This window comes from Pristis pectinata, chromosome 6 (assembly GCF_009764475.1).
Source record: "Pristis pectinata isolate sPriPec2 chromosome 6, sPriPec2.1.pri, whole genome shotgun sequence".
Taxonomy (NCBI): Eukaryota; Metazoa; Chordata; class Chondrichthyes; order Rhinopristiformes; family Pristidae; genus Pristis; species Pristis pectinata.
In genome coordinates this window covers 81616329-81740614 of record NC_067410.1, presented here as the reverse complement: position 1 = coordinate 81740614, position 124286 = coordinate 81616329, and the positions used below count along the sequence as shown (strand labels likewise).

Sequence of the window (124286 nt, the reverse complement as noted above, 5' to 3'; positions counted from 1 at the left end):
AATGAGGAAATAATTTGTCCCCCACCACCCTCCAGGCCACCTTGCCCTGCCCTAAATGCTGTGATTAACATGCAGGTAAAACAGGAATGAATTGAGATTGAGGAAGAAGTAAAATTCAGGAGCATTTAATCAGGTTGGTGTTTTAAAGGGATCCAACTGGTTCATGTTAAAGGTTTGCATCCACATACCTGCAGCATGCACTTGTCCACCTACTACAACTAAATCTTCAATGGGTTCTTCTCTGAAGGGGGCGAGGTTTTTTTTATAGTCTGCAATCTCACTTTGTCAGCAGGTTTTCCACAAAAAACAGGAGCTATTCATTTCATTGTAACAAGATTAAATGTATTGTTGAAGATTGGTATATAAAGGATGCAGTCCATATTGTATTTCTATGGGGCTGATGAGTATACAAGTTCAAAGTTAGAAGGAAAATCTTTGAAACATGGTGCAGTATGAACTAAGAAGGGGATGAGCATTTTATGGTGTACATGGTGCCCAGGAGTCAAAAACATTTGCCTACCTTCAGATCATTAATACTTTACCCAAACTGTTCTGTGATCTGACAATGAAGAGTTGCTCTCAGTGCTTCTGCCATCTCCTGCTTCTCAAGGCATTTCTTGAGGAGCTTCCTATGATGCAAATCTATGGATGTGATCCGATGGTTATGAACTTCTCTGCTTTCTTCTTTGGAATACTTCTGTTTCAGAAGTCACAATTCTCTCAAATGTTCTGTGTCTACTTCTCACGCTTTTCTCAGCTAACATGGAATTTTAAAGTCTGCTGAAATAAATTGCAACCTCCCCCAGCGATGTAATGCAGTTTAAAATTCCCTTTAATTCAGCAAAATGCCCTTTATCAATGACAATATTTTTAATATAATTGGTATTAATTTACAGAAGTTTAAAGTACAGTTTTTCCAAATAATTCTGCATTTGTGTTCTATTACAAAATGAATACTAAAACACACATTAAATTCTGTCCCTCAAGTCCTGCAATCTACTCAGCACAATGTTATACACCTGAGATATACAGCTACATGGCACTAATATAAAAATATCTAATTTATTTAGATTTGGAAACCCAAGGACTGATTAGGGAAAGACAGCATAGCTTTGCTCATGGGAGATCATATCTTACAAATTTGATTAGGTTTTTGAGGAGGTGACCATGAGGATTGAAGAGGGCAGGGCAGTGGTTGTTGTCTGCACGGACTTTCATAAGGCCTTTGACAAGATTTACATAGTAGGCTAATCCAGAAGGTTAGAATACATGGGATCCAGGGTGAGGTAGCAAATCAGATACTGAATTGGATACAAAGTTGGCTTGGTCGTAGGAGGCAGAGGGTGGTTGAGAGTTGATTTTCAGATTTGAGACCTTTAACCAGTGGTGTGCCAAAGGGACAGTGCAGAGACCTTTATTATTCATCACATTTATGTTAATGATTTGGAAGAAAATGTAGATGGCATGATTAGTAGGTTTGCAGATGATACCAAAGTTGCTGGTAGAGTTGTCAGCAAAGAAGGTTACAACAGGATCTAGATCAACTGGGAATGTGGGCAAGGGAATGACCGAGTGATGCATTTTGGAAAGTTAAACCTGGCCAGGACATACACAGTGAATGGCAAGGTCCTGGGGAGTGTTAATGAACAGTGTGACCTTGGGATACAAATACATAGTTCCCTGAAAGTGGTGAAACAGGTAAGACAGAGTGGTGAAGAAGGCATATGGTATGCTTGCCTTCTTTGGCCTAGGCACTGAGTATAGAAGTTGGGATATCATGTTACAGTTGTACAAATCATTGGTTAGGCCGCACTTAGAGTATTGTTTGCAGTTTTGGTCACCACGCAATAGGAAGGATGTGATTAAGCCAGGGAGGGTGCTGAAAAGATTCATGGGAATGTTGCCTGGACTGGAGGACTTGAGCTAAAAAGAGAGATGGATTAGGCTAGGACCGTTTTCCCAGGAGTGAAGGAGGCTGAAGGATGACCTTATAGAAACTTATAAAATTAAGAGGGGCATAGATAGGGTAGATAGTCACAGTCTTTTTTCCAGGGTAGGGGAGTCTAAAACTAAGTTGAGATGGGAAACATTGAAAGGGGATCGGGGGGGGGGGGGGGGGGGGGAGGCAGGTTTTTCCACACAGAGGCTGGTGGGTATACATAATGAGCTGCCAAAGGAGGTAGTAGAGGCAGGTACAACTACAATGTTTAAAAGACATTTGGACAGGTATATGGATAGGAAATGTTTCAAGGGATATGAGCCAAACACAGCCAAATGTTATTAGCATAGATAGGCATCGTGATTGGCCTGGATGTGCTGGGCCAAAGGGCCTGTTTACGAATCTATGAATTTGACAACCAGGCTTCATTATTTACATAGAAATTATTCAACATATGCAACTACAATTTTACTAATCATCTCTACAAAAATATATAGCTTGATAAATTATCTGAATCAAAGACAAGTTCTACATATACTTGAATGACAGAATAATAAATTTACCTGTTAGGCTTTTGCTCACAATAGAATTAAACAATGCATAATTAATATTTTTCACTCTTCAATGCATCAGTTATGTTCATTTGAGGGATTTCAATATTCAGGATTAAGAAAGTACACCAGAGCCTGAGGACTAGTTTACCCATCTTCAATAAAGAGGCAATGCTTCATTGTGGACAGAAGGGTTTCTGACTACCTTGTCCACATATGAACAAGTTAGTGTTTGAGAGAGATCAGCTTTTCTGAGATTAAAGGCTTTTCTCATTCCTGGCTTTTCTTATCTTCTGGTCCAATTTGTAGTAAAAACATTGATTTAAGTCTGGTCTAAAAGAACTATATTCACATATATTACCAGCTGTTTTATTGACTTTTTCCAAAATACAGGGACAATTATGCACAATGATTATATTAAAAAATTATAGGAGATACAGACTGTATTTTACATTGGAGACTTCAAATTATTTGAGCCAATCCTTGGAAAACCTCATGGTTGAATAATCTTACCCATATGTCCATTGGCCTGATTAGAAACTGAAATGATGGGGGAATACAGTCTTTATTCCCATAGCATCTATGAACTAGGTAGATTTATTAAGTTTAGTGGAATGTTTTAATTTGTGCTTTTAAAACGAAACACCAAACACTATATACATCTCAGTGAAACTTTTAAACATCCCTAAAAATGGCTACTTATTAATCAACCCTAATGATTTGTAAATAATTGATGTAAATAATAGCACCTTGAAACCATGGAATCCACCAAATACAACCCAAGGACAGCCTTCAGTTCACCATCTGATTACACTTTAAAACAGAACATTCTGTGGGAGAGACCAGTTAGTGAGAACAAAATAGTTTTTATGTTACGGAGATTACTTTATCCTGCATACATAGCTGCAGAGAAACTCTATTGCTGGGAATGAATACTTACATGGCTTAATCATAATGATGAAGGAGTTTCTCTGCCATTTCAGATGCTGAGTAACTAAATCCTCAATACTCAAAAGCCAGGACGTAAAATACTGGAAAGATTCAGCAGATCAGGAAGCACTTGTTAAAAGAAACAGAGTTAAAGATTCAGATTGAATGTTTCAGTACCTTTGATCTGAAATGTTACCTCTGTTTCTCTTTCTGCATATTCTGCCAGACCTGCTTAGAGTTTCCAGCATTTTCTATTTTTATTTCAGATATCCAGCAGCTGCAGTAGTATAATGTACACAATAGTTGGGAACTATCAGTTGAGGCATCAGAAATCTGAAATAACAGGACAGGATGTGGAGGATGTAAATCATGAAGGCCCCTAAAATCCTGTGGGTGGGGAGTTGGAAATAACTAGCTGGGGGAGGGGGTCCTTCAATTTGAGAAGGAGTGGGTGGTGAAAGAAATTACTTTCCTTTTTTCTCTACCTTCAGTTTCTTTTCTATGTTCTTAGCTGCCCTTCTGATTCTAGCAATTTTTCTAACCTGCGACATTTATACAAGTCTCATATGTATCTTTTACGTTAGGATCCTATGACCCAGTAACAACTCCCCAGGCACACTCAAGCATTTGAAGCATTAGCAGTGGAATAAAAGGAAATAGGAAACTGCTGCAGTGATCTATAGGACATTAATCCCTCCAGCCTCAGCACCCTGAATAATTGGACTGATATTTACCATGCAATCCAGTACTACTGCTGCCATCTTGCCCTGTGCAGACTAGGGTACCATCCCTTGATGGGAGAGGGCCCCAGCTTGGCATTGAAGTAGAAAATTAAATGAACAAAAAAAAAATTAAAATTGCATCAAGTTGGCAGGCACCAGAAATTAAGCAGAATCTGAAAGGTGGGTGAAAACAGCAGGAACACTGCATAAGGTATTGGTGTTGTATCTCCTTTAAGTGTCCTAATTTATAGTTTTCACTGTACAGTTATAATAAATTTACTTCAAAGTACATTCTTCAAATGCTTTGCAAAATGTAGCAGTTACAGTGTACATTTTGATCTTTGGTCTGATTTCTTTCTTTTCATGTTTTTTTTTGCTTGGTTCACTTTATAGTTGTTTAAATGCTACAGTGCTCTTGGGCTGTGTTAACATACAGTACAGGAATCTTTCTCTCTGGAGAGAGGCAGACAGAGATGCAGCGACAGGCCTGGGTCAATGATCAGCCTTCATTTTCCAAGTCTGCAATTCCTCAAACTCACGCAAATCCAAGGAGAAGAACAGCTACCAGCGGTTACTAAAAGTGTACAAGTGTGTATGGATATAATATTGGGATATGGAAGAACCGTTCTTGCTATTCCTAAGACTTGAGAAAAATTCAGGAAACATTCAGTTGCAGAGATACCATGATTTCTCTAGCACTGTGGATTCTCCCTAAAAAAGCTCCCTTTCATAAAGGCCATTTATTTCAATTTCCAAATACTACAACTTTGCAGCACGTTACATGCTCTGTTTTTAATTGGCAGAAGAACTAGGTGCAAATGGCTCTCAGTAGTTTCAGTGTATCTCTTAGATGTTTTACCAAATAAAAAAACACTTAACAGTAGACCCAACTAATTTATGCAGGCTTCACAATATACTTCATTAGATGATGTATATCATGACTCTAGGTTAATAGTGGTTTCACTCCAGCACAGGAGTATCTTAGGTGGAAAATACTACTGTGAAACAGCACGGCTCATGGAGTACATTGTATAGGCTTTGTTTATTTGTAAAACATCAATGTACAAAGATTTCCATTTCTGAATAAACCAGTAAGACAAAATATAACATCTTGCATAGCAATAAATGGGTCTTTGTATCTTAAATCAAGATACTATGTGATATTGAATTGATACATTTAAATGCGTCATTAGTTTGAAACCAGTTAGATTTCTGGAATAGTCTACAGAATATATCTTCAACTGAATATTATTAACTTATTTGTTTCCAAATGACCTGACCCATAAAATTAGACTCCTCAAACTGTGTAAAATCTTAGAATTCTGAAAATTATTTGAGATTTTTTCCAATAAAGTTGGCTCTTTCCAGATGCCTTTACCTTTTTTTAGGGCTTTCATTTCTGCTTTAAGCAATTTTGTCTGTAGCCTCCAGTACAGTTTGGGATTAGAGTGTAAGCCTTCAATATTAACAGTCCGCCCAAGACCTTTCCTCAAAATCTCTTCATTTAGGCAGATTGAGAAAATCGTTCCCTTAAGGACAGAAAATACAATTAAATTATATTTTGTCTAGTGCTTACACATTTCAAAATTATACTATATGCCATTCATCAATAATTTCTTCTGACCTGAAAATATTTTCTGACAGAGGCCCACAGGTTTTGGAATTAGCACGCATCTCTATGTGGTCATTAAGAAATATTTGGCTGAACCATTTCAAGAGATTCTAATGTTTCAGTGGAAATATGCATTATTTTCTTTAATAATTGAATTAGTTTATAAGTTATTACTATAGCTATACAATCAGATGAATGGATTAGTTGATTACTGTTGGTCTTGCTCATCAATAGTACGTTTTCTTTCAAAAGTGATTGGTCCCTAATAAATAAGTGATAACGGTACGACATTGAAAGCCTAGGACCATCATAAAACAAGTTAGAACATGACAATCCTACCTAATGCCAAACAACAACAAAAACAAAGGATCAACTGATATGTACGTACACATCAAGGTTGTTCAATGCTTTCATTTGTCAGGCTGCAGGTTCAGACAATGATTCTGATATTCTCAAGTACAGCTATTCGAGACCAAATTTTTGACTGTTCTTAATATTCAACTGCCAACCCTTTTTTGTCTTCCCCATCATCCTTTGTCATTTAAATCACATTTGCCTTCCATTCTATTGCAGCCTCAGTAGCTCTCTTCCTCACTTACTTTCGCTGCACTTGCTTAAAATCTGTTCCATGTGATAAAGGTTTACATAAACCTGAAATATTGCCCATTTCCCTCTGCAGTTACCATCGGGCAGGAGGAACAGAAGCCTGAAGTCCCACACCACCAGGTTCAAGAACAGCTGCTTCCCTTCAACCACTCGGTTCTTGAACCAACCAGCACAACCTTAAGCACTAGAGTTTAGCAACATTATGACCACTTTGTTCACTTTGCACTAAAATGGACTTTGTTTTTTTTTGTTCTAATTGCGTTCTTTCTTGTAAAAATTGTGTTTATGTTTTTCTTGTGAACGCTGCTTATATGATGCTATGCACCTGGGATGCTACTGCAAATAAGTTACTCATTGCGCTTGTGCATATCACAAAAAACTCAACTTTGAGTTGGACTTTTTTTCTTAATTATTGAGTACTTACATCAGTTTCAGTTTATAATTATATTTCTAGTATTTGGCCTCTTATATTATCAAGACTGGTGGATATCTTTAGTCATTTAAATGCTATGAACTTTGTAAAAAATGTGGGCCAGTTAGACTTGGTTTTGCCGCAATTTGATACTATTTGCACAATGCCTCTGAGAATCCAAATAGTTACTGTCAATGACAAACCAGTTTGCATGACGCATATTACAAGCAAGCATTCCTCAGCTACATGTCATGCATACACGTACAGATTTTTTTTGATGCTGCCATTTCTTTAATATTTGTTCATGTGAGTTACTGGACAATTTAAATTTTAAGCAAAGGCACATCTGAATTAATGACACCAGACTGCAGGCAGAAAAACTTATGGTTGATGGAAAACAAATTTAAAATATTCAACTGAAACCTTTCAAAAAATGCATTAGCAATCCTCTGGGCAGCTTTAAGTTCCAATATTACAGAAGAACATAATATTTTAGTAGCCCTCCCAGCCTTAAAAACAGCCACCATATGGATGTCAGGCATCACTTTCAAAAATATGAAATCATTCTTCTAAAATATGGTTTTACCTTGTTTAATCTCACAATGCAATCAATAAAAGAATTCTCCCTTCTCAGAAGTTGAAACCAAATAACGTGGGGAGATTTTACTTGCTCACTTAACCAGGTTCTCCCTTCGTCAGTCATTTGCAAGCCAGCCAACCGAACTATCAGGTGACCATCTGGTTGCCCTGAGGAAAATGGAAGTGTTTCTTTACAAGACAAGGAAAAGTAAGTGAAAATATATTTAACACATACATGCAAGACAGCAATTAGCAATCTGGGTCCACTGTCCATTTAAGCTATTTTGTGACAATGTAAGCTTCACCACTGTGCACCCTATAAGAGGATCTCATAGTAACTACCCTTTTATGATCATCCTGATGCTTAGAATTGACAAAATATATTTCATTGAGTATCTGAACAATCTAATAGATCATGTTTCAAAGGCCCCCATCATCATTTCCCATATCATGGGGTAAGCATGTTTTTCTCTTGTTAGATGATCTGAGTGGAGAATTTACAAGATGACATCAAATTTGACCTGAAGAGATCCAGGAGATAATTTTTTTTTAAAAAGTGTCCAGTCCATCAGCTGGAATTTGGTTGAGTCTGAACAGTTACACTATCCATATTTCCTTTACCATTTATAATGAAGTGACAGCAAAACTGCACTCCATCACCATATCCCAATACAGATGCAGGGTGATAAAGCAAATTAAAGCAAAGAATATAATAAACCATTTACCAGACAGGAGTTGTGTATACACTTGAAAAACAGATTCAGTTGTACACTGAATGCCAGAATTCTGGTTGAAGATATCAGTACGATGCTCCGTATTTAAAAAGTTGCTGCTATCTTACAGAGGAAGTTGTGCCAAATTCAGCTTTAATGTTCATTTTGCCAATGTTTAAAAAGATTCTATAATGATGTTGGCACAACATTGTGGGCTGAAGGGCCTGTACTATGCTGTAATGTTCTATGTTCTATAACCAAGACCAGCAATGGTCAAAGAGAATGGTAAAAGTCAACTGTGGTTTAGTTTGTCACACGTTAACACGAGTCAGAACGTTGAATGTTTATGTCCCATTCTAGAACCAGGATGACACTCCAGAGGGGTGATGGTACGCTTCAATGTTGGAGATACTGTTCTGCAGCTGAGGTATTATACCTGTTAATTCTCTAAAGTGGGTGTAAAAGGCTCCACAGCACTGATTTGATGAAGAGCAGGGTGGTCGTCCATTATCCAGGCTAATACTTATCCCATAATCACTGATATCAGAACATTACTCCATCTTGTTTTGAGGGTGCTTGCTGTGAACTTTACAATCAACGAATTTGGCTTACTTGATATATTGTGCATCAAGTAACCCAAATTCAAATTCATTGGTTGTAAAGTGCTGTGGAACATCCTGAAAGGATGTTATACGAATGGAAGTTTCTCTTTCTTTCTTTCTACCCGAAAATGTGATTAGCTGAATTGAGACACCAAATTAAATTTTAATTTCCCAGATATCAATTTTGCTTTGGAGATCTAACAATGTCCCAGAATAAAAGAAAGTCTTCTGAGAAAACTAAATAATACATGGAACAAGCATGTGAAATTAGAGGCATGGGTATTATCAGGCATGATTTATTAGAATGCAGATTAAACGCAGGCTAACTGACCTACTTCTGTTAGTATATAGTATAAACTAAAATAGTCGAATTGATTGTTGGACTGATGCTCAGCAAAGTAAATTAGTAAAGATGCAGTTAAAAAATGAAAAATAAGCCAAGGTATCCAATAGTGGAAATAACATTACAAAATATTAGGTCCATGAGGTTCACCACAAAAGCCCTTTTGAAAAAGATATACTGGACGATATTTTTCAGATATACTAGATACTTTACCCACATCACATACATTAATGTTTTGAAAGTGTCAATAGCGAACCTTTGAGTGGCAAGCATACAATAGATATTGCAGCAGAATGCAATTCCCAAGAAAGCTGAAGGCTTCAATGGCCTCCAGAGCTCAGTTTAGAAATCTGCTTCCTAAAACAACAAATCCTTTCACCAGCAACTTTATTAATCAAGATCTCACAACTAAGCTTTTTTCCAGGTTGTGCTAAGTGAACAATGCCAATCAAACTGTCTGAGAAGTTTCAACAATAGCATCAAATATTTGTAACATCTACAACTTATAAATTGAGCTATCACATCACTACAATGCAAAACTTACAGGTTTAATTCTATTGTTTACAAATATTTTGCATGGAAAATTGTGACTTTCATTATCTAAACCAGTTCAAATGAGCCCCATGCAGCATTTGATGGATTTTATACTGTGTTCATAAAATATTAAGATTAGACATATTCAGTCACATGTAGAAGATAATATCACAAGTAATATTTCAATTTTAATCAATAAGTCTGCAGTTATACATGTTATTGTATATCAATAAGCATTTACTTACATTTTTTTTGTAGGGATGAAATGAAAGGAAGGTTAATAGGAATATGTTCTACTTCTAGTCCATTTTCTGTTACATGATGTATTCTCCCTCGAAGTTTAATACTTTTTTCAATAAAATTATTAGGTATCTCTATGGCACTTGTAAATTTAGTAATCTGTTAAGATGAAGGAAAATGAACTTTCATTATTCATCAAAGTGTATTATTTTATACTCAAATGGCCATACTATAAAATTATAAAGCAATCTTTTTTGCATACATTATGTAGTGAGTGCAAGTCAAAATATACTAAATGTACATTTAAATGTACTGGATCTCCCAAGACTTTATCAGATGATTTTAATAATGTCAGAAACAATGTGTCACATACCCAGTGTGCAACTTTGTTGCAAATGTGTGTTTGCCAGATTAACACGATAAAAGTCCGATTGCAATAAATACAGAAATTCTGTGAAAATTCAATTTGATGGGGGAAGCTACAGAAATTAAAATGTGTTTCTCATTTTTAGGTGCAGAACAAAGTAAAAAAAAATTAAAAATTCAAGACTGATTACAATGCATCCATGCTTCATTGTAACTTTTGAACAAATCATTCCCCTAAGGCCCTGCACTTATAATTTGGTATATGGTACTCTACAATATTAAGACTATTTTGCCACAGAAGGCTTGATGAAAAAGCTAGAGCTTTGTTCAAACTCTTGCACATCCAGAGTTTTCATAAACAAACATGTGAGAAAACATTTCTCACTGGGTACTATTTTGGTCACAGAGCTTGGAATGTGATCATCACTTTCACAAAGCAGCTGGCATATAGAAAGTACATTGCCTCTGCAGATAACACATGGACTATGATATTTTACAACAGAGATCAGATTTTAATAACAAATTCCCTACCATATTGCTCATCACAAGTGGATATCCTCTTGGAAGGACAAGTATACATATATTCATTAGTATGCTGCTAAAATTCACAGCACATAACTTTTAAGGTCATGAGGTGTAACTGTTTTTGGTTTTGTAATTTAAGATACTCCTAAAGAACTGATAATCAAATCATCTTCCAAAACCCAATGAAGGCAAAGATGCCAATGTCCCCAATATAATTGATTTTATTTTAAATGGTTTGAATGCCCTTCAATGTTTCAAAAAAATAATCTGTGACCAAATGTTGTCAATTGCATTATGTCAGAAATCGGAAAGTCTCACAACAGCAGATACAGGATTATTTTAAAAACTGCACTAGAGTCAGACTCTTCGTTAGAACCAGAATCTTAAAACCAGAATCTAATTCTACAACAGTTTTCAATGGGATTTTTTCAATTTTGGCATTGTTTTGCCCATTCCCAGTTAGTATTGAGGAGGTGGTAGGCCAGAATTTATACCATTTTCTCTTACAATATACCAGTACAGCTTGTGTGTATAAATGAACTGCATTGTGCTTGAGAAGCAAGTGACAAACTTGAATATCAAAAATCGATATCAAAATGATGGTCTAGCTTCGTTTCGTGACACGGGGTGAAGTGCAGGGAGAGAAAGTTCCTTCAACGGGCACATGAAACTTACTAGTCTGACGCTTCTGGCTAACATCACGATTCCGACCACTGCCAGGCCCGTGCTGATAGTCTAAGGACACAAGCGGAGGGACAAGGGGATGAGAAAACACCTCCAGTGCAAATCTCCCCACACCTCCCGCCAAAGCCCCCGAATTACAAAGTAACCCCCTTTGCCTCACTATCCGACAACCATCCGGCCATTTTATATGCCGCTAAACCTCTGCGGTGCCACACCGCCTTTCGCGTCGGGATGTGAACGCCCCCACATACCCGCACCGCTCGAACGTGCTCATCCACAAACTCCACCGCTTTGCTGAGGTAGGAACCGAGCGCGTTCGGCCCCTCGTCAGACATGTTCCCCCGCCCCGCCCCCTTCGCGCGCTGCGTCACGGGAAGGATGGCGCGTGAACTACCGACGCGGCGCGCGCTCGCCCTGACGGTCCGCACGTCAGCCGGGCGGGAAAAGCGCCTCGGTCACACTACACGCGTGTCTACAGGGCACCTGGACCTTAAAGCTTAGATATTGATCCAAATGAAGGATCCCGACCCGGAACGTCGACTGTTCATTTCCCTCCACGGATGCTGCCTGGCCCGCTGAGTTCCGGGCAGCACCTCGTTTTTGTTTGCTCCAGACTCCAACATCTGCAGTCTCTTGTGTCTTCATAAATATTAGTCATTTGCTCTACCGAGGCAAGGGTAAAATAAGATTAGGAAGATTATACTAATAGCATATTCATTTTGGGGAAAACCGGAATGTATTATCCACCACTGGTTGTTTTTGAGGTGTTGCTGAGCCAGCACCTTGAATCTTGGCAGGTCTTGTGGTGAAGGTAATCCACAACACAAGGTGGACCTTTGACAGCCACTCTGAGGGAAAAGCAATATATACACAAGTCTACATCAGCTTCTAAAGCATTTGTATGCACTTAGGGAATGAAGTTTGCCAGATTACTTGTGACTTCCTTAGTCACAGCACACAGATGTGGGGAATGGATGTTTAAACTACCTGGGTGAATAAAGCTAATTGCATTGGTTTGTATGGTGCCATGTTTCTTGAGTCTTACAGCTGGTCATTGCAAATGTTCATCTAACAAATCACTTAATATATTGGTGGTAGACGAGTTTAGGGAGTTACATCATGTAGCATTAGCATCAATTCTATCTGCTTTACGATAGCATTGGAGAGAGATAGGAATAGACAGACTAGAAAGGCGTTTACCTGGAGTAAAGGGAATTATGAGGCTCAGGCAGGAAATTGGAAGCTTAAATTGGGAACAAATGTTCTCAGGGAAAAGTACGGAAGAAATGTGGCAAATATTCAGGGGATATTTGTGTGGAGTTCTGCATAGGCATGTTCCAGGGAGACAGGGAAGTTATGATAGGATACAAGAACCGTGGTGTACAAAGGCTACAATAAATCTAGTCAAAAGAAAAAGAAAAGCTTACAAAAGGTTCAGAGAGCTAGGTAGTGTTAGAGATCTGGAAGAGTATAAGGCTAACAGGAAGGAGCTTAAGAAGGAAATTAGGAGAGCCAGGAGGGGGCCATGAGAAGGCCTTGGTGGGCAGGATTAAGGAACACCCCAAGGCATTCTACAAGTATGTGAAGAGTAAGAGGATAAGACGTGAACGAATAGGACCTATCAAGTGTAACAGTGGGAAAGTGTGCATGGATCCAGAGGAAATAGCAGAGGTACTTAATGAATACTTCAGTATTCACTATGGAAAAGGAACTTAGTGATTGTAGTGATGACTTGTAGCAGACTGAAAAGCTTGAGCATGTGGATATTAAGAAAGAAGAGGTGCTGGAGCTTTTGGAGAGCATCAAGTTGGATAAGTCGCCAGGACCAGATGAGATGTACCCCAGGCTGCTGTGGGAAGAGATTGTGGAGCCTCTGGCGATTATCCTTTCATCGTCAGTGGAGACGGGAGAGGTTCCAGAGGATTGGAGGGTTGCAGATGTTGTTCCCTGATTCAAAAAAAGGAGTAGAGATAGCCCGGGAAACTATAGACCAGTGAGTCTTACCTCAGTAGTTGGTAAGCTGATGGAGAAGATCCTGAGAGGCAGGATTTAAGAACATTTGGAGAGGTATAATATGATTAGGAATAGTCAGCATGGCTTTGTCAAGGGCAGGTCCTGCCTTACGAGCCTGATTGAATTTTTTGAGAATGTGACTAAACACATCGATGAAGGGAGAGTAGTAGATGTAGTGTATATGGATTTCAGCAAGGCATTTGATAAGGTACCACATGCAAGGCTTATTGAGAAAGTAAGGAGGCATGGGATCCAAGGGGACATTGCATTGTGGATCCAGAACTGGCTGGCTCACAGAAGGCAAAGAGTGGTTGTTGAAGGGTCGTATTCTGCATGGAGGTCAGTGACCAGTGGTGTACCTCAAGGATCTGTTCTGGGACCCTTACTCTTTGTGATTTTTTTAAATGACCTGGATGAGGAAGTGGAGGGATGGGTTAGTAAGTTTGCGGAAGACACAAAGGTTGGAGGTGTTGTGGATAGTGTGGAGGGCTGTCAGAGGTTACAGTGGGGCATAGGATGCAAAGCTGGGCTGAGAAGTGGCAGATGGAGTTCAACCCAGATAAGTGTGAAGTGGTTCATTTTGGTAGGTCAAATATGATGGCAGAGTATAGTATTAATGGTAGGACTCTAGGCAATGTGGAGGATCAGAGGGATCTTGGGGTCCGAGTCCATAGGACGCTCAAAGCAGCTGCACAGGTTGACTCCGTGGTTAAGAAGGCACATGGTGTATTGTCCTTCATCAACCGTGGAAAGGAGCCGAGAGGTAATGCTGCAGCTATATAGGACCCCGGGCAGACCCCACTTGGAGTACTGTGTTCAGTTCCGGTCACCTCACTACAGGAAGGATGTGGAAGCCATAGAAGGGTGCAGAGATTTCAAGGATGCTGCCTGGATTGCGGAGCATGCCTTATGAAAACAGGTTGAGGGAACTTGGCCTTTTCTCCTTGGAGTGACGAAGGATGAGGGGGGACCTGATAGAGGTATATAAGATGATGAGAGGCACTGATCGGGTAGATAGCCAGAGGCTTTTTCCTAGGGCTGAAATGGTTGCCACAAGAGGACATAAATTTAAGGTGCTGGGGAGTAGGTATAGGGGAAATGTCAGGGGTAAGTTTTTTACTCAGAGAGTGGTGAATGCATGGAATGGGCTACCGGCAACAGTGGTGGAGGCGGATACAATAGGGTCCTTTAAGAGACTTTTGGATAGGTACATGGAGCTGAGAAAAATAGAGGGCTATGGGTCTCTAAGGTAGGGACATGGTCGGCACAGCTTTGTGGGCCAAAGGGCCTGAATTGTGCTGTAGGTTTTCTATGTTTCTATCATGTAATATTTACAACCCACTGTTTCTGAAAAAAATTAACATGCCTTCCCTTGAAGACTTGAGTTGTGGTAATACAACTGAACAATGAGATATGATTAGGCTTTTTCCTGCTGGAGGCGATCATTGTTACTTTACTGTTATAATCCAAGCTTGGACATTGTCCAGTTTTGCACAGGAGCATGGGCTGCTCTATAATGGGGCAGCACAGTGATACAGCTGGTAGAACTGCTGCTTTATAGCACTATTACCCAGGCTCAATCCTGACCTCTGGTGCTGTCTGGAATTTGCACATCTTCCCCCGGATCTCATAGGTTTTCTGCCAGTACCCTAGTTTCATCCCACATGCTGAAGACATAGGTGGACAGGTTAATTGTCTACCATAAACTGCTCCTAGTGCTTGGATGAGTGGTAGGATCTAGGGGGATTTGATAGGAATGTGGGAAGAATAAAATGGTATCAGTGTAAATGGATACTTAATGGTCAGGGTGGATTCAACGGACAGAAGGGCCCATCTCTATGCTGGAGGACCTTATTAAACCAGATCTCACAACAGCAAAACTTTGTGTTAATTAGAATAACAAAATCTGACATCAACTTTTGGAGTATAAACAGGCTTGACTAAATAAATCTCTCCTCCAGAGGGTAGATGTGGGGATCATGGAGGGATGTACCTGAGCCACCCATGTAAATATCCATGCACCAGAGCCTGGTCTTTCATCATTTGGATCTGCTTACCACTGGACCAAGACCTTGCTCTGCCAAGCTCCTACCCAGCAGAAACCACAACCATTGTAAGTGCAGGTCTCTTCCATCCCTTGGGATCCCTATGATCAACCCTAATATCAACAGACTTGAATGTCACTCTGTCATCATCACCTAGAACTCAGCCACTCTGACATTAACATCACCATCTTGAGTAAGACTTGGCACTCAGGGTGGTGATGTTACTCTGGCCAGTTAAAGAACAAAGTGATTGGTATGCCCTGATACTGGAAGCTACAGATGAAGCAGAGGATTTCTACTCTGACACATGTCCCAAAGGGAGACAAACTAATTCTCACTTAGTGCCACTGTTGGCAAGGATGCAAACCTTTGGTGATTGGTAAAGCAGGAGAAAAATAGATCCAATGGAGAACTCCTGATGAAATGCTTGAAACATAACTGATACCCTGGTTCAGAGATAAAGTCTAGGCAGTGTCACCTGTTAGATTATCATTGTCTAAGTAAATGACAGCAATGATGTCAACATTTTCTCTTCTACTAACAGTGGGCTAACAGGTTGGTGATTCCCTATTTTCTCTCCCCTCTTTTCTTAAATAGTGGGGCCATATTTGGTACCCTCTCATCTATAGGAACAATTGCAGGATCTATAGAATTTTGGAAGATGATAACCAGAACATTAATTATCTCTAAAGCAATCTCTTTCAAAACTCTGGGGTGAATATCAGGGTCCGAGAGGAGACTATTTTTAGTCACACCAACATTTTCCCCCTAATTTCTTCATTACCTCATTCTCATTAGACAGTTTATTTTGTGTCACTTTCTGTGAAAACAAAGTAGTTTACTCCCCACTATAAATTCTCCCGTATCTCCAATTCTCCCTCCCCAAGTTATTTTGCTAGTGCCATCACTTTGCAGCTTGGATAACAAGCAAAGACTTCCAAATGCAGCTAAAAGTGCAGCCATTCTTCCTCACCCCACCCCCACCAACAGTCTACCCCACTACCTTTGATATTAATATGGAGGGAAAATCATTTGTCATGCAGCTAAAGATAGGTGTGCTACCATAGCAAAAGAGCTGAATGACCCATGTCATTATTAGTGCCAAATCAGCTGCAACAGGCAGATAACCCCTGAATTGTAAATTGCCATATACAGTGGCATGCAAAAGTTTGGGCACCCCTGGTCAAGATTTCTGTTACTGTGAATAGCTAAGCGAGTAAAAGATTACCTAATTTCCAAAAGGCATATAGTTAAAGATGACATTTCTTTAATATTTTAAGCAAGATTACTTTTTTATTTCCATCTTTTACAGTTTCAAAATAACAAAAAAGGAAAAGGGCCTGAAGCAAAAGTTTGGGCATCCTTCATGGCCAGTACTTAGTAACACCTGCTTTGGCAAGTATCACAGCTTGTAAATGCCTTCGGTAGCCAGCTAAGAGTCTTTCAATTCTTGTTTGGGAGATTTTTGCCCATTCTTCCTTGCAAAAGGCTTCTAGTTCTATGAGATTCTTAGGCCATCTTACATGCACTGCTCTTGAGGTCTATCCACAGATTTTCAATGATGTTTAGGTCAGGGGACCGTGAGGGCCATGGCAAAACCTTCAGCTTGTGCCTCTTGAGGTAGTCCATTGTGGATTTTGAGGTGCGTTTAGGATCGTTATCCTGTTGTAGAAGCCACCCTCTTTTCATCTTCAGCTTTTGTTTTTACAGACGGTGTGATGTTTGCTTCCAGAATTTGCTGGTATTTAATTGAATTCATTCTTCCCTCTACCAGTGAAATGTTCCCCGTGCCACTGGCTGCAACACAAGCCCAAAGCATGATCGATCCACCCCGTGTTTAACAGTTGGAGAGGTGTTCTTTTCATGAAATTCTGCACCCTTTTTTCTCCAAACATACCTTTGCTCATTGTGGCCAAAAAGTTCTATTTTAACTTCATCAGTCCACCAGGACTTGTCTCCAAAATGCATCAGGCTTGTTTAGATGTTCCTTTGCAAACTTCTGATGCTGAATTTTGCGGTGAGGACGCAGGAAAGGTTTTCTTCTGATGACTCTTCCATTAAGGTCATATTTGTGCAGGTGTCGCTGCATAGTAGAACAGTGCACCACCACTCCAGAGTCTGCTAAGTCTTCCTGAAGGTCTTTTGCAGTCAAACAGGGGTTTAGATTTGCCTCTCTAGCAATCCTACGAGCAGTTCTCTCAGAAAGTTTTCTTGGTCTTCCAGACCTCAACTTGACTTCCACCGTTCCTGTTAACTGCCATTTCTTAATTACATTATGAACTGAGGAAACAGCTACCTGAAAATGCATTGTTATCTTCTCAAAGCCTTCTCCTGCTTTGTCGGCATCATTTATTTTAATTTTCAGAGTGCTAAGCAGCTGCTTAGAGGAGCACATGGCTGATTGTTGGAACAAGGTTTGAGGAGTCAGGGTATTTATAAAGCTTTGAAATTTGCATCACCTGGCCACTCCTAATGATGACTGTGAACAAGCCATAGCCCTAACAAGCTAATGAAGGTCTGAGACCTTAGTAAAAGTTATCTGAGAGCTCAAATCTCTTGGGGTGTCCAAACTTTTGCATGGTGCTCCTTTCCTTTTTTCCCCCCACTCTAAAATTGTACGAAACAAAAATAATACGCTAATCTTGCTTAAAATGTTAAAAAGAATGTTTCATCTTTAACCTTATGACTTTTGAGGATCAGTTCATCTTCTACTCACTTAACTATTCACAGTAACAGAAATTTTGACCGGGGTGCCCAAACTTCTGCATGCCACTGTATTGCTGGTTATTTTTCCATCATTCTATAAGCTTAAAAACATAATTAACAAGAAATATCCTTTTGAAAATGTGATTATTGATCATCAATCATCTCCTCTTGCCCAGAAAGTAGAGTTATTATTTGGCACCTCATTCTTTCAGATTGTGAGTGGTTTTAGATTTTAGTTTCACATTTCTGCATTGTCTCTCCCTCTTGCTCAATCTGTTCTTTCCCCATTTTTAAGAATGAATTCACCCACCGATCTGCCATTCTTTATCCTTCCTGTGTTTATTTCTCACTTCTTCTTCCATTGTTCACAAGCTACCAGATCCGTTATTGGCTCATTCTGGCATCTCATGAGCAGTAAGATTTGAAAACCTAAACGAGTATGAACAAATCTAACCAAAAGTAGTATACAAGATGCCTTGTGCTGCAAAATCTGGTCAAATTTTATTGCTTTCTGATTTCAAGTTGGGGACACCAGAAGAGGGACTTCATACCTTGATATGATAATGGTGAAAGGTGCAAGAAAAGAAGCAACAATCCAAATATGATTAAACCATTATTTCAAGTAAATGACAGAACAAAAATTAAGAAGCGGAAGAGAATCTAAAAACTCAATTTAACACAAACCTTTAAATGGATATGAATGAGGACACAAGATATATACATATCAAGATAGCTTATAAATTTAAGTACAACAATGTTTAGTGAATAAGGCATTATGAAGTGGAGTAAGAAGAATTTTCTTCAAGAAATGGCAAGGAAAAGCGCAGGAAAAAATACAATCTCCACAAAAGCAGTTAGACCAGCAAAGGAGAAACAAATAACTGAGGGAAATGTTTTTAAAAAAATTCTCATCCAGGTCATTAAAAAAATCATTTCTTAATAATACCAGCTATAAAAGTGCAGCAAATTAAATACTTATAGACATTTTTTTAATTCATTCTTGAGATGGATGTGATGATAATGTCAAGGCCATCAATTATTGTTGTGTCTTAGCGGTCCTTTTAAGGCACCTTCGTGTTGTCCTGGTGAAGATGTTCCCTTGAAAGTAGTATGTTATTGCAGCAACGAGGAAGGAGAGAAACTTGGAGGTAGTTATGATACCATGTATCAACTGCCCTTCTCATTCTGGCTAATGGAAGTTGTGGGTAGTGGAGGTACTGCCACCACTGTTGGACAGTTGCTGTAGATACTTGCTGTAGTTGACAGTTGCTGTAGATACATTGGATACTATAGATATTCTATGGATACTTGCCACGATACAAGACATTTTTGACTCATAGATGATGTACTCATCAGGAAACTACTTCATTTTAATTAATTTAAAATTAACTGGAGAATTTAAGTTATAATACACTACTGGTTTTGTCAGGCATTTCACAATTGCACTAACTTCAGCACATTAAAACAAATACATGCATTAATCATTCAAAATAAAAAAGTTAGTGAAGACCACTGCAGAACTAGTTATTCATGATCATCACTGGTTCAAAAAATTAGTATAGAAGCAAGCACCAGCAATTAATGGAACAGGGACCAGCATATAAAATATTGAAATGTGTACTAATAAAGTAATAAGTTAATTTAACTAGTAAATAAAAAACTAGCAGAATACCCTGGTAAATTCATAAATTAGAATAGCAGGCACATTACCAAGCAACTTCTAATAAATGAATGAAATGATGAAGCAGTGTACAACACCAAATTGATAGATTCATATTGGCAGGCTTGAGTGGAAAAGATAAGGTTTTCATGCTAATTGGTATGAGCCTTGTGCTCAACACCTAAATGACAAAGGTTCTCTACCAACCTGCCCCCTCTGCACAATACTGCTCCCCAACAAACAGGTAAACGTGGACCACTTCCCATATTCTTGGCAGCTACCATTTGGTGAAGGTAGACATTGATAATGAAATTCACTAGTCTTCAATACAGTGAATGTTATCATAGTAACACAGCCTTTGGTCCCTGAGGAAAAGGGTGCTTGATGATAAAAACCTCAGACGTAGCACAAAACTTATGATCTGCTAGGCAGCTGTGATCCCTGCCCTCCTCTCTGCTTCTGATAATCTGGACTACATATAAGAGATCTCTCAAGGCATTTGAAAGGTATCACCACTACTGTCTCTACAAAATCCTGGAAGGTTTAGCAAACCAATGTTAGCATCCTCTTCCAGGCCAGCATTCACAGCATTGAATCCTTAATTACACTCAGTCTGCGCCTCTGAGCAGACCACCTCATTTGCATATCCAATAATAGATCCCCAAAACAGACACTATTCAGAGCTCTGTCATGGAAGAGACTATTAGGCACACAGAAAAAGATTCAAGGCTGTGCTCAAAGTCTCTTGAGAAAATGTAACATCTCTATCGACTCTTGGGAATTCTTGGCCCATGACTGCTCAAAGTGGAGAAGGAACATTTAAGACGGTATTGAGCGCCTCAAATTCATGCATTGAAAGCACACAGAAGCCCTGCGTAAATGACAGAGTGCAGCACCTCACAAACTGCCCACCTGTCAGGCACTTCCTGCCCCATCTGTGGAAGAGTCAGGATCCCACATTGACTCATCAGTCACCTCAGAACCCACAAAACCTGAGTGGAAGCAAGGCATCCTCAATCCCATGGGACCGCCTAAGGAGAAGAAGATGCCAGTGAATTAATAACTGAATACAGCATAAAATATTGTGTTACTGAACACACTAAATTTAATCTGGCGGCTGCATTTTCAAGGATTCCTCTATGTTCTAACATCTACAAGTATGAAACCTATACAAGCCTGACTGTGCCAATGGTAAAATCATGATAAAATCATTTTAAAACTTCCTGCCTTGCCTGCTATTCATTAATTAGTGAACCAGAAATTTGAAAACATGAATTTTTTTTGCCAGTAACTGCACAGAAAGAGATGGTCAGAAATAAGGATAAAATAAACACTTCATAATTAAATAAAAATTGCTTAAAAACTAAGATCAGTTTATAAAAATAAACATAAGTATCTTTTCTGCTAATGGACAAATCAAATACTTATTCTCCAATACTTCACAACATAAAAATGTTTTAAATGTGGTGAAAATGGAGCAGAGACAAGTATATATTTCTTGCATGGTTAGACAAATATATTTGTTTCTGATCACAAAAATTCCTAGGATTGATATTTTTCAAGAGCTAAAGACAAAACAAGTCACAACCCAAGTAGAATTGATAGTGATTTGAGGCTGGGGAATTGTTTGGAATTAGAAGATCTTGCTGAAAATTTCAGATTTGTTTTCCTTCACAACCAATTTAACCTTTTCCTTGAAACTCAAAAACACAAATGATTCTGTGCTAAACTTCCCTCAATCTGCCATCTACTTAATTTAATGGAAGGAAGATCTCACATCAGTGAGCAAAGTGAAAAACTGATATTCATTCTCAGGCAGTTGTTAAATTTTGAAATGACCCAGCCAGGTGGCTAACATTGCTGCCACTTGGGTCCAGAAACAGGCATCAATCCTGGCCTTGGGTGTTGTCTGTTTGCATGATTTTCCTGTGACAATATGGTCTTCCTCTAGGTGCTCTGGTTTCCTCCCACATACCAAAATTAGTAGATTAATTGGCAACTGTAAATTGCCCTAAGTGTAGGTAATTAGCAAGAGAATTGGGTGGGAGGGGGCATAGAAGTTGACACAAATAAAAATGGAATTAATGAGCTGGGTCAGCACAGCCCAAAAGCCAAAGGGCTTGTTTTCAGGGCTATATAATTCTATAGCTCAATGAGCAGCCAGCATAATCAAAGACCCCACGCACCCAGGTCATTCTCTCTTCTCTCCTCTTCCATTGGGTAGAAGATACAGGAGCCTGAGGGCATGTACCACCAGACTTAAGGACAACTTCTACCCCACGGTGATAAGACTATTGAACGGTTCCCTTATACAATGAGATGGACTATGACCTCACGATCTACCTTCTTGTGACCTTGCACCTTATTGCACTGCACTTTCTCTGTTGCTGTGACACTTTACTCTGTACTGTTATTGTTTTTAACCTGTACTACCATCAATGCACTCTGTACTAACTCAATGTAACTGCACCGTGTAATGAATTGACTTGTACGATTGGTATGCAAGACAAGTTTTCACTGTACCTCAGTACAAGTGACAATAATAAACCAAAACCAATGATAACTTAATGTGGTCAATCTATTTTCATAACACAACTTAAATTTGAAATCAGGATATGGAGACGTTTGGCTATTAGTCACTGCTTTCACACACAATAGTCTTTATATTTAAAGAACATCAAATGAATTTAACCTGGAAAAACTTTGTAAGTTTCTCACAGTTTGCCTATAATTGGTTGTGAAGGTTAGACTTTGTTAACTAACTTTCAAAATCAAGTACAAACTACTAGAATTCAAAAGAAAAGTACTTAAACTATTGAGACAACTAAATATGTCAATGCATCATAGATTATTTAGTACATGATAAATAAACTCAATATTCACAATTTGCAGTCAGCTCAGTTCTGGGTAAACAGGTTTTCCAAATATAGGATTTGGGAGAGACTGAAACCCAATTCAGTCCCATAAAATATGCACAAGATTACTGTATATCTGTTTTGGATGATTGAAATTTCACCAACAAAATGGAGATTGGTAACAAAAGGAGAGGGTTTCTCCTTCCATAAAGAACTTTGAGTGACTTTGGGAAAGTAATACACCATCTGGAGCCATGTAGATATTAATTTCAAATCCATGTTATTTAACACTGAAATTCTCCTTGGAGCAATAACTATTGCAGACTATAGGAGAGTTTAAGTTACAGTATAAAAATTACAAAAATTTAAAATTATAAACCAGATGTGATGATAGCTAGAACAAAATGCAAATCAGATTAATGAATAGAATAATTCAAGTTTTAAGATTTGTTTTTATAATTTAAGTAAAGCAAATCACAATGTGGAAATCATCATAAATCATTCAAAAGGTCTTTTAAATACAAGTAGGTTACTGTCACTAAGTTTCATATTAAACTGATGGCCAAATATTTCTGCTGTCATGCTTGCGTAAAGTTTTCAAAAATATAACTTGGATTTAAATAATGTTTCATCATATCAGAATGCCACAAAACAATTCATATTTAATAATTATTTTCATTTATGTTACCAAATAAAGGAGCTAATTTTAACATGGGAATATTCCATAAACAGCCAATATGTTGAATGAACACTTCATCTTTTCAATGGAGCTCTTGATGAAGAAAGAATGTTGCCTTGAACATCAGAACTTCAAACTCTACTTCAAATGATCCCAATCACCTATAACCACCTAAAAAGTGGATGGTATCTTGGTTTAACATCTCATGTAAAAGATGGTATCTCCACTGTTGCAAGCAAGTATTAGTCTAGATAATGGTGTTCAAATCCTGGACAGGTAGTTGAATTACAATCTTTGGATTGAATTGATTACCACTAATGATATCACAGTTGCTTTAGTTAAAAGAATAAGGGTGATTCACTGTTGCAATCTTGTCTTCATTTGAATTGTATTAAAAATGGCTTTACGGAAATTAAAATAACCAGAAGGACTATAGACAGATGTAGCCTTTTTCAATGGAATCCATTCAGTATACAATTTATAAGCTTTTATTTTGCTTCTTAGATATTTGTCAGACAAAGGACTTTCTCTTTTCACAGATGCTGTGTGACCTGCTGAACGTCTATTGCATTTTCTTTTCCTATTCTATGATGCTCCGATGTCATCCAAATTTGCCCCAGTTTATTTCGTATTATAAAATTCAAATTAGTTGAAATAGCTGTGGCACTTTATTATCTTGCTGAATTGACATCTTCCCCCAAAGGGGGAGAAACAAAATTAAAGAGGGTATGTATGATACAAGCATCAAAACATGGTGATTTTAATCTAGAATCACTCTTAGAGGAAGGAGTCTCTCCACTTTACTCCACTATCAGGTTAAACCCAGATTGTGTGCTAGAGTTTCACTGATATACTACTGCAATATTGTGTGAGGGTAAACATTTAACACAATAGTATCTTTAATGTAAATAGACCGTAAGTGTTTGTATTAATTTGCAATTCAAAATTTAGCCATTGTTGCAATTAAATAGTATAATTACTGGATTTACTTGACCAAATGTGCTCTTAAATAATTACTCTGTGAAACAGAAATGATTCTCACTTTCAGTGGAGGGGCAGTAAGCTTGCAAAGTGTATCACCCAATTTCTCTTAACAGGCATGCAATTTGGTTTAGAGCCACTTTTTAAATTTATCTTACATGACACCTGAAATAATGCAACTTGATCACTATCTATGTGGTGAATGTTGTTGCACAACATGTTCGAGATAATTTTTTAACTCTAAGCAAAAAAAGCCTAATTAAAATTAGCGCTATACATACTATCACCAACTGTAGCATAGGGCAACCATTTGTTATACTCAAAATAAACATTATAAAACTGATAAAATACTTTTTTTTACACTATTCCCTTGAGAATTGGTCAAGGGATCCAAATTTCGTAAAACTCCGCAAAGTTCCATTCATTATAACCTCAATTATTCCTCTTGCACTGCCACGTGGATGGATGCTCATCCTGCAGATTTTTGAATTTGTTTCCATACCGGAGCCACCATGCAAATCCAAAAAGAATGCAGAATATAGCTTCTACATAGTAACCATCAGTTATAGTTGAACAAGAACCACCAGATTTAACACAAAGCTGTGTGGGGACAGAAAAAAAAGGGAAAAGTAATGTTTCAATTTTAATCCAACAGAGATCTGATAAGGTTGTGTTCAAGCATGAAAAGCACTCACACATACAATACTACAGATCATTTTTACCTTTAGTAAATGAAAACTCACCTCAGAATCTACTGCTGATCTACAACTTCGTTCAGGTACACCTAAACACTTCTTGACAGTGAGTGGATCCACCAACCAAAGAGCTAAAGTAGCTGGCCAGTTTCCAGCAAGATTAGAGATGGTATTCAATAAAGTCATGTATGTTCCTCCAATCGAAGGATCACTAATCTTAGCATTAAATGCCATAATAGCAACATACATGCTATAGACAGCCACCTGAAAGTGGAGAATATTTAAAAGTTAATACAGTTGACAAATAGTCAAGGTACTGCAATTCAGAGAAAATGGCCTTTTAAAGATAAACAACAATCTATAATGAACTCAATATGCAGGACTATGTATTGTAAATGAGCATTTTGGGAAAGATTCAACTGTGCTCAAATATCTTTATTTGGATTTACATGTCAAAATTACTCCTTTTCTAATTTAATCAAATTCAAGTTTCGCAAACTGGTGACATTCACAAACAATGCCAGAATTTGGACATAAAATAGGATCAAAGTGCCTGAATAAAATGTGAAGAGGTCAAATAAGGGTAGCCAAAATCTAATGCAAATGTGAAACGTTACAAAGGATTTAAAAGGCAAATTTAGGTCCAATATCAGGAAATTCTGCTTTTCAGGAAAAATGATCAACACTTGGAAAGGGTTTTTATGCAGAATAGTGGATATGAAAATCCTGGAATAATTTAGAAGGTGAAGCAATAAGTACATGGTTGTTTTCAATTAATGGAGATCTTCTAAATCACAATTTGAGAAACAACTTATCAAGCTACCCAGTGTAGTCTGTCTGATACTTTATTCTAGCTTAGAATGTCTCAACTATCTAATCTACACAACAACATACAACAAATATCTGGGACATCACTTCTCACTTTAATGACATGTAACAATCATTTAAAAATCTCTATGTCACAATAATTACCAAAGACCCAATGCATTTCTAATGATAGGGTGATTTTGCTCCCCAACCTTCTTTTACATCTATTTGTGAAGTTCTTTTTCTCCATGCTCTCATCTTTTCACCCAAAAGCAAGCATGAAGCAACTGACTTCAAGTTACTACTTAATGCCACTATTTAGCTGACAGATTAGCAGCTATACCATTTTAAATCTTCTTTGGTGTGTGTTCAAGGTGATTTCTCCTATGAGATTCAAAATCAATCAAACCAAACCTTGACTTTCATCAGTCCTAAACTAGCTTTAATTAATGTATAATTACTGTGCTGTCACAAATGTCTGGCTATGTGGCACCTTTACCTGAACTAAATGATATGAAAGACTATACTCATTAAGATGATCAGTTCTTTATTGAATCAATTCATTTTAAACATATTTTGAATCAGACCTCAATACAGAGGATAGTAAGGCACTAATTATAGTGCAGTGATACAAATACACTATTTGCTATTACCAGTCATAGAAAAAAATTCCCAAAAGAAAAACTGGCCACCACAGAATCCCCAAAATTGGAGTGGAAGCAAGTTATCTTTGGCCCAGAGGAATGATCTAAGAGAAAGAGAACCTGAAACAAAGGAAATCAAGCCTTGTGTGCACATACTGTACAATTCTGGCTATCAGCAGCAAATAAATCTTAATATCATGAGACTAACAGGAAACAAACTGCAGTCTTTTTTTCCTGTTTAGAACTTAGGTTAATGTCTTTTTAACAAAAAATATCCTCATGTCAGTAACCATCTCAAAATTAATGAGAAAGGAAAGTGTTGACCTAAGGTTTGGAACTCAGAAGTCAGTTTATTGCACATTATAAATGCCTGTTCAAAAGCATGTTTTAGTTCTGTTCCTTGAGAATTCAGGAAGCATAATTAGCCCTTTTCAAAAATGCATCTCAAAATATTACAAAAGATGATTTTCATGCAATCTACCAAACTTATCCAATGCACTCACTCACCTGATGCAAGGCATAACTGAACAGCAGGACTCCATAATAATACACAGGAAACTCTGTACCCTCTTTAACCATAGGAGTCCAAAAAACTAAGAGAGCAAATATTATACCCATTCCTAACCTGTAATGGAGAGAGACAGGTACATATTATAATTAAGTTTCAAAGCTACCAAACGTAACTGTGATTGTTAAAGTTATATTATTATTGCTATGTTTCACTTAATAGTCACTGACTGACACACACTTGTCATTGGACCTCATTTCACAATACAAAAATAAATTATAATTCAGACGAATAGAGTCATGAAGCGCATAGGCCCACTATGTCCACAATAACCTCAAGTACTCTTCTATACAAATCCCAATTTCCAGCACTTGGTCCATAGACAGCTATGCCTTGGTAATTCAAGTACTCCTCTAGATATTTCTTAAATGCAAGAGTCTCTACCTCCATCATTTCCTCAGGTAATCCATTCCAGATTTTAAACACCCTCCTGTGATACAGTTCATCAAATTCCCTCCAAGCCTCTTACCATTTAACCTAAACCTATTTCCTCTAGTTTTAGACACTTCTGCTGTTGGGATAAATTTCCTACTACTTATCTATGCCCCTGATGATTTTGTATTATCTGGTCCCCAGTCAACATTTCCCTCATCAGTCGGGGCATTGAGTACAGGAGTTGGGACGTCATGTTATAACTGTACAAGTCGTTGGTGAGATCACACTTGAAGCATTATGTTAAATTCTGATCGCCCAGCTATAGGCAGGATGTCATTAAGCTGGGAAGGGTGCAGAAAAGATTCACATGAGTGTTACCTGGACTGGAGGGCCTGAGTTATAAAGAGAGGCTCAATTGGCTGGGACTTTTATCCCCTGAAGTGTAGGAAGCTGAGAGGTGACATTATACGAGGTATATAAAGAGGAGTAGATGAAGTGTATGGTCACAGTTGTTTTCCCCAGCGTACAGGAGTCTAAAACTAGAGGGCATAGATTTAAGGCAAGAAGGGAAGAATCTAAAAGGGACCCAAGGGGAAACTTTTCCCACACAGAGGGTGGTGGGTGTATGGAACAAGCTGCTGGAGGAAGCTGTAGAGTTGGGTATAATTACAATGTTTTTAAAAGACACTTGGACAGGTATATGGATAGAAAAGGCCAAAAGGGATATGGTCCAAACATGGGCAAATGTAACTAGCTCAGATAGACACCTTGGTCAGTGTGATGAGTTGGGCTAAAGGGCCTGTTTCTGTTTTGTGTAACTCTATAACCTCCTCTTCTCCAAGGCAAACAAATCCAGCCAATCCACACTTTCCTCATAACTGAAACCCAGGGATAAACTTGGATCAAACTCTGGCAAATCCTGGTGAATCTCCTCTGCACTCTCTCCAATGTTCGAGAGGACTAGAATATCAAAGCAAGGATGAAATGCTGAGGCATTGGTCAGACCACATTTGGAGTACTGAGAGCAGTTTTGGGCCCCATATCTAAGGAAGGATGTGCTGGCATTGGGAAGCAATTAGCCTCCACAGGAGGTTAACAAGAATGATCCTTGGGGTGAAAGGGTTAACACATGAGGAGCATTTGATGGCTCTGGGCCTGTACTCACTGAAGTTTAGATGAAGGAAGATCTCATTGAAACCTAATGAAAATTGAAAGGCCTGGATAGAGTGGACATGGAGAGGATGATTCCAGTAGTGGGAGAGTCTAGGACCAGAGGGCACAGCCTCAGAATAAAAGGACATTCCTTTATAAATGAGGAGGAATTTCTTTAGCTAGAGGGTGGTGAATCTGTGGAATTCATTGCCACAGAGAGCTGTGGTGGCCAAGTCATTGGGTATATTTAAAGCGGAGGTTGATAAGTTCTTGATTAGTAAGGGCATCAAAGGGTTAAGGGGAGAAGGCAGGAAAATGTTGTTGAGAAGGAAAAATAAATCAGCCATGATCGAATGGTGGAGCAGACTTGATAAGAGCAGAATTAGGCCATTCAACCTATGTCTTATGGTAATTATGTTAGGATAAACATTATAAACCAAGTTTTCATTTTGCAATACATAACATATTGTTACGTAAAAACACTGGAGTGCATCTTCATTATCACTGCAGAAGAAAAGCCCAGGATATTTAATAAGTAAACCCAAAACAGAAATAGATTAATAGCATTCTATTATATCTCCTACAGTAAGTTCCAAGTTTAGCAAATTTCCTTCAAAAAAAATAACGAGCTGAAAATTTGAAATAAAGATAGAAAACACAATAGGTCAGCCAGAACCTGTGGAAAGAAAAAGAATTAACATTCAGTTCAGAGATCCTTCATCAGAACCCTTCTGCAAGATTTTCTATTTTTATTTTATATTAGCAAATGTCTTACTAATACTGCTGAATTTTGATACATTTTCTGCCAATGACCAGCATGAGGTCCAGTTGAATATGTCCACCATATGGGAAGAGAAAATTAGATAAATTCATAAAGCTATAACCCTTATTTTGTTCATTGTGTTAAATTCTATCACAAACAAACAATGGGATGCCTAAACAACCATTTAGTGGATATTGTTCTGAGATGGGGAAAACACATTCTAGTTCATTTGAAATGAATTTGTTCACAAGAAAGGAGGCACAATTGAAGTAAAAATGAAAGATTGATAAGCACCTCCCTTTGATTCTACTAAATTTAACAGATCGATTCAATTGATTGTTAAAGTATACATTGGTATGACTTCCTTCAGTACAGTACAGTTGATTTACGAAATTCCACTATAATGCCATTGACCCTTTGGGGTAGGTGATTTTTTTCCTCCCCACTGTAACAAGTAGCTCACCACTTTTCACACACAAGAATACATTGTACTTTGCCCAATGTTTATGACTAACGAAATTTCATTTAACAAAACATTCTCTTTTGCAAGCTCCTGGTATATCCTGGGAAACTGGATAGAAGGCACCCGGCAAGACTGGACAATCTGGATTTAGATCACAGAAATGCAACTTCTCTTGATGTGCACTATCAGCAGCTGATCATTATACTCTAACTACAATGGAACCCAATTTCAGAAGCAATGGAAATTAATTTCAGAAGTACATTACGATGTTGAGTGTTACCCATGGAGGATTATTTCCTAATTAACTACGTCCTCGCTTTCTTTTTAAGAGAATGACTCAAGCCCTCAAATAAAATATTTTATACCAAACAATTTTTGAAGAAGAAAATCCAAATTCAATTAGAGAGAGGAAAAGTTGAAGGAATGATTTGGGGTAATACACTTCATTATTACCCTGCAGATAAAACACTTCATAGGATGCCAAATCAATGCCTGCATTTGTACTATACTTATTGAAAAGTGGTCATAGAAATTTATAACAGAAAAGTTGTCATAGAATTGCAACAGAGGCATCAGGAACTCAAAGTCTGTAGGTTCCTTGCATGACATCCAAGTTAAAATAAAATACTTTTGTTTCCAGCATTCAGTTGTCTCCTGCTGCCATCTACCCTCCACCCTCCTGCTACTTTGTCAGGAGAAAGAAAATCATACATTACCTGAATGGCATTGCCCAATAAAAAACATTCAGTGGCTTATGGCCTGCTGTATATTTACTTATTGCAAGTGGTAGCAAAATCTGCAGAGGAACCATGGGTACTGCGAGTATAGCCAACTGCTCCTTAGGCACACCCATTTCAATCAACTTCAGTCCAGTCACTTCATCAGCAGCTGAGAAACCAATCTGTAAATATACATGTTTAATGGAAATATTAATAGATTTTATAAAAATATGCCAAAAATTTAAAAGCTTTAACACATTATTTTAAATAAAATCATTTCCTACATGATTTAGAAAATATGACGTTATTAAAATATATGTTTTCAAATAAGGCACAATTCAAATATTTGCTACTGGAGTATCATCCATGCCAACTTTCTGTCATTGCAATGTGTTTCAATAGCACTCAATTGCTCTTGCAATTGAACTTTTTTTAAAAACACATGATTGTGTAGCCATTGTGTAGCTGTGTTTGAATACTTTTCATGGCAAATTCCTAGTTAATCATAATGTACTATTGAATTTAGTGGACCAAAGAATAAATATTTAGGACTTCCAGCATAAGATTGATATAGATTAAAGATTATGTCATTTCTAGTACATAGTGCATGATAGTATAATTTTTGGTTGGTTAAATATTAAATGATGTAAAGTATGTTAAAGCCCAAAAATGATTCTCTTGCACAAACTATTTATCCCCCAACTCCCCATCCCATGTACTGAATCAAATTTCTGAAATTAGGATGTTTCTGGGGTTGGATCAAGGATGGGAGGAAGCTCACATGGTGTATGAGCACTCGCATGGATCCATTGGTATCATAATTGAAGGGAAGCATTTTACAATTTTATGATGTCAGAAACTGATTTATTATCTGCACAGCAAGTACAAACTCAACTTGAAAGTTTCTAACCTGCACATTCATCTTCATGCAGTGCAATGTTCTGCACCAGCTCCATCACAAATTGTGAGGGCATATCTTCAGAGTATTCTAAAACTATTCCAGACTCACAACTTCTGGAATTTGTTATATTCTGGGATCCTGAATGAAGCTTCCCGTAACTGGCATCACCAGAACATTCCTCTAGGCTAGAATATTTAATTTGATGGTGGCAATAAAAATTGCTTTAATATCAACATTCAAAGAGGAGCAATTTCACAAAGAATTTCTTCTCATGTTTAATAACTTTCCCATAAAAACACATGTGCTATTTACCCCACTGTTCATTGTTATAGCAAATTCTGTACTCAAATCACTCTCTGGATAACACAGAGCTGACGGGAATGCAATGTTTTGATTAGAAAAACTACCACCAAATTAGAATGAGCTGATACAACAGCTATCTAATACCATGGTTTGTATAATTGTAATGATACCCCTTCTCTGCAATGATAAAATGGAAAGAACAAATATATTGCTTTATCATTTTGTTCTCTATTAATATTGTGTTTTACTATTATCTCAAACTGCAGTCAGTTTAACTGAGTGAACATTAAGAATGCAACAAAAGCAGATCATCTTTTTGGAAGATACAAGGTAACTGAAGTTCAAAGAATCTTAATGGAAGTATGGAAATATTCTATTTGGAAAACCATTTTAATTTGTCTGAAGTAAAGCAATTAAGATTTTGAAAAATATTTAAAAAAATTGAAGTAACTTGAGTATTTGAGCCTTAATGACATTTCCCAATTATATAAAGATTATAATTCAAAATGAAAATGCCAACAAGCTTGGAGTACATTCAGTAAAGGTCATGGCTTCAAGAACTGGTTGAGTGACAAGCTGGATCAAATGATTTCTGATACATGAATTTTTAAAAAAATCATGTAAACCAGAGAATCACCATAAAGTTGGTCATTGCATACTCAGTGGAATTCAATATGCTCTCTCATGTAGTAAAGCAAGTAATAATATGTAATTTTGAGGAAGTATAGTTGAAGAGAGAATAATTACAAATGCAATTTATACAGACACAAGGAAGATTAAGATTCCAAATTAAAATTTATGAAGTTTAAGGTAAATTACTGACCTGGTTTGAGGAATGCTTGGGTGGTCAGAAGTCAAAGTGGAGGGATTGTGTAGATATGCATTTGAAATGCCAAGAGTGATTACATAAACTATGTACAGAAGTTAAGCCATCCAGTGATATGAATAAGGATTTTAGGATTTTGAAAGGAATTGATAACAGTCCCGTGGATGTGCCAAAATTGAAACATCCCGACTCAGTCACACCCTTAGAAATTTCTGAGTCTCTTCCATCTTATCCCTAGCTGTATTCCCTCTCACCAGCAGGACAGGATGTTAGAGGTGATATTAATAAAATACAGAGACAAATGGCCAAGGGAGTCCTCAAAGCAACACCAGATTTTTCACAGCATCAGATTGCAGGCAAGGAAATTTCCAGCTGATTAATAAACATCAGCCTCCCATTGATGATTAGTCCTCCATGTTGAACACCACTTAGAAGGAATACCATGAATAACAAAAGGTACAAAAGTAACTCTGGGAAGGCCTCTCAGATCCATCAAAGTGGCTCAGTAGGACCAACACCGACTTTGTTAGCCTAGTTATAAAGGATATTGCTGCCAGATTGGGCCTGTAATAACTGGTTAGAAAATCAATGCAAAGAAAAAATCTCTCTGATATTACCTTCAATAGTCTGTCCACAACACTATTTCTAGGAGCCTTTGTGAGCCTTTACAGTAAATAACTCTTTCTATTTTGTGTCATTAACACTGTACTAAAAGGGAAAGATTTAGAAAAAAAACACAGCTCAAAACCAAGCATCAATGAATTGCTGGGATCTGCAGTAACAGAATCTTATTCCACTGCAATCTGTAAACCTCATGCCCCAGCATAACCCTCACTCTGTAACTACCATCAAACTAGGAAACCAAACCTGTTCTACAAGAGTGCAGAAGAATATGCTAGAATCAGTCATCAAGAGCTCTTAAAAATGATGGACCAACCTGGTGAAACTACAACACACTATCATAGGCAAACTAAACAGGGCAAGCAATACACAACATCTGAAGCTCAGAGGTCCCACAAGAAACCATCAACTCTAAGTTCTCTAGTCCTGCCACTTCTCGTTCTGAATGGTAATAGACACTTAAGTGATTAACATGAGGAGAAGACTCCAGAAATACCAGCTTCTTTAAACACGACAGAAATCAAAATGGAGGTCCAAAAGACAATCATCTTTTGGCAAAAGCCTTCTTCTGAGCTACCACCATCACAGAGGCGAATCTTCAGCCAAATTGATCACCTTTATCAGATATCAAGAAATGAAAGAGCATACTTATCACGGCTGCTGCTTGACTTGAGTATTTCTAACATTTTCTGTTTTTTTTTACTTGCTCTAATGCTCTGTTCATAGTCTGACAGGACTACTCAACTCCAGATTTTGTTACAATTTTGGTCCGAACATGGACTAAAGAAATCAATTCCAGAGGTGACGCAACAGTGATGGCCCCTGATATCGAGGCAGCATTTGGCCATATGTGGTATCAAGCTGCATCAAAGTCATCAGGATTAAGCAGCAGTCAAACACGAAAAAAACAATTTGCACCAAAGAAGCACTTAACCTTGGCGTGGGATGCGGGGGGTTTGGGAGAAAGTCATCAGTTTAACTGGATCAGCCACAAAGCTCTACAAGAGTATTTCTGGCAAGTTACACATTTGGACTTCCCAAAGCCTTTCCACCGTCCACAAGGCAAATCACCAACTGCCAAAATGATAGCACCTCTAAAAGCATTCAAAATAAAAACTCTACAAATCTAGGATACAACAACTTGCTTCATTAGCACTTCGTTCTTGCCATTAAATATCAACTTCACCACCATAGAATTGTGGCCACAATGTGTGCCATCATCAAGATACATTGGACAACAAGGTTTTTTTTCAACAGAACCTCCAAACACACAGCCTTTACCACCTATAAAGACACTGAAAGCAGCTGCATGACAGCACCACCACCCTTCAAATTACCTATTACCCTGATGTTAAAAAATGTCACCTTTTCTTCATTGTCACTGAAATTCCTTGCTGAATAGCACTGTTAAGGCACCTTCACTACATGCCAGAGAATTTGTACAATTGTACAATGTAGTTTCAGCACAACCCAAGTATATCAAGAAAACATGGTGCTTGCTGAAACTGTCCTGCTAGTCCAAAGATAGATTTCCAACAGTAATATTTTAAGCTTCTTTTCAATTAGGGATTGGTTTTACATCCACATGAAAAAAAAATTAATGGCTCAATCTAGAAGCTCATCCCCTCTTAACAAAAAAAAGTCACAACACTTAATGGTATAAGACTTTGTAACTATATCTATTGACATGAAGTTTCCGTTCAACTTGACTTTTGCCTCACCATAATTTACCTAATATTACTGAAACTGGCAGAAAGGATTGCAGAATTTTAAGTGCAAATTATGTTCAGTACAATAACTATTGTAACTCAAGCTAAAAGACGGCTGCAACCTAAATGGCATTAATTACCATTACAGGCTTCCAAAAATTGGTACATTTGCAAGCCTTAATGGAGGCTCTAAAAATTAAGCCATTTCTTTAGGTTCTAAGGGAAAACATTGAATTTAAAAAAAAACTAAAAAAACTGATTACCAGAGACTAATGTTAAACGTAACTGGCCCTGTATATTTGTTCAAAAGTAATCTTCAGTTATTAAAAGTTGATATACTCACAGGTAGAGGAGTTATTAAATTCTATTTTGTGATAAACCGGCTTTATCTTTTTTTGGCATGTGGAAAGGAAAACATTTATTGGCCATCCCTAATTGCCCTATAAAAATCAAACTACTTTAAAATATATCAAGGAATATTTCTTGAAACATCTTTATCAGTTACAATGGAAATACTGTTGCACATAGCAAGTTTAAGTTCTATATTAGAAGCAACAAGCCAAATGCAAATTAGAAACAACAGATAAAAGGCATCATATACTGTTTTTTTAATTGATCTTAAGGTGCGGTATTGTTTCCAAGTGACTTTTAAAATATTTAAGTTAAATTATCTTACTTTTGATGTTAGCAGAAGGATGCAGAAATTTAAGATAGCAGGCATCCTTATTATACAGATGAGCGACTTGTAAGTTTCCTTGATTCCTTGCTGAGCAATATGATGCAACGGCGTTTGTCCATTGTTTTCCTTTTTAAGGACCATAACCAAAGTTGTTGTCACCAGGAAAACTATCCCCCAGAAAAACAGAAAATCTAAAAGTAGAAATTTTAAAAATATGGAAGTGAAAAGTCTGGAACCTTTTCATAGTAGATACTTGTAATGCCATAAGAAAAGTATGATTATTTTGTTTATATGTTAAAACTAAGCAATCAGGTCCTGTAACATTTCTTGTATGTGAGGAATGAGTTTGTACACTATGTGAAAGACATCTAAAAATGCAATTGCACCAAAGAACGCATGCAACATTTTCAGAAGAGCTTGATTTCAGTTCAGGCCTTGTGGAAAAGCAGTCTCTGTATTTAAAAATGGCTTCTGGATTGGGATGATACAACAAAGTAACAATTGGTATTAACCTTGTATACAAAGAACAGTAGTGCAGAGAATGAGGCAATTCGTCCCATAAAGTCTGTTCTGGTTCTTTCAAAGAATCTTGCTTTTTTCCCATAGCACCATGTATTTTGTTTTCTCCAAGTACTTAGCCAATTCCCTTATGAAGGCTACTACAGAACCTGTATCTGCCACCTTAGCAACAGCAGGAAAGCAACCAAATCCCAACTGCTCTTTTGCCAATCATCTTAAATCCATGACCTGGCTGAGCAACACTGGTTGCTATTCTCCATTGTCTGAATCTATCATGATCTTAAACACAATATTAAATCTTTACCTAGTTCTCTCTGCTCTGAAGACAATTTCAGCTTTTTCCAGTCCATATACATATCTGTACCGTCACTGCTAGGACATTCTAATCTCTTCTGTAAACTTTCCAAAATCTTCAACTCCTTCCTCAGATATGGTACTCAAGAAGTGAATGTAATGTTCCAGCCAAGGCCAATTTACATTTATGCATTTAACCTAACTTCCTTGCCTTTGAATTCTGTTTATGTCACCCCTATCCCTAACATTTTCTTGTTTGTCAAACCATTTCCAAACACCCTTACCCTTAAACACCCTTACTATCTCCATTTAAGTATAGAAAAAAAGTAATAGTTAATATAAAATTGAGCCATTCAGGTGTTCTGACACCCTGCCCCCATTAATTCTCGGATCCATTGTTTAGAATTACAATAAGAAAACATCAGTATAGATGGCCACAAACTAGTGAAGTAAATGTGGATTACAAACGACAGAGTAAAGTGCAAAATAACAAAAAAACATTTTTTTTACACCTAGGAAATGCCTTTCTGATTCTGTTCTGGTATATTTCTAGATTAACAAGAAATAAAGCATTGCTACAGTTTGTTCTTATTAAGAGGTCAAATAACTGATGACAGAATGAGACAACTATGAATGAACAACCACATCGTTCAGTACAATTAAATAACATAAAAGGATAATAAAGAATCAAAAATAAGGTGCTATTTAGAGACTAGAAAAAATTGAGCAAGATTTGTATTTTACCCAAATTATTAGGCATTGGAATTAGCAAGTTCACAGATGGATCATCAGTGGAAAATTTTTCAAATTGGAGGTTGATAGATTGATAGAATACAAATATATTATTCTCTATGTTAAACTAAAACTAAAACTAAAGTGTCAGCATATGATAAAGTTATAGACAACAATGCTGGAAAAAAAATCAGAAGGGGACTGTCAGTTCAGTTAGGGCGTTAACAGTTAGAAGGATAAAAGGGATATGAAAATAGCTAGATAACAATAAATACCCTTACTATTTCCACTTGTACAGAAAAAATAATGGTTAATATAAAATTGAGCTGTTCAGATGTAAAGGATTGGATTCCCTGGAGAAATTAAATGTTTTTCACATTATATTTTACAAATAATGGTGGAGATGAGAATGAAAGGTGTATGGGGATGATGACTGTTGCAGAAAAAAATTATTCCAAAAATAATTCAGACAACACATTGATAAGTCTGGTTTTATTCACATTTTGACACATTTGTTCACGGAAGAAAATGGAAAGAAGGTGAAAGAAATAGCAGATCAGGAACAAACCATGCAGAGAATGATCTGAGGAGTGCCAAAAGAACACAACAGAATAGTCGCAGGAGCAGACCACCTGACCACTCAAACCTGCTGCACCATTCAATATGACCATAGCTAATCTGCACCAGGCCTCAACCCCTCTTCTGTATCAGTTCCACATAGCCCTCAATTCACCAATCTTTTAAAAATGTACCATCTCCTCCAGTGATCCAGCCACTACAAACTTCTGGGATAGAGAATGGTGAGCACCACAGCTTTAAATAAATCGCCCTCTTATTTAGTAACTATGACTCCTCGATCATGACTTTTCCACTAGTGGAAACACCTCACCGTATAATGTCATCATACCCACTTAGGACCTCATGTATCAATGAGGTCACTCCTTGTTCTTCTAAGCTCCAGAGAATACAGATCTAACTTTTTAGCTGATCATGATAGGATAATCCACTCCATCCCAGGAATGTGAATCTCCACTGGACAGCTTCCAATGCCGATATATCCTTTCTTAAATAAGGGGACCAAACCAGTACATAATATTGCAGAAGTGACCCTACCAACATGCTGTACAATTGTAACAGTCTCTCTATTTTTAAGTCAGCAACCCCCTATTAATAAAGGCCAATACGCCCTTTGCCTTCTCAATTACTTGCTGCACTTGCATGCTTACTTTGTGATTCATGCAGAACACCTAGATCCCTCTGTTTCCCCCTCATTTGCAGACTGAACATTTAGATAACAATTCTGCCTCTTGATTCCTCCTATGGAAGTGCATGACCACACACTTTCCTACATTAAACTGCAGTTAAGTTTTCACCTACTCAATCTATATATCCTGTCGCAGAGTCCAGATATCCTCATCATAGTATGTCCTCCCAACTATTTTCAGGTCATCAGCAAGCTCTATATTCTGCTCTCCTCCATTTCATGAAGATGGATAGTAAACAATTGGGGGCCAAGAGCTGATCTCTATGGCATTCCATCAGTTACATCTTTCCAGTCTGAGAAAAAATCCATTTATTCCGACTGTCTTTTATGTGATAGCAGACTTCAATCCACATTCACACACTAACACATTCTTCCCCCACCCATTCTGTGAGCTCTTGTGCAGGAATACAACTTGATTATATACTTAGAAAAATATATTCTTTTTAAGTGTGAAAAGTGAAACAATGAGTGTGTTTGCAAACAAGGGAAAAGGTAACACATGGAGCAGCTATATCATAAGAAAAAAGCTAACATCAAGATTGCATAATAATAAGCTGCATTTGATAATTTAATATTTTATGATTGGCCTTGTTAGAATGAATAGCAAAGGGCTGAAGAATAATGAGAGAGCTGTATAAAAATTGCCAAATAATAAGCAATTAAAAGTCATTTCTGTAAGACAATTCACAAAGAATGAAATCCTTTGATACTGCGAGTGGCATAGGCAGAGACCATTATCTGTTTTACACGGAAAGTGGAGAAAGGTTTGAAGCAGAGAAAGTTGGAAAATCAGAGGGTCAGTGCAGTCGGTTGTGGACAACTTCAGCATAGGGCTAGCGTATGTATGATGCGTCAACAGATCACTTTTTGTTCTGTAACAAGCTCAAAGTCCAGACAAAAGTTCAAGCAGGGAGTGCATTATGACAAAAATAAATTATGCCATTTTAGAAGTAGAGCATATAACATATTCTGTTGAACTACACTAAATATCTGCAGACCCTTTGCACAAAAAGAGGAATAGGAGGAGGTTATTTGGTCTTTCAAGGGTGTTCTGTTCTTCAAAAAGAAAATTGATGATCTGTAGCTTATATCTATAAAATAATATTTTTCCCATGTTCCTAAATTGGTTACTAAAATTCTAGTGCAACAAACATCAGAACCATGCAGGGTTTTGACCCGAAATGATGATAATTCCTCCCCCACCATGCTGTTTGACCCACTGAGTTCCTCCAGCAGATTGTTTGCTGCTTCAGATTCCACATCTGCAGTCTCTGGTGTCACCAAAAATCTATTACCTTGTTTAAAATTAACAAATGACAAGTAATCAATTACTGTTTTAAAAAAAAGAATATTCCGAGTTTCTATCACCTATTATATACACATACTATATTTCTCAATGTCAACCTGAAAGCCCCTGTTCGTAAATATACCCCCATTCCTAGGTTCTCCACCAGCTGAAATAGTTTATCTCAACATAAATTATCAATTCTGTTCAATGCCCTGAAAAGTTCAATTCAGTTATCCCTTAATTTTCTAAATTACTGGGAATGTAGCCATAGTTTGCCTAATCTCTCCTCATAGTTTAAACATTCGGAGTCCATTCTGATAAATCTGTTCTGCACTCCATCTAAAAACAATAATGTTCCTCAAATTGCTTAAAATATTGCAAGCGTCGTTCAACCAGGGCTTCGTATAGCTGCAACATAACATCTATCCCTTGTACCAGACATCATCTTTCTTGTAACTGTCCAAGACATTCTAATGATCTACATTTCTGGATCCAAGATACTTTAACCTCTGCTACTTTTAGCTCTAGGATATTTATAAAGAATATTTTTATCTTCGGGTTAAAGCGATTAGCCTCACATTCCCGATACCAAAATCCATTTCCCACAGTTTTGCTTAATTGTATTATTTGTTAAATTCAGAATCAGAAAATGTTGGAAACATTCAGGTTAGGCAGCAATGACACAGAGAGAAATCCACAGATGCTACCCGATTTGCTGAGTAGATCCAATGCTCTGTTTTTATTTCAAAATCTCCAGCTTGTTCGATTCTTTTATCTTTAAACTTATTTGTTCATGGAACCCTGGTGTTACAAGCGACATTATTAAGTCTGATGTCACCAAATCAGCCAATTTGGGCAAGTTTGTCACATATTCTTTCCCAAGGACATCAGTGAAGTAGACAGACTTTTACTGTAATTCAGTGGTTTCAGACACCATTCTTGATATTGGCTTTTAATTCTAGATTTAGTTCATTACTAGAATTTAGGTTCTCAGCTAAATTCCAGTAATGAACTACAGTATCAGGCCTCTGGTTACTACATAGCTTCCTTCCACATCATTTAAGTCAATGTACAGTTGAAGCTGCACATATACAGTAAGAGGAAAAGGAGGAAGTTATTTGGTCCCTCAAGCCATCAAGATACCAGGTGCTGCCAATTTGAATGCTTGCTTGTTTTCCCTATTATTTACCTTTTGTGGTTCAGCCAATTTCCTCATCAGGTAAATAATGTGATTTCACTTCTAAGATCTTTAACTACAGTTATTAGTCTTTCATGATAAACTTTATTAAATGCCTTCCAGAAATTCATATGTATTTTCTTGTCCACTATAATTTTCTTTTCAAAAGATTCAATCAAATTTGTCAGGCATGACTTGCCTTTAGAGATCCAAATTAAGATCATGACAACATTACTTGCTGCTTATAATAATATTTTGTTTACAAAATTTTTAAAGCTTGTGTAACACTGGAACAATTTGTGTTAACCAACTGAATATGTAGTAATAAATTAGGTTATTGATATACTGGATCATAAACAGACAAACTCAATTGTTATAGATATGATTTTAATCAGAATCAGGGAAGTGAAGCCAAGCCAAACATGGGTGGGGTGGACTTGTGAAATACTTAACTAAATTCTCAGAAACTTTCACTGAAACGTTACAAGGTTGCTGCATGAAAAGTGAAAATCCACTAAAGATTTCGCTCACACTAAGGAGGGTCGAGCGATACGGTTGGAGCTGTTCCCAAGATTGAAATTAGAACCAAGAGAAGAACTCTATGGGGTAGGCTACTTAAGGAGGACAGCTAGAAATTTAGTGCAGTTAACTTTGCAAGTGGTAGAAATGATTTTACATTCAGCCAATGAGAAACTAACATCAGTATTGCAGTAAATTATCCTACTTTCAAAGTGCAATATTTTTGCAAGCAACAAGCCTTTCACTCCTACTTTGATTCAGCAACAACTGCTGCCACCTAATGTTTCTGCATTCAAACTGCATGCAGATTTTGCCATTGAATTATACGATTGTGGCAATTCTTTCAATGTCATAAAAAGAAAGGCCAATAACAGTGTCACTGAGAAGAATGAAAGATAATGCAGTAAGTGCTTTTGTAAAACAAATTTTGTTGAAGGCAATGGTGACATAAGAGTTCTTGTTACATTTTGAATCATAACATTGCAAGACTACTTTTAGTCTAAATGCCTCCCAAAGATAAACAAGAAAATTGAACTGCAAATATTCAGCACTTTACCTGCTAGCGTAACAATTCCAGTTGGTTGAGATTGCATGCGGATATATTTGTTGCAGAACTCTGCTGATTCCAGTGCCAAAAAGAGTACATTACCCAGAAAGTACCCTGCTGTCTGTCCAACAGAATTGCAAGTAGAAGCAAGTCCCACATTTTCTTTGGACAACATAGTTAATGCCCAACCATCCACTGCTATATCCTGCGTAGCAGCCAGGAATCCAAACATAAAAAAAACAGCTGTAAGTTTAACAATATTGGGGCTAGTATGTTCATCGCTTTTCAGTAATTCATCCACTTCAAATGACAGAAAAAGCATAAAAAGCCCCAGAAAATACTGAGTTGGCACCAGCCAAGACTTTCTCCGCCCAAAGTTTGGAAAATATGCAGCATCCACTAAGGGTGCCCATAGCAGTTTCAGACTGAAGGGCCAAAATACAAAGCTGTAAATAGCTTGGTCTGAGTAACTAACATTTTTGCTCTGCAGTATTAGTGGGATGCTCCCAGCCACACCAAGTGGAATTCCCTGCAAGACATAGAGGAACAATAGCAGTAAAATGTTACTGAGATCATTTTTAAGAACCGTATTATGATTAGATTTGGATAATCCATTGTCATAGTCTTTCAGAAGGTCTTTTTTTTCATTCATTTCCAAACTAGTGTCATAGCTATACACATCATTTTGCATGTGCCAAGCTTCAAGTGGTTTTTGAACACGTTGTCTACTGCGTTCTTTGGGTATATCTGATGACGACATGTCAGATCTAAATACCAGAGCTCAGTTCTTCAATCAACACACCACATCAGGAGCCTAAAAACAACAGGACAAAAAAGGAAAAAAAAGGATTTATAATGTTTAAGACAATAATTGCCAGTAATGATTTCAAAATGTTCTATAAGTATTTTCCTAAATCAGAAGTATTTTGCATTATATGCAAAAACATCTTCTAATTTTTTTTGAAAAAGCTTCCAAAATTACTAATTTGGAACTTGTACGACCTTCTAATATGCACCTGCCTCAGGAAAATGCTTCAGTGGTGTCTGTAGACAATTTAATTTTTTCTTTCTTTCTCTTTCGATCTTTTTATTAGTTTTCAAATTAATACAGATTAATATACCAATGTTTATACATGTAATACAAAGAGATCAGGAGAACAATCATGACATGGATAATCATAAAGAACAATAGAGTATAAAAAAAATCTGTAGATCCAATGATCTGTTAGTGAGACAATTTAATTTTTTGACAACCTATCTGAATAATGGCCTCATTCAAATAAAGCTAAAATTTTAGACTTGATTCTAATATTTTCTAAAGAATTGCACATGAAGCAATTATCAAAAGAAAACTCATTTAAAACCTTGAAGAAAGAATTATCAACCATATTAAACCCATCTCCATACGAGTGATTTTTGAGCCCATGTTAAGAAGGAAAAAATAAAAGATATTTATTCAAACACTGAGATCTTTCAAAGAAAGAGGTGAATAGCTGTTATGCAAGTATCTGGGTTGTAACAAATACCAGTTCTTTTCTCAAGTTTCTGAGTATATCAAAAAAGTCATTAGTAGTTTTATTTGGTTGGATCACAACTCCTATTCAAAAAAAGATTGCATTTTGCTATCAACTTGCATTTTGATAGGGAATTTGTCCGATGCTAAATTGTAGCACCTAATCAAGTCACAATGAGCAAAATACTTCTTCCTCCTACTTTCCCAGCATAGGTCTGTAGGTCATGAATGAAAAACACTATGATGCTGGAGGAACTTAGCAAGCCAGGCAGCATCCATGGAGAAGAGCAGGCGGTCAACATTTCGGGTCAGGACCCTTCTCAGGACTGAAGGTAGAAAAAGGGAAAGCCCAATATATAAGAGGGAAAAGCAGAACAATGACAGGTGGACGAAAGAGGGGAGGTGGGGTGGGCACAAGGTGGTGATAGGTAGACGCAGGTAAGGGATAGTGATAGGCAGGTGTGGGGGAGGAGGGGAGAGCAGATCCACCAGGGGATGGGTCAAAGGTAAGGAGAGAAAGGAAAAAAAGGTACAAAAAAAAGAGGCTAGGAAGGGTCCTGACCTGAAACATTGACCACCTGCTTTTCTCCACGGATGCTGCCTGGCCTGCTGAGTTCCTCCAGCATCATCGTGTTTTTCATCTGGATTCCAGCATCTACAGTCCTTTATTTCTCTGCAGGTCATGGAGCCTTACTCAAGAACTTCATACATGCCTATTCCTCAAGCATACTTCAACTTTGTGCTTTCTTTATCTTATTCCAATGCTGGAATGCTTCTCCAGTATGGGAAGAGCCTGCCCATCCAAGTAAGAGAGAATGATCTGATGCAGAATCATTGCTGGCAACCTTGCACGTGAACATCAATACTTTGTACGGTCTCGCTGGAGAAGAACCACCGGACATCTGGAGAATTGCAGCTAACCAAAGAAAAAGCTAATAGTAGAACATGCCAGACACCCTCTACAGCTGCAGAAAAATGTCTGAGATCACACTGGAGCATCTTGTGACAACATAAGTAGTTAACTGCAATCACCTGCAAAAATTTGCACATCCTGACAGTGGAATCAGCATGGCTAAGAGCGAATGAGCAGCTTCCTCCAGGGGCAGAACAAAAATGGACCACCTAAAAGGCCCTAGGTTGTTTCTACATACTTTGGCTCACATACAATAATATTAAGGGCAAAAGGGAAGAAGTAAGGCCCATTACTGACCAAAGGGACAATCTGTGTGTGAAGGTAGAGGACATAGGCGAGGTCTTAAATGAAGACTTCTGATGTGTATTTACCAAGCAGAAGAGCAATAGTTGCTGAAGAATGCAGGGAGACAACAAAATACAAGAACGTTACCATGAAAAATGGGTTATTTCTGCTCTTATGTCTAACATTTTTTCCAGTTTATATCTATGCAATAACTACTCAAGATATTAGCATCATAGGTACTACCAGCATTATAATTTATGCTATTCAGTAACTCAATTACTCTATTGAAAGTCATATAATACTATCATTACATATGTTTTTACATCAGTTAACATATGCCTATTAACTATTGCTATGGTTTCAGTAAGGCAAATATAATCAGAGCTAAAACTATAATTTAGTTTTAAGTTTCAGGCATTATGTGATTATTCTGATGAGCTTAACACATTTTATGCACGTTTTGAACAGAAGGGGAGTGGATTGTCACCACCCACCCTGACAGCCTCCAATGCAACTGAACCCATGGCCCCCTTCGAGGACGTAAGATCAGTCTTCCAGAGAGTGAACCCGAGGAAAGCATCTGGCCCAGATGGTGTCCCTGGCTGTGTGCTCAGATCTTGTGCTAATCAGCTGGTGGGCCATTTGCAGACATACTAAATCTCTCCCTGCTTCAATCTGAGGTTCCCACCTGCTTTAAGATCACTATCATCCTGGTACCAAAGAAAAACAAGGTAACATGCCTTAATGACTACCAACAAGTGGCTCTGACATCCACCATCATGAAGTGCTTCAAGAAGCTGGTCACGGCATGCATTAACTCCAGCCTTTCAGACAACCTTGACCCACTGCAATTTGCCTACCACCGAAACAGATCTACATCGGACGCCATCTCCCTGGCCTTACACTCATCTCTGGAGCATCTGGACAGTAAGGACACCTACATTACACTATTGTTTGTTGACTACAGCTTCGCCTTCAGTACTATAATTCCAAGCAAACTCATCACCAAACTCCAAGACCTAGGACTCAATAGCTCCCTCTGCAACTGGATCCTTGACTTTCTGACCAACAGACCACAATCAGTGAGGGTAGGCAGCAACACCTTCAGCACGATTATTCTCAACACTGGTGCCCCACAAGGCTGAGTCCTCAGCCTTCTACTCTACTTCCTATATACTCATGACTGCATGGCCAGATTCTGCTCTAACTCCAACTACAAGTTCGCAGATGATACCACCGCAGTAAGCTGTATCTCAAATAATGATGAGTCAGAGTACAGGACGGAGATAGAGAGCTTAGTGACATGGTGTCATGACAACTACCTTTCCCTCAATGTCAACAAAACAAAAGAGCTGGTCACTGACTTCAGGAAAGGGGGTAGTGTACATGCAACTGTCTACATCAATGGTCCTGAGGTTGAGAGCTTCAAGTTCCTTGGAGTGAACATCACCAATAGCCTGTTCCGGTCCAACCACGTAGACACCACAGCCAAGAAAGCTCACCAGCACCTCTACTTCCTCATGAGACTAAAGAAATTTGGCATGTCCCCTTTGACACTCAACGATTTTTAATCGATGCACCATAAAACACATCCTATCTGGATGCATCATAGCTTGGTATGTCAAGGACCTGCTCTGCCCAGGCCCCCAAGAAACTGCAGAGGGTTGTGGACACAGCCCAGCACATCACAGAAACCAGCCTCCCCTCCATGGACTCTGTCTGTACCTCTTGCTGCCTTGGTGAAGTAGCCAGCATAATCAAAGACCCCACCCACCCAGGTCATTCTCTCTTCTCCCCTCTCCCATCAGGCAGAAGATACAGGAGCCTGAGAGCACATACCACCAAGTTCAAGGGCAGCTTCTATCCCTCAGTGATAAGACTATTAAACTGTTCCCTTATATGATGAGATGGATTCTTGACCTCACAATCTACCTTGTTTGACCTTGTATCTTGTCTATCTGCAATGCACTTCCCTGCAGCCGTGCCACTTTACTCTGTATTCTGTTAATGTTTTTACCCTGTACTACCTCAATGCACTGTGTTATGAATCGGTATGCAAGACAAGTTTTTCCACTGTACCTCGGTAGGAGTAACAATAATAAACCAATACAACAACCAGAATGCTATGATTAAATCACGGACTTGGTATTGCACAATTCAATAAAATGCACAAGAAACACTTTAAAGTGAGTACTGCACTTTGCAGCAAACCAGCTAACTAGTAAAAAATACAGTGACTAAGGAAAATATCATAAATGAGGCCTTTGCCGACTTGCTTGTAACAGCCTTTAAATACAAAAGTGTATTTATGGTTAAAACGTTCAATATCCTGCTCTTTAATGGCATTCTGATTTTGTGCGTGGCAGCTTCATTCATCGAACAGATTAATAGTAATACGGAAGAAATCCACAGCTGAAGCCCCACGTGATCCGGCCCGTCCCGCAGCCGGGCTGCTCCCGCCACTGGTCCGGGCAGCGGGCCTCCTCCCAGTGGACGTCCTGGCCGTTTCCACCACACCAAAGGATGCGCCGACTTTAGTCACAACAACATAAAAACGACCACCTCTCGGTAAAGGCCCAGCCGCCGGCTCCCCGGTCCTCTGCCGCCCGCCCGGCACCTCGAACGCGAGGCCGGCAAAGCCCGCCCTGCGCTCCAGCTGCTTGAACCTGCTGAAGGCGCGGCCCCCGCTACGCTGCCGGGCGCCTGGGCCTCGCCATCGGCAGCCACTGAGTGAGCAGCCCGAAGATAGAAACACGCCATCCTTACCTGATGCCTCAGTCCCTCCAACCCGCTCGGCCCAGCCTGCCTGCACTCCTCCCACTCGATGACGTGTGACGTGGCTGATTCTGATGGGTTGTGTGCCGGACACTCACGAAGTACACACGCGGGCCTCTCCCCACCACTCACCCACACCATTTTGTTAAGTGTCATGGCATTGCACGGTAGCTGCACCCTCGCAGCATCCAGCTGTGCCCTCAACATTTCCAGCAACCTCGCCTCCACCACACTTGCCATGTCGTCGAGGTTACTTTTGTGTGAAGGACTGACCGAGTTTGCTTTTTTTCTAGTTTAAAACTGAACAACTGTCATGGCGATGTGAATTAACTCTCCGGATTTACCTTGCCCTTCTATTTGTCTTGGAAGGAATCGAGTGCTCATGGTGAGTCATCAGTTTTAGAAATTGTATCTTGTCATGTAACCAAGGACAGTGGCACATATTGGGGTCACTCCGATGTCCTTGGAGCACTGGGATGCCACCTGGGACCACTGATTTGGGGACACTTGCAATATGGGAAACAACATGCAGTGAGGTCCCATAACTGGCATTACGAATAATAACAAACGACACAAATGATATTCCTTTATTATTCATAATAAATATGATATAATGGAAGAGATAATGCTCCTTTAAAAAAGCACCATGGAATCTTTTATCTCCACCCGAGAAAGTGACAGTGTGCCTCCTGCTCGCACTTACAATGTAATGGTTCAAAGGTAGAATCAAGTGCAACACACAAAAGGCTGGAGGAACTCAGCAGATCAGGCAGCATCTATGGAGAAAAATGGACAGTCGACGTTTCAGGGTCTTCTGAAACCTGAGACGTTCCAGGTTTCAGAGTTCCTCCAGCATTTTGTGTGTTGCTTCAGATTCCAGTCTCTTGAGTCTCCAAATGGTAGAATTAAGCCCGCTCCAAAGTCTGACTACAGGAACGAAGCTGCCACTGCACTGTTATTCTGAGAGAGTGTTAAGTTGTTATGTATGCAATCTTTTCAATGAAACAGGAGAACCTCTGGCATGTTCAAGAGGATGTAAAATGCCCCACTCACTGCATTGTTTGAAGCTGAGTGAATAAGTTCTCCAAATGTCCTAGCCAATAATTATCTGCCAGTCAATTCTTCCACAAAACAGATTACCAAGTCCATTCATTTCATTATTTTATTGAGCTCTGTTTGCAAATTGGCTGGTATATTTACCTATAAAATACTGCAGCAATGTAATTAATTAGCTGTTATACTTCAAACAGTACAAGGATGTGATAATTAAGTTTTTGCTTGTGTGCCTATTTTTGGTGTTCCATATAACACATCAATTGTCCACGGCTAATCCTATACATCCTTCAATCTTATTCATTAGAATAACTTCACCACAAGCCTCTTAAATTTAATGAAAAGTCCCAGTTTAGTGAGTTTATCTTTGTTTTGTTCCCTAGCCCAAATCATTCCAGCAGTTCTTTGCACCATTCACAGCTCAACTGCATCTTTCACCTTTCTGCAGTAACAGTACCACGTAATCCAGCTGTCCTGCTCCCTCCAAACAAGAATGTCATCCGATTCGATGATCATGGCCACATTTAAAAATCCATCTGGGAAACCAATGGTTCCATGTTGATTTTTGTTTGCTTTTGGAAATGATATAATTTCTGAAGCTTACAACAATAACAATGGGTGAGTAGAAATTAAAGCTTTAAACCCTTCTGTTTCACAAAGGGTTGTGTTGCAATCTGCTTTTGATACATCTGGCATTCATTGTATGCCTGATGTATGTGGAAAATGGCCTTTGACATGGAAAGGGACCATTAAAATTTCCCATACCAACCATTCTTAAAGATTCCCAAATAATGATTCAAAGGTTTGCTTAGATGACTGCTGCAAAAATAATAAACAGCAGCTCTGGAGACCTGTGCATTAGTATAAGCTCCATCATACCTGCCAGAAGGAGCAAACAGCCAATAAGTAAAGGAAATGTAAAAACCCATATCTCATGCCACTGTTCAAGTTTTCCTCCCTTAGCCTTTATACCAAATTACTCCTTGTTGGCAGTCATTTCAGTCCAATCTTCAGTCCCAGCCTTTCATTGTCTGACATCTTCACATGTGTATTATTTCATGATACATTTACAATTAATCTTTGACCATATTATGTTTTAAGCTCTCTCCATATTTGATGTTTTGTTTACTACCCACAACCTGCTTCCCACCCACTGTCCTCCACACCCATTTAAAACCATATTATTTCAAACTCATGCTGGAGCTTAAGAATATTTCTAGTCTTCCATTCTTAAAATTTCCTCAAATCCCCAATTACTACTTGAAGCATGAAGTCTTATTGTCCAGAAGGAAGCCCTCTGCCCATCAAACCTGTACCCATTCTATGAAAGAAATATCTAGTCTCACTCTCTCATTCTTTTTAAATAACCCAGCAATTTTTTTCTTTGTCCAATATATATCCACTTTCCCTTTGCCACCACAAGCACTTATTAATAGTGTGTTGAAAAGACAATACTGTAAAAGGGATAACTTACCTTAACATTTTTTTTGGTATTCCATAACAAATCAATTATCACTGATTAATCTTATGCCTCTTTCACTCCTATTCATTTACTTTCAACTTCAAAAGTGAGGAGGCTGTAGTAATTTTAGTTTCCAGAATTAAGTCGACTCTGATTATTCTTTTTTCTTATCTTCACGCTTGATCTTTCAGTCTCCTTACTGTATAAGCCTTTATGTCTTTGCAATGTAAACCTTGATTTACTCTGCGTCCTTTTTATAATCAGCTTCTGCTTCTCCTCCCACACCTAATTTCTGATCATCCAACAACCTTCTTTGAAAATGTAGCATTATTTCCCTCTTACCTTAAAAACCATTGAGTACACCCTATTGCTTAAAATCCCATTCTTAGCAGATTCAGACAGATTTATGTACTCTTCCCTCTCCACAATCTCTAGGTTTGTCACTACGTTCCATCTCCATATCCATTTTTCCAAAAACTTCTTTGTTTAAATCTCTGCAATTGATTTTTGTTCATGCTTCATTGTTGAGATTGTTCTGGCAAAAGTCACGAGTCTCATCATCGATGATACTGACTGTGCTGTGCCTCCACACATCAATCTTCTGTCAGCACTTGATATGGCTAGTTAGTCTGTTCTCTGCCAACGCTCCTCCTTTAGTGACCAAGTCCATGGGTCTGCTTATATACAATCCCTTCCTAACTATCAGGATATACTGTCAGCACATCACTAGCAGTGGCTTGGTTTCCCTCCCTCACACAATCATCTTTTTCCCCTTGTACTCTCATCTGGAAATGTAGAATCACAATATCCAGATTCCACTTTTTCCCCTCATTTTACAACTAATTCTTTGCTCTTTACCTTTCCAACATGAATCAAATAGCAAAAGAAATTGCAGATAATGGAAATCTTAAATAAAGACAGAAAATGCTTGAAATACTAACAAGCCAGGCAGCATCTGCAGAAGGAGAAAATGAATTAATGTTTCAGATTTCACTTTCCATCAGAATTGGGAAAACTTAAAAATCAAGCTTGTTTTAAATTGCAGAGGAGGAGGAAAGATGGAATGAACAATAGGAATGACTCGATAAGGTGGAAACAAAATCTTTCTGTTTCTTCCTGTTTCATTCATCTTTTATTTATATTTTGCCAGTCGTCAACGATGATTAACAAATGTTCACCACTGTCTCACAACTGGCATCACTATCACTTCAGTCTTTCATGGTCATTCACAGATATTTCCTTTGTTGTTGCCACCCATTCCCCTTCAATGCAACTTAAAATCTGTTTGATTTCTCAGTTCTGATGAAATATCATTGTCCTGAAACAATAACTCGGTTTCTCCATAGGTGTTGCCTACCCTGAGTATTTACAATGTTAAATCTTGGCATGAGCTGAATATTTCTCTGGTTAATTATCATTAAGCTAAATTCTCAGTCCTAAAACGTCTCAGATCATTTCATGGCCTCAGTTGTTCCCAATTTGTTTTTTAGACTGCTGCCGACTTAAGCGTTTCCAGCTTTGTCTGATTTTGTTCCACTGGGTTGATGTTTTTCTCTTATTACAGTAAAACTCAGATAATCCACTGTCCAACTATTTGGAAATCTTGATGGTTTAGCCCCTGGCTCACAAAGTAATACTTACCGCCCTCCCCTCCAGCTCAGCTGGGCCCTGGTTCCTGTGCTCCCCTTCCACACACCTGGGCCCCAGTTCCTGCAGTCTCTTCCCACTTCGGAAAATTTATTATCATACTGTGTAACATGTAAAAAAGTGATTTAAGAGGGTTGAGGTATTAATAGAAATAGCACCCAGTAATCTAGAAAATTTTGCTGATCTTGTACCACTGAAGTTCAAACCAAGCTGGATTATTGGAGTTTTTCTGTACTATGCCGTAACAGGGACATTCTACATCTTTTCTGTCTTTTCTTTTTCAATATTTTTATTAATTCCAAATAGAAAATACAAAGTACATGAAACAAAAGAAAAGACAAAACGTTACAAAATACATTGTGTTGAATCACACTTGAAATCACAATACCTCATATTGATAAACAGAAATGATAAATAATTAATACTAATAAATTGGAATAATTTTATTGTAAAAAAAACTAACCCCACTACCAAAACCGAAGCTGTTTGGTAAGAAAGAAGACAAAACAAAAGCCCTAAAGACATAATGGTATCAGCCAATATCTGTACTTTAAGCACCAGATCAATGGTTTTGAAAGTAGTTCAAAATAGGTCCCCATACTATTTGAAAGTTCAGAATAGATCCAGAAATAGAACAACGGATCTTCTCTAAATTTAGATATGACATAACATCCCGTAGCCATTGAATATGAGTGGGGGGAGTAACTTCCTTCCATTTAAGCAACACAGCCCTCCTGGCCATAAGAGAAATAAAGGCCAATAAGTAAGGAAATAAGTCGGAAGTCTCCAGAATTATATCTTTTTCTCCAGCAATCCCAAATAATGCATTTAAAGGATTTGGCTTAAAATTTATTTTAAAAAGCACAGAAAAGGTTTGAAATACCTCTATCCAGTATTTTTCCAGAGACAGACATGACCAAAACATGTGAATTAAAGAAGCCTCTCCATGATTGCATTTATCACAATAAGGAGATATATCTGAATAGAAACACAATAACTTATCTTTGGACAGGTGAGCTCTATGGACCACTTTAAATTGAAGGAGGGAGTAACGCGCACATAATGATGAAGTATTAACCAGTTTAAAAATTTGATTCCAAGTTTCCTCAGAAATTGAAATCTGCAGATCATGTTCCCAAGCATTTTTAATTTTGTCTAAAGGAACCTTATTCGTTCCTGATAACCTACCATAAATCTTGGATATTGAACCATCATTAAAAGGCTTCAAATTAAAAATTACATCTAGTAAGTTCTTATCGGGACTTATAGGGAATGTATGTACTTGAGATCGGAGAAAGTCTCTGATTTGCAAATATCGGAAAAAGTGAGTTTTTGGCAAATTATATTTAATTGACAATTGTTCAAACGTTGTGAAATTTCCTCCAACAAATAGATCCTGAAAACAAGTAATACCCAATCTATCCCATTCTTTAAAAACTATGTCAGTCATGGAAGGTTTATAAAACAATTAGCAAAAATGGGACTAGACAAAGAAAATCTCAATAAACCATAATATTTTCTAAATTGTAACCAAATCCTCAAAGCATGTTTAACTACCAAATTATCAGTTAATTTATTTAATGATAAAGGAAGTGAAGAGCAAAACAAAGATAATAGAAAATTTTTTAAGAGAATTAGCTTCCAAAGAAACTCATACTGGACAGGCCTCATGATTAATATAATGTAACCAAAACGTAAGATTTCATATATTGACTGCCCAGTAATAAAACCTAAAGTTGGGTAAGGCAAAGCCTCCATTATTTTTAGCTTTCTGGAAGTGAACTTTATTTAAGCATCTTAATAAAAAACATAGGATTGTTACCCAATTTATAGCTTATATGTATATAGAAGCTACAACACTGAATTTGTTTCAATCAATTGGTGTTGGTTTACCTTCCATGTCAACAAGGTTTTTTCATATATATGCTCCCTCATCCCTTCAACTTCTTTTCCTTCATCTACATATCTAGTCTAATCATGAATATTTACTTAGATTTTGCTTCAACCAATGACCGAGAGGTGAAATCCGTAATCTGCTACCTTTCTGCTTTAAATATTTGATATTTAATCTTGTGTAGTGTTCATCCTCGGATCATCAACTAGTGGAATCAGGCTGGTCACAGAGTCAAACAACAGGAAAATCGACCCTTCACCCACTGCAGTTGTGCCAGCCAATGAGCACCCGTAAACACGAATCCCATCTTCCATCCACTAGAGGCAATTTACAGTGGCCAGTTAACCTACCAATTAGCGCATCTTTAGGATGTGGGAGGAAATATTTCTGGCCACAGGGATATGTGTACACTGCACACACTGAAGGTCGGGAATAAGTTTGGATTGCTGGAGCTGGAAGGTTGCAATGTGAGCCACTGTGCCGCCCAATAAAGACTGAGAAAGAAACAGTAAATAAATAGCCCTGAAAAATGAGTGTAAATTTTCTAGAAAGATAAAGAGAAAAGATTGAATTAGGAGTGGTTAAAAAAAACTAAAAGGAAAATGTAGTAAAGTTTAATACATTTGGAAGAATTATTGCCTACAAAACATATACTGGTTATAATTCTTCTATGGCTGAGAGTCATTGCATTAACTTTTTTTTGTATTTATACGGCAAATTCAGCGATTTGTATAAACTCGTGAAGAGAATGATAATGAGATCTTTTGGCAAAGCTGATGGTGGAACAGTACTAATCATTCAACAATCTCAGGGGATCTAGTCTTGAATTGCAAATTACTGCATTTTCAGTTAAGATGAACTTCGTATTGCGGATTGCACAGCTCAAATGCCATCTATAAATTTGCCAATGACACTACAGTTGTTGGCAGAATCTTAGATGGCAACAAGGGGGCGTACAGGAGTGAGATAGATCGGCTGGTTGAGTGGTGTTGCAACAACAACCTCGTACTCAATGTCAGCAAAACAAAGCAATTGATTCTGGAGAACACACACCAATCCTCATTGAGGGGTCAGCAGTGGAAAGGGTGAGCAGCTTTAGGGTCCTGGGCATCAACATCTCGGAAGAACTATCCTGGGCCCAACACATTGATGCAATCACGAAGAAGGCATGCCAGTGGCTTTACTTCATTAGGAGTTTGAGAAGATTTGGTATGTTACCCAAAGACTGTTGCAAATTTCTATAAATGTATGGTGGGGAGCATTTTGACTGGTTGCATCATAGCCTGGTATGGAAGATCCAATGCACAGGATCGCAAGAGGCTGCAGAGGGTTGTAGACTCAGCCAGCTCCATCAGGGGCACAATTCTCCCCATCATCAAGGACATCTTCAAGAGGCGGTGTGTCAAGAAAGCAGCATCCATCACGAAGGACCCTCACTGTCCAGGACACGGCCTCTTCTCATTATGGGGAGGAGGTACAGGAGCCTGAAGACCCAAATTCCACGATTTAGGAACAGCTTCTTCCCCTCTGCCATCAGATTTCTGAACGGTCCATGAACCCATGAACAGTGCTTAGTTATTCCTTTTGTTTGTACTATTTATTTTGTAATTTATAATAATTTTAAGTCTTTGCATTGTATAGCTGCCACAAGACAACAAATTTCACAACATACAAGTCGGTGATAATAAACCTGATTCTGATTAGATTGCATGAAATGACCAATGTGAAAATAACTCGTTTTTTTTCACAAGCCCCTCAGTTAAAATCATTGAGCATAGTCAATGATTTTAATTGAGGGGCTAAGCTCTGATAACTAGCTATACAAATTTTCCAGCAAGGGATTTACTGGGCAGTTGCAAAATACCCCAGTAGTTCATGGCTTGTAAAATATAATGGCAGGCATGGTAGTGTAGTGGTTAGCATAACACTATTATAGTGCCAGTGACCCAGGTTCAGTTCCCACCGCTGGGTTTCCTCCCATATTCCAGACACGTATGGGTTAGGAAGTTGTGGGCATGCTGTGTTGGCGCTGGAAGTGTGGCGACACTTGTGGGCTGCCCCCAGAACACTATATACAAAAGATGTATTTCACTGTGTTTCGATGTACATATGACTAATAAAGACATCTTATCTAATAGTGTAAATCACTTGCATCATAATTTCATGGAATTAAGAGTGTACGATGTAACGTTGCATGTGAATTGTGACCCATTCTTTGTTCGAGTCGAATCTGCCGTTGTGTTGAACTTAAGCAAGGTAAACCGGATATCTGATGCAGAAAATACGAGTTGTTAGCAACCACTGACGGTGTGGGAATTGCGAGCAACCACTCGGTGTGGGAATTGCAGGGTTGTTGATTCGCGGGAGTAAATGCCACGCAGCGTGTCGGCGCTGCTCAGCAGCCCCCTCCAGTGGCGGGGCTGAGGGCGGGGCGGGGCGGGGCGGGGCCGGGGACGCGCGGTGGAGTGTGGGCCAGTCTCGCATTGTCGGCGCGAAAGCTGCAACTCGTGTGGAGGGAGCTGCTGCCTCATTTGGAGCGACATCGATGGCGCTGTGCAACGGCGACTCCAAGGTCAGTCTGGCCCGGTTCCCCCCCTCGCTTGCGGACCGAGAGGTGGGCCGACGAGGTGCCGTCCAGCCCTCAAGTGCTGCTCGCTCCAGGAGAAGCCGAGGCTGCGGCCTGGAGGTCCGGGCGCCACACTCAGAAGGTTGTGTTCACTTCGTTGGCCTGGGCTGAGCAGCGTCGTGCTGGAGGCCGCAGGGACGAGTGTCCTTCATTGCTTGGTGTAGTTTTACCCTGGTGGTGTAACTTGTTGTGCTGTACAGTCGGGTTCCATGAGCCTGGGGTCAGGGAGGGAATGCACCGATCTGCCGGGACCTGTGAAGTTTACGTTCTCAACATTGCGCTTGAACTCCTTGTAAAGTGGAGCCGTACTTTTCTTTGGTTGGGGGGCGCAGAGGGTGTCGAGCTACCGGAGACTTCTGTCGGAGTGAGTTCGTGCCTGATCTTTGTTAATCAGAGGCTACACGATGACCGTTGCTCTGGCGATTGACCGTTATCGCAATGATAAAGTGCAAGCTTTGGGAGAGTGGAATAAATAGTACATAATTTTGTAATCGGGCACGTTTCGAAAGGGACAGAAGGCTGTCCTGTAGATTTTAAAGTTTTTTTTGGTTGTGTATATTGTTCTTTAAAAAAAACACCCATTCGGCCTGGATATCAATAGATACCATTTTTTAAAATGAAAATTGAAGGTTTTGTCATTGTATGTGGACTCCTCGACGAATAAGTTTGCTGTAAATTTTCACCGTTCAGGTTAATTTTATTTCTTGCAACTCCACGGTATTTGCATCTTAGGCCATTTGGCCAATTGAACCCACGCCAGTTCTCAGAATTCTCATCAATACCATTCGTCCACATCTGTGTGTCTGTCTCTCTCTCGCTGTGCCTGCCTATTTCTCACGTGGTCACTAGGAGAATGTACAAACTCCACATGGACAGCACGTTTGATCAGTGCCAAACTCAGACTGCTAGAGCTGTGCGGCAATTGTAGTTGCTACTGTGCCATCCTGCCGCCCATCAGGATTCAAGAGAAGTGGTGTAGAGAAGAGTCCAAAGGTTAAACCTAAACCGAGAAATTTCAGAGGAAAACGGGTGAAAATGAGATTTTCAGCTATTGAAGGAAGAGAGTAGGTAGGGCTATTGTTGCAGTCAAGTATGTACAACATTAGCAGATTCTCAGTTGACAAACATGTAGAATCAGTATCAGTGGATTCACCATAGTTATTTTGAATAGATTTGGCCGGTACATGTGGCAGAAATCATGCATTCACAAACGATACAAGGAGAATCTGCAAGTTATTTCTGTACATTTGAACTATTGTGCTGATTGGCCATGTTCATCTATCTTTAATGTTCAAAACTAAATGTTCCTGTCACCAATATTAAGTATTTTGGTTTTTAAATAAACTTTTGCAGAGTTCATGAAAACAAAATTCAGTACATTATAATAGCATCGACCCGTTATTTGTATTGATGAAGGGGTGAAATCCAGAAGTTATTATCTGTATTACCCTGTTCTTTTACGGACTGCAATTATAGGCTGGGGATTGAAATTGTAGTACTTTAGTGTGAAATTGCAGTATTTGCCACAAAGCATACCAGGAAAAGTGAAGGCTCCTGTATTTAAGTATGGATACTTTCGTGATGTAATAAATCATAACTACTGCCAAGTAGCCTCCAACGACTGAGCATTTAATTTTATAGATTTAGAATCTTTCTTTTAAAAGTTCTTTTTGATAAAGATCTTGACTTAAACAATTTTACCCTCATTTCCTACATGTCTCAGCAAGGATTCTTTAGTCTATTTCAAGAGCTTTGCTGTCACTTGTCCTGTTCTCATGCCATAGAATCTCTGCAGCAGATCAGGCATTCCTGCTTCACGTGAGCTTCTTCCCTCCTTTTCAAATAACCCAATGTATCTCCTATTTCTTTCTCATTGTGCTTGTCTACCTTAAAAATATGATTTTCTCACTACTACTTCCAGGAGTGCACTCCACATTCTTACTACTTTGGATATTTTTTTTAATTAACTTTGACTTAAAAAGTGTGATTGCTCAGTTCTGGCATTAGTGTATTTTTAAGTCTTTGCCTTCTTCAGTGCATTTTCTTTCTCCATATTCTTTGTATTTTATGGAGACCAGAATTGTGCATAGTAATACTGGTCTGGTCAGAATTTTATATAGCTTTAACATAAAATGTGGTTATAATTTTCATTCCTATAGAAATGAATCCCGTTGGTTAACTTTTTTTTTAGTCTTTTGCATTGTTACTTTGAGTGAATTGAAAATCTGTCCCTCTGAGTTTCATCTTTATTGATTTTTCCAAATTGATTGATTGTTACATAGGTTTCTTCCAGCTGTTTTTTTCATAAGTAGTTCATAAAATAACACCCTTAATATTCTTCGTTATATTTTTATGTTAATGTGGGCTCTTCTAAATGTATTGTATATTTCATTCTTTAACTGCTGCAACTGTACCAATTTATTGTCTCCTGTTTCTCCAGTTTGTTTTGGATGCTGTGCATGTTACTGTGAAAGCATTTTAATTTGTTTTTACAATTGCTCTCAGTTGATGGTGATTTTATCAAAATCAAGAAAGCTTAAGTATCTTGACAGATGAAGCCAAGTTCTGGTCATGGTCACATGAGGTCCTGTAAGCTATTTTTCTGGGGAAAAAATATAATTTGTATTTGTACTATAAAAACTTGATTCCGTACCTATAAAGAGGACCTGGTTATTAAAGTAAAGGACATTTTGTTGCCTTCAGGTACTTAATTACTTAAAATTGTTTTTGAAAATTTCTATTTGTGTCACTGAATCTTGCATTCATAATTTTCTGTCACTGGCCAGAATCTATATTGTTGCTTCTGGATCCTTGCACAGTAGAGGAAGAGAAGTATTATGTGCTGGGTATATTTGGTTCCAGAACATTTGGAGAAACTATATTCGTGAGACTTGAGGTGAGCTTTGAGCAGGCATTAACTTTATCCCTAAAAAAAAAGATACAAAGATTGTTGCTTCTGAAACAAAAAAAATCTATGACATGGGTCAGGCTGGTTGGCAAAACCTAATCCCACCTTTCAGCACTATGAATACAGCATCATGTGCTTCAAGCACACATACAAGTATGGTTTCAATGTTCCTGATCTCCCACTAGTTCTTTACCAGTTACTTTAAATCTATACAATCTAATTTTTGGAAGGAAAATGGGTCCTTGTTTACTGTCTAGGGTCCTCATAATTCAATGTGCTTCCATTAAGTCTACTCATTGGCATGTCTTTTCCAAAAAAAAAGAAAACAACCCAATCTTTCCTCATATATACAGTTTTTAGGACCTGGCAAAGTACTGGTAAATCTACTGTAGAGCCCCTCCATTGGAATCGCATCTTTTCTGTACTGGAACCAGGACTTTGTACAATCTTTTAAGCTGCTTGCTCTTATTCTGTGCTTGTTAATAAAAAGAAAACATCCTATATGCTTTATTGATGTATTCTGCTACCATAGGTAGCTAGGAATGTGGACTTCAAGTTGCAGCTAGACAGCCGTGATCTTATTAAATGGTGGGGCAGACTTGGAGGGGCTGAGTTATCTACTCCTAATTCATATGTTGACATGTTCACATATACCTGTTAAGTACACGGTCCTTTTGTTCTTCCACACCAATTGACAATTCTGCCATGTTGCTACTCCCCATGTTTCTACTTACACCCCGTTGGATCAAATTCCATTTGCTGCTTTACTGTCCAATGACCAGACTGTCTTTGACCTCCTGCAGTTTAAAGCTTTCCTCACTGACAACCACATGGCTAATGTTTTTGAACTAAATATTTAATTTATAACAAACTGTTGAAAGATCAACCAATTCTAGGCTTTTAAACAACCTCGTCTAGACTCCAGTCTGTTGGTATGAGTTGGATCAGTAGTTAAATCATTACTCTACACCTGTACAAAAAGAACTTTGATTTTGGAGTCCCTTGGTATTTTTTTTTGCCAAATTTATTACTTATGAGAGTAAGATGGCAGGTATTGCAATCTTTTCCAGGAGCTTTTTTATATTGTGAAATAGCTTCTGATAAGTTGTTTCCCTTCTGAACAGGAGAGTTCTGGAGGTGACATCAAGGATGCTAGACATCAATATGAAGGTGCTTTAGTGATTCTTGATGCAGGAGCGCAATATGGAAAAGTAATCGACCGGCGTGTGAGAGAACTTTTTGTGCAGTCAGAAATCTTGCCGTTAGAGACGCCTGCTTTTGCAATCAAAGAAAATGGTTTTCGGTAAGAATTGGCTTTTGGTGCAGTTTAAATGGAGCCATGTGTACTTTTGTCTTAACTTTTTTTCTGGTTAATCAACATATTCAATAGTATAAATTTATCCTTACTAAGAAAGATGTGAAAGTTTGCTGCATCAATGCTTTCTTATGCTATCTCTAATCTCAAATTTCCTTGGTGTTCAAAAATCTCATTCTCGAACTTAAGTAGCAACTGAATATTGTCAACTCTGTTGCAGGTATTTACAAACCCATGAGTGAAATAGTTGACACTTAACCCTCACATTGGCACAATTGGCTGTAGGCTCTTCAGTTAGGGGAAACTGCATCTCACTATGTATTCCCCTAATATTCTAAGAATTTTGTACAGTTCAATGTGTTTGCCTTTTGTTGATCCAAATTTGAAGAAGAATTTCGATGAGAAAATATTTAAGTTTTAGAGGAGGAAGTCAGCAGTGTCCAGGAGGTATGGCAGAGTAGAGAACAGGAATTTGTGTACTTGGTTTTCTTTCCCCGGCTTCTCAAAACTGGTGTTAATGTTTCAGCTGTTGCCTCGTGCATTTCATCTCTTATGACTGTTATGTTCAACTTCTTTAAAACAATGTTTTTTGAAGGAGTCAGAGGAAACTCTGCAGTATTTCTAAAGTTGTCCTTGTAGAGAAATCTGGGTTTGGCAATTATCCATTATTGTTAAATGGGATAGAATGACATTGAGTTGAAATTGATTTTTTTAAAAAAAACTGAAGCTGTTCAAATACTACAAAGCTTCAATGGTTCAAATACACAATGGAGTCGAAATAAAAATTAATTCAGTATTAAACTCAGTTATATGAGATGTCTATTAGTATGACGTGTTCTTTTAGACCAGTTATGTACACCTGATCAGTTAAATGGTTGAATTTTGCATTTGGCATTACACCGAAAATAACAGCAAATTTGAGGTTTGCCTTTCCTTGTAATGTAATGCAAAGCCCAAAAGCTGTCATCAGTGATTCTACTTTCCTTTGGCTGTGCTGTATTGCAGCCTTCCCAGAAACAGAAAGGAAGTCGGTGCACTAATAAATTTGTTGTATTTATGAACTGGTTGCACTGTTGGATGCCCTAAAAAATGTTGTGCTTTATTGGATGAGGTTTGAGTTATCAGTGGTGTTCTTGGACCTAATCACTGCTTAGCAATCTCTCCACGCAAAAAGAAATACATTTGATAAATTCTATTAAATTTTTCAAAATATTGTTTTTTAAATTTTCATTTTATTAAAGTTCTTAACAGCTCAATTACTAGCATTATCCTTCATCTACATCCCGTTCTTTACACACTGCAGCAGGCTTAATGCCTTTTTCTTAGATTCTGTCTGACAATTGTTCAATGATTGGCTGCTTAGCCATCTTCATGATATCATTATTGCTGGGTTCAAAAGATCTCTTTTAAACTGGCACTGGGCAAAATCTCAAAGTACAATTCTGTAGATCTTTGTGGACAGATTTGAGATCAGCAACATGCAGTTGCCTTGCAGCTGACCACAACATCCAGGCTAGTAAAATTTTTGGTGTAACTCTGAAGGTTGCTGAAATAATTCCTGTGCATTTTCATGTACATCCAGATAACTTCACAACTTCAGGGATATTGAAAACTTCTCTGTATGGTGATTTATAATGCCATCTGGTTTGTGGGATTAAGGGACTGAATAGAAAAATAAAAGTCATTAGCCCAATTTCTTGAGCAGTTTTAAATTATTCTTGAATAGCAAATTCTCCCAATTTTTTTTTAAAGCTTTAACTTTGTTTTGTTTCAAAGTTAACTCTGCTTGTTCTCTTTGCACAGACTGTTTCATTCCTTCATTCTAACAGAACTGGAAGTAAACAAACTCCAAATTTTTAATTTTATTTGAAATAAGCTGATTAATTTCATTGCCAACCTTCATTTATTAAAATGTCTTGATGTACACTGCATTCCTGTTTTAAAAATTTTTACAGAGCCATCATTATATCTGGGGGGCCAAGTTCAGTCTATGCAGAAGATGCACCCTGGTTTGATCCAGCAATATTTACAATTGGGAAACCTGTTCTTGGAATCTGCTATGGCATGCAGGTATTATGCACATTCACTTTGTTAATGTTTGTTTGAATCAAAATGGTCATGAACATTAATTTCCCTCTATTGACTTTTATTCATTGTGGATACTGTGGTGGTGTCATTTAAAACTGATGTGTGTAATGAAGAAGGGCCTTTACTGATGTGATCTATTTATTCTTGCTGCTTGACTTCTTTTTGATGGTACATTGGAATTCCTAGTATTATATAGGAGACAGTTGAAGCATAACAATGTTTTTATTTTGCAGATGATGAATAAAGTTTTTGGAGGTACAGTGCACAGAAAGAATATGAGGGAAGATGGTGTGTTTACAATCAATGTGGACAATAGTTGTTCACTATTCAGGTACAGATGGCTTATTCAAATTAGGATATGCGTGCAGTTGTATTAAGATTATCAGTCTAAAGTAGTTCATGTTTTGACATAATACAACTTAAATTATTCTGTGTTCTCAATTAGTAATGTTGTTTAGTTTTTTTTACACTTATTAGATCTTTGCTTTCATTAGAGGTCTACAGAAAGACGAGCTTGTGTTACTCACCCATGGTGACAGTGTGGATAAGGTGGCAGAAGGCTTCAAAGTTGTTGCACAGTCTGGAAACATTGCAGCAGGTATACTTGAATCAAAATAGAAATGAACAGTCTGTGAATCCAGGTTTCTCCATGTTTGTACCTTTTTATCACAGTGCGATAGACATTGTTTTAGAATGGCCTCTCGGTAATTTGTATGCTGTTAAGACCATACTGCTTTCACATAGTGATTATTTTGTGTGTGTGGTGATTTTTTATTTAGCTGTACCTAATTGTTACTGAATTTTCTCTGCTGAGCTGCAGGATCAGTTTCTAGAGTCATAAAGAAATATGATGAGTACAGTGCATTCTGGAGCTCCAGTAGATGACTTGGTGGAAAACTCCCTTCTGATAGTAGATTCCTGGTAGAAAAAATATGGTAAAAATGAGTCATTCCTGTGAGGTAGGAGACTTCTTAGACTTTTTCCAAAACAGTATCCTAGAAAGGAAGACTGTTTTATACTCCAGACTCAATCCTCTAGCGCTTGAGGTAATTTCTTGATGTATTGACCTATTAGGGAGGAACCAGAAATCTCATTGTTTTGGAGGAACTTTATGCTACTTCGATATTGTAGTTTGCTGTGCTTTCTATTTGAACGTTATTTTAATTGGCACATTTTATGCATAATCAGACAGTTTCCATCATGAAATTGCTTTAAAAATATTACTTCCACTTTGATTTAATATTATTGATTTAACCTGGTTCTATTTGTATTTCATATTTCCTTGCAACAGGAGGTGGCCATTTCGGCCCACTGAGTCAAAGCCAGTTCACAGAGCAGTCCCATTCTGCCACTGATTTCCCTAAAACCTATGCTTCCTACACTTCATTAACTTTCTCCAGATTCTGCCTTTCACTGACACACCAGGGCCAATTAACCTACTGTACTGCACGTCTTTGGGATATGGTAGAAAACTAGAGCATCCAGAGAAATGCACATGGTCACAGGGAAAACATGCAAACTCCACACAGCATCTGAGGTCAGGATTGAACTTGGTGGATGGAGCTGTAAGAGCAGCTCTACTAACTGTGCTACCAAGAAGCCAAATGTGTTTTTGTGTATTGTGAGCAGAAGAAAATACAGGGGTGGACAGCAAATTATAACTGCCTGTAATAAAGTATAAAATATCAGGGGGTTGAGAAGGTGAATTGAATAATGAGAGGTGAACAGCAATGTTTTTCTCAGCAGGGAAAATGAGAGGGAGTTTGGTGCTATGCCACAAAATGGCCATTCACAGACCTGGATTGTCAAAGGCATGTTCTGTTGTGTGAACAACATGACTTTTTATTTTCAAAATGTATTTATTTGCAAACTCACTAGTCAAGGTCATGTTTATTGTTCTATGCACAAGTACATGTATGCACAGATGTAATGAAAAGCTTACTTGCAGCAGCATCACAGGCACATAGCGCATTCTCAAGAAAATCATAAATTATACATAAATTGTACACAGTTTTTACAAGGAAGAATACAATTAGAACAAAAAAGATAAAGTCCATTTTAGAAGACTAGTAGTTTGCTTTCCAGTTTTCAGATGCTTAATTCTAGAACTGGCATTCAGGAGGGGTGTGTGTGTGAGACTGACTGATTTAGCTAAAGTAGCTTTAGTGTAAAGACACTGGCAGGTGCAAGTTTGGTTACCATGTCTTAAAAGTGCTGTTATCCTCGTTTTTGAAGGGATGTATTTTAGAATGGTTATTTGAAATTAATAAAAGAAAGATATGGATTGTTGATTTGACATTTCACAGTAATTTTTATAATCTGAATGTTAATTTTGTTTGTATTTTATATAGCAATAGCAAATGAGTCCAAGAAGCTCTATGGTGTCCAGTTTCATCCAGAAGTAGACCTGACACAGCATGGCAAAGATATTTTGAAGAATTTCTTGTTTGACATAGCTGGTTGCAGCGGAACATTCACAGTCCAGAATAGAGAAGCAGAATGTATACGGGAAATTCAAAGGAAAGTTGGACATTCCAAAGTTCTGGTAGGCTTCATGAATAGCATGAAATATCTATGAATAATGATGAATATAATTTACTTGCAAGTATTTGCTTTAACAAATAGACTGGAGTTCACACACGAGATATTTAACTCTTGATCCATAGGTTTTGCTGAGTGGAGGTGTAGATTCTACTGTGTGCACTGCCTTGTTGAATAAGGCTCTGAACCAAGATCAAGTTATCGTTCTTCACATAGACAATGGTTTCATGCGGAAGAGAGAGAGCCAGTGCGTGGAAGAAGCCTTGAGGAAACTTGGTATTAAAGTCAAAGGTAAAAGTGAAAACTGATTTTAAAAGATAACATTTATAGATCTGTTTAGGTTTATGAAAATATCCTTGTCTGAATTATTACAGACCTCTGATTATATATGGTAGTTTATGTAGTACAAGTTTAAATTAGGATGATGCCAAGGAAAGTAAATTGTAATTCTGAGGAGTGATTTGAGATAGCAGCACCATTTCCACTGAAGCAGAGAAGCTTAAGGGGAGTGTAATAATTTAAAGTTCCAAAGGGTTTTGGTGAAGTAGGGACAGACTACTTTCTCTGTCAGTGTCACTGACAAGTTATCAATATAACATTATATGAGTGGAGGTGTAAGGAGATTCCATGCATCATTTTACACATAGGTGAAAATTTTGTAATCCTGCAGTGGAATACCAATGCTGTCTTGGCTCGAAGTTTAAAATTCTGGCGCAGTTGAGGGGAATTGAAATAAAATTGGTAGCTCTGTTCATTGAAAATTGGAGGAACTTCGTGAGGAGGGGGCAGGGAAATACAATCACCGAGGAAATGGTACCAAAAAAATTGATGGATTTGCATGCTGACAAGTCTCCAGGCCATGATGGACTTCATCCTTGTTTTGAATAGTAGATGCAATGGTTTTATCTTTCCAAAATTCTCGGATTTGGGAAAGGTTCCATGAGATTGGAAAATTTCAAATGTAAATTCTTTCATTCAAAAAAAAATGTTGGTGGGGGGTGGATACACATCAGGAAACTACAGGCCTTTTAGATTCTGTAATATGGTAAATAATACAGTAATAAGCTATTATTAAAAACTAATGTAAACAAGCAGGATGGTATTGTTCTGTAAAAGGGAAATCAAGTCTGACTAATTTGGAGTTCTTTGAAGAAGTAATATGCTGTGGGTAAAAGGAACTGGTGTATATACATTTCCAGAAGACATTTGATAAGATGTCTCATCTCTGGTTATGTGGAAAACAAAAGCTTTTGTAGGTGGTAACGTTGGTGTGGATAGAAGATTGGTTGGCTAATGAGAAACGGGTCTTTCTATTTGGTAAGATGTAACGACTGAAGTAGCCCAGGAATTGGTGCCATGGCCTCAATATCTTGCAATTTATATAATTGGATGAAGGCATCAAACATATGATTGCTATATTTGCTGATGAGATAAGATGGGCAGAATAGTAAGTAGTGTAGCAAATATAAAAAGGCCACAAAGGGGCATGTACACCATGTGAGAACATAAAGAGCAACATGAATAGGCCATCGATCCCGAAGAGCCTGCTCTGTCTTTGATCAGGATCTTCTGAAACTGCACATTATTTTGCATCTGCCATATTCTTTCCCACTTACTCAGCTTGTCTATATCTCATGAAGTCTCTTTACATCCTTCTTTCCTAGTCACAATCTTGCCCTGATTTAGTTTTATCAACAAACTTGGAAATGTGGCATTTGGCCACCTTAGCCAAATTATTGTCGTAGGTTGTGAATAGGTCAGGCCCAGTTCCAATCCTTGTGATTTCAGCAAAGAAAATTCATTAACAATTGGGTACAGCTAAATAAAAAAACTTCCACAAAGAACTCCAGTAGGTTAATAAACATTTCCATTGCATAAGTCTGCTCAAAATTATTCTGAAATGTTCTGTCTTCATTGTAGATTCCAATATTTTCCCTACTACTGACGTTGGGCTAAGCAGTCGATAGGATCCTATTGTCTTTTTGTCTCCTTTTTTAAATAGTAAGGTCATGTTTGCTTCACAGGAATAATTCAGAATCTAAACAATTTCAGGAGCATTCACCATATGTACAGCCACTTCCTTCAAAACTCTAGGATGTAGGTCGATAGATTCTTGGGATTTATCAGCTTTCAAGTTTGCCAACTTCCCTATTGCTATTTTTTGACTGATACTTCCTTCAGTTCCTAATTCTCACTGTACCCTTGATGTTCTAATATTATTGGCAGGTCCTCCTACAAGACGAACACCAGCTAGTTTAAATCATCTGCTCCTGCTTTATTCTCCATTTTGTCATCTTGCCTCTGTCTTTAGAGAATCCACATCTGCCTCATAGTCTTATCCTTTTCACATACCTACAGAAGCTTACATAGTCAGTTAGGATTTCCCTCTAGTTTATATTCATAATCTATTTTGCCCTCATCAGTTTCTTGGTCCTCCTTTACTAGATTCTAAAATTCAAGGCATTGATCTGACAAGTGGAGTAAAATATGGGAAAATCTGATTGTCCATTTTGGCATTAAAAACAAAAGGTGTGTTTTGTAAATTGTGTGTGGATGCAAAGAGATCTGGGTGTCCCAGTGCATGATTTGCACTAGGCTATTACAGGAGGGCTGATAGTACTGTCATTTATTGCTGCTAAAATTGAATTTAAAAAAATATTGAGGTTTCACTTGTGCAGAATGAGGTAAAGCCACATTTGGAGTACAGTGTGCGTTAGTTAAGGAAGCATGTTAATGCTATGGGAAGTGGGTTTGCTAAAGTAATATCAAAAATGTTTTGTTTGTATGCATAGCAAACGTAATTAAATACAGCTTTAACATTCTGTATTCAGTTTCAAATTATGTATGGAGACCAGAGTTCTGCTGTTTATTCTGCACATTAATACCATAATACTTTAAACTTTCAGTGGTTAATGCAGCGCATGCATTCTACAATGGGACAACAACTCTTCCAATTTCAGAAGAAGACAGAACTCCCAGGAAGAGAATAAGTAAAACCCTAAATATGACGACAAATCCAGAAGAGAAAAGAAAAATAATAGGAGATACTTTTGTGAAGGTACTTTTTGAATTAGCTCTATAACTTTTAATTTTAGTGCACTCAAAGTTACAGCTGAGGATTCAAAATTCTGTGAAGGATGATAAGCACAAATGTTTTTTGATTATCATTTTCATAGGTTGCAAATGAAGTAATTGGGGAAATGAATCTAAAACCTGAAGAAGTCTATCTTGCCCAAGGTACTTTGAGGCCAGATTTAATTGAAAGTGCATCCATAGAGGCAAGTGGGAAAGCAGATGTCATCAAAACTCATCATAATGATACTGAATTAATCAGAAAATTGAGAGAAGAGGTCAGTGAATTTCATCAATTTTGTTTCTTGGACTTAAGCATGCAGAGAGTTTAATATTTGTTTTGCTTCCTGTGGTTCAAAAGAAATGTAGAACTTTCATCCAAAGTTTAAATTAATTGAATTCTTTAGTTTCTCTAGCAGGTTGGCTACCACTTGGGTGATTTTGTAGCTTCATTGGCTATATTGCAGTAGTCGGCCATGTTCTAGAATTACAACGTTGAACAATTGGATGCTTGTATTTATGCTTTTTAATCTAAATTGTATTTCTTGGTTTGAATACATATTCATTGTTTATTTGTTGTTGTAGGGTAAAGTGATAGAGCCACTGAAAGATTTTCACAAAGATGAAGTCAGGGCATTAGGTAGGGAACTGGGCCTTCCTGAAGATCTTGTTTCAAGGCACCCATTTCCAGGTAAATTAAGTACAGTCCTGACTTTATGTAATCTTTTACATTATTCTAAGTAATTTTTGACCTGTGTTGAATTTTCTTTTAAAGGCCCTGGTCTTGCTATTAGAATAATATGTGCTGATGAGCCTTATATTTGCAAGGACTTTGCAGAAACTAACAACATTCTGAAAATAGTAGCTGATTTCTCTGCTAGTGTGAAAAAGGTAAGTATTGATGTTTCCTGCCTTCTTGCAACAATTTGGAAAGTATTTGCCATTTCAGTTTTGTGTAATGCAATACATTCCTTGTTAAATGTCCTATCTGAATAAGCTAGCAGTTTTCTAATTTTGTGAACTGTAGGCAGTAATGGCTTGAACTTAACTTCCTGATGATCATGGCCTGAAATCTCCTGAAATGGTGATATTGATAATAGGCACAATTGTTGGGTGCATGTGCTACCTAATCCGCCAAAGGTGGCTTCGCACTGCATTTTTAAAAGAACAAAATGCCCTGCTGTGAGCAAAGCTATCATTTAGGAACAGCTAATGCCAGGTGCTGAGCAATGCATCAATGTTTTCACAAACTAAAAGCTGATCCATTTGCTCAGTTTTGAAGACTGATAACTATCGCAAGATTTTCCTGAAATGGGGTGTAAGGGTATTGCTCTATATGAGCTGGATAGTTTCACTTCTGGCTTGTTGGATTTCTTTAAACATGGGTGTTACATTAAAGAAAGCTCACAAGAGAAACTGAAGCTGATAATTCCTTGTATTTTTTAACTAATGAAACCCAGGATGTGTAATGTAATAGGCTTTCTTCAGGATAGCTGTATTTGCTTAAAACTAGTCTTCAGATTCATTAAACTTTATTTAGTGGGAATTTTATGATGTAATAAAATTTGCTGAGTGAACAGTTATTCTTGGGTGACGTTCTATTGTATTGGGTGGTAGTATGAATTTGGCAAACTTGATGTAACTGATACCAGTGTGCAGGGGGGATGTTTGACAAGCTGTTTTGCTGTGCATTTTTACCAGTGAGGATATCTAATACATTGGAAAAATTGCAGATTATTGTGTGTATTTATAATGCCATTAGTCACCCACAGCTTACCTTAACTTCCTGAAATTTTGACACTATAATTACAAGGAAAGCTATGCCAATTTTAAAGTATGGATGAGTGTACCTGTGAGCACTCTATGATGGAGGATGAAAGCTGACTAGTAAAGTAGTTAAAGGCATATGGATTACTTAGTGTAGAGACATAATGTAAAAGAAAAGGGCTCAAGCGAAATTTTTTACACTCCTGAATGGGTTATTGTGGATACTTCTGGGAAGACACTTTAGAAAAGTAACGTTCTTTTGTTACCAAAATATTACCAGTTTTAATAGAACATTACAGCACAGTACAGGCCCTTTGGCCCACGATGTTGTGCCAACATTTTATCCTATTCTAAGATCTATCCCACATAGCCACGTGAATGATAGAAAAATGGAGGGCTATCTAAGAGTCTCTTAAATGTCCCTAATGTATCTGCCCCAACAAGCTCTGCCGGCAGTGTGTTCCACGCACTCATCACTCTGTTTAAAAAAAACTTAGCTCCTGACATCCCCCTCATACCATTCTCCAATCACCTTAAAATTATGCCCCCTCATGTTAGGTACTTTCATCCTGGGGAAAAGTCTCTGACTGTCCACTCGATCTATGCCTCTTATCATCTTGTACACCTCTATCAAGTCACTCATCTTCCTCCTCTCCAAAGAGAAAAGTTCAAGCTCACTCAACCTATTTTGCAAGGAGGTTGGAAATGTTTGACTTCTCTTGTATAAAGCACATTTACAAGTGACTTCACAGTCAAAGAGCAATCCAGCACAGATACAGGCCCTTCGGCCCAACCAGTCCGTACCAACCCAACTAGTCCAAATTTCCTGCATTCAGCACATACCCCTCCAAGCCCCACCCGTCCATATACCTATCCAAGTGCTGCTCAAATTATACTATTGTACCTGCCTCAACCACTTCCTCTGGCATCTCATTCGATATACTCACCACCCTCTGCATTAAAAATAAGTGCCCCTCAGATTCGTTTTAAATCTTTCCCCTCTCATCCTAAACCTATGGCCCCTTAGTTTTGGACTCCTACCCGGTTACCCTCCACTTTGTCTATGCCTCTCATAATTTTAAACACTTCTATAAGGTCACTCCTCATTCTCCTACATTCCAAGGAATAAAGACCTAGTCTGGCCAACCTCTTCCTACGACTCAGGCTTTCTAGTCCTGGCAACATCCTTGTAAATCTTCTCTGCACTCTTTCCAGTTTAACCACGTCTTCTATAATTGGCACAGTACTCCAAGTGCAGCCTCACCAACGACTTAGGATGATGATTTCAGGCTGAGGTGTTTTAATAAAGTTGAGAAACTGTTTCTTCCAGTGTGTGGATTAAAAAGTTAATGACTTGAAACATATACAAATAAAAATGAGAGGGGTGATGAGAATCTCTTTTCACTCCTTTGCTGTCAATGTGTGGGATTGTGGCAAGATCACTTTTTTGAAGAGAGAATAAGCATGGCAGACCCTCTGATTCTAGAATCAAATTCTTTAATGTTAACTGCTGGAGGATTGTTGAGTTTGGCTGCATATTTTATGTAGAAACTGGGTATACAATAGTGTAGTGGTTTGTTATTGGTCTAATATTCAGATACATGGGGAAGATGTGAGGGGTAACGTTTTCACGCAGAGGGTGGTAAGTATATGGAACGAGTTGCCAGAAAAAGTGGTTGAGGCAAGTACAATAGTGTCATTTAAGAAGCACTTGGAAAGGTACATGGAGGGGCAGGGCTTAGAGGCATATGGGCCAAATGCCAGAAATTAGGACTAGCTGGGTGGGCACTGTGATCGGTATGGAGTTGTTGCACTGAAGGGCCGGTTTCCGTACTGTATTTTTCTCATAGAGTAATACAGCACGGAAATGGGCCCTTCAGCTCAACTTGTCCATGCCGACCAAGATGCCCATCTAAGCTTGTCGCATTTGCCTGCGTTTGGCCTATTTCCCTCTGAACGTATTGCTCTATGACTCTGCAGCAGATGGGGAATTTAAATTCAAGTAATTCAATTGTATGGTTTAGTTGTACATAACAGTAAATATACAAATAATCCTGCAGCAATTAGCATTAAGTTCTGGAACTTGGTCATTGTTTTTATGATCTGGTCTGTCGATTTGTCCAATGTGGTTGACTCAAAAGTCCCCTGAGTTGGCCATGCAAGTCATTCAGTTCAGTGGGGATATTTTGGACTGCCAGTTGTATCCATGTCCTGTGAACTTATTTCATACAAACTTTATGCTGGTTTTCAGGAAAGAATGTGCTTACAGAAACTAATGCAAAAGTCTTGAGCAGTTGTGATATGTTCTTGTATAGCCACACACTTTACTTCAGAGGGTCAAATCCTGTACAAGTGACGAAGAACAAGAAAAGTTGATGCAAATTACAAGTCTGCATTCGCTCAGTGCTTTTTTGATGCCAATTAAAACTGTTGGAGTACAGGTTAGTAATTTTAAAATGGCTAAATTGACAAAAACTTTTTGTTTCAAGGTCTTAACTTTTTTTTACATGTGTAATTGTTCCAGTAGATTACATTATGAAAGTAGAAATAGTTGATGTTAATTCAATTTAATGTCCCATCAGTTTAAAAGAAAAGTAAATAATTTAAATGCTGAGACATTTTTTGTTGGTCAGATGGATGGAGATAGCAGAATGGATGAGGTGATGTTTGAACATGCATTGATGCATGTCGTGGTGTGAGTGATGCAGTCATCTTTGCAGTCTCTTGGGTGATGATGTAAACTAGCAGTTGCCAGTGCTGGTACTGGGAATGTTGCCATAAGGTCTCATGCTTTTGTCTCTGCTGAAAGTTGTGGTTATAGCAGAATCATCCTCCAAACATTTTGATTCAATGAGGACCCTGTTGAAGTTGGCTCCTCCATCCCCCTCAATGATCACCCCTTGCCAGGGGTTTGTGCCTTTTCTTACCACAAAAGGATCCGTTTGTTTCCTGAGTGTAGGCTTGACCCTCTGCAGGTCAGAATGGAAGTCCTTCTCGGCCACATCCAAAGCTTTCATGATTAGGGTTATGTGTGCTGATAACTGGAGTGTGCTGGTTACCTGTTAGCTGGAAGGTTATGATCCCACAGGGAGGTTGCTGAGATGTCAGACTACCTCATTCTTAATTGCAAATCCCACCCTGTGAAGATGGTGTTGTTCTAGGTTGACATATCCATTGCCTTATTCCTTGAGCTGTCCATTGCCTGTCCGCCATGTTAGGACAGCGGTGTTAGTGTCAAAACATTTGAGTTTCTGAACCATGATGATAAAGCCACATTCAAGTCTGTTGTTGGAATTGTCTGAGGTTCATATTCCTGGTCACGAATGTTATACGGGGGTGGTGGTGGTTGATTTCTCACTATACTGGTTAGCTGTTTCATACTAGATACCACAGTGAAATTGGCAAGTGAGACCTTGATCCATTAGCAAGGGGCCCAAGTAACTGGATTCCTGAGGATATTAATGTTCAGAGACAGGTGCTCACTTGGGGCCTCTCGGCAGGTGCGTGTGCATGCATACTCACTGCACATATATATTCTACTGAATTTAAGGGACTACTACTTGGAGCTAGTTATGCACTATTTCAGTTTTACCTCTAATGCTTTCAAGAAAAAAAATAATTGTATTACTTAGAGGTAACTGCTTTCCTCAGAAATACCTGCACTGGGAATAAAGTTAGCAGTATTTCTCCAAAAATTGTCTTGCAGGGTGACTGCCGATCATATAGCTATGTTTGTGGATTATCCAGTAAGGATGCACCACACTGGGATTCCCTCATGTTCTTGGCCAGACTTATTCCACGAATGTGTCATAATATTAACAGGTATGTTTTTAATAGTCATAAACTAATCGTGAAATGAAAGTTGTACCTTGTCAGCATTACAAAAAATTGATAAGTGTTTTGCTGTTACCAACTTGTTTATGTTGTGTTTCAGAGTTGTGTACATTTTTGGGTCACAGATCCGAGAACCCATTACAGATGTAACACCAACTTTCCTAACAACGGGAGTGCTTAGCACGCTTCGGCAGGCTGACTTTGAGGCTCACAACATTCTGAGAGAGTCTGGTAAGAGTGAACTCTGGGTATTCTTAAATTTTATTTGTAAGTGAAAATTCCTAGTATAGATGAGATTAATTTTTTATTTTCATGAATTAATCTAAGTTCTGATTTTTCAGCAGTTTCGTATGTGGGAAATAGTTGGGCAAGTGAAATGTGTTGTGGAAAGAGGGAGTAATGTAGTAAGGGATATGGATACTATTTCCTGCAACCCTGAACCTAAGCTATGCTGCCAGGGTTAAGGACACCTCTGGCTGGAGGGAGAGAAGCAAATCAGAAACGAAAATTCCAGTTGCTGTGGTCCATCTAGGAACTCAAGGTATAGGATAACGAAGTTCTGCTGAAGGAAGATGAGCAGCTAGGAAAGCAAAACCTCAACGTATTACAGGCTGAACCACCTGCATATTGGTGTATGGCTCAGAGGTTGGTGAGAAAATATAGTTGTCAATTCCTGGAGGAATTCCTGTCAGTTCCAAGCCAGGCAGCATCCTGGTGCATCTTCTCTGCACCCCTATCATGTCTTTCCTATCATGTTGTGACCAGAACTGCACACAATAGTCCATCTAAGGTCTGACCTATATTTTGTAAAGTTGGAGTATAACCTCCCCGTTTTTGTATTCATTGCCCTGATCAATGAAAGCCAGTATCCCATATGCCGCCTGGACCACATTATCTACCATATTTGATGAAAGCATGATGGCAGTGTGGTCTGTGAGGAGGATTCAAAGGGGTTTTGGGAAAGTAGATTAAGTGAATGAACAAGAACTTATCGTAGTGGAGCAACCACAAGGTGCTGAGTGACATACTCTTTTTATTATTTGTGTTTCTGCTTTGAACAGCAGGTAAAAGTTAACTCAGCATTAATTACGTTGACTTCAGCACACTTAATATCTGCAATTGACCTAACTCTGCATCAGCATTAAAAAATATTGCCTTGTGTGTTTATAGGTTTCTCTGGGAAAGTTAGTCAGATGCCAGTTATTTTAACTCCATTGCATTTTGATCGTGACCCACTCCAAAAGCAACCATCTTGTCAGAGATCTGTAGTGATTCGGACCTTCATTACAAGTGATTTCATGACTGGCATCCCAGCAACTCCTGGTAACCACATTCCTGAAGAGGTGAGATCTGAATTTTTATAGAGCGATTGAATACTACGGCACAGAAACAGGCCTTTCGGCCTGTCTAGTCCATACCGACCTCGTCTTCTGCCTAGTCCCATCTACCTGCACCCAGACCATATCCCTCCAAACCCCTCCCATCCATGTACCTATCCAAACGTCTCTTAAGTGTTATAATTGAACCCGCATCTACCACTTCCACTGACAGCTTGTTCTGCACTCACATCACCCTCTGAGTGAAGAAGTTTCCTCTCAGATTTCCCTTAAATATTTTACTTTTCACCCTAAACCTATGACCTCTAGTTTTAGTCTGCTCCAACTGGAGGAGAAAAAGCTTGCATGCATTTACCCTATCTGTACCTCTCATAATTTTGTTTACCTCCACAAGATCTCCCCTCATTCTCCTGTGCTCCAGGGAATAAAGTCCTAACCTACTCAACCTTTCCCGATAACTTGGGTCCTCGAGTCCCGGCAACGTCCTTGTAAATTTTCTCCGCACTTCTTCATAGAACATAGACCACTACAGCACAGTACAGGCCCTTTAGCCCACAATGTTGCATGGACATCTTATCCTGCTTTAAGATCTATCTAACCCTTCCCTCCTACGTAGCCTCCTATTTTTCTATCATTCATGTGTCTGTCTAAGAACCTCTTAAATGTCCCTAATGTATCTGCCCCCACAACCTCTGCAGGCAGTGTGTTTCACGCACCCACCACTCTCTGTGTAAAAAAAAAACTTACCCCTGACATCCCCTTTATACCTTCCTCCAATCACCTTAAAATTACATCCCCTTGTGTTAGCCATTGTCGCACTGGGAAAAAGTCTCTGACTGTCCACTCGATCTATGCCTCATCATCTTGTACACTTCTATCAAGTCACCTCTCATCCTCCTCCTCTCCAAAGAGAAAAGCCCTAGCTCACTCAACCTATCCTCATAAGACATGCTCTCCAATCCAGGCAATGTCCTGGTAAATCTCCTCTGCACCCTCTCTAAAGCTTCCACATCCTTCCTATATGAGGCGACCAGAACTGAACACAATACTCCAACTGTGGTCTGACCAGAGTTCTATAGAGCTGCAACGTCACCTCGCGGCACTTGAACTCAGTACCCTGACTAATGAAGGCCAACACTCCATACGCCTTCTTAACAACCCTATCGACCTGCGTGGCAACCTTGAGGGATCTATGGACGTGGACCGCAAGATCCCTCTGTTCCTCCACACTGCTAAGAGTCCTGCCATTAACCTTGTATTCTGCCTTCAAATTCAATCTCCCGAAATGTATCACTTCATACTTATCTGGGTTGAACTCCATCTACCACTTCTCAGCCCAGCTCTGCATTCTATCAATATCCTGTTGTAATCTACAGCAACCTTCTACACTATCCACAACACCACCAACCTTTGTATTATCAACAAACTTACTAACCCACCCTTCCACATCTTCATTCAAGTCATTTATAAAAATCACAAGGAGCAGGAGTCCCAGAAGAGATCCCTGCGGAACACTACTGGTCACCGACCTCCAGGCAGAATATGCTCCATCTACCACCACTGTCTTCTATGGGCAAGCCAATTCTGAATGCACACAGCCAAGTTCCCCTGGATCCCATGCCTCTTGACACTTTCTGAATAAGCCTTCCATGAGGAACCTTATCAAATGCCTTACTAAGGTCCATGTACATCAATATCCACTGTTCTACCTTCATCAGTGTGCTTTGTCACATCCTCAAAGAATTCAATCAGGCTCGTGAGGCATGACCTGCCCCTCACATAGCCTATGCTTCTTTAAATGCCCATAAATCCTAAGAATCTTCTCCAGTAATTTGCCTACCACTGAAGTAAGACTCACTGGTCTGTAATTCCCAGGGTTATCCCTACTCCCTTTCTTAAACAAAGGAACAACATTTGCCACCCTCCAATCATCTGGCACTACCCCAGTGGCCAGTGAGGACGCAAAGAGGACTAGAAGACACAAGCTTATTGATATGTTTCCTGTAGGTAGGTGACCAGAACTGCACACAATACTCTAATAAATTCGGCTTCAGAAAAGTCTTGTACAACTTCAGCATAACATCCCAACTCCTGTACTCATTGCCCTGATTTATGAAGGCCAATGTGCCAAAAGCTCTCTTTACAACCCTATTTACCTGTGATGCCACTCTCAAGGAGTTATGTATCTGTATTCCCAGGTCCCTTTGTTCTACCGCACACCTCAGAGCCCTAAAATTCACTGCAAGTTTTACCCTGGTTTGTCCTTCCAAAGTGTAACACTTCACACTTATCTGCATTAAATTCCATCTGCCATTTTTCAGCCCATTTTCCTAGCTGGTCAAGATCACACTGCAAGCTTTGATAGCCTTCTTGCTGTCCACTACGCCCCAATCTTGCTGTCATCTGCAAATTTGCTGATCTGGTTTACCACATTATCATCTAAATCATTAATATAGATGGTAACAACTGACCCAGCACCGATCCCTGTGGCACACCACTAATCACAGGCCTCCAGTCAGAGAGACAGCCATCTACGACCACTCTCTCGCTTCTCCCTCTAAGCCAACATTGAATCCAATTGACTACTTCATCCTGAATGCCAAGCAAATTAACCTTCTGGACCAACCTCCCATGTGGGACTTTGTCAAAGGCCTTGCTAAAGTCCACGTAGACAACATCCACCGCCTTTCCTTCATCAACCTTCTTGGTAACATAAAAAAAAAACTCAAGATTGGTTAGACATGACCTACCACACACAAAGCCATGTTGACTATCGTTAATCAGGCCCTGTCTATCCAAATACTTGTATATTTTGTCCCTTAGAATACCTTCCAATAATTTACTCACGACTGACATTAGGCTCACAGTCCTATAATTTCCTGGCTTATTTTTAGAGCCTTTCTTGAACAACAGAACAACATTAGCTTTCCTCCAGTCCTCTGGCAGCTCACCAGTGGTTAGGGACATTTTAAATATCTCTGTCAGGGCCCCTGCAATTTCTGCACTAGCCTCCCACAAGGTCCACGGGGACACCTTGTCAGGCCCTGGGGTTTGGTCCGTGACCTTGCTACTCTTTTGCCTCAGTTCTATAATCTCCGTGTCCGTCTCCAGAGTAAATATGGATGTAAAAAAATTAATTTAAGATCTTCCCCCATCTCTTTCAGCTTCATGCATAGATGACTGCGCTGATCTTCAAGAGGACCAATTTTGTCCCTTGCTACTCTTTTGGTCTTGATGTAGCTATAGAAACCCTTGGGATTCTCTTTCACCTTGTCTGCCAGAGCAACCTCTCATCCTCTTTTTGCCATCCTGATTTCTCTCAAGTGTTCTCTTGCATTTCTTATACACAAGTTCCTCATTTGATCCTAACTGCCTATACCTGATGTGCGCTACCTTCATTTTCTTTATCAGGGCCTCAATATCCCTCAATAACCAGGGTTCCCTAAACCTGTTAGCCTTGCCTTTTATTCTAACAGGAACATACAGATTCTGTACTCTCAATATTTCACTTTTGAAAGCCTCCCACTTACCAAGTATCTCCATGCCCCAAAACAGCCTTTCCCAATCCACACCTGCCAGATCCCTTCTGATGCCATCAAAATTGGCCAATTTAGAATTTCAACCTGAGGATTATTCCTGTTCTTCATGATTATCTTGAAACTAATGGAATTATGATCACTAGATCCAAAGTGTTCCCCTACACATACTTCTCTCTCCTGCCCTGTCTCGTTCCCTAAGAGGAAATCCAGTATCGCACTCTCTCTAGTTGGGATGTCAACGTATTGATTGGGGAAACTTTCCCGAACATTTGACAAACTCTATCCCATCCAATCCCTTTACAGTATGGAAGTCCTAGTCAATATGTGGAAAGTTAAAATCACTTGCTATCACAACCTTATTTCTTGCAACTGTCTGCTATCTCTACAAATCTGTTCCACTAAATTCTGCTGACTATTGGGTGGTCTATAATATAGTCCCAATAATGTGGTCATCCCTTTTTTATTCCTCAGTTCCACCTATATTGCCTCAGTAGACGAGCCCTCCAGTATGTCCTCTCTGAGCACTGCAGTGATATTTTCCCTGATGAGTAATGCCATCCATCCCCCTTTAATACCTCCCTCTCTATCATGTCTAAAGCATCGGAACCCTGTTTTGTTTAGATACACCCTCTATAGGATGTTTCCTAATTTTGATTCAGAAATATTGAGTATAAATATGTTCTTTACTGAAATTAACATGGTATTTAAGTATATTTGGTCAGTAAATTTTCTCTAGTTTTATCCCCTGAAATTTCTTCATCTTTTCTAGTAGATTCAAACAGCAATTTGTTTTTGAAATGACCATTCTTCAAATGCAGAGTTAGAAAGTATCAGTGGACTTTTCAATCATGCAAGTCATTCATAGCTAAAGCTAATCTAGTTTCTACCATAATTATCTAGTTGGTAACTATTAGTACTAGGAGCAAAGACTTTAAGCATTTGATCTGCTACCTTGGTAAGTGATCAGCTCAGACCTACTAGGGTATTACACGCTATTGTATTAGTCAAGAAAGCCATTTCAGAGATTTTACCAAGTGTTTTCAAATGCTTCTCAATGCTGTGTATTAAATCTTTTTCTTCTAACTGCCAGGTTATTTTAAAAATGGTGAGGGAAATCAAGAAGATACCTGGAATCTCCCGTGTCATGTATGATTTAACCTCAAAACCACCTGGAACCACAGAATGGGAGTGAATAAAATAATTTTTTTCTGGAAACATTCCCAATATTAACAGTACAGTGAAAGTGTAAATGGAGCTGCTACTTTGCACCTTTTTTTACCCTCACCCAACCTTGGAGCCTGGTGTGTAATTCAGTGTTTCGCAAGGACACATTTCAGTGGACTAAGGATATGTACGGGTAAATGAATTCAGCATCAGATTGTCCTTGTAAAATGGTTCAGCTTTTCTTGATGTATTTTGATTTTCTCTAAATAATTTTTTGTATATTCTGAAATGAAGTTCATTTACAGTACATTTACTTAAGCCATTGTGTCATTGCAAAGCTCAGTTATTAGTGTGACCAATTTTCTTTTTGATCAGATCTGTTAAAAGTATTTTGCCAAATAATAGATTGTATTGATAAACTTAGGTGTGTTCCAGTCTATATAAAACTTTTGATGGCTTATAATTGCATTGTTCTAGATGAACAAGTTACCAGCTGTTTGGCTTTATCATTATAATCTTGGGAACGGCTGAAAGGAATGCACTTGTGATTTTACACTTGTGATTTTAATGGGCTATTGAACTTTTGAAGTGTTTTATTTTTGCCGAAAATCCTGAACATACACATGTTTTTGGATGGGTATCAATAGCTAACTTTATTGTACTGTACATATTTCCTAATTTGGTGAACAAATTTTATTTGATGTATAAGAGGATTAGCATTTTCCAAAAGCAGCCTTTTTAATGTATCATTTGACAATTTTATATCTATTTTATGAACTGAACTACTGTTTCATTCTATGAAATAGTTTCACTTTGATACCTATCTTGATGAGTTTATCAACATAATACATATGCTAGTTGTTGTCTGTTGCCTTAATTTGATCACTTGCATATCCCACAGTCAGAAATTGTAATTTATAACTGTAAACTTTGTCAAATTAATGAATTGGTGAGACGAAGTTCTGAAATTTCCATACAACAGTAACTTTGTTAATAGCACAATGTAAAGGATTTCTTGTTTTGAGTTTACTACTGAAGTATTCATGAAAATCTAGTCTGTTTGGCAGAATTCCAATTGTTTACCCTCCACAAAAGCTCCATCAAGTTTGTTATAACCGGAATTTTACAAGTTTAAAAAAAACTTAATCTGTCTACCTTGATATTTCTATGCATTATTTAATCTAAATTGCATTTATGCATGTATAAAAGTTAATATTTTAACGCATCTAAAATTTAAAGAACTTGTATAATTAAATTTTGTGACTTTAAACCTTTAGCAGCTAAGATACAGACTAGTAGATTGAATGAACTGTTTAATCAAGTTGCTTTATCGTTCACCTGTTTGAGAAAGCAGAACTAGCACCAAAGACTTTATTTGTGAGGTATTTTTCAGTTTACTTCACTTAGTAGCTCCTGGAAGTGGTTGTTTGTCACAGTAAAAATTAGTGATTTCATGCCAATACATGAAACCTGATTTATTTTGATGTCTGAACAATCTGATTACAATGTTGCTGAGACTGCCATTTTATAACAGCTAGGTTATTCATCATGCTTCTGATGTAGCAACAATTTTTATTTTGGTGGTGGGGGGGGGTGGGGGTGGTGTGGAATCATGAGTTATAATATGGCTGGGAGAGGTTATTCAGCCAAAAAGGCCTCATCAAATTTCTGATATGGTTCCTTAAAAACAAAATGCCTAAATCACAGCATTTGTCAGTACTCCAGTCAATTGTCTTTCTGGTTACAGCTAATTGTTCAAATTTTATAGTAGGCACAAAGTAAGAATTTTATATTCAAGTTTTATGTCACCAATGTTGAGAAAAATGTAAGTTCAAATGAGTGAACCTTGCCATTAAAAATGACTGACCAATGATTTTGTTCTGGGATCTCCATGTTAAATAATGAAATGAAACAAACTGCCTTCTTTTCATGAACCAGATGGGCATAAAGCAAGAAAATGGTTATTTTTGACATACGCTTCAAAGGCATACATCTGTTTTGCATCTTTGCTGGAAATGAGATCTATTGGTCAACATGCAAATAACTTAAGTGACTTAAGTCAGTGTATAAATATATATAGGTGCTGCTGTAAACTATTTTTAGTAATTCATTTTACTGCATGCATATTTCCTATCTACAGATTCTGTTTATTGTTGCGTCTCAATAAAGTATAGTATTAAAACGTTCTGATGTCTCTTCCTTGCAAACTTCAAACTCCTTGTTGGACCTTACTTGATGAATAAAGTTCTGAACACTTCAGATATTATTTTCCCATCCAGCCCTTTTATTATTGCTATTAGAACAGTAAAGCACAGGAACAGGTCCTTCAGCCCACAACATCTGCACTGAACATTGATGTGGAATGAAACTAATTCTCTTCTACAGCTATATGATCCATATCCCTCCATTCCCTGCATATTCGTGTGTCTATCTAGCAGCCTCTTAAGCATCACTTTCATATCTGCTTCCACCACTCCTACCAGCAGCCCATTCCAGACACCTACCATTGTGTGTTTATTTTTATTTCCCCCTCTCCACCTTTAAATGTATGTCCCCTAGTCCTTGACATTTCTACCCTGGGGTAAAAAAATTCTGACTATCCTATCTATGCCTCATAATTTTATAAGCTTCCATCAGATCTCCCTTCAAGGTTGTCCAACCTCTCCTTGTAGCTCATGCCCTCTAATCCAGGCAGCACCCTGGTAAACCTCTTCTGCACTCTTTCCAATGCCTCTACAACCTTCCGGTTATGAGGCAACCAGAACTACACATAATTCTCCCAAGTGAGGCCTAACCAATGTTTTATATAGCTTATTAATGTTTGGATAGTCAAGGTCCCCTATTATCACTTCTATGGCTTTTGCACATTTCTGCAAATTTGCTCCTCTATCGTTTCTATTAGTTGACAGTCCATAAGTATATTTGCAGTAGTGTAATAGCACCATATTTTATAGGTCTAAACAGATTCTATCCTTGATCATTCTAGGATATCTGTTCTCCATAATGTCATTTTGCCTCCTTCCTTTCCTGAGCACCTTGCATCCAGGAATATTTAAACCCATGCCCTTGGCTAGGTCTCCTGTTACTGCCATGCAATATACTGGTTATTGCTCAGTAGTGGTAGTGTTCATTAATAGCCATAGTGTATTCTGAAAACTGTCTGGTAATAGTGTTCTTGATGATTGGTCAGCCCATGTCTTTTTCAGGTGACCAACTTTTTAAAAAAAAAGGATATTCACCTCCATCTGCTGGTAGTTCTCATTAGGGGAAGCAGTATTAATGTTATGTGCAAGATTCCCAAGTAGCAAGGGGAGTTAGAACATTGCAAATGACATGCTTTATTATTTTGTTGGTTTTGACTACAGGTAGAATAATCCTACCAGTCATTGACGTCCAACGGGATTTGATCCAGCTTGTATTTGGAATAATTTTTCTAGGCTCCCTCTTCCATATTTGACTCAGGATCAAAGAAGTGGTCTACTTAGTCATGACTGCATCTACTGAATTGTCTTTGAACATAGAACAGATGGGCATGTGGAAGTTGGGCACTAAAAGAATGATGAATATTGATATTTTTAATGGTTTGTTGTCATGATTGGATGTATAAATACAGTTTGGAGTCTTGATCTGGTGTGATCTTGCATTCATCAATGGTGGTTAAATGGACACAATCAACTGCACAAGGCAGGTAGGATGGGAATTGCAAAGGGAAATAGGGATTTCTTTTTTTACTTCTGGATTGTAGGCATTGCTGGCAAGGTCAACATTTAATGCTCATATTTACTGTGAAAAGGTGATAGTGAGCTGCCATTTTGAACAGGTGCAGTGCTGGTGGTAAAAGTACTCCAGTGATATCTAGTGAATTCTGGGTTTAGATCCAGTAAAAAAAAATTGAAGAATGGCAACATATTTTCAAGACGTGATTTGACTGGAACTTGCAGGTAATTATTGCATATGCTCTCCTTGCCCCTCAAGATGATCAAGGCTACAGATTTAACAGATGCTATTAAAGAAGCCTCAATGTAGTATGTGCTATATTGGTTGTGAACAACAGTTATTGCTTCAAACCTTGTCATCCTTTTGAGAACTGTCATGCAACCAACTATCCTCTAAAGACATTGCAGCCCAGAAAGTTCCAGAGGTGGCCTGTGAAGAGTAAATTACATGAAGCTCATACACCTTGTTTGAGCTTCATGTCTCGGGTGTACAAGTCTGTACACTCTGCAATGAACTTGGTCAGCGGTTAAGAATACTGAGAATGTATACATCACAAGTCATAATTAGTGCCTGCAAAATTTGTTGTGAATAAAAAGGCAAGCTGAATAACTCGAAGTGGAGGATGGTATAAAATTGCAATCCAGTTCCAGACTGATTACAACAGAAATCTTGATAGTCCATTTGTACATGAAATGAATGGAGATTTGTTTTAAACGAATAAGATCATCAAAGCAGAGGGTGAGGATGAAAATAGGAATAAGGCCAAATATGGCCAGGTGCTAATGGGACATAAGTTTGTTAGTGCCCTGTAGATCCAGTTATGTGCTATTTAACAAGATAAAAGCTGCAAAACTGTTTATATCCAGTACAATCACAGCATTTCAATTTTGGTGCATTTTTTGATTTTGCTCTGAGATAAATTTGTTTAGGATTAACTGACCATGTACAGTCACAAGTTACAAAGCACTTTGGTGCTAACGGGCATGCAAAATAGCCACACTTGAAGATATGCTCTAAAAATTCAAGAGTCTCAGCTAAGAAAATATTCATGTAAATGTCAAATATAGCCCAATGACAAAAACACTGGTGGGAGCTCTGACATTGTCAGGGTCACACAAGTGGAGTGAAAACCAGGTTTGACAATGAATCCTGCTACTATTGTATCGGGAATCATTTGGTGCAAGTGTTTCAGTTTGGAGCAGCAAGCTGTTGCTCTATAAGCAGGGATAAACAAGTATATTGCAAGTCAAAGTTAAGGCAGTCAAACATCATCCTATTGGAAGGGATACAATTACACCTGTAAACTACAGAAGGAAGATTTGCATAATATCGAGAAAGGTGAACAACGTGAAGAGTGTATTTTAAGTAACATACTTCTATGGTGATATAAAAATAATTACTAAGTTAAAGGTTAATAATGAAGACATCACTGTGTATATTGACACAAACACAGACTGCTCCATTGAGCAAAGAGTTGTGTATAACCTGAAGTTTAATGAGGTGTCTTTAGCAGGAGGCACAGTAGAGAATATATTCTGCTGTGATGCTACAAATGGTATGTGTGGTTCTCTCTGGTGGCAAAAAACGAGGGTGTTGATTATAATAACTAATGTGAACAAAATAAATGTGCTAATAATTGGCTAAAAGTTTAGGGTAGATTGGAAACTGTATTTGGCATGAATATTTTAAGACCATATTATAGAACATAGAACAGTACAGCACAATACAGGCCCTTGGGCCCACAATGTTGTGCCGAACTTTAAACCTCGCCTAAGACTATCTAACCCCTTCCTCCCACATATCCATCTATTTTAAATTCCTCCATATCCTTATCTAGTAATATCTTGAATTTGACCAATGTACCTGCCTCCACCTCCACCCCAGGCAGCGCAATCCATGCCCCAACCACTCTCTGGGTAAAATGCCTTCCTCTGATATCTCCCTTGAACTTCCCACCCATTACTTTAAAGCCATGCCCTCTTGTATTGAGTATTGATGCCCTGGAAAAGAGGTGCTGGCTGTCCACTCTATCTATTCCTCTTAATATTTTGTACACCTCTATCATGTCTCCTCTCATTCTCCTTCTCTCCAAAGAGTAAAGCCCTAGCTCCCTTAGTCTCTCCTCATAATGCATACTCTCTAAACCAGGCAGCATCCTGGTAAAATCTCCTCTGCACCCTTTCCAACACTTCCACATCCTTCCTTTTATGTGGTGACCAGAACTGGATACAGTGCTCTAAGTGTGGTCTAACCAGAGTTTTATAGAGCTGCATCGTTACCTTGCAGCTCTTAAACTCGATCCCTCGACTTATGAAAGCTAATATCCCATAAGCTTTCTTAACTACCCTATCCACCTGTAAGGCAACTTTCAGTGATCTGTGGATATGGACCCCTAGATCCCTTTGCTCCTCCACACTACCCAGAATCCCACCATTAACCTTGTACTCTGCCTTGGAGTTTGTCCTTACAAAGTATACCACCTCACACTTCTCCGGATTGAACTCCATCTGCCACTTCTCAGCCCAGCTCTGCATCCTATCAATGTCCCTCTGCAATCTTCGACAGTCCTCCACACTATCCACAACTCCACCAACCTTTGTGTCGTCTGCAAACTAGCCAACCCACTGTTCTACCCCCTCATCCAAGTCATTAATAAAAATCACAAAAAGCAGAGGTCCCAGAACCAATTCTTGTGGGACACAGCTAGTCACAGCCCTCCAATCTGAATGTGCTCCCTCCACCACAACCCTCTGCTTCCTACAGGCATGCCAAATCTGAATCCACATGGCCAAGCTTCCCTGGATCTCATGCCCTCTGACCTTCTGAAGAAGCCTACCATGTGGAACCTTGTCAAATGCCTTACTAAAATCCATGTAGACCACATCTACTGCACTACCCTCATCAATCTGTCTGGTCACCTCTTAAAAGAACCCTATCAGGCTTGTGAGACGCGATCTGCCTTTCACAAAGCCATGCTGGCTGTCCCTGAGCAGACCATGATTCTCTAAGTGCCCATAGATCCTATCTCTAAGAATCCTTTCCAACAGCTTGCCCACCACAGATGTAAGGCTCACTGGTCTATAATTCCCTGGACTATCCCTACTACCTTTTTTGAATAAGGGGACAACATCTGCCACCCTCCAATCCTCCAGTACCATTCCCATGGACAACGCGGACTCAAAGATCCTAGCCAAAGGCTCAGCAATCTCCTCCCTTGCCTCGCGGAGCAGCCTGGGGAATATTCCGTCAGGCCCCGGGGACTTATCTGTCCTAATATTTTCTAACAGCTCCAACACATCCTCCTTCTTGACATCAACATGCTCTAGAACATTAATCTTACCAACACTGTCCTCAGCGTCATCAAGGCCTCTTTCCTTGGTGAATACTGAAGAGAAGTATTCATTGAGGACCTCACCCACTTCCACAGCTTCCAGGCACATCTTCCCACCTTTATCCCTAATCGGTCCCACCTTTATCCCTAATTGGTCCTACCTTTACTCCTGTCATCCTTCTGCTCTTCACATAAGTGAAAAATGCCTTGGGGTTTTCCTTAACCCTACTCGCCAAGGCCTTTTCATGTCCCCTTCTTGCTCTCCTCAGCCCCATCTTAAGTTCCTTCCTTGCTACCCTATATTCCTCAAGAGACCTAGCTGATCCTTGCTGCCTACACCTTATGTATGCTGCCTTCTTCCTCCTAACTAGATGCTCCACCTCTCTTGTCGCCTATGGTTCCTTCACCATGCCATTCTTTCTCTGCCTCACTGGTACAAACTTATCCCTAACATCCTGTAAGAGATTCCTGAACAATGACCACATCTCCATAATACATTTCCCTTCAAAAATATCATCCCAATTCACACTCGCAAGTTCTAGCCTTATAGCCTCATAATATTTGAAGGACCTTCTGGAACACCAGCAGTAAATGACACCAATTTCCTACTGAATGCCAAACCAAACAACTATAAACCTAACCTGTATTTTATGTACTGAAAGTGCAGATAAGATTACAACTAAGCAAACTGGAGCAGTATTGATAAAAAATACCACAGGGCCATTCAGTAACGCCCAAAGTAATGGTATCAGAGGTAGAAAACATTGTCAATTTCTGCAGGGATTATAAAGTGACCTTGCCTCAACTTGGATGAAGAAAATCAACAATCACTAGGCATTGTATTCATATAGCCAGCTGCTTCATGAGGTACAATCATCACCAGAAAAAAAATAATAGGAAATGATGCTGCATGGGGTTCAGCACTGTTTGTACGATCCTGATGGCATTCTGATCGCAACCACCATGCAGGGGGAAATCTTGGGAAAGTGTCCAGAAGACTTCATCAACATATTTTCAAGCTTAAAAGAAGCAAATATGTCTTCATGCAGAAGAAAATTTACTTAGCTCTGAGTAGATGAAATCAAGCTGCAGTCAGCTAAAGACAAAACTGAGGCCATCATCAATGCCAGAAAATTGCAAAAGTGTTACTGATTATTTCTCTGGATAATCCAATCTTATGCTAGAAACTCTATCTGACTATGTCACAGTGTGGACTCAGCTTCATCAAATATTAAAGAAGGACAAACCATGGCAATGCGAAGAAAGATCAGCATGGGATGTTGGACATCTACAAGAGGCTTTAGCAGTAAGCCCTTGTTGAATTATTGCAACAGCAACAGTTCACTGGATTGTGAAAGTTCTGGCAATGGAGATGAGACAGTGATTAGCAATGGGAATCTTATTACTTACATGTTATATGTTTTCACAAATTCTTGATTAGCAGACCATTCACACCACGATCACGTATTCGCTTTTCTAGGACTGATGTCTTCTGATCCCATGGTAGCATCATCTAGAATGCAGAGAGGGGTCATCCCACCATAAGTTGTTTGCTATACAATATTCAATTCCATTCATAATTCCTCAGAGAATGAGACAGTCCATTGCCTGCATGCAGCAAGAACAGGATAACATTTCAGGCAAGCTTGATATGTAGCAAATAACATTCATGCCACCAAAGTGCCAGGCCATGACAATCTCTTGCAAGTGATGCCTGCATCCTAAAATATGATGTATAAGAAATTCATTATGAAGAAGCCGCAATAAATATACAGAATGGAAATAGCTGTAGTTATGCAAAAGGATTTGATTTTTTTTTGTTAATGAATATAAATGAACTTTTATGTACACATTGGCTGTAAGGTTTTTTTTACTACCAGAGCATGAAAAGGAAGCAGGGTACCAGTGTCTGGAAATTCATCTCTGGTGAGTGGAAACAAAGGTGTTATATAGTAGAAACAGCACGTTTTACTCTGCCTCTGAAATTCAATTCTATTGACTTCAGTGAAATGAATTTCGAAGAGACAATACCAGATGTTCTCACTGCAATTATAGCCAATTAACTACAACCGACCAGAGATGAATTTCTAGGCAACATATCTGAAATTATGCAGGTGTATTTATTAATACCATGTTAATCAGGAAGTCGGAACAGCCCAGGGTTCTATTAACAAGTGTTCAGGTGATAGTGGATTAAAATGTTATTCTTTTACCTCTGGGAAGTGAGGTCAAATCTGACACATACTGATGGGATGAAAATCCTTTTCTGTTAGTTATAAGGATAACATGAAATAGGTATGGTAAGCTGCCATCTACTTCCTCCTGAATGCAGGAAAATAGGAATTTTGTTGAACTGTCAGCAAACAAGTTGTTGAAAAATCGTTGTAAGAACAATGTCAAATAAACAATGATTTCCTGTGTTGCAATAATTGGAAGTTTCCCTCTGGGTTCCATTTTACTAGTATCATGATTATTAAATTTAATACATGTGGCCGTTATAATGCCACTTTGTAGCTCACAGCACTATTTGGTTTCTTCCTGCAATTTAGTCACATTTCCATTTTATAATCTGCCATTACTCAAATGGTTTCTTAAATGTAATTCCACATCTTAAAAATTCCGCAATTCTATCCCATCGTGTCTCAGCTACTTTTGGAATCCTGAAGACAAAGAAGCTGAGTTCTTCTGAACTAACAGAAAACAATTTATTAAAAACAACATTTTGGATACAATTGTTAATTTTTCAGATGGGCTAAGAACATACTTTAACAGGGGAAACAATTCAATCCAAGATTAAGAACCAACCAAGAATCGGTGAGACAAATCAGACCCCCTGAACATCTTGGTACTGGTAAATATAATATGCCACAAATATACTTGGTTAATAATAGAAAAGAAAATACCTAATCTAGAAATTTTGTGAAAGTCAGATATAGAAAAAATAGGAGTGAGCTAAGGAGAATTAACTGAAAATGGCCATTGGAATGGAATTAAGCAAGGTGGATCATGTTGAGAAATACAGAGATAGCACAGAGGAAAAAAATCATATGGGCAACAATAAAAGCTTATGTGATATCAAGTGGTTAAGGTGGGGAAATTAGACTAAATTAATTATTCTTTCTCTTCCCCACGTTCCTTATAGCTTGAAACAATGAATTTTGCCATTACTACTTGTGTTATTTCTATTGTTGCAAACATTAATAACATAGTGAAAGTGAAATAATCACCCATGCTCACAGAGGATGCAGGCATTGTAAACTCATGCTAACTGTAATCAAGAATGAAGGAGAACTTGGAAAAGATTTTATCCTGAATCTGTTGCTGGTAGAGGGCACTTAAACAATGAATGTATGTTCTATAATTTTTTAGGAATTTCAGTGAATTAATCTTATATGTATTATTTTGTATTACTGTAACATTTGGTGTATAAATTGGTCTTCTCAGAAATTTCCGAAGGGAACAATAAATTATACACAATGTATTGATATGTCTTTCCAAACTGTGGGTCACAACATCAGGTAGGGCCATATTGTCTTGGACACCTTGATTCCCACTTTCAGACTGGTCTTTCCCATATCGTACTGGTTTCTCCATTCCTTCTCTTTGAATAACCTCTTCCATATGCAAGATCAAACTCTCTTGTGATCTGTGCACTATGTTTTCCCATTCTGTATGCTCTTTACAAAGTGAGCAGCTCTTTTTGCTATGGTTAGCAAACAGTTTGCAAAAAGATGCTGGATATTTTTCAAGAACAGTGTTTTCCCATTAGTTCCCAAAAAGGGGAGAGTAAGTTACACACAGATATGATTTCTACACAAGATTTTACGATATTTACCATAGCCACGTAGCACTTTGAAATACAGAATTTCATAAGAGTGGGCTTCTTTTAGACTATGCATTTTGAGATTTCTTCAGTCGAAAAAAATCATATATTTATGGAATCACACACTGGTGCAATTATTCAAATTGCCACCTGTTTTTCTTTAATCAAAGTACTGTTCCATGATTGAGCTACACAGGTGCAAATGATGATTAAGTAGAGAAATAATTGCTGAATTATCCAATTACTGTGTGATTACTCGGACACAGAAAAATATGCACAACCGGTCTATTTCACAATTTTTCAAAATAAGGGCTACAATGATATTATAATGAACACACCTGTCATATAAAACGCCAGTGTGCTTTTTATTGCATATTTATCTGCTTTTGCTGATTAAAACTGAAATTATTCAAGTCCAATGAATAAAGATTTTTTTTGCAATGTCTTTAAAATGAAAATAGTAAGTCTAAGCTGCAGCTCTGCTCTTAGTATTATATCTGCCACATTTTCCCATTTAAGAACTATCTAATACTTATAAGATGTAGAAAATGCTGAGAAGTTTAGCTGGCTCCTTCTTGTTGCTTCTTATTTCATATTTCATATTTCTTTACAACATAGAAGAAGACCATTTGGCCCATCCAGTTTATGCTGGCTCTCAGAGCATTCCCATTATTCCCATTTCCCCAACTATTTCCTGTAACCAACTCTCCCATCAACCCCCCTGGATTTTCCTGCCACCCACCTACAAGAGTAACAATTTACCGTAGCCAAAGTATTTACTCGCAGGGATATGAGTGGAAACAGGAACATACAGAGGAAATCCACACTGTCACAGGGAGAATGTGCAAACTCCTCATAGGCACCATTCAAGTTTAAGTCCGAGCCCGGATTGCAGGAGATGTGAAGCTTAGTAAGACAGGCAGCATCTATGGAGTTAATGTTGTATGTCAATGACATTTCGTCAGAACCAAGATGTTAAAGAAAAATCAGCTTTAAATTGCAGAGAATGGTCATGGTGATGATGAAGGGGAGAGGGGTGTGAGAGAGAGGAGGTGGTGAGGGGAAGGGAGGAGAAGGGCAGAGATTATGAAAAATGACAGCGATATGGTATAATATGGCAGAGACCAGGAGAGATTGAATGATACATGTGACATTCCCATTACCTGACAAGCTGATATTTCCAGCACTTTCTGCTCTTATTATCTAAGCTTCTTGATGCAGGCTCATTTGACTTACGTACTGCCTTTTTTTAAGCGGTAGTTCAGTCATTTCCAGACAGAAGCACGTGGTAATATGTGCAATAACTGGGATGAAAAATGGATGACAAAGAATGTTTCAATTTGAAGCTGAAATGCGAGTAGCAACATTCCATAATTAGTCTACCTAATTAAAATCACATTTCCTCATCCTAAGACTGCTGTAACAAATTAAATGCCATGAATATTTGCATTTGAATATAAATTAAGATTCTTTCCATTGAACATGAACAAGAGTTCAAAACCTGACAACCACATTATAATGAAGAGCATTTAGAATTACATTAACTGCATGGTATCCATGCAAAAAATGTCACTGAAGATTTTTAAGCCATGTTGGCAATAAAATCTGTTTGTCCATGAAAAAGAGACCATTTTCTTTACTTGTGTGCTTCTAAAATTATTCAATGAACTTTTCTAATATTTGTTTTAATTTAGGAGCAATACTATTGCTAGTAATTTTAACTCTTACTACTAACATACAAAGCCTTTGATTCTCTGTAATCAAATATATTTATCACAGTACCTATACACTTTAATGTTGAATTTCCAACAAAGGCAAGTGCATGAAACAATTATTATTGTGGATGAGTTTTAAATGCAATCTATCCTTAAGATGGCATTCATTCCCTTTTGTAACAGTATATTATTGATTCTCATCGGTCATTAGGTAGTTACAGGAATGTTTGGTTATAGTTTACCCTCTCAAGTATTGTATACCTCTCTTAATCCAGATGTTACATCTAAATATCCTTAAAGTGTTGTTATTAATCAACTATTACCACTCATAAAGCATTGGTTGTCATGCCAGTATGTGACAGGGGTAATGGGTCAGTACATTGGAAATCATCTAATTTACTGGTCCAAACCTTCACTCAAACTATGTAGGCTTTCCAGTGTGAAGCTGAACACCTCTTCTCCTCTTCATTTGCTCTAACAAGACAGTGCAATGTCAGAAAAATAAAGAGCATGCTCTCTCCCTGATGACCCCACTATTAAATATCTTCCAGCCCAGCTTCAGATCCAGGATTCCTGCCAACAACCTTCTAAGAAGTGCAAGCTCTTGAAAGGTGGTAGCAACTCAAAACAGGTCACACGGTGGATCATTATAATGTGTAGCCAACATAAATTTAATGTAGTTGAATTGGGTAGGTCAACTGTGCATTAAGAATCATGTTCCTATATTTAGGGATTATTCATTTTAGCTCCTTCCTTCTCTCAAGTGAAAACATGGATGGTTTTATTGGAAACATAAGAGACTGCAGACCCTGGAATCTGGAGCAAAAAACAAACTGCTGGAGGAACTCAACAGGTCAGGCAGCATCTGTGGAAGGAAATGGACATTCGACATTTCAGGAAGAGACCCTTCCTATGGTCTGGATGGCAGTCCAGCTGAAGGGTTTCAATCCGAAACATTGACTGTCCATTTCCCTCCACAGATGCTTCCTGACCCACTGAGTTCCTCCAGCAGTTTTTTTTTGCTGGGTGGTTTTATTTCTCCCCAACTCTGATTTAGTTGTTTTTCTGTGTTTGCCTTTCTCAAGTATATTCTCAGAATGTGCATTCTTCCCTCAATTGACAAATTAGGCACACTTCAAAGGTAGAGGTAATATTTTTAAAGTGCTGTTGAATCAATGATGTATTTTAAGAAGGAAAAGCTGAATGTTGTTTACCTGAAATTTCAAATATACTTGCTCTTGATTTGCATATAATTTGAGATCCCAGTACCAGTCTAAATGATCTCTTGGTTGTAATAGTCATAATTCTCAGGGGGAAGGTCATTGAAGATAATTATATCGGTTGAAGAACCAAATAACAGGTGATTTCAAAAGTGCTATATAAATGGGGAAAGCCAGTGTTAGAAGTACAGTATCATTGCTTGTCAAAATGAGGATCTATTTCAAACTATGTTTTTTGTTGTTTTCTGTTGTTTCAGGATTTGAAACTTCTTCATTAGGCTGTAAACTTCAGGAATATACAGCAAATGGGGTGCTTCAGGATGGCGATATCATTATAGGAGGTGTATTCCCGCTCCATGGCACTGCAGCTGTTTCAAATTTGTCCTTTACGTCTGAGCCAAATAACAGAATGTGCAATGACCGGTAGGTACATAACAAAACAACATTTCAAACAAGCTGTCATTATTGAATGTTTGCATACGAACATTATTGCCAACAGTTAAGAACAAGTCGTTATACTATAGACCACTTAATATTTACTCTTTCAATTTCAAAGTTAGTTCTATGTTTTTGCAGCTGTATATAATATATTGAACATTATAAGAAAAAGATAGTGCTGGAGAAGCACACACATCAGCCCATTATATCAGACTTCCAGCGTTTGCAATTTGGTTTTTAACTTAACGATTTAAAATTCAGTTGAGATATGTTAATTTCAATATTAAAATGTTATATGCTACTTGTGTATAACAGAAAGAGAAATTCCACCTTTGGTAATAAACTTTTATCATTTCCTCTTGTGATTTGTGAATGTCCAAATCTTTTATCAATCATAAAATCATTCAAGGGATTGTAGGCAGTAATTTAAATCATGGAATAGTTGTGAACTACAGCACAGAAGATAATTATCTGGCCCAGCAAGTCTGCACCTTCTTTCAGAGTGCAGTGCACTCCCTTGCTCTTTCCCCTTATCCCTGCATTCTTTTTCATTTTCAGATATTAGCCCAATTCTCTTTTGAGGGCTCCCATTAAATCTGTATCTATCAGAATTTAAGGCTGTGTATTCTGAATATTAAATTCCCACATCACTTCTGTTTCTTGGACTCTTAAACCTGTGCCCTCCCACTATTAGCCCCTCAGCCATGGAAAATAATTTCTCTTTTTCTAAACACTTCATGATTTAAAATTCTATTAAATTTTCTCTAAGGAGAACAAACCCAGCTTCTTTAGTCCATCCACAGACCTAAAGTCTGTCAATCATGGTACCATTCTGGTAAATCTCTCTTGTACCCTTTTCAAATGTTCCATTGCTTTTCTGAAGTGTAATGCTTAATATTACAACAGCATATAAATTCAGCAAAGCTTCCTGCCATTTGAACTCTATGCTTTTTCTGAAGCACAGCATCCCATATGCTTTATTAATTCTGTTAATGCATCAGGTCCATAACCTTTCAATAGAGCCAGAAAGTATTAGAAGCAAAACAAATTATAACATGAGGAGAAATAAAGGAAAGGAGGAAAGGGTGAAAGGGAAAGTCTGTTATAGGGTAGAAGGTAGGAAAACTTAAATCATAAAAGGGATGATAATCCAAGGTAAAAGGCATAGAAGTGGGACAAGTACAGAAACAAGACATAGATCCAGATAAGGTACAAATGGGAATAGCAGAATCATTATCAGAAAGTCTGCAAATAGAGGCAATGCCGCTCTAAGACAGAACAGGGATGGTTGAGAAATTTGACTGTCAATCCAGCCTGCTGAGATTGAGTTGGACTCTCCTGCATCACTGCATTTTTCTGGAGAAGTCACCCTGCTTTTATTGGGAGAATTTACCAGTTTCTTTCAGAAGTTCTGTTTCCTTTGCTCTTCAAATATTTTGAGTAAGTTGATTTTCCTTGCAGTTCAAACCACTGTTTTCTGTGAATCCTGACAATATTACCCATCCCTGCCTTCATTTCATTGGCTGCACAATGTAAGTTTTGTGTTTGAAATTGTTCAGTGAGGGTTTCATTTACCTGGTCTATGCCACCATCTCAGTATCATAGGAAGATTACAAAACTGTGGCCAGCACCATTGTAATTTCTACTTGTACTTCCCTGATATATTCTATCCAGTCTGCACTCTTAACCATATAAAGTGCTGCCAGCCTTTCTAGTATTTCCCTTTTAATACATTTTAACCTTTCCAACTTCCTCCTTCTTAACATAAATTTGGTGAAGTCCTCTTCCTTGATGCAATAGAAATTACTCATTTAATATGTCAGAAAAGTTTTCTGCTTACACCACTTAATTTCCATCTTGGTCTCTAATTTGTCCTAATAGTCCTCTGATATCCCTTTTAATCTGAATGTGCTTATAGGGACCTTTTGGATTGCCTGTTCTTTTACACCGTCATCTATTCCCATACTGACTTTCTACTCTGTTATTTTTTTTACACTATTCTTCTGATCTTTTTGTGTTTAGAATTATTTCCCCTTGCGTTATCAAATTGCCAAATGCTCCTTTCCCTATTTCACCTTTCTTTTTACCACTGTGGAAATGTAACAGGACTGTCTCTGAGCCATATTTTCTCTAAAGGTTGCCACCTGCTCCACATTACAGTCCAGTCTGCCAGTCCATTTGGGCCAGACCCCTCTTCAACTCACGGAAAATAGCCTTTGCTCATTTAATTTTTTTTCTGAAGTTTTAATTTAAATGTTAACTGTTAATTATAATCATTATGAATTTCTGTTTACAAGCTTCAACATAAGGAATTACCGATGGATGCAAGGAATGATCTTCGCAATTAAAGAAATAAATAACAATCCAACACTATTACCAAATATAACTTTAGGTTATGCCATCTATGATACATGCTATAATAGTCCAACGGCAATAGAAGATGTGTTTGCCTTGATATCTGGACATCGTAAATTCACCCCAAATTACCAATGCCAATTAAATTCCACCTTGGCTGCTGTGGTAGGTGCCTCAACTTCAGCAATATCAACTGCAATGGCAACAGTACTTGGAATTTATCGTTACCCTCAGGTGAGAGTCTGCTTTTGTAGGGGAACCATGTTTCAGTATAGAAAAGATAATCTGACCAAAAGTGCCACTATTTTGATTTTAGATAGGTATAAAAATTGAAAAGAAAGCTGGCAGTGATAATTCTCATACCCTATGCCAAAACAAATAAAACATCATTGAAAAGAATCATTTCAAATTGTCACTGATGTTGGTTGGTCTATCCAACAATAGAGGGTGTTGGGACAGTTGACACAATAAGGATTCCTATTCTCTCCGGTCTGGCGGATAGCTTTAGTGTTTCATCCACCTTAGTCAGGAAGCTGATTGATGGAATAAAATGAAGCCTAGGAACTTGAAAAAAAATCAACAGCTTGAAAAATCAAAGTTCTGAGTCCATTTTTGATTTATCACAACACCCAATCATATTCGAATGACCCTGAACCCACTGTGAGGTAAAATGCACCTGTTTCTTTTGGGATATGTTCTCATTTACTTTAGAGCTGCCAAACATGAGAAAATTCTGAATGTATTTACATGACAATAACAATATGCTGGCCATAGGAATCCTTCCTGTGCCAACTAATTTATGAGTGGAAGTTTGGGAAGCAGGATCTAAATGTAGGTTCTTCTGGTAGGGAGCACAAACAGCCTAGGGCAAGGGAGGTCTTGACTTTCTTTGTGGGTTTTGGAGGAGCTTTTAATGTATCTTCATCTGTCAGGAAAGCCAGTGTGATTTTGTTGTTCAAGTCTGAGTGAAATTTCATTCAGAATCCCATTTCACGTCATGTTACCTCCAATTGCGTGCAAAAAATACTCAACTGAAAGAAAGGTTTGTGTTTAGATGGGGCCTTTCATATCTCATTTGGGACTTCCACTTTATAGTCAATCAAGCACTTTTGAAGTGTTGGTCTTATTACAATCCCAGCAGTCAATTAGCACACAGCAACTACCATGAACAGCAATGTGATAGTGATCAGATAATCTGTTTTAGTAATGGAATGGAATAAATTTTGACCACTAGGTATTATCACCCTGTTCTTTTTCAAAATAATGCCATGGACATTTTTATTTCCTCCTGACAGAGTGGACTGGTCCTTGGTTTAATACTTCCATCTGAAAGGTTGATCCTCCAACAATGCACTATCGTATTGGAATATCAACCTCTATTTTTGTTCTCAAATTTTTTGAGTTTGATTTAAGCCCAGAATATCTGTCATAGGGACATGATTGCTATGATCTATGCCACAGAAACAAATTTCTGACCTCCTCCTGGTGGGCATCTAACTCCAGTAAGCATCCCACCAGGTAGGATAAGTTGAACTGCTTCCCGACATGCCTCAATAGACAAGGGGAATGGCAAGCAAAGGAATTATTTACATCACTTTTACAATGATAAGATTGATCTTTTTAAACTTAAAATCAAAGCTTATTCCAACCCTATATTTCTGTGTTAAGTTGCAACCTAACATGAGGCTCATAGCTAAATGGGCATGAATCGACAATACCGATGCTCTCTTCTATGAAAATAAATGATCTTGTTGACTTCTCTAATTTGAAATATATACTGAATGGAATCACTTAATAAATGAAGCCAGTAAATGTCACATGATTATTGCGGAAACTGGCCATTCTATTGAATTAAAAATCAACCGTATAAATTTGTGAATGTTATTAATAATTATTCACTTTTTTGTTTTTCTACAGATAAGTTACTTTTCATCTATTCCAAGTCTCAGTGATAAAGACAAATTCCCATCCTTCTTCCGTACTATGCCAAGTGATATATTTCAGTCCAAGGTCCTTGTCAATCTGATCAAACACTTTGGTTGGAAGTGGGTGGGGGTATTAGCAGATGACATTGACTTTGGCGTGCAAGCTGCTGAGATGTTTAGAAAGGAAGTGGAACGTATTGGAGCTTGTGTTGCCTTTACTGAGTTAATTCCAATTGACAATTCTAAAGAAAAGTACCATGAGATTGTTGACTTCATAAAAAAATCAACTGCAAATGTTATTGTTGCTTTTTCTTGTGATGCTAATATAGTTCCTTTGCTTGAAGAGATTGTTAGACAGAATGTAACAAACAGAACATGGCTGGCTACTGAAGGTTGGAGTACATCAGGACCACTTAATATTATTAAGAAAGAACATACTAAATACTGGACTGGAACAATAGGACTTACACTCCCCTTATGTAAGATTGAAGGATTCCAAGAATTTCTCTTTCAAAAAAATCCGGTTGTAACCCTTGATGATACTTTTATATCTGAACTCTGGGAAGATATATTTGGTTGCCAGTGGGCATATCAAATGAAAGAAGAAAACAAACTTAAATCAAACAATAGTCAATTTTTTCTGAAGAAGTTCTGCACTGGGCTGGAAGATTTGAGGAAAGCCGATCACTCTTACACGGATGACAGTAACTTCCGAGTCTTTTGCAATGTCAACAATGCTGTTTATGCTGTTGCTCATGCCCTACAGGATTTGCAGTCCTGTAAAAATGGAAAAGGGCCTTTTGAAAATGGAACTTGCGCAAATATACGTAATTTTGAACCTTGGCAGGTCAGTTTTAACATTTCTACAATGATTTCTTTGATCACTTTCACATCATTTCATCAGTTACAGCTAATAGTGCTTAATATCATCTTTTCAAACTTCAGAGAAATCACACCCATTCTGTGGACAGAAGGTGAATTTTGTGGCACAGACTCCTGTGCCTGAACCCTCCTGGAAGGATGTTGGCTGAAAGATTGAAAGCCACAACCTTCTAGAGTCAAGTTCAAGTTTCAAGTTAAAATTTGTTGTCATAGGCATTCATACACAGGATATAAATGCCATGAAAATTAGCTTTTTGCAGCAGCAACACAAGATGGGGACAAACATAGTTAACATAAACTTGTTAACATAAATTATACATAACTTACATGGCATCTGCCTGATACAGGTGCAAAGCATTTAAGGAAGACAGTCCATTCTGAAACTGTGGAACGGGAAGCAATTGGTGTTAACCAATGGAAGTTCCTGGCCTTGAGTAAATTCAGGGGAAAATGTGCATGGAAGGTACCGAAACGTCTGCTTATCGGTATGCCAGTATTTTAATTTGGCATCATAGTCAGCACAGGCAGCATAGGCCGAAGGGCCTGTTCCTATGCTGTACTGTTCTATGTTCTATGTTCTAAAGCTAACCATTTGAATGCTGGATATTAAAATATCATTGGAGCCTAATTAATGTACTCCAACTATCAAACAAGCACACCAGCAGACATTTTCCTGGGAGGCTAAATGGGTTTTCAAACCTAATTCTTTATTGGTATAGTCTAAGGTTTTGAATAAAATTAATATCCAATTAATACTTGTGACTTCTAATATGAATTTATCGACAAAACAGAGACTAACATACAACTTGTTCATTTAAAAAATTGTTGACATATTCCATAGGGTAGTTTATCCAGAAAGTAAACATATTCAAAAAGTTTTAAAAAGTCTGTAACAACTTCTATAGGAAAAACCCTCTCATCAGTATGCTGAGATTAGTAGGGCACTTAATTAATGTAACCTTTATTGAAGCATAATTAGCTTGCAAAGCAGGACCATTGATGCTTTAAACATCAACTTTTGTTATATTGATAAGACTCCTGCTTTGAGTGCTCTGACTGTTTAAAATGGTCATTGAGTGTACATTTCTTTTGTAGCTTCTACATTACATGAAAACAGTTCGTTTTATCGACCGATCAGGAACCGAAAGATATTTTGATAAAAATGGTGACTTTTTAGCCATGTATGATATAATAAACTGGCAAGTAAATTCGAAAGGAGTAATTCAGTATGTGAATGTTGGACGGTATGATGCTCGAGCAGCTCCAGGACATGAGCTTACCATCAGAGAGGAGGATATCATCTGGAATGGTGGTACAAGGGAGGTATGTTTACAATAATACCTGAATGTTAACCTTTCCAGAAACCAAAAGCATACATTTAATATGAAAGAGTTTTTAAACAAAATCACTGAAATTGTATAAATTTCATATAAATTTGAATTACTTGAAAGATGTATAACACTTGCCCAGTTGAGACTCCTGGTCAAAATAAGTGTCAGTGGTAAATATTCCACACACTACATCTACTCCTTGTCTTTATGGACATAATATTGGTTAAAAGTGCTCATATTTCATTGTTGCAATAACTTCACCACAGATGCCTCTCCATCCAAGTAAACACAAAGTTTATGCAGGCACTCAGTGGGACCACATAACTGACCACTGACCACATAATTCAACAGACAGTTGATTAAATGTAAACATGTGTGCTAAATCTTTAAACGCATTGGCTTATATTACTTGCATCTACTTTCTCCATCTTTGGCCTTGCCAGGTTTGACGCAACTGATGCTGGGAGATTTGCAGGTGGGTCTACAACCCATATTGTTGTGTCTTTGTTCATTCACATGATGCATGCAATTTTCTTCTTGTCGTGAGGGAATCATGCCCCTACTCTTCATGTGTGTACATGGAATATTGAAATATTACGTAAGAGAAGGAAATGTGACTTCTGTGATTGAAAGGAAAGCCTATTTGTACTAGCCATTCAAAGAGTGATTTAAAGAATGGCAAAGGCAATGTAATTAACTGCAAACAATTAATATTACCATAGAACCATAGAACAATACAGTGCAATACAGGCCCTTCGGCCCACCATGTTGTGCCGCCCTTCAAACCACACTTAAGACTATCTAACCCCTTCCTCCCACATATCCCTCTATCTTAAATTCCTCCATATGCTTATCTAACAATCTCTTGAACTTGACCAACGTATCAGCCTCCACCACCACCCCAGGCAGCACATTCCATGCACCAACCACTCTCTGGGTGAAAAACCTCCCTCTGACATCTCCCTTGAACTTCCCACTCATTACTTTAAAGCCATGTCCTCTTGTTTTGAGCATTGGTACCCTGGGAAAGAGGTGCTGGCTGTATTCAATTAGTCACCTTTTTAAAAAGACTATTAAGTTCCAATTCTTAAGAAATTTTACAGTTCTTCAAACCAATCTACCCGGCTGCTACCGCCAACCTCCACAGCAGGTAGTCCTACAATCATACAGAGGTTAAAAAGCAAGTTAGAATCATTCATTTAAATGATGTAGTTCCTGGAAAATCAATTAGGATCAGGAGAACATTATTAGCACCTCCTGCCAGCTGTGTTGACGTTGAACAAGCATCCTGTCAATTTAGGGAGTGTGGAGAAGAAAAAAAATGTTAATGAGGTGGAGTTTGCTGCTGTCAGCATTTCTGTGGAAAATGATGCCGTGTTTCCAGAAAGCAGATGAGAAATGAAAGGCAGTCAACTATAATTTCTTGGGGGAATGGAGGCAATGGTTCAGGAAGGGATATCATTGCAAGCGATTCTCTGATTGCAGCTGGATTGATAAGAATGGAGCCAGGCGAACATGGTCACACCCAGCTGGTGAATGGTGTGGAAGCACTGGAGGAGGATGATGTGTTCAGCTGAGTCAAAGGCTACACATGACAAAGGCTACCTTTGTCATGATTGCAGAGGATGTCATTAGAGACTTTATTAATAACTGTTGTGTTATGACAAGGGAAAACTGATTAGAGGGAGTAAAGTAATTAGTTCTGGGAAAAGTGGGCTCAAATTTCAGTGGTTGAAACATTTAGAAGAACTTCAGAGAGAGGAGGATTTGTAGACAATGTACTGGAGGTTCAGCTGTTGGTTTTCTGAGGAGATGGGCAACGGCTGTAGAGTTTAATGGAAGGCAGACAATATCTTAGGATAAAATAGTACAGTAAAACTCTGATAATCCACTATATGACCATTTGTAAATTGTGATGGTTTAGCATCTGGCTCACCAGTTAATGTTTGCTTACTCATCTAGGTCCTATTTGCTGCGCTCCTTTTAAACTTACTGGGTTCACCGGGAAAGTTATTATAATACTGTGCAACAAACAAAAAGAAAAGTGTTGGGTATTAACAATAACATCCAATAGTCTGGAAAACCTACTAGTCCTCCGCCACCAAAGTCCCAAGCATGCCTGATTATCGGAGTTTTATTGTAACCATTTCTACTAACATCAGGAGGAGGAAGCAAAGTTTGGTGGTCAGTTGTTTAGTGAACATGGTATCAAGGGAGCAAAAGGTGCACCTCATGAATGAGATGATCTTGGAGAGGGCATGAGAGAGAACGAAGAGAAACTTGTGAATTTGGGCCAGGCTGGAAGTTGGAATTAACAGTGGAGGAAATCAGAAAAAAGAGTTTAAGAAAATGGTTTGCAGTTGAGAAAAGAAGTTGAGGATTATCTTTGCATTCCCGTATAATCCAATATAGTGAGCAGTTATGATAGACACGAGTAGATCCTGTTCATGGTCTATGTCATCCAGTGCCATGTGGCCATGAAAAACTGAATCAGAATATAAAGCTGAATAGAATACAAAAGTTAGGATGTTACATTGCAACTTTACAAAACACTGTTTATATTGTCTGTAGTGTATTGCATGCAGTTCTGGTCGCCACACTATGTGAAGGATGTGATAGTGCTGGAGAGAGTGCAGAGGAGATTCACCAGGATATTGCCTGGATTGGAGGACTTTGGGTATGGGAAGAAATTGGATAGGCTGGGCTTGTTTTCCTTGGAGCGAAGGAGGCTGAGGGCTGATTTGATAGGGGTATGTAAAGTTATAAGGGGCATAGTTAGTGTAAATAGTCAGTATTATTATCCACGATAGGGGCATCAAAAACAAGAGGGCATTGGTTTAAAGTGAGAGGAAGGACGCTGAAAGGGAATTTGAAGGGAAAGTTTTCTACACAGAGAGTGGTTGATATCTGGAACTGGCTGGCAGGGAAGGTGGTGGAATCAGATACAACCTTTATGTTTAAGAGACATTTAGACAGCCACTTAAACAGACTACAAATAGAAGGATACAGATTTAATGTGGGCAAATGGGATTAGAGTTGATGAGCGAAAGGGTCGGCATGGACACGGTGGTCTGAGAGGCCCCTTTATGTGCTGTGCATCTCCATGACTCCAGTACAATTGTTCACCATATCTGTTCAGGTCTGTGCCCACTGGACATAACGAAGTGGAGCAGGGGACGGGGGAGTCTGCCAGATGGAATATCCAATGTGAGAGATGTATAACAAAGGTAGAAGGGTGTGAAGAGTGTGAGTGAACAGATAGGTGGTTGCGAAGTTGCTGAGCAGAGTGACAAAGGCTAGGTCGTTGACCTTTTGAAAGTGCAGAAGCAAACTGGAAGAAGGTAGGATTAACTACTAAATGAGGACTTGGAAAGAAAGCATTACAAGGAAGTGATCAGAGATTGCCCTATTTGTAAATGGGAGAGTGAGGCCCTGAGAGAGGGGAAAACTGAAGGATTGGCAGAGAATATGTGTGGGAAATATTACATGTTGTTAGTGTTTAAGGGTGGATAATGAAATTACAGGACAAGAAAGCATGAAACATTGAGTTGGAGGTTAAAATCACCAAGGATGAGAAATTGTTTGGTGCTGAGACTGAGGAAGGAAAACAATGGTGGTACATTGGTGAGAAAGATTATGGTACTTATGTAGTCCATGTTGTGGATAATCAGAATATTAAGTGATTGACAAGAGGTTTAAATCAGTGGTGCAGCAGGTAGAGCTGCTGCCTCACAGCTCCAGAGACTTGGGTTCGATCCTGATCTTGGGAGCTGCCTGTGTGAACCTTGAGCATTCTCTCTACAAACACATGCATCTCGCCCAGGTGATGTGGTTTCCTCCCACACTTAAAGATATGCTGGTTAATTGACTACTGTAATTTACCCCTGGTGTAGGTGAGTGGGAGGAGAATCATGTGGCAGGGTTGATACGCATGTGAGAGGGAGTAGGTTGCAGGGAAGTATATGGGAGAATGGGATTAATGGAATGGCTCTGAAAGCTGGCATAGACTGGATGGGATGGATGTCCTCCTTCTCTGTCATATGAAGTATGAAATGTTAAGGTGAGCTACCCAGGAGGAGAGAGTGCCTTGACGTAGTGGAAACAATGGAGGTTTGAATCGGTGATGAGAGCCACAGTGTCACTGGGGCAGTTTGGGTGCGGCTAGTGTTGGAAGGTATTTTGTCCAACATCTGTTATTTAGAAATTCCTTCATCATGTGATGCTGCAGTGTCTTTTTATTTGCCAAGGCTCCTCGTTCTGTATGCCGTGAAGACTGCCGCCCAGGAACTCGGAAAAGAATTGCTGAAGAACAATCAGTCTGCTGTTTCGATTGCATTCCTTGTGCTAATGGAGAGATATCAGATGGCACTGGTATGCGATATAATAAAAATCTATTTATTTCAGACTTTACTCTCATTCACTCTCTTCTATATCTGGGAATGCAAGGAGCAGAACAGGTGCAGCTGATCATGAAGAACCTTGGCAGAGCTGGAATGGAAGCAGGGTGGGGAAAGACTAAGTTCTCCAGATCACTGAACCTCAGGAACTGAATGGTTCTGCATCCTTAATCGCATTAAGAGAAATAAAGTACATATTTAAGAGGCTGCCCATTGGAGATGAAAGGCTCAAATCTTAACATTGCTTTTAATATTTCCATATATTAACATACACCAGAGAAGGAGGCCATTCAGCCCATTGAGTCCATGCCAGCTCGCAGAGTGATGCTATTCCTCCACTAATTTTCCCTTTAAACTATTCCCATCAACACCTCCCAATAATTTACCATACATTAGGGACAATTTACAGTGGCCAATCAACCTACCAATCCACACATCGATGTAATGTGGGAGGAAACCAAAACAAGCACACATGGTCACGGGGAGAATGTGTGAACTCCACACAGATAGCACTGGAGGCCAGGATTGATCCCAGGTTGCTGGGTCTGTGAGGCAGCAGTTCTTCTAACTATCACTGTGTTACCAGTTGTTGAAGCCTAAAGCTATGGCTCATTCAAATGCAGCAAAGTTAAGTGATTTATTTTCCCTACATTATCACTTCTTGCCCAAGTTTTTCCAGTGGGAGTGAAGACTGGTTAAGGAGGTACTAAAATAAACTAAGGTATAGTCAGGAGTCACGCAAATGGATAAATACATTATAGGAATTTCAACTTGACATTTTCTTAAATACTTTTCCCTTAATTGTGGTAGCACTTTTAAAGTTTTAAGAGTAAAAGATTTAAGGAATAATGTGATCTGGGATTTACTCCCATATACGATGCACCTCTATGTCAACTACTAGTGAAATATAAATGATGGATAACCTGAATTTGTATTAATCTTAGTATTTTATTAATATGGGTCAAAACAGTATTTCAGTTCAACAAGTGCTCCTGATGATTATGTCCCATAACTTACAAACAACAATGAGAGAGAAAGTAGTCAAAAGAGAACTTGAACAAAATAATGTTATTCTAAAAAAAATGAAAATTGTTGATGCTTCAGAGCAGCAGCAACAACATTGTCAAGAGGACTGTGGCTCTGTCTCCAATTAGACTCTCTTAGGTCTCTGAACTGTTACCTCCATTGCTACTTTGATTGTCTTGATGAAAATAAGAAACTTACCAGACAGCTTCAGGTTAGCTGCAGCTGGTACTGGGATTGCCATCTTTGTATGCCATCCATGAAAAATTGTCCCATATAGATATTTAGCTGTCCTTCATAGAATATTATCAGATAAGATAAGATATCTTTATTAGTCACGTGTACATTAAAACGCACAGTGAAATGCATCTTTTGCGTAGAGTGTTCTGGGGGCAGCCCGCGAGTGTTGCCACGCTTCCAGCACCGACATAGCATGCTCACAACTTCCTACCTCGTACGTATTTTTTGGAATGTGGGAGGAAACCGGAGCACCCAGAGGAAACCCACGCAGACACGGGGAGATCGTACAAACTCCTTACAGACAGTGGCCGGAATTGCACCCAGGTTGCTGGCAGTGTAATAGCGTAACGTTAACTGCTACACTACTGTGCCTGCTCATTAAATAATAGCATAAAATTAAATCCCTCTCTAAAGATCAAATAAGACTTAAACAAGGGGTAAAACCTTTGTAAGAATTAACTCACGATCTTTCCAGTTCCCATCATTGGTGTTAGCTAAAAGTCTCTTCCCCTGTTTATATTAGCTTTCATTTTGTCTCTGGAACTCAGAAGCTATAAAAAGGTCAGAGATAAAATTAACAGACCATTTTACTGAAGTTAAGTTTCCATCCAAAAGGCAAGGCATCCAAAAGGAAGATCATCTTAGAAAACTTGGGATGTTGAATGAGTCAAGTTGTGCATTTACTGTAAGTCTTCTGTGAAAAGGTTTTCTGGATACTTTTGCAGTTAAAAACACAACTTGACTTATTCAATTGCAGGAAATAATTGGATCTAAAGCTAAATTGTACATCACATATCAGAAAAGAGATTCAGTTCCTAAATTTCATAGAGCAATGCCACAGGAGATTTGCTGGTTATTTAACATAATTTAATGGAAAAAATTAATTCTTGTAAATACATAACAAAAAGTTTAGTTTGTAGCATTAGAGACAAACTCAGATAATCCACTACCTGACTACTTGGAAATCCCAGTGGTTTGGCATCTGTCTCACCATGTAATATTTGTTCCCTTTTCACTCACCCGGGCTCGGGTTTCCATGTTCTCTTTCCACTCAGGGGCCATCGTTCCCATACATCCTTTCAATTTAACTGTTTCACTAGAAAATTTATTATCATGCTGTGTAAGATCTAAAAAAGAGCAAATGAAAAGCATATTGAGGTATTAATAGAAATAACATCCAATGATCGGGAAACCCTGCCAGTTTTGAGCCAACAAAATAGCACGCATGTTGTATTATTGGAGTTTTACTGCAGCTCTTAATAAAAAATGGATCAAGGGAAGTCTTTAATCAAACCTTAGAAAATATTGAAGGTAACTTCCATCCAATGTAAATCAACCAATACTACAGACTGTTAAATTCAACTGGTCCTTCTGATAAAAGCTATTTCAGTGATATTTGAAGTTACTCCATATTGAGAATTGAAACCATAGAAATCCTAGGATATTATTTACGTAATGTCTATGCTGTTCAAGTTGTTAATGCCAGTAAAGCAAAAACTGCCTTGACATTTTCTACACAATGACAACATTAAAACATAATAAATGTTGAAGAAAGAAATTCAGCATCAATGTATTTTTATCAATTCAATGGAGATCTTTATAATGATCCAACTCAGTTAGACTGCAATTCTGCCAAACAAATCATAGTTTTCAAATTACTTATAATATTCTATTTTTATTCCTATTTCTCAGAATGTTTTCAGTGTCCTGTGGATTACTGGTCAAATCAGCAGAAGGATAAGTGCATACTAAAGGAGGTGGAATTTCTTTCTTTTGAAGAACCGTTGGGAATTGTTTTAACTTTCTTTTCAATATTTGGAATTACTATCTCTGTAGCTATTTTGGTGATATTTATAAGGTTCATGAATACACCCATTGTACGAGCTAACAACTATGAACTTAGTTTTCTCCTGTTATTTTCTCTGATATTGTGTTTCCTAGCTTCTGTTGCATTTATTGGTGAACCGACAGTCGAATTGTGTGTCCTCCGTCAAATAGGATTTGGCATTGGCTTTTCCTTGTGTCTTTCATGTATCCTTGTTAAAACCATAGTAGTGGTACTAGCTTTTACAATGACAAAGCCCAACCAAACTGTGTTAAAACACTTCAGGCCCATGCATCACCGTGTGATTGTTGTTGCCATAACATTCATACAGATATGTATTTGTATTGGGTTTCTGACGGCATCACCACTTTCTGTGCAGAAAGACACAACAGTTGCAGTTGGGAAAATTATTTTAGAATGCAGCCAAGCAGCTGAACAAACTTTATTTGCTATTTTAGTTTTCATTGGGCTCTTAGCTATTCTCTGTTTTATATTAGCATTTCTAGCTCGAAAATTGCCTAACAATTTCAATGAAGCAAGATTTATCACTTTCAGTATTCTTATCTTTTTTGTTGTGTGGTTTTCCTTCATACCAGCATACTTCAGCAGCAAAGGGAAATATATAGTTGCAGTAGAAGTATTTGCTATTTTGTCTTCTAGCTTTGGCCTTCTTATTTGCATTTTCTTCCCTAAATGTTATGTTATTTTATTTAGACCTGAATTGAATAAAAAACGTGAGCTGATGGGTCGCACATCTGCAGCAGCAAGTTCCACCCTTAAATCTTAGAGTTCTTACAAACCTTGCTCCTTTACCAAGCTTTTAGGCACCTTGTATAATATCTTCTTTACCTATGTCATTTTTTTCAGATTTTTCTTCTGTAAAATGCATTGTAGTGTCAGCTATATTAAAAATGCTATACAAGTGCAAGTAGTTATTGCTTCAGTAAACCCTCCTACTATCAGTTTAAAGTAGGAATGTAATAATTGTGCTACAATGTTGTATGCAGCCCTTCAATCAAGAAATAAAACATTGTTCAATTAAACAGAGACTTTCCTTTTGTGATAGATTTTTAATGTTCAAGAGCCAGTTTAATTGTCATGGAATAAGTTCTGTTCCCTCTTCCTTCATGTTCCCTTTTACACAACAGAGGGTTTTGAAAATTTAATTAAGTAGACTTGGAAATTGTTCCATTTTGTAAATTCACTGCTAATATTAACATTTTACTTTGCACAGTTATTTTACATGGATAAAGGTAGATATTTGCTTTGTGTAATAGTACAAAATAGGTGCTTGTGAGTTAGCAGTACAACTAATATCTCTCTTGATTTTTTTGTTTCCATTCACTTCAAGAAATAGCACAAAAGCTTTAATGTGGAGTGGTTTATTCAGGGGATTATGAGATGTTTATGATTGGCTGGTTATGATAAGTCTGAGAAGACTTGGAGGTTGAAGCTCAGCATTTCCATTAAACTGAATGAGATGAGATGAGATGATGAGATATCTTTATTCGTCACATGTACATCAAAACACACGGTGAAATACACCTTTTGTGTAGAGTGTTGTGGGGGCAGCCTGCAAGTTTTGCCATGCTTCCAGCGCCAATATAGCATGCCCACAACTTCCTAACCTGTATGTCTTTGGAATGTGCGAGGAAACCGGAGCACCCAGAGGAAACCCACGCAGACAAGGGGAGAATGTACAAACTCCTTACAGACAGCGGTGGGAATTGAACCCGAGGCGCTGGCACTGTAATAGCGTTATGTTAACCGCTACACTAAGACTTTCATGATCTAACTGAAGCCTTATACTGGCCTGTTCAAGTAGACAAGTGCCCACAATATCCTAGTATGAGTATAGTAGACAGCTGCAAGTGTCAGTACCACTTCAAGAAAGGCCCAGTTGCAAAATCTACTGAAATATCCACACATCTCATGGTTGATTGAAGAATGCTGACGCCACAAGATTGAACCACGCATTAACTACTGCCTCCCACTGCAAATTGCCAGAACAGGTCTAGGGCAGATGCCATCTCCCTGTCCCTACACTCATCTCTGGAGCATCTGGACAGTAAAGGCACCTATGTTAGACTATTGTTTATTGACTACAGCTCACCTTCAATACGATAATTCCAAGCAAGCTTATCTCCAAACTCTGAGACCTGGGACTCAACACCTCCCTTTGCAACTGGATCCTTGACCAACAGACTACAATCAGTAAGGATAGGCAGCAACACATCCGCCACAATTACTGCCAACACTGGTGCCCCACAAGGCTGCGTCCTCAGTCCCCTACTCTACTGCCTATACACTTATGGCTGTGTGGCCAGATTCTGCTCTAACTCCATCTGCAAGTTTACAGATGATACCATTGCAGTGGGCCATATCTCAAATAATGATGAGACAGAGTACAGGAAGGAGATAGAGAGCCTAGTGACATGGTGTCATGACAATAAGCTTTCTCTCAATGTCATCAAAACAAAAGAGCTGGTCATTGACTTCAGGAAGGGGGGTGGTGCACGAACACCTGTCTACGTCAATGGTGCTGAGGTTGAGAAGGTTGAGAGCTTCAGGTTCCTCGGAGTGAATATTGCCGATAGCCTGTCCTGATCCAACCACGTAGACACCACGGCCAAGAAAGCTCACCAGTGCCTCTACTTCCTCAGGAGGCTAAAGAAGTTTGGCATGTCCCCTTTGACTCTCACCAATTCTTATTGATGCACCACAGAAAGGATCCTATCCTGATGCACTGCGGCTTGGTATGGCAATTGCTCTGCCACGGCCAGCAAGAAACTGCAGAGGGTTGTGGACACAGCTCAGCACATCATGGAAACCAGCCTCCCCTCCATGGACTCTGTCTATCTACACTTCTCGCTGCCTCAGTAAAGTAGCCAACATAATCAAAGACTCAACCCACTCAGGACATTCTTTCTTCTCCCCCCTCCCATCCGGCAGAAGATACAAAAACCTGAAAGCACGTACCACCAGGTTAAAGTCAGCTTCTATCCCACTGTTATAAGATTATTGAACAGTTCCCTAGTACAATAAGATGGACTCTTGACCTCACAATCTACTTCGTTATGACCTTGCCTCTTATTGTCCACCTGCACTCCACTTTCTCTGTAACTGTAACACTTTATTCTGCATTCTGTTATTGTTTTACCTTTTACTACCTCAATGCACTGTTGTAATGAATTGACCTATAGGAACAGTACACAAGACCAGTTTTTCACTGTACCTCAGTACACGTAACAATATTAAACCAATTTACCCTGCACAAGCCAATGTTGTAGTGCACACGCTCTGAGGAGCTATTGGCTCAGAAGTTTCTATTGAAGGCTACACTCATAAAGTCTGTACCTTTGTCACCATTAGCAGGATAAGAACATGAGCTTGGATGCTGGCACTGGTTAATCAGCTCCCAATAGTCTTGTACACCACTTCTCCAATAAATGATGTATATCCAAAATGATCAAACAGGTAACCTGTGCCCTGTCATTATCAATGGCAATGTGCAGAAGATTGATCTGACTAAAAAATAATCTGGACTGGAATTTTACTTTGCCCTACATATAACTGAAACATAGCACTCACTTTATAACTTGTTATAGTTTATATCAGATTGGAGTCTTCCTTTATTTCTCTGCGATCTTGGATTTCAATGTAATGATGACAATTTTAGTGGGGCATGACTTATTTCGTGCTTTAAAGCAACCGGAGATTTTGAATATGCCAAGTGAATCCTTTGTTTATTCTCTAAATTGTAAAAGTAACTGCAAGCATGTGATTAACATGAAAAAGATATCTATTTTGTGTCTCAAGAGTAGGTCATAGGATCAAACTAATGAAATAACCAATGAACAATGCCGTCTGTGTTTTGATATTCTTGTCAACTGTATGAAGTATAATAGAATGAATTTTCAGACAAATTAGCAAGGTCATGGGTAAATTGACATAAATGAAAAGAGCATAAAGTGGTTATCTTTTACTCTGTAGAACTTTAATTATCTCCAATTATTCAGATTCCTGATTATTTGGCAACATTTTCAGTTGACAAAGCTTCTTTCATGAGAGATTCTCTCTCTGTATAGTTCACAATATTCAAATTTTATCCTGATGCAAAATGGAGACACATGAAAGACTGCAGATGCTGAAAATCTGGAGCAACGCACACAAGACACTGGAGGAACTCAGCAGGTCAGGCAGCATCTATGGAGGGAAATGAATAGTCGATGTTTCATGCTGGGACCCTTCATCCGGACTGGAACAAAAGAGGGCAGAAGCCAGAATAAAAGGGTGGGGGGAGGGGGAGGAGCACGAGCTGGTGGGTGATAGGTGAATCCAGGTGAGAGGGGGAAGGTAGGTAGGTAGGTGGGGGGGGGAGTGGAAATGATGTGAGAAGCTGGGAGGTGATATGTGGAAGAGGCAAAGGGCTGAACAAGATGCAGAGGACAGTGGACCATGGAATAAAGGGAAGGAGATGGGGAACCAGAGGAAGGAAGGTGTGGGTGATGGGCAGGTTGTGAGGGTGGGGGAGGGGAAAGAAAAGGGGTAAAGGGGCCAGAGGGATAAGGGAAAACAAAAGGGGGCGAAGGACAGGGGGGAGTGGTCATCAATTTCATCAGCTTCGCCACCCTCAAATTCACTTGGTCCATCTCCGACACCTCCCTCCCCTTTCTTGATCTCAGTCCCAATTTCCAAAGACAAATTATCTGCTGACATCTTTTACAAACCCACCGACTCCCACAGTTACCTTAACTACACCTCTTCCCACCCTGTCACGTGCAAGGATGCCATTCCCTTCTCTCAGTTACTCCATTTCTGCCGCATATGTTCTCATGATGAGGCTTTCCATTCCAGGAGATGTCCTCTTCTTTCAGAAAATGGGGTTTCTCCTTCACTACTATCAATGGAGCCCTCACCCACAGCTCCTCCATTTGCCACACATCTGCCCTCACCCCACTCCCCCCCTCAGGGATAGGGTTCCCCTTATCCTCACCTACCACCCCATGAGCCTCCGTATCCAACATATCATTTTCCGCAACTTCTGCAATCTCCAACAGGATCCCACCACCAGGCACATCTTCCCCTGCTTTCTCCTCCCCTCTCCACTTTCCGCAGGGATCGCTGTCTTGACACTCATCCCGCCCCACTGATCCCCCTCCAGGCACTTATCCCTGCAACCATGCTGAGTGTTGCACCTGCCCCACACCTCCTCTGTCACCACCATCAGGGCCCTAAACTGTCCTTCCAGGTGAGACAGTGCTTCACGTGGGAATCCATGGGTGTCATTTACTGCATCCGGTGCTCCCGGTGCAGCCTCCTCTACATCAGTAAGACCTGACGCAGATTTGGGGATCGCTTCATCGTGCACCTTCGATCTCTTGGTGGCCAGCCATTTTAATTCCACTTTTTCCTGTTCCCACACTGACATGTCTGTCCATGGCCTCCTCTACTGCCAAGTTGAGGCTAAATGCAGATTAGAGGAACAACACCTCATATTCTTCCTTGGTAGTCTCCAACCTGATGGCATCAACATCGATTTCTCTATCTTCAGGTAACCCCTCACCCCATTCCTCCCCCCCACCCCTTTTGTTTTCCCTTATCCCTCTGGCCCCTTTACCCCTTCTCTTTCCCCTCCCCCACCCTCATGACCTGCCCATCACCCACACTTTCCTCCCTCTGGCTCCTCACCTACGTCCCTTTATTCCATGGTCTACTGTCCTCACCTATCAGATTCCATCTTGTTCAGCCCTTTGCCTCTTCCACCTATCACCTCCCAGCTTCTCACATCGTTCCCACTTCCACTCCCTCCTCCACCTGCCAACCTTTCCCCCTCACCTGCATTCACCTATCACCCACCAGCTCGTGCTCCTCCCCCTCCCCCCACCCTTTTATTCTGGCTTCTGCCCTCTTTCTTTTCAGTCCTCAGGAAGGGTCTTGGCCTGAAACGCCAACTGTTCATTTCCCTCCATAAATGCTGCCTGACCTTCTGAGTTCCTCTAGCATCTTGTATGTGTTCCTCCTGATGCAAGAAAGATTAAAATCTGTATCTGCAGAATCTGTATCATTATTACAACTTTAGAGTCTGTTTTTGATTATTTTCTCTGCTTCAGTCCATCTGGTCAGTTCCCTATGTGGTATCAGTATCTTAATTAGGGTGAATCTGTACCATCCAATGTTTACCGATATGATTACATAATCCAGATGCATAGGAATTTGAATGCTTGTGTTTTGATATGGATATTGAGGTGACAAAATTCAATTCATGGCATACTGTATGTTTCTTGGCTGCAATTGATGCCAAATGAGTTTTACTAAAGTGCATCACTGATTTGATGCCAACTGTGCCGTTGATGTATCTCCATGCTCCAGTGAACACATTCTCTTAACCTTGCTACATTATCAATTCAGCAGCAGGAAAAAATATCCAAACTGATGTTTAAAGAGATTAACCATTCCTTGCAAGTTAATTGCTGATTGATATTGATTGGCTGTTCATGCAATTCTATAAACATTTACTGTTTTCTAGAGTTCTCTGAAGTTGCGAAGGTCCACAGGGAGGAATGTGACAGCTGTTAAATAATTTTGTCTGCTTCAAGGTTTCTGCACATTCAACTGCTGAGTAGATATTCCACTTGAGTAGAGAATGATTGAGGGGCAGAGGCCACACGCAGAGGGACAATCTGCTGCAAAGAGAGAAGGAAGAGGAGGCAGTGAAGGCGATGGGGAAAAATTCTACTGAAATCACAGCAAGGAATAAAATGTGGGACATCAGCATTCAGCAAAGATGTTGGCAGCAAAATCTTCTGCTCCAGCATGACAGCAACCAGAAAGCTAGAGAAGATCAGGTAAAGTGACGAACAAAAACAGAAAATGCTGGATCATTCAGCATCTGTGGTAAGAAAAACATCGTTGTTTCAGGTCTGTTACCTTCATCAGAACCAGGGAATACGCATAGGTTTTCAGTAGGAGAGAAGATGGGGGAAGGATGCATAAAATGAGGTGAATGTCTGTGATAGAATGAGTTGAGGTTATCAGCACATTAAGCTAAAATGAGCACATTGCTTCACAAGGCTTGTTGTTGGGTCCCTTTGACTGTGCTCATTCTTTCAGGGTCCACATGACAAAACTGAGGTCAACCTTGTTGGTGACCATAAATAATTCAGAATATAGTCAAAGTTCAGAACCTAGCCAGCAGTCATGATATCTTCCTTCTGGGGAATTCCACTGTATTGTCTATGTTAAAGCCAATACAACAAAACAAAGGTTGGCTCTACATGTCTATTAAATGTCTCTTGACTCTGGTGCACATATATGGACATCATGGGACATCAAATAACATTCTGCCATACAAGTTGGGGGCAAAAGACTGGTATGCAGAGGCAATGCTTTTGCACAGTCTTATCGTTTACTGTCAGCAGTACAAGCAGCAGTGGAGCGGAAGGAGAATGTAACGGAAGAGGAAGAAGAGAGAAGGCAACCTGGACATCTAGTTTCTGGCCAAACTGGTTAAGCGATTTATGCTTCCCCTTTGAACAAGAGCCCCACACGTTCCCTTCCCTCTTTTGCTCTCTATCCCAGCGTTTGCTTAACTACAGTGCACCAGTGAAAGCCAACACAGTGTTAATATTCCAAACATGCAGCTAATCACAGTGCCTGCATTTTTGTCTGTCTTAGTGTTGCTATGCAGTGCTCCTCCAATGGCTGCAACTTGGCAGGCAGAAGGTCTTTCAGTGGAGGAAATTGGAGTTGACTTCAAGCAGTTCTGGCCCAGAAGACTTCAGCCTCCATGAATTGTTCTCTGCAGTGACACGACTAGCTACTCGTGCTGAGGAATGGAGAGGAGGTTATTTTAGTCTCAGGGCACATGATTTTGTCTGGGGTTAAGGCTGGAGCAGGTTGGGGGGTTGGTTGGGGGAGATATGACTTTCCCCCACTGACACTGATTGGTTCCAATTATGATTCATTCATCCTCTGGCTTTTAATAAATCCAGCTGATGATTGTGTTGGCTGGTAAGGTTGGAGGATTCTCCTTCAACAGATTCTTTACCTAAATGAAAATTGTAATAATGGTGCCCATGATGGCTGAGTAGTGCTTAGGGTGTATAACAAAAAGGTTAATCTGGAAACTGGAAGCTTTCCTGCCCATTTAAACAGCACAATGACACTCTAATCTCGTTACATGCAGATATGTGTTCCTTTAAATAATGACAGGCAAACGCATGGAATGCTACTAATATATGGACATTGGTACAGTTCGTCTGTGTTTGCAAGTTATTTTTGTGCATTGTGATCCAATTTAAATAGTCTGTCCTAATTTGCCAACATTCATGATATATAATGGTCAACCTTCATTTATATATCAATAGGCTGCTCCTACTCCTTTTGTTTTTAATCTTCTAATATACTTCCTGCCTGGCCCTGCCTCCAGTAGATGCCTCGTCCTGGCAGGAATGGAGCAGATTAAATTTTTCTGTTCATTTTTTTTGCCAGCTACTTCTATGAACCGTGTTTGAGCACATTAATTGTAACTCTGGTGCCACCTTGTGTTTATGTTGTGGAGATACATACTCCACAAAAAGCACTGGCATGGCGAGAAAACAGAAACACAGAAACGTAGAACAGTACAGCACAGGAACAGGTCCTTTGAACCACCATGTCTGTGCCAACCATGGTGCCAGATTAAACTTATCCCATTTGTCTGTACCATATTGTTCTATTCACTATCTCTATATGAGTGCCTCTTAAATGCTGCTATCGTATCTGCTTCTACCACCTCCCCTGGCAGCGTGTTCCAGGCACCTACTACTCTCTGTATAAAGAAAACTTGCTTTGCAAATCTCCGTTAAACCTCCCCCCCTCACCTTAAACCAGTGCCCTCCAGTATTTGACGTTTTCACCTGGGAAAAAGACTCTATCTACCCTAGCTATCTCTCTCATAATTTTATATACTTCTATCAGGTCACCCCCTCTGCCTGCGACACTCCAGAGAAACCCATCCAAATTTGTCCAAACTCTCCTTATAGCTCATACACTCCAATCCATGGGGAACATCCTGGGGAACATTTTCTGCAACCTCTCCAAAGTCTCCACATCCTTCCAATGGTGTGGTGACCAGAACTGCATATAATACTCCAAATGTGGCCTAAACAAAGTTTTATACAGCTGCAACATGATTTTGCAATGTTATTCACTAAGTTCATTCAACTATTTGGGGTGTACTGCCAAGAAATTCAAATTTGCAGTGCAGCATAAGTACTGGAGGTTACCAGAGAGCTCGGTCATGTCCATCTACACCAATATCAGCCCGTGGGAAATGTATATTTTCATTTGAAGACGTTCTACCTGGGCTGTAGCAAAGCCACCTTTAAAGATTTCCTCTTTTTTTTGGTTTGGTGGAAACCAAGCTTAAAAGTCAATGAACCAACAAGGATGTTCCAATGAATCATCATCAACTTGAAACATTAACTCTCTTCTCTCTCCACAGATGCTGCCTTACCTGTGGAGTATTTCCGGCATTTTCTAATTTTATTATAAAAATCAGTATGGCAACTTCCACTTTAATTCACCTTGGCTATCATTGACTGGTATATTTTCTGGTGACATAAGGTTTAGGATACTTTTGTTGAGATCTAAGAAGGATGATTACTCATGCCCTACAACTCCAGATGATAAAAGAGAAGTGACTTTTGCAGGCCTTGGGTGCCAATGGTTTGCTAACAGGGTCAGAAAGCTGCAAGCAACTGAAGATTGAGAACCAATTTTGTAAAGAAAAACTTATAATTGATTCATATGCTTTAAAGGGAAATCTGTAAGCTGTCTTGCCTGTTACCACAATACAAAATGTAAGGTGTATGCTGGGATTCCTTGTGTTTAGCATTACATTGATTGGGATGATAGAAAATGTGACATCTGCTGTCATTATGTTATTACCATAATCTTGCATGTAATACTAAACGGATGTATTTAGTGATCACAGTTGCTTCTGACAGAAAATCTCTGAGTGACAGAAACTGATGCGGAGCTCACATAATAATTCTTCAGTAAACATCCAATCTCCATGAACCTTAGATTCATCTGAAATCTCATAGAAAATCATGATGCAACATGGCTTGGTATGGCATCTGCTCTGCCCAGGACCGTAAGAAACTGCAGAGAGTTGTGGACATAGCTCAGCATATCATGGAAACCAGCCTCCCCTCCATGGACTCTGTCCATACCTCTCGCTGCCTTGATGAAGCAGCCAGGATAATCAAAGTCCCCACCCACCCAGTCATTCTCTCTTCTCCCCTCTCCCATCAGGCAGAAGATACAGTACCCTGAGAGCACATACCACCAGGCTCAAGGACAGCTTCTAATCCGCTGTTATAAGACTATTAATCAGTTCCCTTATATGATATGATGGACTTTTGACCTCACAATCTACCTTGTTATGACCTTGCACCTTATTGTCTACCTGCACTGCACTTCCTCTGTAGCTGTGACACTTTTCTCTGTATTCTGTTATTGTTTTTACCTTGTACTTCCTCAATGCACTGTGTAATGAATTGATCTGTATGAATGGAATGCAAAACAAGTTTTTCACTATACCTCGGTACAAGTGACAATAATAAACCAATATCAATACCAATATTCACTCTTACCAGCAAAATTGCAAATGCATTTTAAACAAAGATAGTTATGATTTCACTGGCAATAATTATCTAAGCTACTTTTTATAGCAATCAGAGGAAATATTCTTCCCCAATTCTAATATAGGATAGTTAAACGATATTTCTCTCTGTATCAATGCTAAGTTTGACTGCGAGGACTAGATACTGATGCTGGCTTCCCCATAAGGAAATATGTTAACTCCTCTTCATTAATATCTCTCAGCATCCTAACTTAATTAGCAAGAAAAGCTTAACGCTAATTTATAGTTTGTTCTTGGTCTAATGCCTCACATTGATCCAAGGACAATGTATAGATAGACATAAATTTACGTAGTGCCTGTTAAGCTGCCAACACATCTCTGCCAGTTAAGTACTTCTGCACATGGTCACTGTTTTATTTATTCATTTTTCAAGAAGGTAATTGCCCTTGAACTGCAGCAGTCCATTGGTGAATGCACGCTGTGGTGCTTTTAGGTCAGGAATTCCAGGATTTAGATCCACTGATGATGAATGAGCATTGATGTGATCTGCTGGTGCTATTGTTCCCATATTCCTGTTGTTTTTGTCCTAGATGATAGAGGTTGTGGGTTTGGGTGGTGCTGTTGGAATAATGATATTGAGTAACTACAGTATATTTTTTAGATGGTTCACATTTCAGCACAGTTCAGTGGTGATGAAAGAAATAACTGTTTAAGGTGGTGGATAGGGATCTAATTAAGCAGGTTGATTTGCTCTGGATGGTGCCAACCTTGTTCAACATTACTGGAGCTGCACTCACCTGACAAGTGACAAGTATTGCATGACGTCTGTCTTAGAGATGGTGGAAAGACTTTTGGGTGTCAGGAGGTGAGATAATTGCCACAGGTTCCAAACCTCTTGTAGGTAGCCATGATATTTATGTAGCTGGGCCAGATGAGTTTCAGGTCAATCGTTACATGATGTTGATAATGACGCCACATACACCATAAGGGCGCTTAAATGGCAACATGATAACCATTAGTTCATCTGTTTTAGTAATGTGGAATGAGAGATAAATATTGGCCAGGATACATGGGAATGCTCCCCTTTTCTTCAATAAATAGTGTCATAAGATATTTCACAGCTTCCTGAGAGGACAGATGGGGCTTTGGTTCAATGTCTCAGCTAAAAAAAATACTTCAACAGTGCAACATTCTCTCACCTAGGGACTGGACTGTCAGCTAAAATACTGAAACAGGCTTAAAACCAGAACTGAGTTGCAGCTGGCTAATAACATTTCAGTTAATATTGTACAGTTGTATGGTTGCAAGTTAGCAAACGTGGTGAATTTGCTTACCAGTGCAGACCCAAAAGTTGGGAGGCGTGCATTTATAAGCTGGACAGCTTTTCCGTATTGACATGGAGGTAGAGCAAGTGGAAGGGTAAGGTATCCAAGGACAGGTTGGTAATAGCATTGTGAATAATTGAAGCTATATCAATGATAGGGCAATGGGACAAAATAGTTTAGGAAAGACAGGGAGGTGGTGAATTCAGAGGGAGAGGACAAGGGGAGCTCAGAAGGATATTGAAATCATTGAAGGTTTTCTCTTTGTCTCATTGGTTTCACTCCCTTCCTGTTTATTCCTTCTTCAGTATCGACTGTTGATAGTGTCCTCAATAATTTCTGAAGAGGCTTCACACTCTTCTGCTGTTACTCTGGTGAAATACTGGAAAAACTCAGAGAAACATCAGAGGTGGACAAGTTTTCTATTCTATCATGAAAAGTGAGCTTCGCTAGCAGGCCCAGTATTCATCCCTACTCATCCAGGCAAGTAGGAAGTATCTTATCACAATTCTGAAATGCCTTAGAGTCATAGAGTTATACAGCAATGGAAACAGGCCCTTCGGCCCAACTGGTCCACGCTGACCAAGATGCCCCATCCAAGCTAGTCACATTTGCCAGTGTTTGGCCCATAACCTTCTAAACCTTTCCTATCCATGTACCCATCCAACTGTCTTTTAAAAGTTGTTATTGTACCTGCCTCAACCACTTCCTCTGGCAGCTGATTCCACATTGATACCACCCTCAAGTTCCTATTAAATATTTCCCCTTTCAACTTAAACCTATGCCCTCTAGTTCTTGATTCCCCAACCCTGGGAAAAAGACTGAGTGCCTTTTAGACTTTAAAGGGGCTTTGGAGAATCAGGAGTTGAGTCACTTGCCAGAGTATACCCAGCCTCTGATTGACTTGTATAGCCATAGAATTTATGTGGTTGATCCAATTAAGTTACTTTGCAACAGTGACCTTCCAGGAAGTTGAGAGTTGGGATTTGATAATGGTATTATTTTAGAATGTCAAGAGGAAGTTGACTCTCTCTTGTTGGAGACCGTGATTGCCTGCAAGTGTGGTATGAATGTCACTTGCAAGTTAGCAACATAGGCACAAGTGTTGTCCTGGTCTTGGAGCATGTCAGCACAGACTGCTTGATTATCTCATGATTTGCAAATGAAATCAAACTCTGGTCAGTTATCAGTTAACATCCCCACATCTGACCTTCTGATGAAGGTAAGATGATTAAGCAATTGAACATATTAATGTTTAGAATGCTACCCTAAGGAATGCCTGCAGTGATGTCTGAGGCTGACATGATCGTCTCTCAACAACCACAATCATCTTCTAATATGCTAGGTATGATTCCAGTCAGTGAAGTTTTCAAATTGATTCCAACTGACTTCACTTTTACCAGCTATCCTTCATGCCACATTGGGCCAAATGTGGCTTTAATGTCAAATGCTGAACTTCTCAAATTCAGCCAATTTGTCCATGTTAGGGCCAAGGCTGTAATACAAAAGTGGTTTCTGTGATGGTGAGGATCTCAGGAGGATTCTGAAATAGATTATACATGTAGCACTTAACATCAAGATGAACACTGAAGATCCTTCTTCCTTATCTCTTGCATACTTGTGGTTTGACTTGATGCCATAAATTGTTATCCGTTGATTTCATTTCATATGTAGTAGCAATCACAATTATATCAATTGCCAAAACATCCTAGGAATTCCTTCACTGACAATTTGTAACATAAATCTCAAGACTGCAAAGATCAAACCTTCCAGAATGAGAGGGAAATATCATTACAGCACATAGTGAATAATGTGGAGAAATATTGTTTTATCAGTGGAGGGAGGTTGATAGTGTTACCCGGTCGGAGGTCTCTTTGTATCACACACATAGCAGAGGTTCAGGACCTAGACTCACTGCAACATACTCAAGGGTAATTGGGAATGAACAATAAATGCTGGCCCTGCTGATGAAGCTCACTTTTCCATGTTAGAACAGAAAAGGTGTCCACTTATGATGTTTCTCTGAGTTCTTCCAGTGTTTCACCAGGGTAACGGCAGAAGAGTGTGAATCATCAGGCTCAGTTACAAAGTATTTTAACGGTAGTGCCAGCCCACCCATTCAGTCTTGTCTGTGTAACTCGTGGATACAATATTTGCATTTACCGCTTGCAAAACTAAAGCATATAAACTTTAATGATGCTGAAACGTTTTTTCCTCTTGTCATACGGTTTTAGGATTAAAGACGGAGGCGGCGTGGTTTGTTTTTAGTGATGTTTCATTGGACATGTGCCTTGACAAATTTAAAGAAAGATTGGAGACATGAAACCTATCGCTGAGGAAATCCAGAATGTCATGAGCCATTTGAAGCAGAGGTTGAGTTTATAACTCCACGGCCATGGCAACTGTTAACTCTCCAAACAGCTCCTTGAAGTAAACAATTCCGTAAAGTTAATTGTTTAGTCCATGCTCAAAGGAATGTTCATTATATTCTTCTACCAGGGGAAATCGGGCGATAATCATCATTCGTTTGGAACAGATTTGTAATTGTTGAATTAATTAATTTTGTTAAAAATAATTAAATTAGTTTTGTTTACAAGTGAGGTACTGGAACTGTTTTTTAAAAATGCTGTGTGCTTTCCTTGTAAACCAAATTGTAGCTCTCAGTTTTGAGTAAACCCCCTTCATTGAATGAGATATGCAAACAGCATTAATTGGCTGCTCTGGCTTTTTCTCCCTCATCACTTAAGGAAGATAAAATCATAAAACAACTTTTTAGATTTTTGTTGCCGTAAGTTGAGAAGTTGGCAGTGACGAGCTGATCCAAGAACGGCCACGTACCCCGGGGGTTAGGTCTAACGATTGTGGAAGATGTGCAATGTCTGTGGTGTCCCGGCCCCATGGGACGGCGTGTGTTACAGATCTGCACTTAACCCGAGGCCTCAGTTTAAAAGGAAGGTTGATGCTAAGGTCCATGGTGGCTTCAAACATGTTTGTCAGAATCACAGACCAATGTTAACTGGGATTGTGATCCATTCGAGTGGTTGAAATAAAAATTAATCAGGTGCTCGTCAATTATGTTGTTACTGTAATTAATTAGCAGGGGATGATTCGCAAAGCCAGCCCTTGCCAGAAGAGATTTCCAGTGGTCCTTGGGCCGGATACATTTAAACACCAATGCAACCCAAGTTCAGAGCTTCAGCCGTTCAGAAATTAAAGTCCTAACTTTCTGCTCAGATTTTGGCCTCCTATTGAAATGAAACCGGCGGGTTTTGTAGTTGTATTTGACAGTGAATATTTCGATGGACGTTTGTTAAACCACGTTTGGATATTTGTGGTCGTATTCACCCCTTGCATCTTTGGTCCATAAATACTTACACAAGTAGGATCAGGCATCTATCAAGATAGAGGAGCAGGGTTTTTTTTTGTCGATTTTTAAAATATTTTTTGTCAATTTGCAACTTTTGGGAAACAAGATCCCCGTGGAAAGATAATATTAATTGCAACTTTTTAGTTGCAACGTTAACTACTAAAAATTAACTACAAAACCGAGATAAATGAAACACAGAAGTTTTATAAGGTAATATTTTGTTAGGCGAAATGCTGAGCTCTGTAATAACATCCTAAATCCCTTTGGGATGATCTCAAGGTGTATCTTTTGCTCATTTCATTATTTTAACCAATGGGTTTAAAGTTGGTGTCCCAGGAACCCATAAAAGCTGGGGACTTGCAGGTGATCGAGTTTTTTCTCCTCATGTCCTGCAAATCCTAAAATGTATTCGCGATGTTACTTGCGTCTTGTGATGTGTTTAACCATTACTGCAGTAGTTTCTGGAAAATCGACATGCAAATTAAAAGGAAAGTTTAATTTAAATAGTTTCAAAATGCCCGGAGATGTGATGATTGGAGGGATGTTTCCTATTCATTACAGAGTAGTATCCATAAATTCATCATCCAGTACGTCGCCACAATCTTCGGGATGTGAGGGGTAAGAATTATATTCTCAATTATAAACACTTGATTGTCAGTTATAAAAAGCTTGGACAATTCAATTATTATTTGTCTAAGTCACTTCTTATGAGATTTTCTTTTAAATAAAAGCGTTAAGGAAACAAATAAATTGGTTTCCATTTCCACAGAAGACTTAGAGTTATTGACGGCTGCTCAAACTAATTAGTGTTTCAGACCAATATTTGGAAGCCAAGGGAAACTGTTCAGTTATATTTGATGCTTCATTTGATTTGGCCTATCTTTGTCAGATTGTTTAGGGTTTCTGCTACAATAAGCTAAGCCCACTTTCAGTGCGAAAAGAGCATGAAACGTGGCGACCTGAGAAGGTTCCTACTCCAAATGCTAGCTCGGGTGGACGTTTGTCCGATCATTTGCTGTGTACTACCAGTTAAAATAAGTAGTCCATGTGCGAATACCAACATAATGAAATACAATATAAATGAAATATGAATAAATGTATTTTAATGCTAATTAAAGTTTCGGTAAAACACGCAAAAATGAAACAA

General features: G+C 38.7%; 5 protein-coding genes across 10 annotated transcripts in view; 3 read left to right on the top strand and 2 right to left on the bottom strand.

The window, feature by feature from the left end:
* Nucleotides 1-2638: 2638 nt before the first annotated feature.
* Nucleotides 2639-11714, bottom strand: c18h3orf33 (c18h3orf33 homolog (H. sapiens)). Of its 2 annotated transcripts, XR_007956513.1 has the most exons (6): nt 11610-11714; nt 11350-11409; nt 9789-9942; nt 7359-7519; nt 3431-5671; nt 3281-3320 (listed from the first exon to the last, which is right to left on the bottom strand). XR_007956513.1 is itself a non-coding variant. In XM_052018489.1 (5 exons), the coding sequence occupies exons 1-5, from the start codon at nt 11691-11693 to the stop codon at nt 5399-5401; spliced, it is 732 nt and encodes a 243-aa protein (XP_051874449.1). In that variant the 5' UTR covers nt 11694-11714; the 3' UTR covers nt 2639-5398. The 2 variants fall into 2 exon arrangements, 1 of the variants encoding a protein (XP_051874449.1); XM_052018489.1 differs by having other exon boundaries at nt 2639-5671.
* A 6898-nt stretch (nt 11715-18612) lies between these two features.
* On the bottom strand, nt 18613-47466 carry slc33a1 (solute carrier family 33 member 1). 3 transcript variants are annotated; one of them, XM_052017297.1, is made up of 8 exons: nt 47340-47355; nt 44586-44680; nt 41872-42676; nt 35520-35713; nt 30481-30665; nt 26951-27068; nt 25041-25256; nt 18613-24897 (listed from the first exon to the last, which is right to left on the bottom strand). In XM_052017297.1, exons 3-8 carry the CDS (start codon nt 42620-42622, stop codon nt 24730-24732), a joined length of 1632 nt encoding a protein of 543 aa, XP_051873257.1. In that variant the 5' UTR covers nt 42623-42676; nt 44586-44680; nt 47340-47355; the 3' UTR covers nt 18613-24729. The 3 variants fall into 3 exon arrangements, with proteins under 3 accessions (XP_051873257.1, XP_051873258.1, XP_051873259.1); XM_052017298.1 differs by lacking the exon at nt 44586-44680 and having other exon boundaries at nt 47340-47466; XM_052017299.1 differs by lacking the exons at nt 44586-44680; nt 47340-47355 and adding an exon at nt 47136-47282.
* gmps (guanine monophosphate synthase) lies at nt 46925-81781 on the top strand. Of its 3 annotated transcripts, XM_052017296.1 has the most exons (17): nt 46925-47141; nt 47642-47733; nt 60063-60241; nt 62209-62323; nt 62575-62672; nt 62836-62939; nt 64693-64886; nt 65008-65173; nt 67789-67940; nt 68059-68232; nt 68540-68645; nt 68730-68845; nt 72037-72162; nt 73428-73543; nt 73656-73786; nt 74726-74898; nt 79522-81781. In XM_052017296.1, exons 2-17 carry the CDS (start codon nt 47731-47733, stop codon nt 79621-79623), a joined length of 2055 nt encoding a protein of 684 aa, XP_051873256.1. In that variant the 5' UTR covers nt 46925-47141; nt 47642-47730; the 3' UTR covers nt 79624-81781. The 3 variants fall into 3 exon arrangements, with proteins under 3 accessions (XP_051873256.1, XP_051873255.1, XP_051873254.1); XM_052017295.1 differs by lacking the exon at nt 46925-47141 and having other exon boundaries at nt 47477-47733; XM_052017294.1 differs by lacking the exons at nt 46925-47141; nt 47642-47733 and adding an exon at nt 55860-55976.
* Nucleotides 81782-96143: 14362 nt separating this feature from the next.
* On the top strand, nt 96144-102572 carry LOC127571870 (vomeronasal type-2 receptor 1-like). The gene is made up of 4 exons (XM_052018616.1): nt 96144-96428; nt 98112-98966; nt 100097-100324; nt 102495-102572. The coding sequence occupies exons 1-4, from the start codon at nt 96162-96164 to the stop codon at nt 102570-102572; spliced, it is 1428 nt and encodes a 475-aa protein (XP_051874576.1). The 5' UTR covers nt 96144-96161.
* A 21066-nt stretch (nt 102573-123638) lies between these two features.
* The window catches only part of LOC127571869 (vomeronasal type-2 receptor 1), a 17701-nt gene continuing 17053 nt past the window's right edge, over nt 123639-124286 (top strand). The window contains exon 1 of the mRNA XM_052018614.1: nt 123639-123757. Coding sequence (XP_051874574.1) covers nt 123654-123757 — 104 coding nt within the window. The 5' untranslated portion in view covers nt 123639-123653. The remainder of the gene's footprint in view (nt 123758-124286) is intronic.

Bases quoted from the DNA above. Each gene is read 5' to 3' on its own strand.
- c18h3orf33 (XM_052018489.1), bottom strand. From the start codon at position 11,693: ATGTCTGACGAGGGGCCGAACGCGCTCGGTTCCTACCTCAGCAAAGCG. The intron at 11,410-11,609 runs GTATGTGGGGGC...TTGTGTCCTTAG, and splicing joins AGCACGTTCGAGCGGTGCGG to ACTATCAGCACGGGCCTGGC. The intron at 9,943-11,349 runs GTAAGTTTCATG...TCATCTTAACAG, and splicing joins TAGCCAGAAGCGTCAGACTA to ATTACTAAATTTACAAGTGC.
- slc33a1 (XM_052017298.1), bottom strand. From the start codon at position 42,622: ATGTCGTCATCAGATATACCCAAAGAACGCAGTAGACAACGTGTTCAA. The intron at 30,666-35,519 runs GTAAGATAATTT...GTATATTTACAG, and splicing joins TCCTTCTGCTAACATCAAAA to ATTGGTTTCTCAGCTGCTGA. The intron at 25,257-26,950 runs GTGAGTGAGTGC...CTCCACTTTCAG, and splicing joins TCAGTTATGCCTTGCATCAG to GTGGCTGTCTATAGCATGTA.
- gmps (XM_052017294.1), top strand. From the start codon at position 55,950: ATGGCGCTGTGCAACGGCGACTCCAAG. The intron at 62,673-62,835 runs GTACAGATGGCT...TGCTTTCATTAG, and splicing joins AATAGTTGTTCACTATTCAG to AGGTCTACAGAAAGACGAGC. The intron at 64,887-65,007 runs GTAGGCTTCATG...CTTGATCCATAG, and splicing joins TTGGACATTCCAAAGTTCTG to GTTTTGCTGAGTGGAGGTGT.
- LOC127571870 (XM_052018616.1), top strand. From the start codon at position 96,162: ATGCAAGGAATGATCTTCGCAATTAAAGAAATAAATAACAATCCAACA. The intron at 96,429-98,111 runs GTGAGAGTCTGC...GTTTTTCTACAG, and splicing joins GAATTTATCGTTACCCTCAG to ATAAGTTACTTTTCATCTAT. The intron at 100,325-102,494 runs GTATGTTTACAA...TACTAACATCAG, and splicing joins GGAATGGTGGTACAAGGGAG to GAGGAGGAAGCAAAGTTTGG.